Source organism: Hemitrygon akajei, chromosome 17 (genome assembly GCF_048418815.1).
Source record: "Hemitrygon akajei chromosome 17, sHemAka1.3, whole genome shotgun sequence".
Classification (NCBI taxonomy): domain Eukaryota; kingdom Metazoa; phylum Chordata; class Chondrichthyes; order Myliobatiformes; family Dasyatidae; genus Hemitrygon; species Hemitrygon akajei.
Genome location: NC_133140.1, coordinates 77,926,188 through 78,070,366, shown reverse-complemented (window position 1 = coordinate 78,070,366; position 144,179 = coordinate 77,926,188). Strand labels below are relative to the sequence as shown.

Genomic DNA, 144,179 nt, shown 5'->3' with positions numbered 1-144,179 from the left:
TGGGTCGGGAATCTCAGAATAAAAAGCAACGTGAGACTGTAACTCCAGAACAGTGACTGTTAATCTCCTCTTTCGCTGTGAAAACAGGTGATATCTCTCTGTCACTTGTTAGTGAGAGAGAGACAGAGCCTATGGCATGTCAAACTGGCAGGTAAATAATAGTTTTTGTTGATGGCAGATCCTGGTCTCTCTTTGAGTGCTTTGCTGTTGTTGGGTGGGAGGTGGGCAGTGACACTTTTTGCTGAAATGGGCAGGGGGAGGGGGAGGTTGATGCTTTGATACTTGCTGTTGCTTGCGTGGGGAGGGAGAAGAGGGGGCTTTAGAGTTCTAACGTTTTTATGGCCTCCATTTCTTTGGGGTTCTTATGCTTTTCGTGGATGTCTGCAAAGACAAGTATTTCAGGTTGAATATTGTTTACATTCTCCTATAATAAGCAGGACTATTAGAACGATTTAAGATTCATTTTCTTGCAGGCATACTCAATAAATCCATAATAGAATAACCATAACTGAATCAATGGAAGTCCACATCAAATTGGACACTAATCTAGTGTTCAAAAGACAGCAGACTGTGCAAATACAAAAATAAAGAAAGAGTAATAATAAATAAAGAAGCAATAAATGTTGAGAACATGAGATGAAGAGTCCTTGAAGATGAGTCCATAAGTTGTGGGAACATTTCAATGCTGGGGCAGGTGATGTTATCCCCTTTGGTTCAAGAGCCTGCTGCTTGAGGGGTAGTAACTGTTCCTATTTGGCCCATCTAGTCTGCCCAGCATATCTGCTTCCATGAGCAGCCCCAACACCAACATCTCTCTGTATATAAAACTTACTTTGTAAATTTCTTTAAACATCCATCCCCACTTTAAAGCTATACGCAGTAGTTTTAGTCATTTTCATTCTGTGAAAAAGACTGACTCTCTATGCCTCTCATTATTTGTCATGTCTCCACTCAACTTTTGGCACTCCAAAGAAAACAATCCAAATGTGTCCAGTCACCCCTTATGATGAATCCCCTTTAATTCAGGCAACAAGAATTTGGAGAAGAGAATTCAACTGCTTTTCGATGACATTTCTCAGTACTTCAAGCTGTTTGTAATATTTACTGCTTAGTTTTTTTATCATTGTATGTCCTCATCCCTTCCCTGTTTTCTCCAGACTATGACCATACAACACAAACATTTCCAAAAGGAATAAACCAAAATTTATCTACTTTTTTTTGATATCCAGTTTACATCTTCTGGTTTAAGATGGTACTAGTGATGCCCAGTGGTTACTCAAGAGCAGCAAAAAACAAACAAATGAAACTACTTTATACCTTATTAATAGCACGTTATTGATAGTGATCAACACTAACAACGCTGACGATGGAAAGACAAGCAAAGGGTGGTCGAGGCAAGCAGAGGCAGAAGGCACAGGCGAGGCATAGCCATGGCAAATGGATACAAGTGGTGACGGATGCATAGGGAAGGCCTGGTCATGGCAAGTGGAGTCGGAGTTAAAGAGGAGCCATGCTGTCCCAGAGAGTGAGGAAGTCCCAATGTCCAATCGATTTAAGCACTGGGCTGGAATAGAAAGTTTGGGTATGGCCTGAACCGTGGCAGTGGGATCCAGGCCCTAGAGCTGTCTGACAGCAAGGAAGTACCCAACGTTTGGACAATTTAAGCACCAGGCCAGATTGAAAACGCCAGGACTAGGGACCAGAAGAAAGTCAGGAGCTGGATCTGCTCACTGATCCACAACACTTACTCAGCTCTACACTGAAATGCTGTGATGCCTGGCTTCACGTCTTGTATAAAACTCCAGTTCTGAAGCTGTCTGCATGCTTTTATTGTTGGCATGTTTTTTTATCCCTCTCTGTCTCTGCATGTTGGATGTTTGATGGTCTATTTTAATGTGTTTTTTTGGGATTCTTTGTTTTGTGGCTGCCTGTAAGGAGACGAATCTCAATGGTGCATTATATGTGCATACTTTGATAATAAATGTAGTTTGAAATCTGATATCCAGAAGAAACTCCTCCACTCTATTTTGTGTGTTCTCTATGATTCCTTGTTCATTTAAGAGTTTTGCTCAAAACTCTTCCCACCACTGGCTATCCTTGTGCAGGTATCCCTAAAGTTTAATCTGCAGGTTGAGTCAGTGGTAAGGAAGGCAAATGTAGTGTTAGTATGCAATTTCAGAGGAGTAGAATATAAAGGCAAAGACATAATGTTGATGCTTTAGAAGGCATTAGTGAGGCCCCACTTAGAGGATTGTGAGCAGTTTTGGGCCCTTTATTTTAGAAAGGATGTGCTGACATTGGAGAGGGTTCAGAGCAGGTGATTCAGGGAATGAAAGGCTTATTGTTTGAAGGACATTTGATGACTTTGGGCCTTTACTCACTGGAATTTAGAAGAATGGGGGTATCTCTTTGAAATCCATCAGATGTTGATAAGATGGAATGGATGTTGAGAAAATGCTTCCTATGGTGGAGGAGTGTAGGACCCGAAGGCACAGCCGCAGAATAGAGGGGCATCCATTTAGAATGGAGATCAGAAGGAACTTTCCAGCCAGAAAGTGGTGAATCTGTGGAATTTGTTGCCACAGATGGCTGTGGAGGCCAGGTCACTGGGTATACTTAAGGCAGAGGTGACAGGTACTTGAGTAAACAGGGCATGAAAGGTTACAGGGAGAAAGTAAGAAAATTGGGTTCAAATGGAAATGGATCAGCCATGATGAAATGATGGAGCAGACTCAATGGGCTGAATGGCCTAATTCTGCTCCTACGTCTTATGGTCTTAATACAGCAACAATATATAAAGATTAGCTTTATTTGTCACATGTACATCGGAACATCAAAACATACACGCAATGAAATGTAGACATGAGAAAATGCTGCAGATGCTGGAAATCAAAAGAAACACAAACAAAATGCTGGAGAAACTCAGCAGGTCAGGCAACATCTATGGAAAAGAGTAAACAGTTGACTTTTCGGGCCGAGACCCTTCATCGGGACTCGTACAATGAAGTACATAGTTTTACGTCAACCACCAACACAGTCCAAGATTGTGCCGAGGGTAGCCTACGTAACATGCCCGTAACTTAGTAACCCGTATGTCTTTAAACGTGGGAGGAAGCTGAAGAACCTGAATAAAACCCACATGGTCACAGGGCAAATGTACAACTTCTTAACACTGTCCGAGGATTGTGCTGGGGTTGCCCGCAAGTGTGGCTATGCTTCTGGCGCCAACATAGCAATGGCCTCAACTTACTAACCATCACTAACCTTGCATCTTTGGAACGGCAGAGGAAACTGGAGCAGCTGGATGAAATCCGTGCAGTGATGGGGAGAACATGCGAATACTTTACTGACAGTAGTGGGAATTGAACATGGGTTACTGGCACTTTAGTCTTGGGTGTCAACAAAATAACATTGCACCAATGACCAACTAAAACACATAGCTCACAATTATTATACTGAGGTGTATAATTAAGATGCTATGAATAATGAATGTGCTAATTAGCCTTATTGTAAAGTCACAAGTCTTTTTTATGATTCTATGTCAATCTGCCTTGTGTAGAAATAGAGAGAATTCATCAAGAATGAATACACAGGTCATGTTTGGCCTGGGATCACCATAAACACTAATAATTACTATTTGCAAAGCTGTGTTATTATAGAATTTCTATATAGAATCTGTTTGAACTATTCATTGAATTAGACCGCAGTCAGTTCATTGGCACTATCAGGTAAATGCTTCAACTGAATTTACGGACACTGAGAGGACCAAAACCTTGTCCATGATCTGGAGACTTGTGTGCCTCAAGGATCCAGAGAGCTTTGTAAGGTAGAGTCAGGGCATTATGCTTTGGCCCACCCATGCCAAACAGGGCAAAGGGTAGAGGCCAGACTAAGAGTGGTCCACCAGTCCTCCCAGTTCAGGGTTCAGCTCAGGATTAACAAACCCAAGTGATAAAACAAAATTGTTATGGAAACAGCAATGAAGAATCCTTCCACATCTGAGTATGCCGGTACTCCAGAGTCTCCATCTGGGACTTTCATGACAGTAGTGAAAACAGAGAGGAAGCTACTGACATGATGAAGGAAGACCTGGACACCAAAGATGGACAACCTTCATTGCTGCCCTAAGTGCCAATGGCGTAACGGGCAGTAAGTAAGTAAGAGAAAGAAATATCCAGCTTCTTTTGAAGAAAGACTGCATTTGTTATAGAGAAATGCAAAACTGCCTAAAATCTGAACTAAAGTGAGAAAATGATTGAAAACCTAAGTAGGAATGGCAGCATTGGTAGACAGGCAACTTTCAGGGTGATCGGCTTTGGAAAAGTGAGAGAACATTTTTAATCAGAATCAGAATTAGGTGTATGATCACCGACATATATCATGAAATTTGTTGTGTTTGACACAGTGCAGTATTAAGAAAACTACTGTAAGTTACAATAAAGATATAAAACTAAGTTGTGCAAATAGAGTGTAAAATAACCAGGTAGTTCATGGGTTCATGAAGTGTTCAGAAATCAGATGGTGGGGGGAAGAAGCTGTTCCTAAAATGTTGAGTGTGGGTCTTCAGGCTGCTGTACGTCCTCCCTGATGGTAGGAATGAGAAAAGGGCATGACATGGTGATGCACCATCAATAACTCTCGGAGACGTGAGTCGAGATAGGCTTTTATTAGCTGGAAGAAAGCACCGTCAGCAGCAAGAGCCACTACACAACATCCTGGAGACTGAGGGAGGAGCAGTGCCTCCAATTGCCTTTATACCGGGGTCTGTGGGAGGAGCCACAGGAGCAGTCAGCGGGGGGGGTGCGTGTCCAGACAGGTATATGTAGTTCACCACACATGGATAGTGAGGGTCCTTTATGATGTGGGGAGAGGGGGGAGAGGTGTAGAGGACAGATGCACAGATATCATCAAGGTAGATCTCTTTACATTTGTATTTAAATCTGAATGAGTTCTTATATTGACAATCTAGTGACTCTGAATTAAATGAGTTACAACCTCATATAGAACAGAAACAGGCTATTCAGCCCATTGAATCTACTTGATCTACATTAATCCTAGTTTAAACCCCAATTTTTATTCTCCCCACATTCTCATCAGTCCCACCAGATTCTATCACTCACCAACGCAATAGGAATTAATTGCAGTTGCTAATTAACTGGAAAATTTGCAACTGTTGAAACAGAATATAGAGCGTTCATACACCCAGTGGCCATTTCATGAGCTGCACCTGTACACCTGCTCACTAATCACGGGCGGGAGCAGCGCAGAGCCAGGAGGTTACTCGCAGGCCGGCAGCACTCATTTTGAAAGGCGAGCTTGGCAGGCATTCGGTGTCATTCCAGCGGCCCCATCAGTGGCAGGAGTGGCGTAGAGAGGAATAAATAAAAGTACAGAAGGGACAAGTGGAGCCTCTATTGTTGAGAGTGGGCCAGAGGGGAAAGTGGGAGTGTCAGGATTTGGCTCAACAGAGGCTTCAGCTCAGAAGAGGCGTTGGCACTGGATAAGTCGTCCAGATAAGTTTCTGCTAAGTTTCCCTTTTTCTTTACTGTGTCAAAGGTACTTAGTGTAGTTTAAATGGCCGTTGTGTGTTCTTCGTGCTGGATTTCGGAGTCCTGCGAGACCCAGGGTAACTCCATCTGCATGAAGTGCATCCAGCTCCTAGAAGACCATGTTACAGATCTGAAACAGCAGCTGTATGACCTTTGGCTTGAATGGGAGAGTGAGGATATCAATTGATCAGAGTTACAGGGAAGTGGACACCACTAAGTTGCAGGAGGTGGCTGGCTGTGTGACTGTCAGGAGAAAGAATAGGAAGGCAAATAGGCAATTAGCACAGAGCACCCCTGTGGCCATTCCCTCAATAATAAGTATTACGTTTTGGATATTGTTATCGGGGATGACCTTCCAGGGGAATACCATGGAGACCAGGTTACTGGCACTAAACATGGGCCTGTGGTGCAGAAAGGAAAGAGGAAGAAGAGGAGAGCGGTACTGATAGGGGACTTAATTGTCAGGGGAACAGACAGAAGATACTCTGGACATGATTGGGACACCTGAATGGTATGTTGCCTCCCAGTGCCAGGGTCAGGAATGTCCTGAATTGCATCCACAACATTTTGGAGAGGGAGAGAGAGGAGCAAGATGTCTTGGTACATTCCAATGATATTGGAAGGAAAAGCAAATAGGTCCTTAAAAGAGAATTTAGAGAGCAAAGTAGAAAGCAGGACCAACTGGGTAGTAATTTCTGGATCGCTGCCTAAGCCATGTGCCAGTGATGGTAGAAACATTTGGCAGGTTAATGTGTGGCTGAGAAGCTGGTGCAGGGGGCAAGGTTCTTGGGTCATTAGGATCTCTTCTGGGGAGGTATGTCCTCCTCAAAAGTGACGGGTTACACCTGAACTCAAAGGGAACCAATATTCTCGTGGGCAGGTCTGTTAGAGCTGTTGGGGAGGGTTTAACCTGATTTGGCAGGGAGTGGGAGCAGGAGTAAAGAAACTCAGGATGGGAGAGATGGTAAAAAAGCAAAGGTAGCAGGAAGTCAGACTGTCAGGAAGGGCAGGCAGATGATAAGAGAAAAATGCAGCCAGCATGGTGAGTATCAGTGCATTAGGGATGCAGACTCAAAAAGAGTAGCAAATACAGTGCTGTAAGTGTTGTATCTTAGTGCAGGGAGTGTGAAAAACAAGGTGGATATCTTTTTGCACTTTTACAGGTTGTCGGGTATGATGTTGTGGCCATCACTGAATCGTGGCTGAAGGATGGCTGTAGATGGGAGCTGAATGTCCAAGGATAAATGTTGTATCACAGGGATAGCAAGGCAGGCAGAGGGGGTGGCGTAGCTCTGCTGATAAAGAGCGTCATCAAATCATTAGAAAGATGTGACATAGGATTGGAAGATGTTGAATCCTTGTGGGTTGAATTAAGAAACTATAAGGGTAAAAGGACCCTGATGGCAGTTATATACAGGCCTCCAAATGGTAGCTGGGATGTCAAATACTGATTACAGCAGGAAATAGAAAAGGTGGGAGGGCAATGTTGTGATAGCCATGGGAGATTTTAACATGCAGGGAGATTGGGAAAATCAGGTTTGTAAAGGATCTGAAGAGAGTAAATTTGTTGAATTCCTGTGAGATAGCTTGTTAGGGCAGTTTGTCATTGAGTCTACTGGAAGATCAGTTATACAGGATTGACAGTTATGTAATAAACCAGAGATAATTAGTGAGCTTAAGGTAAAGGGACACCTAGGAACCAATATGATTGAGTTCAACTTGAAATTTGAAGGGAGAAAGTAAAGTCTGATGCAACAGTATTTCAGTGGAGTTAAGAAAGTTACCGTGGTATGAGAGAGGAGTTAGCCAAAGTAAATTGGAAGGAGATTCTGGCAGGGATGACAGCAGAGCAGCAATGGTGTGTGTTTCTGGAAAAAATGACGAAGGTGCGGGATAGATGCATTCCAAAAACAAAGTATTTAAATGGCAAAATAGTACAACCGTGGCTGACAAAGGAAGTCAAAGCTAATGTAAAAGGAAAAGAGAGGGCACACAGTAAAGCAAAAATTAGCAGGAAGAGTGAGGATTGGGAAGCTTTTAAAAACCTACCGAGAGCAACTAGGAGGAAAAAGATGAAATATGAAAGCAAGTTAGCAAACAACATCAAGGTGGATAGAAAACACATTTCAAGTATATTAAAAAATGAAAGAGAGATGAGAGTGGATATAGGACCACTAGAAAATGAAGCTGGAGAAATAATAATGGGTGGCAAGGAAATGGCAGATGAATTAAGTGAGTATTTTGCATCCATCTTCACTGTGGAAGACACTAACAGTATGCCTGATGTTGTAGTGTGTGAAGGAAGAGAAGTGGGTGCAGTTACTGTTACAAAGGAAAAGCTGCTCAAAAAGCTGTGAGACCTTAGGGTACATGTCACCCAGGTGAACTGCACCCTAAGATTCTGAAAGAGGTAGCGTTAGAGATTGTGGTGGCATTAGCAATGATCTTGGACTGAAAAATTATGGACGTCACTCCACTCTTTAAGCAAGGAGGGAGGCAGCAGAGAGTAAGTTATAGACCAGTTAGCCTGACCTCAGTGGTTGGGAATACGTAGGAGTTCATTATTAAGGATAAGTTTATGGAGTACTTGGTGACACGGGACAAGATAGGACAAAATCACCATGGTTTCCTTGAGGGAAAATCTTGTGTAACAAACCTGCTGGGATTCTTTGAAGAGACTACAAGTAGGATAGATAAAGTGGATGGAGTGGATGTTGTATATTTGGATTTTCAGAAGACCTTTGACAAGGTACCACATATAAGGCTGCTTACCAAATTAAGAGCCGATGATATTACAGGAAAATTACTAGTATGGTTAGAGCATTAGCTGATTGGTAGGAGGCAACAAGTGGGAATAAAAGGATCCTTTTCTGGTTAGCTGCCAGTGACGAGTGGTGCTCCACAAGGGTCAATGTTGGGAATGCTTTTTTAAATGCTGTATTACAGTGATTTAGATGATGGAATAGATGGCTTTGTTGCCACATTGTGGATGAAACAAAGATTGGTGGAGGGGCAGGTAGTGTTGAGGAAACAGGAAAGCTTCAGAAGGATCTAGCCAGATTAGCAGAATGGGCAAGAGAGTGGCAAATGAAGTATAATGTTGGAAAATGCATGGTCATGCACTTCAGTAGGAGAAATAAATGTGCAAACTATTTTATAAATGAGGAGAAAATCCAAAAATATGAGATGTTAAAGGACTTAGGAGCACTTGTGCAGAGCATCTTAAAGGTTAACTTGCAGGTTGTGTTAGTGCTGAGGAAGACAAATGCAATGTTAGCATTCATTTCAAAAAGTCTAGGATATAACAGCAGAGATGTAATGCTGAGATTTTGTGAGGCACTTGTGAGGCTTCACCTTGAGTATTGTGAATAGTTTTAGGCTCCTTATCTAAGAAAAGATATATTGACATTGGAGAGGGTTCAGAGAAGGTTCAAAAGGATAATTCTGAGAGGGAAATAGAAGGATGAGGGGAATCTAATTAAAACCTTTCAAATGTTGAAAGGCCTGGACAGAGTAGATGTGGAAAGGATGTTTCCCATATTGTGGGGAGTCTAGAACAAGAAGGCACAGCCTCAGGATAGAGGGGCATCCATTTAAAACAGATGCAGAGAAATTCCTTTAACCAGAGCGTGGAGAATTTGTGGTAATTGTTACCACATGCAGATGTGGAGGTCAGGTCATTGGGTGTACTTAAGGTTCTTGATTGGCCATGACATCAAAGATTATAGGGAGAAGGCTGGGCAGTGGGGCTTTGGAGGGAAGAGAAAAGGATCAGCCATGATTGAATGGTGGAGCAGACTCAATGGGCCACACGGCCTAAATCTGCTGCTATGTCTTATCGTCTTTTTGTCTTAATGCAAATATATAATCATCCAATCATGTGGCCCCAACTCAATCCATAAAAATATGCAGACATGGTCAAGAAATTCATTTATTTTTCAGAACAAATAGTCGAATGCAGAGGAAATGAGAGCAAGCTGACTTTGACTATGGAATGATTGTTGGGCCTGGTTAGTTTGAATATCTCAGAAACTGCTGAAGTCCTGAGATTTTCACACACAACTGTCTCTAGTGGTTTCAGAGAATAAAAGACAAAAAAAAATCCAGTGAGTGGCAGTTCAGTAGGTGCAAAGACCTTGTAAATGAGAGAGTTCAGAGGAGAATGGTTCAAGCTAATAGGAAGGTGATAGCAACTCAGATAACAGTGATGTGCAGAAGAGTATCTCTGAATGCATAACAAGTCAAACCTTTAAGTGGATTAGGATACAGCAGTATGAAGCCACAAACATACACTCAGTGGCCATTTTATTAGGTAGCTAACAAAGTAGCCTCTGAGTGCAGAACACTACAGCACAGTACAAGTCGTGTAACCCATGATATTGTGCCAATTTTACCCCACTCTAAGATCAATCTAAACCTCCCCTCCTCTAAAACTATCTATTTTTCCATATGACTATCTAAGAGGTTTTTAAATGCTTATAATTTATCTGCCTCTATCAGTATCCCTGGCAGGGCACTTCACACACTCACCATTCTCTGTGACAAAAGCTTACTTCTGATATCCCCCCCTCCCCATGCCTTCCTCCAATCACCTTAAAATTATGCCCCCTTGTACTAGCCTTGTCCGCCCTGGGAAAAAATCTCTGACTATCCAGCCAACCTATGGCTCTTATCATCTTGCAAAACCTGACAAGTGGGAGGGAGCATGGAGGAAGCACACAGAAACGTGAAAACTCCACACAGAGAGTACCCGAGTACTCTGGATTAGACCGGGTTTGCTAGAGCTGCAAGATCTCTACCAGCTCTGCCACGATTTCTGTGCTGTCAACTGAATCTTGCCATAAGACACCACGTTACTAATCATTTCTTTCATTAGATAAATATCATGCAAGCCTGAGCGATGCATTAACTGTCAAGATCTTAGGAGTTTGTCACATGAATAGAAATCAGTTGCCAGGAATATAATGAAAAGTTGCAGTTCCATTGCCACCTCGCTGATTAAATTTTCAGCAAAATTATTCTAAGCTGTTTGTCTTGAGGTCTAATGTCAGTCAATTGTGCATGATTTTCATTCAGTCTCCTTTCAATGTTTTCTCCAATTTGTATTAGTACAAAACCTTTAGAGGACAGAAAGAAGAGTTTAACTGATCCCTATAAATTTCCCCATAGTGTGTAGGCAAATGACAGAATCAGGTTGGGTTTGAAGGAGTGTGAGCAGAATTTCTAACAGGGAAAATTAGTAGGGTAATGGGATTGCTCTGTGAGTCAGCACAGACTCGATGGACTGAATGATCTTCTGTGCTGCAAGGGTGGAAGGAAGGAAAGTAGTGAATCATTCTGGAGTTTTATCAAAAGCAGAAGCAATATCAGGTCAGGGAAGGGGAGATGGCTTCTATAAAGTCCTTTGGAATTTTAAAAGGAGGCCAAAACAAGAAATGGGATAAAAAGACATTGTTTTTTATTGGGGAGAGAATTAGAAGATTGTTGTAGTCCTCCAAAGTTCACAGATCAAAGTAAATTTATTATTGAAATATTTGTATGTTACCATATGCTTCGGATGGCGGGATGGAGATATGTTTCTACCAAAGGAGGTGTAAGGTACCTTCCCTCTGCTAGCCTGCAGGTCATCCCAATCAAGAATTATCAACCTCTGACTTAAATACACCAGATGGCTTCGTCTCCTCAGGCCTCTGTGACAACAAAATCCACTGACTTACTGCCATCACACTCATTCTTCTTTCCGATCACTGCATGAACTTCCCTTCTGAGCGTCTAGAATTTCAAATTATATTCACACTAATCTTCAGTCTGGGTGATGGGGTGGAGATGCATTTCTACCAAAGGAGGTGTAAGGCACTCCTTCTTCCACAAACCGACAGGTCGCCCTTGGACAAGGTGTAGTACCTGCTTAAGCCCCTGATCAGAGTCACATGAGGCCATGGGAGCAGGTGGTGGATAGTCAGTTGAGCAACTGATGCATATCACAAGTCCTGGTTATGCGACCACTAACCGCAGTCAATCTCTGAAGAGTATAGATAATGGCTGTGGTCATCTGTCTTGTAAAGACACTGCCCAGAAAAAGGCAACGGCAAATAATTTTGGTAGAAACATTTTCCAAGAACAGTCATGGTCATGGATAATACTACATGGCACACAATGATAGTGGTCTCTATATACTACCCTGAGGTTCATTCTCTTGCAGACATTTACAGGAAAAAAATATAGAAATACAGTAGATTTTTTAAAATAAAACCTATACTTAAACAACGGCTGACAAACAACCAATGTTGAAAAAAGGACAAATTGTTGAAGTCAAAAATTACTGCTGAGAACAGTGGTTGTAAAGAATGTACTGAAACAGCCTTTTATTTTATTTATAAATATATATATTAAATTAATTATTCAACATTTATTTTTCTAAATTTACAATATATTTTATAGATTATACTTAACATGCTATCTATTTATTATATACTTTATATTATATTATTTTATTAGATGTATAAAATTAATATATTACATAAATGACATATTTTATAGAACTATATAAAGTATATTAGAACATAATATTTCAACCATGAATGAAATGCACAGTGGTATGTGATCAATCGCAGTCTGACATTGGAGACTTAGGTCACTCATTCTCCATGAGTATCTATTGTTAATGGAACCTAGAACATAAAACATTACAGCATAGCACAGGCCCTTTGGCCCACAAAGTTGTACCAACCTATGAACCCACTCTAAGATCAATCTAACTATTCCCTCCTACATATCCCTGCATTTTTCTACCACCTGTGTGCCTATTTAAGATTTTTTTGAATGTCCATAATGTATCCTAAGTGCTTCTAATGTACCACCACCACCGTCAGAGCATTCTGTAAAATTATGTAAAAACTTACCTTTGACATTCCCATCGTATATTTTCTTCCAATCACCTTAAAAAGTATGCCCCCTCATTTTAGTCATTTCTGCCCAGGGGAAAAGTCCCTGGTTATTGAGGATTCAGAGTTAACCTTGGGAGAATGCATTCGATCCTACATCAGCGTATGAGGGAGTTAGCATAACACTATTACAACACCAGTGACTGGGGTTCAATTCCTGCTGCTGTCTGCGAGGAGCTTGCACATTCTCCCTCTGACCTTGGGTTTCCTCCAGACGCTCCAGTTTCCTCCCACGTTCAAAAGAAGTATGGGCCAGCATTAGCAAGTTGTGGGCATGCTATGTTGGCAGCAGAAACATGGTGACACTTGTGGGCTGCTCCTCTGACTATATTGGTTATTGACACAAACAATGCATTTCAATGTATGTTTCAATATTTCAATGCACGTGTGACAAATAAAGCTAATCTCTAATCTCTTTATGTACAATCTGTCTCTCTTGATTATAGTGTTCTTTTTCTCAAGAGAAGGCGGTAGTACCCACTGCTTTTAAACCTAAGCCAAAGTCACAGGGCTACCCAGGAGTGTCCAACAAGGAGACTGTTGCTGTAACAGAGAATCATCTTCCCACATTGCAATTGTGTATCACTCACCAACTGCTTTCATGCTTTATCATCGATTTGTTTCAGCAAATAAATGGTCACACCAGTCATTATGGAACAGAGAGACACAGCAGGATTGCAAATATATGAAGATTTAAATGAGGAATTTTGAACACAAGTGCTAATATTTCACAATTTCGCTCACAAGCAAGTGAGTACCTTCTGAGGTAATCCTTCAGTGTCTGTACACTACCATTCAGAAGGAGTCCTAGTCATAGAAAAGGACTCTTCAGCCAATCTAGTCACGGAAAACTATTATTCTGCCGAGTCCCGTTGACCAGCATCTGGAACCTGGCCCCCCCATACCCCTCCCATGCATGTACTTATCCAAGCACCTCTTAAACGTTACAGTCAAACCAGTATCTACCTCTTCCACTGGCAGCTCATTCCACAGTTGCACCCTCCTCTGAGTGATGAAGTTCCCTCCATGTTCTCCCTAAGTATTTCACCTTTTCCCCTTACCCTATCACCTCTAGTTCTAGTCTTGCCCATCCTCTGTGGGAAAAAAAAGCCTGTTTGTATTTACCCTATCCATACCCCTCATTATTTCATATACCTCTATTAAATCTCCACCCATCTTCCTACACTCCAGGGAATAAAATCCTAATCTGTTCAACCTTTCCTTATAACTCAGTTCCCCAAGTCCTGACAACATCCTTGTAAATGTGCTCTGTACTCTTTCAGTCTTGTTGATATCCTTCCTGTAGGAAGGCGATCTGAACTGCACATAATCCTTCAGCTTCAGTGTCAAGAAAGTCTTATGCATCTCCTGTACCCAATACTCTGATTTATGAAGGGCAATGTGCCAAAAGCTCTCGGTACGACCCTATCTACCTGGATCTGTATTCCCAGACATAATTCCTCATACCAGACTGAGCCGCCTCTACAGCATGAACAGTTACTCCTTAAGTATCAAGGCTGCCACAAGGCTTTGAGACTGTGGTGGAACTGACTGAGTTTAAAACCCTCAGCTGCCCCTTGCAGTCCTGTCCATCGGATCCTCCATACCAGGCAGTGATGCAACCAGTCAGAATGCTCTCCACAGTACATCTATATGTTTGATAGAGTCTTTAGTGACAACGCAGATCTCCTCAAACTCCTAATGAGGTCGAGCCACTGTTATGCCTTCTTCATGATTGCTTCAATGTGTCCTCCTCACTCAGCGTAACTGCAGACCAACAACAGAGATATAAGAGACTTACTTAAGAATGATGTAACATGGAATAAAGCAGAGGTTCCTGGCCTTTTTTACGCCATGGACCCCTACCATTAACTGAGGGGTCCATGGACTCCATGTAAGGAACATCTGGCATAAAGGGAAGGAGAGGAAGAGGGGAACCGGTGCCAAAATGTGTTAGTGATAGCATATCAGTTCTGCCTATCACTTCCTTGCTTCTGATGTCAATCCCACTCTCCTCCCTCCGCCTCTGATGTGCCTATCATGCTTCCTCACCTGGATGCATCTATCGCCCTCCAGTTCCTGTGCTACCTTTCCCCAGTACCTTTTTATACTGGCTGTCTCCCTTTTTTCTCTCCAGTTGAGATGAAAGACTTCATCCCGAAACATCAGCTGTCCATTTCCCATTATAGATGCTGCCTAACCCACTGGATTTCTCTAACACCTTTCTGTGTTGCTCTAGACCAACTTATGTGTTTGTGTCTTTACTACCTCTGAAAAGGCTTTGAAAGGCTATAACTGATGGACAATAAATGAATAAACAAAGTCAACAAAAGTTTCGTTTGCATATTTTATGCATTTGTCACTTCCTTCTTTCCTTCCTCATTCTTTTCATTCTCACTTCCCTCTTTCATTCTCTTTTTCTCTTTTTCAGCATACTATGCACAAGTTCAAGTTCAGGTTTAATTGTCATCAACTATATACAGTTAAACAAAATAGTATTCCTCCCAGGCCAAGGTGCAAAATACAGTACATAAGGCCATACACAACACACAGCACATATAGTTACAATAGCACACACAGTCATAATAAATAATATTAGCCCAAGACCCTGAGTGGCATGGACTGAAGATTGATGGGATGGGATGTTGTCCTGAAGCCACGTTTCTGCAAGAACAAGCGTACAACCTTTCCTCATCTCACATTGGGTCAGCCACAGACGAAGGCAGTTCAGCTTGTCTTCCAGGAAGCAAACATTGGGGAAAAGGACCAATGCAAGAGCCAGCCTGCTGGGGCCAGCCCTGAACCCAGCATGGATTCCAGCACACCCAACGCAACTCTGTTCTCTCCTGCACCATCTCCGCTTCCTCCTCCCCTGGGTGGCCGCAACAGGTGACACCGTGGCATAAAGGCCTGGTCCACATAACAACAAGGTCACGCAGCTGCTCCACCGTCTGCCTCTCCCTCCAATAAACTAATGAACTGTATGACCGAAGTCTAAAAGGTCTCTGCTGATCACAGGAAAAACATATAAGACAAACACTTGCACCATTTGTTGGACTCAGAAAGGCCGCTTTGACCAAGCACACTGCCATCTTACCAGAAGTGCCTTTTAAACAACAGTAGTGGTTAGTGTAATACTGTCCAGTACAGGTGACCTGGGTTCAATTCCCACCGCTGCCTGTAAGAAGTTTGTGCATTCTCCCCATGACCACGTGCATTTCCTCCAGGTGTTCTGGTTTCCTTCCACAGTCCACAGAAGTACTGGTGGTAGGTTAAATGGTCATTGTAAATTGTCTTGTGATTACGCTAGGGTTAAGTTGGAAGGTGGCTGGATAACATGTCTCGAAGACCTGGAAGGGCCTACTCCATGCTGTATCTCAAATAACTAGATAAATGAATAATCTTGACATGAAAATTAAGTGAAACAATTTGATAGAGTGCTTCATACCAGTTAACAAGAACAGTTTTAATTACTTTGTCTCTAGTAGTCTCATTGCCTTCCCTCTATTTTTTGATGATAGTCTAATGACCTTAGATTTTAGGCAACAGAAGCAGATCACATACAGTATATTATATTTGAATATCAAATCACCATCAACACAGTTGAAACTTTTAGAAAATGTAATTACAAGGCCTTTTCCCCTCAGATTTAAGTTTTTCTGCTTAATGGAACAATTATGTCTGAAACTGCTCAAGTGTGGTTGGTGTTTCAACAGTTACTTCCTGAAGCAAGTTTTATTGGTAATCGTTGTAAATTTTGAACAAAACACAACAGCGTTTTATTAAGTGCTAATCTCCTGACCATATATATTTGGTTTCTGTCACATCATGAAGGAGCTTTCATCACTGCTATCACATTGACAGCAACAGCTAAATCTTTCAGAACCTACTGGACCAGTAGATAAATTTCCCCACGGTTCAGCACCCCTTTCAATCTGATTTGTAACTTGTCCTTTTGGTGGACAGGTATGTCCAGTGTCTGAGCCAATGGTTCGAGCATTGAACATAGAACACTACAGCTCAACAGAGGTCCTTTAGCCTACAATAAGGCCTCAATAGAGTGGATGTGGAGAGGATGTTTCCTGTGGTGGAAGAATCTAGGTTCAGAGGATAGAGCCTCAGAATAGAAGGACATCCTTTAAGAATGTAGATGAGGAGGAATTTTTTCAGCCAGAAAGTGGTGAATCTGGAATTTGTTGCTACAAGCGGCTGTGGAAACCAAGTCTTTACATATATTTAAGGCAGAGATTGATTGGCCAGGGCAAGAAGGGAGAGAAGGCAGAAGATTGTGGTTGAGAAAAAAATGGATCAGCCATGATGAAAAGGTGGAACAGACCTAATCCTGCTCCTGTATCTTATAATATTCTGCTGAAGATTTAACCTACTCAAAGATAAATATAACCCTTCCCTCCTATACAGCCCTCCACTTTTCTAACACATGAGCCTATCTAAGAATTTGATAAATGCCCCTAATGTATCAGGGTCTGTCTTAAAGGTTATACTTCAATTATCATTTCTAAATCCAGATACTCAATCATTAACACAACTCTGTTGGTGGAATCAGTTTGCACTCAACCCATTGAAGTACAGGATATTAGACTCTTGAACAGACCTGAGGTATGATAATAAAAACACTGACTCTTTACTTCCCCTCATCACGACCTGTGCACTTTAATTGTCTGCCTGCACTTTACTTTCACTGAGATTGTAGCACTATATTCTGCATCTTGTTAGTTTTTTCCCTTTTGCACAGAATTGTATTCATCAACGTGGAGCAGAGAGTGAGTTTGTAAACCAGGTGGGAGCAAAGAATGTTGGGAATGGCGAGGGAGGAGCACCTTGGGAGGGTGTGTGGGACAGGTGGCAGAGGAGAAACGCCAGGGGCATGTGATGGCGCGGGTGCAGACACCCAGCCCTGAAACACCAGGCAAGGTAATTTGATTCCAAACAATTGGTTTATTGATCATCACAAAATGTCTCTCTAAAGCTTCCTGCTCCCTTTCCCTTTTGCCAACCATGATTCCCCCCTTTCCTGCTCCCTTCCTAGTCTCAGTCCACAATAGAGACCCATATACAATCCGTTTTATCATCACTCACATATCATGAAATTTGATTTTTTCTTGCGTCAGCAGTACAGTGCAATACATAAAATTGCTGCAGTGCTGTGTGTATGGAATGATATGTCTGAATAAGATACAAGCACAAGCCTTTCACTGTATCTTGATACATGTGACAAAAAAATAAGCCAATTACTGAACCAGATTGATGAAGAACACTTGCAAATTTCTACAGATGTACCTTGGAGAGCATTTTAACTGGCTGCATCACTGTCTGATTCGGGTGAGGGGGCTACTGCACAGGATATGGTTTCATGAGTTTTAAACTTACTCAGCTCCATCATGGACACCTGCCTGCATAGCTTCCAGGACATCTTCAAGGAATGATACCTCAAAAAATTGCCATCTATCTTTAAGGACCCTCATCACTCAGGTCATGCCCTGTTCTCACCGCTACCGTCAGGAAGACGTACAGGAGCATGAAGGTACACACTCAAAGATTCAGGAACAGCTTCTTCCCCTCTGCCATCTGCTTTCTGAATGAACATTGAACCAATGAACACTAGCTCAACTTTCTAATTTCTATTTTTGCTCTACTTATGTAATTTCACTATTTCATACATATATGTACTGTAATTCCCATTTGTTCTGTTAACATGTATTGCATTGTACTGCTGTCACAGAACGACAAATTCCACAACATACGGCAGTGATATTAAACATGATTCTGATTCTGATGAGTTAGGCTTTTACCATGATGCTGACCTTCTTATGCTGAACTGTATTTAAATACAAAAGGTATAATGCTGGTTAGACTGGATCATTAGTTCAGTAATGTTAACTACTACAGTACCATATCCAAGGATAATCTGTTCCTCTGAGGCATAGCCCAGAAATCAAGGGCAATAGAACATTGCTCTGCAACAAATCTTTATCACTGCAAACTTAAATATATTTAATTTGAAAACGGATATAGTACGCCTGTGTAGTTGCACATTTATATTGAAACAGCAAGCCAGTTTGGCTGCTGAATGAATCTTCAGATTATAGAAATAAAATGGATTTGTTTCTGATTTAGTTAGTGTATCTGGAACTTAAAGAAATTACTTCAACTCTCTGTGGAGCATGGGACAAAAATCTTTGAATAAACTTTCCAAGCTTTTCATGGAACCTGGAACAGTACAGCACTGGAACAGGCCCATCAACTCACAGTGTCAGTGCTGAACATGATTTCAAATTAAATTAAATTTCTTCTACCTCCTCATGATCCATATCCACACCCAATCACCTGCATATTCAAGTGCTCTTAAGTGCCTCCATTGTATCTGCTTCCACCACCACCAACCCTGGCAGCACATTCCTGGCACATATCACTCTGTTAAAAAAAACTTCTTCTGCATATATTCTTTAAACTTTCCCCTCTCAGCTTAGATATAAAAAACAGAACTTTGACCATCGGCCAATCTGGATATTGGAAGGAGGGATTTCACTTAGGTTCACCACCCGAGTAGAAAAGCCAGGAGCTGGTCACCACGGCAAAATAGAGATTTGAACAGTGACCAATCAGTACTTGGGATTGATTAGCAAGAGCAAATTAAAGGAAGGCAGGGGCAATCGCAATGGCCCTTGTCACAGCAGCCATTGTCTGAGTGTGCAGAATCAGAGTGATGATATTGACACTTAAGCTCTTCAAAGCTTCAGTCAGAGAAAGCAAAGAAAAGAAAAGCTCAACATTAAGTTTTTTTTTCCTCCCCTATTTTACATCTGATCATCTGGGACAGTGGAGATGCCAGGCAGGGTAGTGGAATGCTCCTCTTACAGGGTGCAGGAAGACAGGAAGACTTCCAGTGTCCCTGACCACTACAGCTGCAGCTTTTAACAATCTGCGTTAAGGAGTTGGAACTGGAAATGGATGAAATGGATGATCATTCGGGAGGCTGAGGGAGTGACAGATAGGACATATAGAGAGGTAACTACACCCAAGGTGCAGGACATAGGAAACCGGGTGACGGTCAGGAAGGAGGCAGTGCAGAGTACCCTTGGCCACCCCCCTCAACAAAAGGTAAATCACAGTGGTCAGGTCTCTGGCACCAAGTCTTCCTCTGTGACCCAGAAGGGAATGGGGGTGGGGGGGGGAAGAAGAGGCACGCTGTGGTGATAGGGATTTATTAGTGAGTGGAAAGGACAGGATGCTCTATGGGCAAGAACAAGATTCTAAGGTGGTATGTTGCCTCCTTGGTGCCAGAGTCAGGAATCTCATGAATTAAATCCTCTGAATCCTTAGTTTGCATGGTGAACAGCCAGAAGCCATAGTTTACCTAGGTACCAATGGCATGGGTAGGACGAGTGACGAGGTTCTGCAGAGGGAGTTCAGGGAGTTAGGTGCTAAGTTAAAGGGTGAGATCTCGTGGGTTGTGATCTGAGGATTGCTACCAGTGCCGCATGCTAGTGAGGCCAGAACTAGGAAGATTATACAGTTTAATACATGGCCAAGAGGTTTGTTCGGGAAGAAGGGCATAAGATTTTTGGATCATTGAGCTCTGTTCCAGGGAAGGTGGGACCTATACAGACGGAGCAGTTTGCACCTGAACTGGAGGGGAGCTAGTATCCTAGCAGGAAGATTGGTTAATGCTACACAATGGGGTTTAAACTAGAGTTGCAGGGGATGGGAATCAGAGTGTCACAACAGTTAGTGAAGAGTTAGTGAGGTTATGGAGGCAAATGTTGGTAAGACAAAAGGTTGAGCATGGTCTAACTAGTGTCGTGAGCTGCTTATATTTCAATGCAAGAAGTATTGTAGGAAAGGCAGATGATGGTGCTGAATTTGAGGCTTATAATCAGAGTCAATATATAGTGAGGAGGTGCTGTTGATAGGTCAAATTTGAAGTCAACAGGATGAATTGCAAAGTAAAAGGCAGACAAAATCGAAAAGGGTGAATATAGGACTGAAGGTGTTATATTTGAATATGCACAGTATATGGAATAAGGTAGATGTACTTGCAGCACAGTTGCAGATTGGCAGGTATATTGTAGGCATTGCTGAATCATGGCTGTAAGAAGATTATAGCTGGGAACTTAATATCCAAAGATAAACATTGTATCAAAAGGACAGGCAGGAAGGCAGAGGGGGCGGTGATGCTCAGTTGGTAAAAAATGAAATCAAATCTTTAAGAAAGAGGTGATTTAGGGTAGGAAGGTGTTGAATCATTGTGGATAGAGCTAAGGAAATGCCAAGGTAAAAAAAAACCTGATAAACTCTCAAAGAATGGGAAGGATATGCTCTACAAATTGAATAGAAATAGAAAATGTATGCCAAAAGGGCAATGTTATAATTAGTTATGGGAGATTTCTATATGCAGGTAGATTGGAAGTTCCAGGTGTTAGGAGGCATGAAGTGTGTGAAGTTGCCATAACTAGAGAGAAGGTTCTTGGAAAAGTGAAAGGTCTGAAGGTAGATAAGTCACCTGGACCAGAGTTCTGAAAGAGGTAGCTGAAGAGTTCATAGAGGCATCATCAACAATCTTTTAAGAATCACTAGAAGGTAAAATGGTTCCAGAAGACTGAAAATTTACAAATTTCACTCCACTTTTCAAGTAGGGAGGGAGGCAGAAGAAAGGAAACTATAGGCGAGTTTGTCTGACTTCAGTGGTGGGGACGATGTTGAAGTCAATTGTTAAGGATAACATCTCCGCCTACTTGGAGGCACATGATAAAATAGGCCATAGACAGCCTAGTTTACTCAAGAGAAATACTTGCCTGACAAATCTGTTGGAATTCTTTGAAGAATAACAGGCAGGATAGACAAAAGAGAATCACATGATGTTGTGTACTTGGATTTTCAGAAGGCCTTTGACAAAGTGCGACACATGAGGATGCTTAACAAGCTATAAGCCCTTGGCATTGCAGAAAAGATTCTAGCATGGATGAAGCTGTGACTGATTAGCAGGAGGCAAAGAGTAGGAATAACGGGAATCTTTTCTCATTCATTGCCGGTAACTAGTGGTGTTCCACAGAGGTCTGTGTTGGGACTGATTCTTTTCACATTAAATGTCAGTAAATTGAAGGATGGAAATGATGTCTTTGGTGCAAAGTTTGCAGATGATATGAGGATAGGTGGAGGGGTAGGGTAGTTTTGAAGAAGTAAAGAGGCTACAGAAGGACTTAGACAGATTCAGAAAATGGGCAAAGAAATGGCAGATGGGATACAGTTTTGGGAGATGTATTGTCATGCACTTTGGTAGAGAAATGAAAGGGTTGACTATTTCATAAATGGAGAAAAAATACAAAAAAAAAACTGAGGCGCAAAGGGACTTGGGAGGATTCCTTAAAGGTTAACTTGCAGGTTGAGTGAGACAAATGCAATATTAGCATTCATTTCAAGAGGACTGAAATATCAAAGCGAGAATATAATGTTTGGACTTTATGAAGCACTGGTGAGGCCTCACTTGCAGCATTGTGAGCAGATTTGGAGCTTTACTGTATCTTAGAAAGGATGTGCTGAAATTGGAGAGAGTTCAAAGGAGGTTCAGAAATGATTCCTGGATTGAACGGCTTATCATATGAAGTGAGTTTGATGACTCTGGGCCTGTATTCACTGGAATTCAGAAGAATGTGGAGTGACCACATTGATACCTGTAGAATGGTGAAAGGCCTGGGTAGAGTGGATGTGGAGAGGATGCTTTCTATGATGTGAGAGTCTAAGACCAGAGAATACAGCCTCAGACTAGTGGAGCATCCTTTCAGAATGGAGATGAGGAGGGATTTCTTTAGCCAGAGAGTGGGGAATCTGTGGAATTCTTTGCCACAGGCAGCTGTGGAGGCCAAGTCTTTATATATATTTAAAGCAGAGGTTGATAGATTCTTGATTGGTTAGGATATGAAGGCATATGGGGAGAAGGCAGGAGACTGCAGCTAAGAGGAAAATTGGATCAGCCATGATGAAATGGTGGAGTGGACTCGATGAGTCAAATGGCCTTATTCTGCTCCTATATCTTATGGTCTTATGTCCTCTAGCATTTGGCATTTTTACATCAGAAAAAAAAGATTCTAAATGTCTATTTATGACTTAAGGGTAAGAATCCCACAGGATAGGGTTGTTCTGCTACTGGACAGGGAGGAGCTGACTTGGGTGAGCAAGCCCCTCTGTTATTGTATTAGTGTACCCCCCAAGGGGCCACATGATTGGCAACACTGCTATTGGTTTATAAAAGTGAAATTTAATACCAAATGCATTATCTACAAATGTATGAATGAAACCCTGTTGCATGGTTTATTGTTGTAAATACTTTTTATTATGAATAGCATTTATTTTGGTTAAAAAATCTGCTCAATAATGTTTGTTGGCATACCAATTACTCTATGCCCAATGTACCACAGTGAACTTTAAGGAGATTTAATTAGGTTTGTAATCAGATGAAATAGAATGGGGAGTAATTCTTTATCCTGATGCTAGGATTCAGTTAATATCCCCTGCTTAATATAGCCTCAAAATCCAATATCAGACTCTTGTGAACATAATATGAAGTGGCATTCCGGCACAATGCGAAGGGGCTGCTCTACAGTGAAAGGTATTCTGTTTGTCCTCTGATGCCTAAAACTAACTTGTTTTTCTCTCTTTCCAACTTCTGATGAAGGAAATATTAACAATTTTTCCGAAAGTTGTCATTTTCCCAATGACTTTCACCAATTTTTACAGACACGCTATAAAAATCATCCTTAACGGGATGCATCATACTTGTAGCTTGGCATGGCAATTAGCTTGCCCAAGAGCACAAGAAATTGGAGAGAGGAATTGGACTTCCCCTCCATTGATTCGTCAATACATCCTGCTACTTCAGGAAAGCAGCCAACCTCATCAAGGAAGCCTCCCAACCCAGTAATTCTTTATACCCATCCCCTCCCTCCAATTGGGGAAAAAAATGTTTAAAAACTTGAGAACACACACAAATAGGCTCAAGGACAGATTCTAATCATTGTTATAATGTTTTTGAACAGATCTCTTGTGCAATAAAGATGATTTTGGATCCCTTAATCTCTTTGGATCTCTGGATCTCCACATAGGATATTAGTGGGCAAAATTAGAGCACATGGTATTGGGGGTAGAGTACTAACATGGTTAGAAAATTGGTTGGCAGACAGGAAACAAAGAGTAGGGATTAACAGGTCCTTTTCAGACTGGCAGGCAGTGACTAGTGGGGTACCACAAGGCTCGGTGCTGGGACTGCAGCTATTTACAATATACATTAATGATTTAGATGAAGGGGTTAAAAGTAACATTAGCAAATTTGCAGATGACACAAAGCTGGGTGGCAGTGTGAAATATGAGAAGGATGTTAGGAGAATGCAGGGTGACTTGGACAGGTTGGGTGAGTGGGCAAATGCATGGCAGATGCAGTTTAATGTGGATAACTGTGAGGTTATCCTTTTTGGTGGCAAGAACAGGAAGGCTGATTACTATCTGAATGATGTCAAGTTAGGAAAAGGGGAAGTACAACAAGATCTAGGTGTCCTTGTTCATCAGTCACTGAAAGTAAGCATGCAGGTACAGTAGGTAGTGAAGAAAGCTAATGGCATGTTGGCCTTCATAACAAGGGGAGTTGAGTATAGGAGCAAAGAGGTCCTTCTGCAATTGTACAGGGCCCTGGTGAGACCACACCTAGAGTATTCTGTTCACTTTTGGTCTCCAAATTTGAGGAAGAACATTCTTGCTATTCAGGGAGAGTAGCATAGGTTCACAAGGTTAATTCCCGGGATGGCAGGACTGTTATATGTTGAAAGATTGGGGCGACTGGGCTTATATACACCGAAATTTAAAGGATGAGAGGGGATCTGATTGAAACATATAAGATTATTAAGGGATTGGATAGGCTAGAGGCAGGAAACATGTTCCCGATGTTGGGGGAATCCAGAACCAGAGGCCACAGTTTAAGAATAAAGGGTAGGCCATTTAGAACGGAGTTGAGGAAAAATTTTTTCACCCAGAGAGTTGTGAATCTATGGAATGCTCTGCCTCAGAAGGCAGTGGAGGCCAATTCTCTGGATGCTTTCAAGAAAGAATCAGATAGAGCTCTTAAAAATAGCGGAATCAAGGGATATGGGGAGAAGGCTGGAATGGAGTACTGATTGTGGACAATAAGCTATGATCACATTGAATGGTGGTGCTGGCTCAAAGGGCCAAATGACCTACTCCTGCACCTATTGTCTATTAATCTGCCTTCATACTTGCCAATGCCCACTTTAGGCACAATATACTTTCTGGTGCTCCCATAGTGGAAAAATATATCTACCATATGCTAACATGAGAAAAATTATTCTGCTTTAATTTTTAATTTGTCTTTAAATCTAGCTTATACAGTACCTCTGCACTATACAGCAGTTTTAATATCAATGTGATCCTTGACTTGATGGTTTTTAGCAAGAGTTGAAATAACTGTTTCAATTTGTGACAGCAAAAGCCTTAAGTACCCATGTGTGACAATGTCCAAGCAGTTTCTGTTTTTTGTGAGAATATGGTTCACTGCACTGAAGCCTCTTTCAACAAAGTAGGAGGATGGAAATACAATGAAGAGCAGTTTAGCTCTTCTCCAAAGACCAGGAGATTTCATATGACAGTGTAATCACTTACCACAAAAGTGAACATTTTTTAAAAATATTTTTGCTTCTTTATCATTCTGAATTTCAATAATTTCTCCTCGCAAACTCTCTTCCTGTTCTTCCATTTCGCAAATAAATTGGTTAGTTAGCCAGTCCAGAATTTCCAGATCATTTAAATCCTTGAATTCATGCTGAAGATCTCTCTTCAGTGACTGCAGGAGTTAGCAGTACTCTTACAAATCACCATCTGTGAAAGAGAGTGCCGTACTTTTCATGCAGGGAAACTGTGAGAAAATTCTTCTCCCAATGTTTTGCTTATACTTTATATTTCCAAGTTTCCGATAAAAGTGAACACTGTACTCTTAGCCTGAAATTCTCACTCTGCAGTTTCATAATTAGAATGTTCATTTTGTCATACAGATTGACTAGGTATGCCACATCTCCATGTAAAAGCTTAATCTTGTTTCGCAAGCTCTTGTTGACTTTGAGCAAAAATTCAACCACGGTGTCAAAAGGATCAAATAAGTGTTTTAATCAGCAGCATTTTGACAGCCAATACACTTCAGTGTGAAGAAGCAAGCATTCAAATTCTTCATCACTATCTTGGCATAACTGTTGAAATATTCTGCTATTTAATGGATGAGCTTTAATTGTGTTAATAGCAGATATTACAAGAGCCATGCTTGAAGTAAGTCGCTGGCTGAGGTTTTTGGCTGTGAGATGTTGACAATGAATTACACAATTGATTGCAAACAGACTTGGAATTTCTTTTTTCATAAATGCTACTAAGCCAGCATGGTGACCTGTCATACATGGTGCTCCAGTTGTTGCACAAGAAATCATGTTCCTAATCAGAATACTTTTATCCTCAATAAACATTTTGAGCTTGTGGTAGATTGATTCTCTGTTGATACTAGTTTTTAACGTTTTACGAAAGAGAATCTATTCATAAAGTTCTCCATTTTGGATAAACCACGCATAAGCCATTAGCCATGCTTCGTTGTCTCACACAGTTGATTCATCCAGTTGTATCCCAATTTTTTTTTGTAGCTCTGTGCATAGTTGATTCTCAATGTAATCACTAATTTCATCAATACAACAAGCTACAGAGGAATTAATTTTAAAATACTGGTATCCATTTTGAGAACAGAGGTGAGCACTTCTGATACAGCAGGTATTATTAATCATAACAATTGTATGAGATTTTCCACACTTTGCGATCATTTTGAAAATGTTATAAGAAGCAATGTGACCACTATCAAGTTTTTAGCTTTTGTTGGTCAGGGTTCCTGCCTCACAAATTTCTACAGATGTACCCTAGAGTGCATTCTAACTGGTTAAATCACTATCTGGCATGCAGAGGCTACTACACTAGTTCAGAAAGAGCTGCAGAAAGTTACAAACCCATCCAGCTCCATCATGGATCCTCACCTGCCCAGAATCGAGGACATCGTTATCCTGTCGTGAAACTTGTTTCTTTGCGGCAGCAGTACAGTGCAATACATAAAATTATTACAGCACTGTGTAAGAGCCTTAGGCAACCTAGCTAAATGTATTCATCTGCCTAGGACCTTTGCACAGTACTCTACATGCTATGTGCATTAGCTGAAATCCCTCAATTTTTCTTGGATCTTCATACCATCTCTGACAGTGGAAGCACTCAGCAGATCAGGCAGCATCTGTGGGAAGAGCAAAGAGCTAACGTTTCAGATCAAAGACCCTTCCTCAGAACTGATAATCTTCCTGCGCAGCACCTTGCTCAGATTCATCAGAGTCTTGAAAAATCAGATGCAAACTACAGATGATGAAAATCTAAAATACAAAACAGAGAGTGCTGGAAATACTCAGCAGGTCAGGCAACATCTGTGAGGAGAGAAACAGAAGTAGTCATTCTGATGAAGGATCTTTGATCTGAAACATTGACTCGGTTTCTCTTCCTCAAGATCAATCCTGACCTGCTGAGTACTTACAGTACTCTCTGTTTTTATTCAATATAACCATCTTGATTTTGTACTCAGCGGTAAACAATTTGCTGGAAGAACTCAGCGGGTCAAACAAGACCTGAAATGTCAACAATTCCTTTCCCCCCAGTGATGCTATCTGACCTGCTAACATCTTCCAGCAGATTGTTTGTTACTTCAGGTTCCAGCATCTGCAACATCTTGGGTCATTTCTTGTTGATTCAAATGTGCAAGAATATAAGAAGCTGTAGTCTGTAGTGTACTCCGCCCAATACATTTTGGAAAGATCCCTTCCCACCATCATTAACATCTACTGAAGGCACTGCTCTCAAGAAGACAACATACATCATCAAAGATCCCCACCATATGGGCCATGCCATCTTCTCACAGCTACCATGAAGCAGAAGGTAGAGCCTCCAAACATATCTTTCCCTCTCCAACACCCCCTTCCACTTTCCACATGGATCACTCCCTCCATGATTCTCTTGTCTATTCTTCCCTCCCCATTAATCTCCCTCTCAGCACTTATCCCTGCAAGTGGCCAAAGTGCAACACCTGCCCCTTCACCTCCTCCCTCACCTCCATTCAGGGCCCCAAACAGTCATTCCAGGTGAGGCCACACCTCACCTTCAAATTTTCTGAGGTCTTCTATTGTGTCTCATGCTCCTGATATGGCCTACTCTACATTGATGAGACCCGTTGCAAAGTGGGAGACTGCTTCATCATGCACCTCTGCTCCATTGCTCACAAACAGAACTTCCCAGTGGTCAAACATTTTAATTCTCATTCCGACATGTCAGCTGATGGCCCCCTCTTCTGACACGATGTGGTGACCCTCAGGGTGGAGGAGTAACACCTTATATTTTGTCTGGGTAGTCTCCAACTTGACGGTATAAATATCGATTTGTCCTTCTGGTTAAAAAAAATCCCTCCTCTCACCTTTTATTCTATTCCCCACTCTGACCTCTTACCTCTTCTCACCTGAGTATTCCTTCCTCCTGGGTTCCCTCCTCCTTCCCATTCCCCTCTGGTCCACTCTCCTCTCCTATCAGGTTCCATCTTCTCCAGCCCTTGACCTTTCCCACCCACCTGTTTTCACCTATCACCTTCTAGCTAGCCTCCTTCCCTTCCCCCAACCTTTTTATTGCCTCTTTCTTTCCAGTACCGAAGAAGGGTCACAGCCCAAAACATCAACTGTGTATTCATTCCCTAGATGCTGCCTGATCTGCTGAGTTCATCCAGCATTTTGTGTGTGTTTCTGCAGAAGGTACAGAAGCCTGAAGACCCACACCACCAAGTTCATGAGTAACTACCTTCATTCAACCATTCAGTTCTTGAAACAACCAGCACAACCCTAATCACTGTCATCACTATGATGACTTTGATTACTTTGCACTAAAATTGACGTTATTTCTTTTGTTCTGATTGTGCTCTTTATTGTAAAAATTGAGTCTAATTTATGTTTTATGTTTCCTTGTGAACACTGCTTATCTGATGCTAGGTGCATGTGATGCTGCAGCAAGTATATCTTTGCACCTGTGCATATGTGTACTTGTGCAGATGACCAAACTCGAGTTTGCCTTTATCTCCCTTATTTTGTATTCTATGCCCAAATTCCACAATCCAAAGGATATTTCAACGTATGTATTTGTTATGTAACATTGACATTTATCTCTTTACAGGCAGCCACAAAACAAAGACACCCAAAAAAAACTATATATATATAAACTAATCCCAATATGCAGAGAATAAAAACCACATCATGCCCATAAAAAAGAGCCCATAAGAAAACAGAAGAATAAAATAGCTCATAAAAAGACCATCAAACACCCAATGTGCAATGAGAAAAAAAAACATCACGCAAGCAGTAACTGCAAGCAAGTCGCATTTCTGAGCTGAAGTCTGCGAAGAGAGTCTCACAGTTCAGTGCAGAGCCGAATAAATGTGGTGGAGTTTTGACCTGAACCGCCCCATACCTCACCTCGGGCCCTGACACCCTGACTTTTTCAATCTGGCCTGGCACTTAACTCTCCATCCAATCATTGGGTTCTGCCGCTTGGATACACCAGACTTCGCCACCACGATTCTGCCTGTAAATCTCCGTCCGAACATCATGTTCTGTCACGTTAATGTGCTCTAGGCCCTGGACTACACAACTTCGATTCCCTCTGTGCCCGACCTTTCACAATCCAATGTGGTTTACTAACCGTTCTCTCAACCTGCACTGCTACCTTCAAGGATTCACGCAAGTATGTACAGTCTCTCTCTTCCTGTAAACCCTTTGCAACTGTGCAACCTACCCTATATTGTCTTGCCACTAGATTCAATAGACACAATAGACAATAGACAATAAGTGCAGGAGTAGGCCATTCGGCCCTTCGAGCTAGGACCACCATTCAACGTGATCATGGCTGATCATTCATAATCAGTACCCGTTCCTGCCTTCTCCCCATATACCTTGACTCCGCTGTCTTTAAGTGCTCTATCTGACTCTTTCTTGAAAGCATCCAGAGAATTGGCCTCCACTGCCTTCTGAGACAGAGCATTCCATAGATCCACAACTCTCTGGGTGAAAAAATTTTTCCTCAGCTCCGTTCTAAATGGCCTACCCCTTATTCTTAAACTGTGGCCTCTGGTTCTGGACTCCCCCAACATCGGGAACATGTTTCCTGCCTCTAGCGTGTCCAATCCCTTAATAATCTTATATGTTTCAATCAGATCCCCTCTCATCCTTCTAAATTCTAGTGTATACACAAGCCCAGTCGCTCCAATCTTTCAACATATGACAGTCTTGCAATCCCGGGAATTAACCTCGTGAACCTACGCTGCACTCCCTGAATAGCAAGAATGTTCTTCCTCAAATTTGGAGACCAAAAGTGAACAGAATACTCTAGGTGTGGTCTCACCAGGGCCCTGTACAATTGCAGAAGGACCTCTTTGCTCCTATACTCAACTCCCCTTGTTATGAAGGCCAACATGCCATTAGCTTTCTTCACTGCCTGCTGTACCTGCATGCTTACTTTCAGTGACGGATGTACAAGAACACCTAGATCTCGTCGTACTTCACCTTTTCCTAACTTGACACCATTCAGATACTAATCTGCCCTCCTGCTTGCCACCAAAGTGGATAACTTCACATTTATCCACATTAAACTGCATCTGCCATGCATCTGCCCACTCACCCAACCTATCCAAGTCACCCTGCATTCTCCTAACATCCTTCTCATATTTCACACCACCACCCAGCTTTGTGTCATCTGCAAATTTGCTAATGTTACTTTTAATCCCTTCATCTAAATCATTAATATATATTGTAAATAGCTGTGGTCCCAGCACCGAGCTGTGGTACCCCACTAGTCACTGCCTGCCATTCTGAAAAGGACCCGTTAATCTATACTCTTTGTTTCCTGTCTGCCAACCAATTTTCTATCCATGTTAGTACCCTACCCCCAATACCATGTGTTCTAATTTTGCCCACTAATCTCCTATGTGGGACCTTATCAAAGGCTTTCAGCCTGGATGGGATCCAGCACTCTTTCACCCACAGCTCCTTTGTAATAAGACCCATTGCAAAACAGTTATGAGAGGTGGGTGGTCAGAATCTTTCTTCTCAGGGTAGAAATCACAAATACGAGACGGCACAGCTTTAAGGCAAGAAAGAATAATTTTAAAGGATAAATGCAAGAGTTTCTGCAAATGCTGGAAATCCATGCTGGAGTGATTCAGCAGTCGTGCAGCATCTATGGAGGGGTATAGAGCGTCGACACTTCGGGCTGAGACCCCACATTAATATTGGAAAGGAAGGGGGAAGAAGCCAGAGTAAAAACGGTGGGCAGAGGGGAAGGAGTAGCAAACTATAAGGTGATAGGTGAAGCCGGGTGAGGGGAAAGGTGGGTGTCTTGGGACAGGTGGATGAAGTGAGAAGCTGGGAGGTATAGGTGGAAAAGGGAAATAGTTGAAGAAGAATGTATCTGATTTTAAAGGAGTTTTGCAGAGCAAATTTTATTTTCAACACAATGTATGGTAGTTGCCTGCAACACAAGGTAGAAGCAGACGCTACAATAACCTTAAAAGGGCTTTAGATCAGCACTTGACTGTGCAGAGAAATGAAAGGATATGCATCATGTACAGGCAGAAGGGATTAGTTTAATCTGGCATTGTGTTCCACACAGACATTGTGGACTGAGATGCATGTAATGTTCTATGCTCTGTAAAATAGGTTAAAGTTCAATGGCTCTAATCCTTTGGCAGAATGCCACATAATTTCAAGTGCTTAGTATTTGAAATAACTGCGACATCATCTATTTAGAATGAAGTGGACTAACCAGGGACCTTGACTACACTGTCAGGCATCTGCATTTGTTGAGTGTGTCAGCTTTTATATCCTGGAAGGTACATGACAGCTTGCTACCTTGAAGACTGGTCCCTGGTCTCTGGTCTCTGGTCTCCTGCACTTGAAAAGCAAATCAGGAAAAAATGCTGTAGCAAACATCAAATATTAAGCAAAATGAATAACTAACTCAGAAAATGCAACTTGAAAGGAAAATTATATTTTGCTGTTGCTTCCTCTGGGTCCAATAGCTTTGTGTAAAAATAAAGTGCCTGGTTCTCAGGATCACAGTTAAAAGTTCAAAGCAATTATCAAGGCATGTACAGTATATGTTACCCTATACGACCTTGAGATACATTTTCTTGCAGTAATTTATTGGGTAAAAAAGATATCCAATAGAACTTTATGAAAATCTATACATAAAGACACAAAGACTTACCAGAATTAGGGGACATTGCTTCACAATTCAGGGAGTAGATTTAGGATGGAGATGAGCAAGAACTCCTTTTCCCAGAGAGTGGTGAATCTGTGGAATTTTCTGCCCAATGAAGCAGTGGAGGTGACCTCAGTAATATATTTAAGACAAAGTTGGATAGATTTTTGCATAGTGGGGGAATTAAGGGTTATGGGGAAAAGGCAGGTAGCTGGAGTGAGTCCATGTTCAGATCAGCTATGATCTTGTTAAATGGTGGAGCATGTTCAATGGGCCAGGTGGCCAGCTCCTGCTCCTATTTCTTATGTTCGTATGTAGCACAAAATGTTGGAGGGAATCAGCAGGTCAATGGAAGGAAATAAACAGTCAAATTTAAAGGATGACACCATGAGTTATAAGGAAAGATGGAATAAGAAAGGATGTTATTACCTAGAACATAGAAGATTGAGGGAAGATTTGATAGAGGTATACAAAATTATGAAGGATATAGATAGGGTAAATGCAAGCAGACATTTTCCATGGAGGTTGGGTGAGACTAGAACGAGAGGTTATGGGCTAAGGATAAAAGGTGAAATGTTTAAGGAAAACATAAGGGGAAACTTCTTCACTCAGAGGTGGTGAGAGAGTGGAGTGAGTAACCAGCACAAGTGGTGGATGCGATTTCAATTTCAATGTTTAAGCTTGAATAGGTACATGGATAGGAGGGGTATGGAGGGGTATGGAGGTTTCTGGTCCTGGTGCAGGTCGATGGGAGTAGGCAGTCTAAATGGGTCAACATTTACCAGAGGGCTGAAGGGCCTGTTTCTATGAGTCTATGATTGGATAGAAGGGAGAAGAAGCTAGAACAAATAGCCAATGTGCAAAACAAGGCTACCGTGCAAATACATAATAATCCTGAGAACATAAGTTATAAAGAGTCCTTGAAATTGTGTCTGTAGGTCATAGAATCAGTTTAGAGTTGAAGTGATTGAAGTTATCCACGTTGGTTCTGGAGCATGATGATTGTAGAGTGATAACTGTTCCTGATCCTGGTAGTGTGGAATCTCCTGCCTGTTGGTCGTAGCGAGTGGAGGGCATTGCCTTGCTGATTACCAGGCATCCTTAAATGAGAATAAGGAATAAGAATCATTAGACCCAGTGAACAAAGGAGAAGAATTGAAGCATTATATGCCACATTAGATCAATTAGATCAATCTGAATTTTCAAACACTGCAGAATGTGTCAGAACAAAAGGACATTGTGAGGCCCTTTGCACCCGTGAAAGCTCATTGCACTCTCCCTGCTCTTTCTCCCTACCTTTTTCTTCCCCTCTCAATTTCCTTTTTGAACGTACTGTTAAATGTGCATCTGGTGGATCTACTTCATTAGAAGTTTGAGGAGATTTAGTACGTCACCAAAGACTCTTACAAGTTTCTACATATGTATCATGGAGGGTGTTCTGACTGGATCCATCACAGCCTGGTTCAAAAGCTCCAAAGAACAGGATCGCATTAGGGTTAGGCTAAGACATTCACACAGAACTATACATCATGGAAATTAGGCCATTTTGCCCGCAGAATCTATGACAACCATCAACCAATCATTTATTCTAATCCTATACCCATTTTGTTCTTCCATATTTCATTCAGCCTGGATTCATCTACACACTAGAGGTAAACTAGAGATGCCCCATTCAACCAACCAACCAACCTGCGTGTCTTTGGGATGTGGGAGGACAGGAAGGAAACCAAGCAGTCACATGGACAACTTGCAGACACCACACAGACAGTACCGGAGGTCGGAATTCAGCCCGGGTTTCTGTATAACTTATATACCATATATCATCTATATCAATGAGCCAGTGAAGCAAGTTTGTTTTTATATTGTACCTGTACCTCACCCCGCACTGGAGCACGCGACGACAAACAGTAAATTGACGTGGAGGTATGATGTGAAAGCTCACAGCTTTCCCACTATTTCACACTAAGTTCCCTCTAACCTGCTGGAAGTTTGAGGAGATTTGGTATGTCACCAAAGACTCGTACAGATTCCTACATATGTATCATGGAGAACATCACAAAATCAGCATCCCAAAAACCGATTGGTTATTATTAAGTTGCAATTCATGGGATTGTATGAAGTAACAGGCTGGTGTATTTCCTAATTTTTGGCAGACATTCCATCTCCTTTGGAATTTATTTTCTATTTATTTTATTAATATACAGTGCCGATCAGCCCTTCCAGCCCTTTGAGCCGTGGTGCCCAGCAGTCTCCTGATTTAACTCTAGCCTAATCACAGAGCAATTTGCAATGACCAATTAACCTACCAACCAGTACTTCTTTAGACTGTGGGAGGAAACCAGGGCACCCAGAGGATACCCACTTGGTCACGGGGAGTATGGACAAACTCCTTGTAGGCAGAGATGGAAAAAATCCCGGCTTGCTGGTACTGTAATGCGCTGTGCAAGCCACTTTGCTACTGTGCTACTGCAAAGTGCTTTGGAAAGTCCTGAAAGGAAAATAAAAGAAACCAAAGCCTGTATTAGAGAGTTTGCTTTAGAAAGTTAGGAGTGCTGAGACCCAGTGCCATATGTAAGTGGCATCTAGATAGTTGGGCCTGCAGAAGAAAAGAGCCTCAGCCCGAAACATCGGCTGTTCATTTCCCTCTGTAACTGCTGCCTGACCTGCTGAGTTCCTGCGGCATGTTGTATGTGTTGCTCAATATTGCCAGCAGCTGCAGAAACTCCTATGTCAGGGGAGAATGTTGGCTGATTGTTCCTTTAGCACCACAGCACCAATAAAAGACATGGTAAAGGCTTTCTCTGGCTGCTCCAGTTTCCTTCCGCATTATAAACTCACACATGCTGTGTTTAGTGAGCTGTGGGCATGAAGTTTTGCTGCCAGAAGCACGGTGACACTTGTAGCATAACCTTGGGACTGTGTTGGTTGTTGATGTGACACATTTCACTGTATGTTCCTGCGTTCTGAATTACATGCAACAAATAAGGATAATCCTTATCTCTTATCTGAACATGCCTAAACTGATGTTTGAGTCTGGTTCTTTTCTGAGCCAAACAAATTAGAACTCATCTCTGTGTTGGTTGGCCAGGTGTTCAGATTCAACAGTTCTAACTGGTGTCGCACCCAGTGTTCGAGCTGATTTCACATTAGTTCCAAGTAGAGTGACTCAGAGAGCAATTAATTAAACTATTAGATTTGAATGAGTTAACACTACAGGTGAGGTAGCTGTTCACTTCACTAGCACATTGTTAATTTTCACTGCAGTTCTTTCCTTTACAGCTAGTTTGTTTCCAACAAGAGTTATAAATGTCATGCAGTTCTTTCAGAATGTACTTCTGTCTTATTTGTTGAAAGTGGCATCACATCTAGACAGACAGGTTGGTGAAAAAGACATTTGGAGCATTAGCCCACAGCAGAGGAAGGAAAAGTCAGGAGAACACACATGAGCTCTCATCGAGGGGTTAGTGGTGGAAAGGGTGAGCAGTTTCAATTTCCTTGGTGTCCACATCTCTGAAGATCTACCTTGGTGTCACAATGTGCACTGGCAATGTCAGAGCCCAAGTGCAGAGGAAAGACAGACTCCAATGTCGAGACAGGAACCAACTTTTATCCCATAAGAATTCCAACAGAACATGGATGGCCTAGCTGAGTGGCACTGGCAAGTGTAACTAGGACCCCATGATTGGCGCTAATCAGGTGCTTGTTTAAATAAAACCCATAACATGTAATCCCGGAGCACATGAAAATAAAGTTAACAAATTTAAAGAGAGAACACAAGGTGACCACATTACAAAGAGTGAATCATTCAAGAAAAACACAAGGAATTCTAAACAATTAACAACTATCGTTAAACAACAAATAATCAATTCAGGTATTCTAAAAAGTTTGGAACCAAGCACTCTCTGGCTCCCCACATAGGCCTAGGCCCAGAAAGCTCATAACACCTGAGCCCAACATATTAATGCAATTACAAAGAAGGCACGCCAACGGCTATATTTCATTATGAGTTTGTGGCGATGTAGTTTGTCACCAAAGACTGGGGCAAATTTCCCACAGATGCACCATGGATAGCGTTCTGATAGATTGCATCACAGCCTTGGTATGGAGCCACCGATACACAGGATCACAAAAAGCAGCAGAGGGTTGTAGTCTCAGCCAGTTCCATCATGGGCATACCCAATAAGGATGTCCTCGAGAGGCCATGGCTCAAGAAGGCAGCATTTTTCACCAAGGACCTCACCATTAGGAACATGCCTTCACTGGGGAGGAGATACAGGAAATCCATAACACTGGACTTCTGCTTTCTGAATACTTTTTGGTGCATCTTATGGATTTTGGGCAGCTGATCATGAAAATCACAATGCAGTTTCCCTATCATACACCATTTGTTTGGAACTGCCTATATTTGTAATTTCAATTTATAATTCAAGTCAATTAAAATATTGCCCTCAATGTAAGCTGAACAGTTTTGTTTCTTGTCTAGGCATGCCTGGACATGCTTTGGGTTGCCAGCATGACCCACCCAATGGCACCTGGATATTGATCCTTCAATGTTAAACCTGAAAGCTGTGCTACTACACACCAGCAATGCCAACCCTTCAATAGCAGTCAGTTATGCACTACACATGAAAGAAAACTACCGAAACTTGTAAGTCTTATTGGAACACATACAGTGTTATTGTGAAGGTGATGAACAAGGAAGGTGAAGACATTTCAAAATTTCCCAGAATAACTGATGCCAAGATTAAGAAGGGCATAGTTGTTGATCGACAAATCAAACAGGTCACCAATGACAAGCAATTCAAAGACTTCCTAGTGGGACTGGAGAAAATCACATGAAAGGTATTCAAGAATGTTGCTGAAAACTTTTCTCAGCTAACTACATGCAGCTGGTTGACAACATGCATCAAGCATACAAGAGCATGAAGTGCAACATGTCACTAATGATTCATTTACTGCATTCCCACTTAGACTTCTTCCCTGCAAATCACCAGGACATTGCGGTCATGTAAAAACAGTATCAGGGCAACTCAAATCCATCAATGCTGGCTGATTACAGTTGGACGCTTAAGCGAAAAGCCTCAGACACTGAGTAAAAATGAAAATCATCAACACAACATTGTTAGCTTAGTTGACCTATTGCAAAGCCTCAGCACCATTATGCAACTAAAAACATTATATCCAATAAAAGTTAATTTCTTGTTTCTCCAAATTCCTACGTGGTACAAGCAGTCTGAAATTATATTTATGTTCAGCTTCAAGCAGTCTAAGTAGACAAAAATTCCTGAGGAAGCAACATCCTTGGAAAAAAAAATTGTTGTCCAGTATTATCAATGTTTTGGGAACATGATCATGATTTTCCCCTCTGATCAGATTTTTGAAACAGTCTATGAACCCATGAACACTGCTTCATTATTGTAAATTTTGTACTGTTGTGTGCGTTCAACCTGGGATGGTGGTCACTCTTTAAGGGAGTTATGGAAGGACTGAGCTCCTGTGGCTGCTGTCCTCGAAAAGGTGTTTCCCACATTCTGAGATTTAGGTGATTATTGGACTGCACTTTATATTGATCTCCTTCAGTTTTTCAGTGTTTTCTTTCTTGTGGACGATTGGCGGGTGGGTGATCTGTTAATTCTTTGTGTGTAAGAGGGGTGTTGGGGGTTTGGTGCTACTGTTGCTGTTCTTTTCTGCAAGTGAGGGGTTCAGGGATTGTAATGTGTAGGAGGCTATTGATTGTTTTAGTCACTGGTTTATGCTGTGGGCGAGGTAGGGGATGCTGGGGTCTTGAGAATGGGAAGGGGTCAAAGAGTGGGGAATCATGGTTGGAATAAGGAAAAGGGAGAGAAGGGGGAGTGGGAAGAACCAGAGAGACATTCTTTAAAGATCAATGAACTAATTGTTTGGAAACAAATGACCTTGCCTGATGTCTCCAGGCTGGGTGATGCAGCACCCCTCCTTCCCCATCCCTGGCACTCCTGCTTTGCCACCTGTCCCAAACCCATCCCATGGCGCTCCACCCTTGCCACTCCTAATATCTTTTGCTCCCGCCATGTTGACAAATACAGCACAATGCAAAGGTCCTAGGCACCCCAGTTCTATATATAGAACCATAGAACCATAAAACACTACAGCACAGTACAGGCCCTTCAGCCCTCCATGTTGTGCCGACCCATATAGTCCTTAAAAAAATACTAAACCCACACTATCCCATAACCCTCCTGTCGAAAGGTCTCGGCCCGAAACGTCGACAGCACTTCTCCCTATGGATGCTGCCTGGTCTGCTGCATTCCACCAGCATTTTGTGTGTGTTGTTCCCATAACCCTCCATTTTTCTTTCATCCATGTGCCTGTCCAAGAGGCTCTTAAATACCCCTAATGTTTTAGCCTCCACCACCATCCCTGGCAAGTTATTCCAGGCACTCACAACCTCCTGTGTAAAAAACTTACCCCGATGTCTCCCCTAAACTTCCCTCCCCTAATTTTGTACATATGCCCTAAACTTCTCTCCCTTAATTTTGTACATATGTGCCTAAGATTTTAGTACAGTACTGTAAGTATCATTTAAGAAGCACTTAGACAGGTACATGGAAAGGCAGTACTTAGAGAGATATGGTCCAAACACAGGAAATGGGTGTAGCTGGTTTGGCACCATGGTTTCGATGGAGAGATTGGACCAGATAGAAGACAGAACATAGAACAGTACAGCACAGAACAGGCTCTTTGGCCCACAATGTTGTGCTGGCTTTTTAACCTACTCCAAAATTAATCACACCCTCCCTTCTACACAGCTCATAAACCTCCTTTTTTCTTTCATCCATATGCCTACCTCTTAAATGCCCCTGATGTAATTGCCTGGTTGTCCACTCTACCTATGCCCGTTATACACCCCTATTGAGTCTCTTCTCATCCTTCTTTGCTCCAGAAAGAAAAGGCCACGCACAACTTTTCCTCATAAGGCATGCTCCCTGATCGAGACAGCATCCTGGTAAGTCACCTCTGTACCTTCTCTAAAGCTTCCACATTCTTCAAATAATAATAAGGCAGCTTCTCTTCTGGTATCAGATGCCAGTGTTTGCTGTGTCTATAGCAGAATGTGTATCCACTGCCTTCAACACCGATGCCAACTAACCTGCCAAATAAAACAAGCAATGGGAGAGATAATGTTGAACAAAGTCACACTAAATTCAGAAGAGACAATTCAAATGACCTTGGCAATAAATTAATTTGACCTCTTTTTCCAATCGTGACATTGTAAATCCTCTCATTGCTGACCATTAAACAAAGGATTTTACAGCATTGAAACCTAGGGAAATAAGTACTGTACAGCCACAGCTTTGTTAACATCCTTCATGATGATAAGGACGGGGATAGAAAGCTAATGTAAAATGCTGAAATAATACAAGCTTTAGCTGTGCGCTTTTTGTTATATGGAGAGTGAACAAAAGAATAAAGGTCTCGGTATTATCAATGGATGAAAGAATTGTTTGCTCATTGACACCACATTTCGTTCAATGGAACCATTTTCTCTCAGATTCCAGGGTGAAGCTGAAAACTAAAACATTATTTTTCTAGCTCGTGCTGGGGTCCTAACCTGCAAATGATTAATTGGCCCCCAAACAATTGATATTAGAAATGTCAGGAGATGAATGCATGATAGCAAGAGGTTTCAGGAAATCACTTCCTATTTGCAAACGTGAATGAACAGCCAAGATACATTATATCTTGCAGTTTTCTCTCTCTCTCTCTCTCCACCTTCTTTCATTACAAGCAGCATTCATTGACATTTGCTTGGGCTCCTTCTCATAATGCAAGTGCCACAGGGTCTTCCAGGCAAAGTGAGGAGCAAATCTCTTGCGTCATCGCCACCCAGTGAGGTTGAAGAAGAAGCCGTTGCACTTTTCACATGCAATAATTGATTGAACTTCTTTCCTCTCGTTGCAAAACTCCAATTACAATTCTGGTTCTGGTAATAGCACAGTTTAGTGTGTATCATCTGGTTCTTAGCCATATGATGCCAACACAGCAAATGAGACCACGGTAAGTAGCAGTTAGCATGATACTATTACAGTTTGAGATGTCAGAGATCGGGATTCAAACCTAGCATCCTCTGTAAGAAAATTTGTATATTCTTTCTGTGAGTGTCTGAGTTTGCTTTGGGTGCTCTGGTTCCCACCCACAGTCCAAAGATGTATCAGTTAGCAGGTTAATTGATCATCATAAATTTCCCCGTCATTAGGCTAGAGTTAAATAGGTGGGTTACTGGGCAGCGCAGATCCGTGGGCTTTAAGGGCCTGTTCTCTGTTGTATCTCTGAATAAAGTAAATAAGTAAAAGTTCACTTATTGTCATCAGCTGCACATATCTACAACCAAATAAAATATACAGGTAATTCAAAATGCATGTGAAGAGCACAGCATAGGTAAACAGTAAACAGTACAGACAACAATAAACAGTTCGCTGACCGAGTGGCGAGGCCTCGGTGGTGGCAGGGTATTCTTTAGTCTCACAGCCTGAGGGAAGAAGCTGTTGCCCAGTGTGGCTGTCCTTGTCCTGTTGCTTCTGTACCCCCTCCCTGTCGGTAGTGAGTGGTAGGGATCTCAACTATGCTTCAGGCCCTTCGCAGAAAACTTCTTCTTCATGTGCCTTGCATGTTACACACTTGGGCGATCATGGCACTTCACACTGAATGATCACTTGCATCGTCAATGATATCTCGCACATTTAGATTTGTTCTTTCACAGTGTCCATATATTTTCTTCTTTGCCTTCCTCTTCCACGTTTCCCAGGCATTCGGCCTTGTAATGTAAGGCATTCTATTGCTCCCTTTCTGATGACATGGCCCAGGAAATTAAGTTTCCTCTCATTTAACGTTCTCATTAAAGATCTTTTTGCATGAGCACATTGGAGTACTGCCTCATTAGTTACCCTATCTCTATATGATATTTTCAGCAATCTTCTAAGAAACCACATTTCTGTTGTTTCTAAGTTTCTTTGGAGTTCTGGTGTTTTAGTCCATGTTTCGGAAGCATACAGCAAGATTGACCAGGTGTAACACTTTAGTAGCCTAAGCCTTGTTGTCATAGAAATGTGTCTGTTGGAAAAAATGGGTTCCATTTTTTGGAAGTTGGTTTAGGCAATGGCAATTCTTCTGTTTATTTCTGCTTTGCTTCTAGCACCTTGTGATATAAAGCTACCAAGGTAATTAAAGCAGGTCTTTTGTTCAATCTCTTGGTTATCGATGTACAATTGGCAGTTGGGAGTATCCTGCTGTTTTGATATTACCATACATTTGTTTTTTTTACAGTTGATGGTTAGACCAAAATCTGCACTTGTTTGTACTACTTTGTCTAGGAGGATATGTAGGTCTTCTGCAGCACTTGCTATGAGGGTGGTATCGTCTGCATATCTTATATTGTTGATGTTAACACCTCCAATTTTTATTCCATCTAGGTCATCTATTTCTCTGAGAATCATTTCACTACAGATATTAAATAATTCCAGTGAGGCAACACAGTCCAACTGCTTATATTATCATTAATTTTTACTGCCGCCATTTGATTCCAATATAAATTTTGAAGCAGTTGTTGGTCCCTTCCGTCAATGTTTAGTTTAGCGAGAATTTGAAATAATTTTTCATGTTGCACTTTGTTGAATGCTTTAGTGAAATCAATAAAACATAAAGAGACATCATTTTGATATTCAATTGCCCTTTCTGAAAGCATTCATAGTATGAAAATTGCATTCCTAGTTCCTCTATCCTCAATAAACCCATATTGCCTTTTAGAAGTTTCTGGCCTTAACTTGTTTTAATTTGACTCAGAACAACTCCCAACAAAATCTTTATTATGTGACTCATAAGACTGATTCTATAATTTTCGCAGTCAATAGTTCCAGGAATTTTTGGCAGAGTTATAAATACTGATTTCAAGAGATCGTCAGACAATACACCAGACTCATACATGCCATTAAACAGTTCAAAAAGAATATCTATGCCCGGATCTTCTAGGGCTTGTATCATTTCCACTGAAATTTCATCAGGTCCAGTGGCTTTACCATGTTTCATGCTTTTCATTGCTTTAGTTATTTCTTCTTTAGTAAAAGGTGGGCCAGAATTAGGGTGTTTAATATCTGGGGGTTCCCCTCTATTATCTTCAAAAAGCTGCTCTATATACTGAATCCCCCTCTCACATACTTTATCTGGATCTGTTAGTATGGATCCGTCTGCTGATCTTATGCATCCTGTAGAGGAGGTTTTCTTAATTCCAGTAATTTCCTTAATTTTCTTGTGCAATTCTTTGCTGTTGTTAATATGGCCTTCTACTTCATCGCATTTTTGATTAGCCATTTTTCCTTTGCGATATTGCACAATTGTCTGGTCTGTCTGTCTAGCTCCCTGTATTGCACTTCATTATTCTTCACTAACCTTCTTCGTTTCATCAGATCTAGAATTTCTTGGGTTATCCACCCCTTGTTGGTGTGCTGGATTTCTTATACTGGGATTATCTCCTTTGCTGACTGCTTACAACACTCCTGGTAAATGTCACAAATAAGGGGGGAGGGATGCCCCCTATTTGTGTCATTTAATCCTCTTGGAGGCTTTTATTATCCTCTGTAGGGTCTTGCAATCTGATGACTTCATCCCTTGATGCAAGGTTTCAACCCAAAACATCAACAATTTCTTTTTCCCCCATAGATGCTGCTCAACCTTCTGAATTGCTCCAGCAAACTGTTGCTCCAAGTTCTGCTATACTGTGTTACTCAGGCAAGGTATGGTGACGTAGCAGTTAACTCATCATAAGGCATTCTGAAATGCAGAGTTTAATTGCAGCATCCTCTGTAAGGAGTCTCTGTCTGTTCTCCTCATATAATGTGTGGGCTTTCTTCAGGTCCTCCAGTTTCCTCCCACTGTCCAAAGATGTACTGGATGGGCCCATTGGACATTGTCCTGTGATCAGGTTAGGGTTAATTGGGCGTGGCTGGGGTGGCATGACTTGAAGGACCAGAAGGGATAAATCGGTGCTGTATTCCCAAAATGAAATGAAATGAAGACCTGGTTAGACCAAATCTCTGGGCAGTACACTTTAAGTTGAGTTGGTGGTAAGGAAAGCAAATGCAATGTTAACATTTATTTCAAGCAAACTACAATGTAGGAGCAAAGATGTGGTTGGGAAGATGTTAGAGTCAGTTGTTATAGGTGAGGTGATGGAGTAGTTGGTGACACAGGACAAGATAGTACCAAGTCCGCATGGTTTCCCTCAGGGAAAATTCTGCCTGACGAACCTGTTAGAATTCTTTGAGGAGATTACAAGTAGGATAGATAAAGGGGATGCAGAGGATGTTGTATATTTGGATTTTCAGAAAGCCTTTGACAAGGTGCAACACATGAGACTGCTTACCAAGTTAAGAGCTCTTGGTATTACGGGAAAGTTACTAACATGGTTAAAGCATAGGCTGATTGGTAGGAGGCAGCAAGTGGAAATAAAAGGATCCTTTTCTTATTGGCTGCTAGTGACTAGTGGTGCTCTATAGGGGTGAGTATTGGGACCACTTCTTTTTATGCTGTATATAAATGATTTAGATGATGGAATAGATGGCTTTGTTGCTAAGTTTGCAGGTTATACAAAGATTGATGGAGGGGCAGGAAGTGTTGAGGAAACAGGTAGGATGCAGAAGGACTTAGACAGATTAGGAGAATGGGCAAGAAAGTGGCAAATGAAATATAATGATAGAAAATGCATGGTCATGCACTTTGGTAGTAGAAATAAACGTGTGGACTATTTTCTAAATCCAGGAACCTGAGACACAGAGGGACTTGGGAGTTCTTGTCCAGAACACCCTGAAAGTTAACTTGCAGATTGAGTCAGTGGTGAGGAAAGCAAATGCAGTGTTAGCATTCATTTCAAGAGGTCTAGAATACAAGAGTAAGGAGGTGATGCTGAGGCTTTATAAGGCACTGCTGAGGCCTCACCTTGAGTATTGCGAACTGTTTTGGGCCCCTCATCTTAGAAAAGATGTGCTGCCATTGGAGATGGTCCAGAGGAAGTCCACAAGGATGATTCCAGGAATGAAAGTGTTATCATACGAGGGGCATTTGATGGCTCTGGGTCGGTATTTGCTGGAATTCAGAAGGATGAGGGGGGATCTCAATGAAACCTTTTGAATGTTGAAAGGCCTAAACAGAGTAGATGTGGAAAGGATGTTTCCCATGGTGGGAGAGTCTAGGACAAGAGGGCATAGCCTCAGGATAGAGGGGCGCCCTTTCAAAACAGAGATGCGGAGAAATTTTGTTAGCCAATTGGTAGTGAATTTGTGGAATTTGTTGCCACATGCAGCTGTGGAGGCCTGGTCATTGGGTGTACTTAAGGCAGAGATTGATAGGTTCTTGTTTGGACGTGGCATCAAAGGTTAAATGGAGAAAGTCGAGAACTGGGGTTGAGGAGGAGAGAAAAAAAGGATTAGTCATGATTGAATGGCGGAGCAGACTCAATAGGCCAGATGGCCTAATTCTGCTCCTATGTCTTATGATAATGCTGAGTATTTATGAGACATTGGTCAGACCACACTTTGTGTATTGCAAATGTTCTGGGCCCCTTATCTAAGAAACCATGTACTGATGTTGGAGACATTCCGGAGGCAGTTTGTGAAAATGATCCCAGGAATGCAGGGGATAATGCATGAAAAGTGTTTAGTGGTTTTTGGCCTGTACATGCTGGGGTTTAGAAGAATCCCACTGAAACCTTTTGAAAATGGAAAGGCCTTGATAGAGTGGATGTTGAGTGGATGTTTCCTATGGTGGGGGAGTCTAGGACTGGAGAGCACAGCCTCAGAATAGAATGACATCCATTTAGAACAGAGATGAGGAATTTCCTTAGCCGGGGGTGGTGAATCTGTGGAACTCATTGTCACAGATGTCTCTGAAGGCCATGTCATTGGATATATTTAAAGCAGAGGTTGATAGCTACTTAATTAGTAAGGCTGCCTTGTGTCTTTTGGTCCTCTAGTCTTACTGCACCTAGAAGTGGTCCTAGAAGGGAAAGCAACAAAAGAATGCAGAATAAAATGTTACAGTTAGAGAAAGTTCAGCGCACGTGACAAGAAAGTGGAAAGTCATAACTATGTAGATTGTGAGGTCAAGAGTCCACCTCGCCGTATGTGGGAACTATTTAGAATTACATGGTTTAGAAGCCGCCATTGGAGTAAGATAGGTAAGTGACTGCAGTACACTTTGTAGATGGCTAGGAGGCGTACTTAGTGGAGTTAATGAATGTTTAGGATAACTGATGTGGTGCCAAACCAAACAGGCTGCCTTGCCCTGGATAGTATCAAGTTTCTTGAGTATAGTTGGAGCTGTCTTCTTCTAAAGTATGCAATTGTATTCCAGCATACTCTTGCCTTGTAGATGACAGAGTAGCAGGAGGAAGGCCATTAATCACTGTAATGCGTACTTTGGGCCTGTGAGGGGGATTAGGCTCTGACGTTTTTAGAGTGCCTGAATTGGTTAAATGTTGTTTAACGAAAGTCATAAATTATTTAGAGTTCCTTATGTTTTTCTTGTGCAACGCGCTCTTTGTAGTGTGGTTTCCTGATGCCTTCTGTTTAAGCTTGTTAAGCTTATTTTGAAAGCCTAAGGGAATCTGTGTTACCTCTATCATTTAAGTAGTTGCCCGATTAGCAATAACTGCACGGTCCTAGCTTTGAGGATAGTACTTCAATGTTCATTTTGAAATATTATGAATAAAATCTCATCGCCATCTCTACATCAGCACCTGCCTTTCCTTTGAGCTTGAGTTCCAATATTGCTAGCTCATACCATGACAATCTCCGAATAAAGGGTGTCTCTTTAAAACTGATATAAGGAGGAGTGTCTTCAGCCTGAAAAGGGTGGATCTGTGGTATTTGTTTTCACAGAGGGCTGCTGGGATTAAGGAATTCTGTGTACTTGCACCCAATGACTTGACCTCCACAGGTAGTGATCGATAGGTTACGGGGGAAGACAAGAGAATGGGCTTAAGGGGGTTTATTAACCCCCTCAACCATGGTTGAATAGCTGAGCAGAGTTGATAGGCCTCACATTGAAAATCCTTTTTTTAATTTTTAATATTTACCATTTTTCCAGGATTTGGACATCAATGGTGAAGCTGGCATGCTTTGTCCGTCCGTAAATTTCCTCAGGAAATGTCGCAGTGGACCAGCACCTTGAGCCGAGAGTTTCATTGTGCTGTCACACAAGCAGCCTGACTTGGAGGCAAGCCTGCAGGTGCCTGCTGCCTTTGTCCTTTTTGTTCTAAGAATTGGGAAGTGCTGTCAGAATATCCAACATGAGTTCATTTTGTGGATGGCACAGATTGCAATCTCAGTGTACCTGTGGTGAAGAAATATTTAGAAAGTGAACAAGGTGCCAAAGAAGCAGACTGCTCTGCCTAGGATGTGTCAAGCTTTTATGTTTCATTAGATCTGCATTCTTCCAGGTAAGTGCAGAGTTTTCCATCACACTCCATAATTATAGTGGAAAGGCTTTGGAGCATCTGAAGATTGTTATTCACTGCAGGATAACCAGTCCCTGGCAATTTTGAGTTTGAGGCCAAAAGTTCAGGGTCCTGTCATCAGCAAGTCTTCGGGCTGATCCCAAAGATTGAAGAGCCAAAGTCAGCAAGTCTTGAAGATAAGGCCCAATGGCAGAAGCCCAGGGTCTGTGAGTCTCGGAATCCATTGAGGAACTTGGAGGTCTGATGTCTGTGAGTCCACAGGAGGCTGGAGGGCAGGTGTGTGTGTGTGTGTGTGTGTGTGTGTGTGTGTGTGTGTGTGTGTGTGTGTGTGTGTGTGTGTGTGTGTGTGTGTGTGTGTGTGTGTGTGTGTGTGTGTGTGTGTGTGTGTGTGTGTGTGTGTGTGTGTGTGTGTGTGTGTAGGAGGGAGGCAAGGGCTTGTTGGTGCTGCTTCTGTTGGTCTGCTGACCATTGCGTATATACTATGTTTGCCGTATATACTATGTTTGCCGTATATACTATGTTTGCTCAAGAACGTGTGGCAACAATTGCAGGCTGCCCACAGCACATCCCTAGGTGTATTGGTTGTTAACACAATCGATGCATTTCACTGTTTAGTTTGATGTACATATGACAAATAAATGAATCTGAATCAGTGTGGCACAGTAGCGTAGCAGTTCACACATTGCTCTTTACCGCACCAGAGATCACCGATTGGAGTTTCATTCCTGCGCTGCCCGTAAGGAGTTTGTATGTTCTCCGTGTGACCACATGCATTTCCACCAGGTGTTCCGGTTTTCCCTTATATCACAAAGGATATACAGTTAATGCTAGTGAGTTGTGGGCACACTACTATGTTGATGCCAGAAACTTGGTAACACTTGTCAGTCACCCCGCACAATCCTTACTGATTTGATTTGATCCAAACAGTGTATTTCACTGTATGTTTCAATGTAGATGTGACAAATAAAGCTAAGTTTAAAAAATGATCTGAATCTGTTATTTATGGGTCTGGTCCAGATTAGCTGCTGGTCAGTGTTTACTCCAGAATGTTGATGGTGGGCGAAGTTTGATCATCTTTCTCTCTTTGCCATTCAAATGATCCTTGAAAGGTTATTGGACCAGTTGTCCGAATGTCTCCTTCCTTGATGAGGTGTCAACTGTACTGTAGTAATTCATCAAATTACTGAAGAGTTGTATGGTAGGATATGGTTTGTTAAAAATATCGTGAATTTAAAAACAGCCGGATGAAAGGAATTTTGGCCAAATGTATTTTTTTGGGTGAAGAGCGTATAGGCATGTCATGGACCAGCCTCGAATCACATGAAATAGATCACAGGTGAATCCTGAAATCCGGCATGTTGGCACCTCTGTCCATGATATACTAGCAAAAAGGGTGGGCCATTGACCTGCCTTCCATGACTTGTAATTGAATAGGTTTGTAGTTTGAAATAGAAAACTTTTATGATAAAGCTCATCAGTCATCAAAGTAAGCATAATGTTCAGGGAGTATATTATGCCATCTCCACATATATGCAAGTGCATTTGAAAACTTTAATACATACCCCTACCGATGGGCAAACTATCCACCCCACAATTTCCTTCAGCAAACTTGAGGGAAATTTGGAATAAGTCAAAAATTCCTTCACCATACACAGCCTTGTGGAGTCTAGAACAATAAATTTACTGCCTGATGCAAACATCAGGCTCACAAACACCTCATTGACTTTACCTACTGAATATTGAAAGGCCTGGATAGATTATACAAGCATAGGATGTTTTCAATAGTGGAACAGTCTAGGACCAGAGGGCACCACCTCAGAATAGAAGGACATCCCTTTAGAACAGAGATGAAGAAGAACTTATTTAGCTAGAGTGTGGAGATTCTGTGGAACTTATTGTCACAGACAGCCGTGGAGACCAAATCATTGGGTATGTTTAAGTGGAGGTGATAGGATCTTGAAGCAGACTCGATGGGCTGAATGGCCTAGTTCTGCTCTTATGGCCTAAATAAACACACAATGACTTTTATCAAGTTATTGCAATAACCTCAGTTAAATCAATGGCAACATTTAATTCCTTTGGACCTCTCCACAATTTGTTACTCTGCTGTGTTAGCTCCAAGTGAATATTTCAACACACACATCTTGTGAGTCACTGGTGGATTGGTGTTGGAGGATTAGGTGACAGTGTTGTAAGTGTGTGTGATGAACAGTTACATGGTACTTCAGAGACCATGCAAAAGATTAAAAGATAAAGATCAGTTTCATTGGTCACAGGTACATCAAAACATACACTGAAATGTATTGCTCGTGTCAATGACCAACACAGTTCAAGTACTGTGTCAGGGCAGCCCATTAGTGTCACCATGATTCCAGCACCATTGTTGTATGGTCACAACTTACTAACCAACTTTCAAACATCTTTGGAATGTGTGCGGGGAGAAGTGAGCTCAGAGGAGACCCACACGGTCATGGGGAGGACATAGGAACTCCTTACGGACAGCAGTGGGAATTGAATCCTAAGCATTAACACTGCCAAGGCATTACATAAGCTGCAACATGATTGTGCTGAATCTCATGGCTTTGACCTGATTTTCCAATAATTCCCTCTGTCTCTGTACTGCACCACAATCAACCCTTACTCCCCTATCCCCCACTTCCTTTGCAGTGTCCATCATTTTCCAGACAATTCTTAATGGCAGCTCCTTCGCTTGCATCTTCAGAAACAGTTCTATTTCTATCTTTGATATCTCTTTTTTTTCCTTTTCAAGGTTCTTTTGAAGACCCTGACCTGGAGTTACAAGCTGACTTCAATTCTTTGCAGAAATGGGACCTGCTCTCGGGCCACTTTTCAATATGCCAAGGACGTGGCTTGGACACTCGCGTGCCTTCAGGGGCTCAAAGTATGATTTCCCCAGAACTGGCTGATACATTACTTCAGTCTTCTTGGTATTGATGGTAGGTCCAAAGTTGGTACAGGCATTGGAAAACTTGTCAACAGGGTGCTGCGTATCACCTTCTGAACCAGCTCTGAGGGCACAGTCATCAGCAAAAAGGAAGTTGTTGATCATAACTTTGGTTTTTGCTTGGAGCCTCCTGAGGGGCAAGGCTCTGACTGCCTTCAGGTATGATAGCCTATTGAGATTTTGAACGTTTCAAAAGATATTTCAGAGCCAAAAAAAGGACTAATGAAAAGAAGAAAATTATTCTGAGGTCACTCTCCCAGATGACTTTCCATGGTCAGCTGTGTCCATTTCCAGTCCTGAGATAATACAGAACGTTCAACACAGATGTTTGCATTTCAGTGCTCTGAGGATAGCAGTTTGCATAATGCTGTTGCAGCATCAGTGACCTGTCTGTAAGGAGTTTGTACATTTTTCCTGAGACAGGGTGGGTTTCCTCCCACACCACATTCCAAAAGACTATGGGGCAGTAGGTTAATTGGTCGCATGGGTAAAACTGAGTGGCTTGGGCTTGTTGGACTGGAAAGCAACTGTTAGTAAACTATATCCCTCCAAAATAAAGGAAAAGGTTGTGAAAAGTGTGTTTGTTCATTGGATTCAAATACACAATAGGAAAACAGGACTGGTTCCAAAAATCATTTGCATTAACTTCCCCAGGACTGATTCTGTCTTGCAGGCTGGATGCTGTGAATGCTTAGCATTCCCAAAGAAAACAGCAAAAGTCATCTGATAATTTGATGACTCAGAATCAGAATTGGAATCAGGTTTCATATCACTGGCATACAACGTGTCATGAAATGTGTTGCAATGCAGCAGCAGTACAGAGCAGCACATAATAATAAAATCAGTAAGTTACAGTAAGAGAATTTATATATTTTAAAAAGTTAAGTTAAGTAAGTAGTGCAAAAGGGGAAAATAGTAGTGAGGTGGTGCTCTTGGGTTCAACGTCTATGCAGAAATCTGATGGCAGAGGGGAAGAACCTATTCCTGAATCATTGAGTGTGTGCCCCAAGCTAAATTCAAATTTATTGTTATCATAGACATACATACACAAGGTATTAAAGCCATAGAAATGAGTGTTTTGCAGCAACACAGAATGAACTAAGGACAAACATAAGTTAACACACAGTTATATTAACATAAATTATTCATTAGTTGACATGTGTGCAAAATAAATAAACAATACTAGTGCAAGACTCGGAGTGGAGAAATGTCTCTACCAAAGGAGGTGTTAGGTGCCCCTTCCCTCCACTAGCCTGAAAATCACCCTTGGGCGAGGTGTTGCACCTGCTTAGCCCCCTGATCAGGGTCATGTAAAGCCATAGGAGCAGGAGGTGGATGGTTATATGAGCAACTGGTGCATATCACAAGTCCTGGTTATGTGACCACTGACACCAGGCAGACTATCTCTGAAGAGTGTTGCTAATGCCTGTGGTCACCCATCTTGTAAAGACACTGCCCGGAAGAAGGCAATGGCATACCACTTCTGCAGAAAAATTTGCCAAGAACAATCATGGCCATGGAAAGTCCATGATCGGCCATGTCGTACAATATGGTACAAAATGAATGAATGTATGAGGTCAAGATTGAGGGATAGAAAACCACAGGAGGTCGTGTTAGGGATTTTACATTCAGTTCAAGAGCAGTGGTGGTGGGGATTATGCTGTTCTTGAAACTCTTCAGTCTCTTGTACCTCCTACCTGATGAAAGCATGGAGAAGAGGGCATAGACTGGATAGTGTGGTCCCTGATGATAGTAAGAACATTAGAAATAGGAGCAGAAGTAGGCTATTTGGCTCATCAAGCCTGCTCCACCATTCAATAAGATCATGGCTGATCTGGCCATGGACTCATCTCCACCTACCCGCCTTTTCCCCATAACCCTTAATTTCCCTATTATGCAAAAATCTATCCAACCTTGTCTTAAATATATTTACTGAGGTAGTCGCCACTGTTCCATTGGGCGGAAAATTCCACAGATTCACCACTCCCTGGGAAAAGCAGTTCCTCCTCATCTCTGTCCTAAATCTACTCCCCTGAATCTTGAAGCTATGTCCCCTGGTTCTAGTCTCACCTACCAATGGAAACAATTTTCCTGCCTCTATCTTATCTATACCTTTCCTAATTGTATATGTTTCTATAAGATCTCCTCTCATTCTTCTGAATTCCAGTGAGTCACACTCCCAGGTGACTCAGTCTCTCCTCATAGTCTTACCCCTCATCTCTGGAATCAACCTGGTGAACCTCCTCTGCACCACCTCCAGAACCAGTATATCCTTCGTCACATAAGGAGACCAGAACTGCCTGCACCACCAGTACCCTGTACAATTGCAGCTTAACCACCCTGCTCTTAAATTCAATCCCTCTAGCAATGAAGGCCAACATGCCATTTGCCTTCTTGATAGCCTGCTGCACCTGCAAACCAACCTATTGTGATTCATACACAAGTGCTCCCAAGACCCTCTGCACAGCAGCATACTGCAATTTTTACCATTTAAATAATATTCTGCTCTTGCATTTTAATTCCAAAGTGGATGACCTTGCATTTACCAACATTGTACTCCATCTGCCAGACCCTTGCCTATTCTCTTAACCTATTTATCTAACTCTGAAGACTCTCCATATCTTTTGTGCAATTTGCTTTTGCACTCAATTTAGTGTCATCAGAAAACTTAGATACATCACACTCAGTCTCCTCTTTTAGATCGTTCACGTATATCGTGAACAGTTGCGGGCCCCGCACCGACCCCTGTGGCACACCACTCACCACTGATTGCCAGTCAGAGTAACACCCATACATCCCCACTGTCTGCTTTCTATGAGTTAACCAATCTGCTATCCATGCTGATACATCACCCCCAACTCTATGCCTCCTTATCTTATGGATAAGTCTTTTATGTGGCAGCTTATTGAATGCCTTCTGGAAATCCCAGTGAATAACGTCCATCTGTTCCCCTCTATCCACTGCGCTTATTATATCCTCAAAGAACTCCAGTAAGTTTGTCAACCAGGACCTGGCTTTGTTGAGTCTGCCTGATCGATCCATTTCTTTCCAGATACCTTGTTATTTCTTTTTTAATGATTGTTTCAATCATTTTCCCAACTACAGATGTTAAATTAACTGGCCTATAGTTATCTGCCTTTTGCCTACATTCTTTTTTGACCATTGAATTTTCCAACTTCCAGTAATTCCCTCCCCCTCCCTTCCCCCATCCCAGTTTCACTCTGCCTCCTCCTCCAGCTGCCTATCACTTCTTTCATGATTCTGCCTTCTTCTACTACCCATAGTGCTTTCCCCTTAGATTCCTTCATCACCTTTCCTGCCTATCTCCTCCCTGCTTCCCCTCCCCCACCCCTTGATCTTTCCTCTTACTGGTTTTCCACCTGGCACCTACCAGCCTTCTCCTCCCCACCCTCCCCCTACCTTCTTCAGCCCCTGCCTCCTCCCTCTTCAGTTCTGATGAAGGGTCTCGGCCCAAAACGTTGACTGCTCATTTCCACAGATGCTGCCCGACCTGCTGAGTTCCTCCAGCGTGTTGTACGTGTTGATCTATACTGTGCTGTACCCTGCTCTATGTTCTATGTTGTATTCCAAAAGACATCTGGTTTGGTCAGTTAATTCATCACTGTAAATTGCATCTAGTGTGTGGTGGGTGGCAAAATGTGGGGCAGTTTTGGGAATGTGAGCAGAGGGCGTATTCTGGAGTTAGGGTATATATCAAATATTAATTACAACAGTGCCATTCTTTCACTGTAGCAAAGTCAAAGGGAATATGAAGTCCCATCTCATCGACTATTCATTTCCCTCCACAGATGCTGCCTGACCTGCTGAGTTCTTCCTGTGCTTTGTATGTTTAGTCATATCTCCATTGTTTCCTGACTTGTCTTCCTTCTCCAGGGAGATTAAGGAGATGCAATAACTCCCAGCCTTGCCAGCGACGCCCACATTACCTGAATAAATAATAGAAGAATTATTTTTTTACTAAATTAAAAGTCATAGCAACAGCATTGTGATCATTAATCCAGTCTTGCGTCTCGCTCATCACCTCTGTCAGTTTCTCAATGTACCTCCACGGTCCAATTAGCAAGGCATTTAAATGCAAATGAGGCGATACACTTCTGGATGTGTAGCTCGCGGAGAAAAAGAACTGCAGGATTACACCCTTCTCAGCTAAGCATAGGCACTGAAACACTGCTGAGGAACTGGTCGAGCAAATCAATGCTCCCAGCTACTAAACTAAACAAGCTTTAAATCTTCGACATAATCACAAAGCATTGCAAATGTGATCAAACTCTCAAACACAAGAGATTCTGCAGATGCTGGAAATCCAGAGCAACACACGCAAAACGCTGGAGGAACTCAGCGGGTCAGTCAGCATGTTTGGAGTTTAATAAAGAGTCGATGCAGTGGGTCGAGGTCCTTCATCAGGACTGGAGGTCAAAACTGCCCAGTGCAAAACTGACACAAGCCAACTCGCCATCAAGGACATAGAAGCAGAAAGGTGCTGGAGAGAGGCCAGTAACAGCATGAAGGATCCCACCCACCCTGCTCATGGACTGTTTGTTCCACTCCCATCAGACACTCCTGTACCTAGTGTCACTTTATGTATAGTACTGTTCAAAAGTCTTATGCACACTCACAGATATATATATATATATGTGCACAGTTGTAGTAAAAAACGTACGGTACCTGCAACAACATCAGAGGGACACAGCATCAGATAAGCAGTGTTCACCAGAAAGACATGAAATATAAAATGTAAACACAAGAGATTCTACAGAAGCTGGAAATACAGAATCACAGGTATATAATGCTGGAGGAACCCAGTAGGTCAGGCAGCATCAATGGAGAGGAATAAACAATCCTGATGAAGTGTCTTGATGGGACCTATTCTTTTTACATAGAAACATAGAAAACCTATAGCGCAATACAAGCCCTTCGGCCCACAAAGCTGTGCTGAACATGTCCTTACCTTAGAACTACCTAGGCTTATCATAGCCCTCTATTTTTCTAAGCTCCATGTATCCATCCAGGAGTCTCTTAAAAGACCCTATCGCTTCTGCCTCCACCGCCACCGCTGGCAACCCATTCCACGCACTCACTGCTCTCTGCTTAAAAAACTCTTCCCTGACATCTCCTCTGTACCTGCTTCCAAGCACCTTAAAAATATGCCCTCTCGTGCTAGCCACTTCAGCCCTGGGAAAAAGCCTCTGGGTATCCACATGATCAATGGGAGTCAATTTACGTTATACATCAATGATTTGGATGATGAAAAGGAAGGCTTTGTTGCAAATGATGGGAAGATAGGTAGAGGGCAGGTAGATTTGAGAAAGTAGAAAGGTTACAGAATGACTTAAACAGATTAGGAGAATGGGCAAAGTACTGGCAGATGGAATACAGTGTAGGAACATGTATGGTCATGCACTTTGGTAGAAGAAATAAAATGGTTGACTATTTTCTAAATGGAGACAATTACAAAAATCTGAGGCGCAAAGTGACTTGGGAGACCTAAAGATTAATGTGCAGGTTGAGTCAGTGGTGAAGAAGGTAAATGTGATGTTAGCATTCATTTCAAGAGGACTAGAATAGAAAAGCAAGGACGTAATGTTGAGGTTTTATAAAGCACTGGTGAGGCCTCTCTTTGGAGTATTGTTAGCAGTTTTGGACCCCTTATCTTAGAAAGGGTGTGCTGAAACTGGAGAGGGTTCAAAGGAGTTTCACAAAAATGATTCCAGGATTGAATGGCTTGTTAAATGAAAAGTGTTTGATAGCTCTGGGGCTGTATTCACTTGAATTCAGAAGAATGAGGGGACACCAAATTGAAACCTACCAACTGTGAAAGGCCTTAATTGAATAGATGTGGAGAGGATGTTTCCGATGTTGGGAGAGTCTAAGACCAGGGGACACAACCTCAGAATAGAGGGGCATCCTTTTAGAATGGAGATGAGGAGGAATTTCTATAGCCAGAGGGTGGTGAATCTGTGGAATTCTTTGCCATAGGCAGCTGTGGAGGCCAAGTCTTTATGTATATTCAGGGCAGAAGTTCATAGATTCTTGATTGGTCAGGGTATGAATGCATACGGGGAGAAGGCAGGAGATTGGGTCTGAGAGGAAAATTGGATCAGGTCATGATGAAATGGTGGAGCAGACTTGATGGGCCAAATGGTCTAATTCTTCTCCTATATCATATGGTCTTATGGTCTCAGCCCAAAACAGCAGTTCTTTAATCCTCTCCATAGATGCTGCCAAAGATAAAAAGACACAATTTTTACTAGAAAGAACACAATTTAAAAAAATGAAACAAAAACGATCGAGAGCTTTCTCAGTGTATCTGCCGAATACACTCTTCTTGAGCTTCCAGTCGGATACAGGTGTCAATTTTAACCAACGATTTGATGACAAATTCTGTTTGATGAAGATGGCAGAGTTTGTCATCAGAACGTCAGTTAAAATCAATACCTGTACCCGGCTGTAAGCCCGAGTAGAGCTTAAAGCAAAACAATGTCCTGTTTCATGCCAGCTGTGCAAGGTGGCCATACTGTAGCTAAACAGAGTTAGTAATTATAGTTGTGCCGGTTGGTTCAAGAAGCAAATGCTTGGAGGGAAGTGTCTTTTCTTGAACCAATGAGCACTACCTCACTATTCCTCTTTCATGTTTTTTATTTATTTATGTATGTATGTATGTATGTATGTAAGTAATTATTCTTGCGATTTGTTATGCCTGCTCTATATTGCAGCCACAAAACAACAAACAACAACAGCATTATGAAGGACCCCATGCACCCCTCATACAATCTCTTCTCCCTCCTGCCGTCTGGGAAAAGGCTCCGAAGCATTTGGGCTCTCACAACCAGACTATGTAACAGTTTCCTCCCCTAAGCTATCAGACTCCTCAATCCCCGAAGCCTGGACTGACACCTTGCCCTACTGTCCTGTTTATTATTTATTGTAATACCTGCACTGTTTTTACGCAGTCCTGTGTAGGTCTGTAGTCTAGTGTAGCTTTCTGTGTTGTTTTACGTAATTCAGTCTAGTTTTTGTACTGTGTCATGTAACACCATGGTCCTGAAAAATGTTGTCTCATTTTTACTGTGTACTGTACCAGCAGTTATGGTCGAAATGACAATAAAAGTGATTTGACTTGACTTGACTTGAAATTTCATGACCTATGTCAGTGATAAAAAACCTGATTATGATTCTGACTCAGAAATCTGTTACTGTGGGTGGCCTTTTCCCAGAGCTGAAATGGCTAACATGAAGAGACATAGTTTTAAGGTGCTTGGAAGTAGGTACAAGGGAGATGTCAGAGGTAAATTTTTCACACAGAGAGTGGTGGGTGCATGGAATGCACTGCCAGCAAAGATGATTGAGGCGGATACAATAGAGTCTTTTAAGAGACTCTTAGATGGAACATGGAGCTTAGAAAAATAGAGAGCTATGCAGTAGGGAAATTCTAGGCAGTTTCTAGAGTAGGCTACATGGTCGGCACAGCATTGTGGGCTGAAGGGCCTGTAATGTGCTGTAGAGTTCTATGTTTCTATGCTCTGTACAGCATTCTCCAGCCCAGGACAGCAACATAAAGGACAGAAACTCCTGCATGAAGAAGCATTCACTGGGGCACACTCCTGTCAGAGTGATTCCTGTCCATTCAAACCACTCTGGTCTGTCAAAGTGATGTCTGAGCTTCATAACCTCTCTTGCATATTTGAGCGACCCCTGTCCATTCCGTGGTGTGCATCTACACTTTTTAAAAATAAAAGCAAAGTTCGTTTTATTTCTCACATGTATATCAAAACATGCAATGAAATGTGTCATTTGCATCAACCCAAATCAGCACAGATTGTGGTGGGCAGCCCACAACTCACTAGCAGTAACCATAAGTCATAGGAAAGTGGTTAGAAACTGGAGCAGCAGGAGGAAACACATGCAGTCACCGGAAAAACGTACAAACCCCTTACAGACAGTAGCGGGAATCAAACCACAATCTTACAACTAGCACTGTAAAGTGCTGCATTAACCATAAATGTTGATTTAAGAATTGATATTCAAAGAATCCTTCTTTCCATGTGAATATGAAGGATTCATATATTGGTGAAATGGCTCCTTACTGCCCCCAGCTGGCGATTTTATCCAGTGACAAGCTGGAGGAACAGACAGACAGACAGACTTTATTGATCCCGAGGGAAATTGGGTTTCGTTAACTTAAGAGGGTTGAGCAGCATCTGTGGATGGAAAAGAATTGGCAATGTTTAGGTTGAAACCCTGCATCAAGATTTTATCCAGTAAATAGTTAATAACAGATGACCCCTGTCCTGTCCAGCCAGCCCTGGTTGGTTGGGGTTTTGTTTTAATGAACTCTCTTTAACCGGGGTGATGGAAAAGAGGGAGGCCAGAAGGCAGTGTATGGTGATTATTCCACTTTTCACTGTCTGTTCAGTGTGCTGGTCTCTGGTGCTGGGTGAAGAATTGTTCAGGTCCACCTGAAAATCACTTTGTACTCAAACTGTTTTTCACCAAGCACTCAAAAGTCAAAATTGAGATTATTTTAGTCAGATTGGCTTTCAGCTGATATTTGCCAAAGGCTGGTGAATGGGGCTGAAGTAAAGACTGTTCACAATTTAATTGAGTGCAAGGGTTGGAAAAACTTCTCCAGCGACTATAATCAACGCTAGATAAAATAAAAACATTATTATCAATTTGGAAGAAGAATACTACACCTGAAACTTTAACTTTTGTTCTCGCCACAGATGATTCCCTGCTCCATGGAGTATTTCCAACATTTTCTGTTTCAATTAGTCAGCATGGTTTTGGGCATGGTAGGTCAAGTCCAACAAATCTTATAGAGTTTTCAAGAAAGTTACTTGGAAGGCTGAGGAAGGAAAATCAGCGGTTGTTGTCTACATGGACTCATGCAAGAACTTTTACAAGCTCCCACATGGAAGGTTCAATCACTTGGAATTAGGGATCAGATGGTAAATTAGATTAGACATTGGTTTCACAGGAGAAGCCAGAGAGAATTAGTAGATAGTTGCCCCTCTGACTGAGGCCTGTGTCTAGACGGATGCTACAGGGATCAGTATTGGGTCCATTGTTGTTTGTTGTCTATGTCAATGATCTGGATGATAAGGTGGACAAATGGATCAGCAAATTTGAGAATGACACCAGTAATGAGGTGTACTGGAAAGCTATCAAAGCTTTCAGCTGGAAAAATGGGCAGAAAAATGGGAGATGGAACTTAATGCAGACAAATGTAAGGTGTTGCAATTTAGGAGGACAAACTAGGGTAGGATTTACACAGTGGATAGTAGGGAATTGAGTTGTAGGGCATAGGGGGATCTGCGAATACACATCCATAATTCCTTGAGAGTGGATAATTCCTACAAGGAATAAAACATTGTCATCAAAGATTTTGGAAATGGGATATATTGAATAGTTAGAGAAGACTTTTGGAACCATTTTAACATGTGATTACTGGTCAATGAGCCAATATATATTATTCCTCTGACCTATGAAAAATCCATGAGAATTCTTGTAAAGAGTTCTAGCAAAACGGTTCTTTGAAGCATCAGATATCTGGCATAAAGTTGGTTTACTTATAACTTTTGGAGGCACAGCATGGTAACAGGCCTTCCAGCCCATCAAGCCCATGCTGCCCAATTACACCATGTGACAAATCTACTAAAACTATAAGACCATAAAATATAGGAGCAAAATTAGGCCATTTGGCCCATCGACTCTGCTCTGCCATTTCATCATGGCTGATCCATTTTCCATCGCAGCCCCAATCTCCTGCCTTCTCCCTGTATCCCTTCATGCCCTGACTAATTAAGACTCTATCAACCTCTGCCTTAAATACACCCAATGACTTGGCCTCCACAGCCACTTGTGGTAATGAATTCCACAAATTCACTACTCTCTGGCTAAAGAAATTCCTCCTCATCTTTATTCTAAAAGTACATCCCTCAATTCTGAGGCTGTGTTCTCTGGTCTCAGACACTCCCAACCTAGGAAACATCCTCTCCACATCCATTCTATCGGGGCCTTTCAGGAAAGTAACCACAGCGGGAGGGGTGCTTGATATGTTGACTGCTTTCCTGAGAGAGCAGGAGGCGGAGTCAATAGAGAGAAGGTTAGTTTGCGTGATGGACTTGGCTATGTTCACGACTTTCTGTGGTTTCCAATAGATTGGAGATCTGGCACAGTAACAAGCTCTTCTGCCCCAGTGAGCCTGCACTGCCCAGTTACAACCACGTGAACAATAAATGATTAAAGATAGTGGTCAAAATGAGCCATGGTCAGTGGTGCTGTCATAGCATTAGGCTAACCGTCATGCTACTGTGGATTTTTTGTAGATTTAGATAGTGTAGCTGAAACTACTCTGGACTGACCTTTGGTTCTTCAACACTTCCCTCACTCACTCAAACCATCATTAGTTTAGTTTATTGATTTCTCTTGCATTTACGCTACCACAGCGCTTTCTCCACCCCCCTCTCCCGTTCCCTGCATCTTATATTCTGTTTGATCTTAAACACGAGAGCTGGATTTCCAAGGTAGCACACACAACACGCTGGAGGAACTCAGCAGGTCAGGCAGCATCTATGGAAATGAATAAGCAGTTGACGTTTTGGGCTGAGAAACTTCTTCAGGACAGAAGAAAGGGGGAAGAGGCCAGAATATAAAGGTGGGGGGACGAGATGGAGGCAAGCTAAAAGATGAACCTAGGTGAGTGGGAAAAGTCAAGGGCTGGAGAAGAAGGAATCCGATAGGAGAGGAGAGTGGACCACAGGAGAAAGGGGAGGAGGAGGGGACCCAGGGGAAAGTAATAGGCAGGTGAGAAGAAGCGAAAGGTCAGAGTGGATAATAGAGGAAGGGGGAGAAATTGTTCACCAGGACTGTTTTTTTTAAATGATGATCCGAATTGCTTTCTCCCTCAACATGATGCCTAATGAGCTTTTCCAACACTTTCATTTCTGTTTCGGAGAAACTGGAAGATGTGGAGATTTGGGACAAATCTTGAGAATGGTTTAAAAGAAGTCCAAAGGGTAATGAGTAGTGGCTTTGTTTTCAAATTCAGCATCCACTGCCATTGTGGAATAAAGTCAGATTTATTCTGCTTGTCCGAAAACTACATATACCACACTGTTACACTCACAGCTGATGTACATCTGAGGGTGTGATGTCGTGATATCGTGATCCTCTTCTGCGGCATACTCACTAAACCAAAAAGAAAAGGTTAGGGCTGGTGAATTCTGGCAGAAGCAAAATTATATGGTGCAGTGAGTCTTAATTACTGTCAAAAAATCTCTGGCTTGAAATAAGTAATATTCAGGAGATGGAGCCACACTTCAGAGCTGAATTATTGTTAGAATTTTAAAAATATTGAACAGTTTTATTTTCTCACCCTTCTTTGAAAAGAATAGGCTTTTCAGCTCACCATGTTGTGCTGAACTACACTATAGCAGATAAACGTCTAACTAAACTAATCCCTTCTGCCTTCACAATATCTATATCCCTCCATTCTTTGCACGTTCTCTGGATCTGAGAGCCTCTTATTTGCCTCCACTGCCACCCAGGCCAGCGCATTTCCTGCACACAAACTTTCTGTAAAAGCGTTTGTCCTACACGCCTCTTTTGAATGTATGACCTCTCAGCTTAAATGCATGCTCTGTCGCATTAGACACTTCAACTCCGGAAAAACGATTCTGTCTACTCTATGCGTCTCATAACCTTATATGTTTCTATCATGCCTTTCCTCAGGCTCTGTTGCTCCAGATAAAGCACCAATTTGTCCAACTCCTTATAGCTCAGGCCCCCTAAACCAGGCAGCAGAAACTCTTCGACACTCTCTCCAAGATCCTCCACACCTTGTGGTGACCAGAATTAAATGTAATATTCAAGATGTGATTCAACTGAACTTTTCTCTTTTAAATACCGTCAGGTCGGTGATCTTACCTTCATCATCCAAGGATCCCAGAGATGTACAACTCATGGTAAAAGGAAGATCCTAGATGCCTCATTCTTAAATGATTACACTGTGGCGACCCACTTCCTAGCGCACTCGAACCGACTCACAAATAGCCAGCGCGCCGGCACAAAGGCCAGTCCCAAAAGGGCGCCAGGTCTGCTTCACCAACAAAGGGAAAAGCCTGCGGGGGATTGTGAGTACGTGCCCCCGACAGCATCCGCGCCCAGGGAGGGTGGGATCAGGGAGGCTTTAAAGCAAGGCTGTGAAGTTTGAATAAAATCTTCTTTAACTGCAGTTTACCGACTCCGTGTTGTTATTTTAGCGCTGCGTGTAGCACACCGCTACAATTGGTGACCCCGACGGTCCAAACGATTTTTGGACCGGAGATGACCGACGCCGCATCTGTTCATGCGGTTTCGTTGGAACTGCCAAGCTTCTGGACGCTGCGACCTCACCTATGGTTCCAGCAAGCAGAAGCCCAATTCCACGTTCGGCAGATAACCTCAGAGAACGCACGTTACTACTACGTGGTGAGCTCCCTCGACCAGGACACAGCGGCCCAGGTTGAGGAGTTCGTACAGTCTCCCCCAGCGGACGACAAGTACACGGAATTCAAAGCCCTGCTCATAAGGACTTTCGGACTCTCATGGCGCGAGCGGGCTGCCCGTTTACTGCACCTGGATGGCTTGGGAGACAGACCTCCATCGGCTTTAATGAATGAGATGTTGTCTCTGGCTGGCGGACACCAACCCTGCCTCATGTTTGAGCAGGCATTCCTGGAGCAGCTGCCCGAGGACATACGCCTGCTGCTGTCCAACGCGGATTTCAGCGACCCCCGGAAGGTGGCAGCCCGGGCGGACTTGCTGTGGAACGCCAAGAAGGTGAGTGGGGCGTCCATTGCACAGATCACCAGGCCATGCTCCCAGCAGCAAACCAGACCAGGCCCGGCCACAGAGCCCGCTAACCCCAGAGGCAGGGGTGAGGAGCCCAACGAACAATGGTGTTTCTACCACCAGCGGTGGGGCGCAGAAGCCCGCCGCTGTAGCCCGCCCTGCAAGTTCCTGGGAAACGCCAGGGCCAGCCATCACTGATGGCTACGGCGGCTGGCCATCAGTATAGCCTCCTGTATGTCTGGGACAAGAGGTCGGGACGCCATTTTTTGGTCGACACCGGTGCGGAGATCAGCGTCTTACCTCCGACGAGTTACGACACCCGCAACAGGGCACCGGGTCCCCCCCAAGGGCCGTGAACGGCAGCACAGTAAGGACCTATGGCACCCGTACGGTGCAGCTACAGTTCGGCTCCAGCCGGTTCACGTGGGACTTCACACTGGCCGCCGTAGCCCAACCGCTTCTGGGTGCGGATTTTTTGCGGGCTCACAGCCTGCTGGTCGACCTGCCGAGGCAGAGACTGGTCCATGTCGAGACCTTTCAGACGTTCAAGGATCTTCTCCAAGGTAGACCTCGTCCGGGGATACCATCAAATCCCGATGCATCCGGACGACATCCCCAAAACGGCTCTCATCACCCCTTCGGCCTTTTCGAGTTCCTCCGCATGCCATTCGGCCTGAAGAATGCCGCACAGACGTTCCAGCGGTTAATGGACACGGTGGGACGCGACCTGGACGTCGCATTCATCTATTTGGATGACATCCTCATAGCCAGCAGCAGTCGTCAGGAGCATCCGTCCCACCTCCATCAACTCTACGCCCAACTGAGTGAGTACAGTCTAACAATCAACCCGGCCAAATGCCAGTCCGGGCTCGACACCATCGACTTCCTGGGCCACAGGATTACTAGAGATGGGGCGACCCCTCTGCCCGCTAAGGTAGACGCGGTCCGCCATTTCCCCCGACCAACCACAATCAAAGGCCTTCAGGAATTCATAGGTATGGTCAATTTCTACCACCGCTTCCTCCCTTCAGCTGCCCGAATCATGCACCCCCTGTTCGCCCTGATGTCAGGTCCGGGTAAGGACATTACCTGGGACGAGGAGTCCGCCGCTGCTTTCATTCAAACGAAGGAAGCCTTGGCGAATGCCGCAATGCTAGTGCACCCCAGAATGGACGTCCCTACCGCCCTCACAGTGGACGCATCTAACACGGCAGTCGGTGGGGTACTGGAGCAACTCATCACGGGTCGCTGACAACCCCTGGCGTTTTTCAGCAAACACCTGCGACCGCCCGAGCTCAGATACAGTGCTTTCGACCGGGAACTGTTGACGCTATACCTGGCAATCCGGCATTTCAGGTACTTCTTAGAAGGTAGGCCCTTCACCGCGTTCACGGACCACAAGCTGCTTACCTTTGCGTTCATGAAGGTGTCCGATCCCTGGTTGTCCCACCAGCAGCGTCATCTGTCCTACCTCTCTGAATACACAATGGACGTCCGGCAAGTCTCGGGTAAGGACAATGTCGTGGCGGACGCCCTCTCTTGCCCTAACATTCACGCCCTTTCCCAAGAGGTAGACTTTGAGGCGCTGGCAGAGGCGCAGCAGGCAGACGAGGAGATCCCGAGTTACAGAACCGCAGTCTCCGGTTTGCAGCTCCAGGACCTCCGCGTAGGCCCAGGTGAGAGGACCCTTCTCTGTGACGTCACCACCGGCCTACCCCGTCCCGTCATCCTGGCAGCCTGGCGGCGGCGCATTTTCAACTCCATTCATAACTTAGCGCACCCCTCCATCAGGACAACCGTCCGGATGGTCTCCAGCAGGTTCGTTTGGCACGGACTCCGCAAGCAGGTCAGTGAATGGGCCAGAACGTGCATGCACTGCCAAACAGCCAAGGTGCAGCGGCACACCAAAGCTCTGCTGCAGCAGTTCCACCCCACCCACCGGTGTTTTGACCACATTCATGTGGATATCGTGGGCCCCCTGCCAGTCTCACGAGGAGCGCGGCACCTCCTCACTATCGTGGACCGTTCACCGACACCACCTCTGAATCTTGCGCCCGGGCACTGATCGCCACCTGGGTATCTCGCTTTGGTGTACCGGCCCACATTACCCCCAACAGAGGCACCCAGTTCACCTCCAGCCTGTGGTCAGCGATGGCCAGCCTGTTGGGGACTCAGCTGCACCACACCACTGCCTACCACCCACAGTCGAACAGACTGGTGGAGCGTTTCCACCGTCACCTGAAGTCGGCTCTCATGGCCCGCCTGCGAGGAGCCAACTGGGCGGACGAGCTTCCCTGGGTCCTACTCGGCATCCGCATGGCGCCCAAAGACGATCTGCACACCTCATCGGCCGAGTTGGTGTACGGCGCACCCCTGGTCGTCCCCAGGGAGTTCATACCAGCCCCAAGGGGGCAAGAGGAAGAACCTGCAATGGTCCTGAGCAGACTACGCAAGAGGCTCGGTGCCCTGGCCCCCATACCCACCTCGCAGCATGGGCAGAACCCGACCTGCATACCCCAAGACCTGCAGAACTGTAAGTTTGTGTTTGTACGAAGGGGCAGGCATCGGCCACCACTGCAACAGCCCTACGAGGGGCCGTTTACGGTGCTCAGGAACAACGGGTCCACGTTCATGCTGGACGTTGGGGGGAGAGAGGAGGTTTTCACGGTGGACCGACTCAAACCGGTCCATGTGGACTTGGCGCAACCGGTCGAGTTTCCGGCACCGCGGCGCAGAGGCCGACCTCCCAAACAGGGTCCGGCCCAGACCGTGGACATTGGGGAGTGTATCGCCAGTTCTGGGGGGGCAGGGTTATGTGGCAACCCACTTCCTAGCGCACTCGAACCGGCTCACAAATAGCCAGCGCGCCGGCACAAAGGCCAGTCCCAAAAGGGTGCCAGGTCTGCTTCACCAACAAAGGGAAAAGCCTGCGCGGGATTGTGAGTATGTGCCCCCTACAGCATCCGCGCCCAGGGAGGGCGGGATCAGGGAGGCTTTAAAGCAAGGCTGTGAAGTTCGAATAAAATCTTCTTTAACTGCAGTTTACCGACTCCGTGTCGTTATTTTAGCACTGCGTGTAGCACACCGCTACAACACCATCTTATCTTGGAACCATGTCTCTTCATTTCAAATTCTCCCACTGGTGGAAATATCTCAACATCTACACTTAAATTTTATTTTATTATGAGGATATAACATCTATTTAAGCAGGAAAATTACAATCACAATTGAGATGGAAAACCATTGTTAAAAAAATATGCATGAAAAAGGGGTGCCACAGTAGCGCAGTGGTTAGTGTGACGCTATTACAGCTCAGCATGTCAGAGTTCAATACCAGTATCCTCTGTACATCCTCCCCATGGAATGCATGGGTTTTCTCCAGGTGCTCGGATTTCCTCCCACAGTTCTAAGACGTAATGGTTAATAGGTTAATTGGCCATTGTAAGTTGGCCTGTGACTGAGTTAGGGTTAAATCGGGAGGGGCTGGGCAGCGCAGCTCGAAGTGCTAAAAGAGCCTATTCAATTCTGTATGTCAAAAATAAAGTCAAATAAAAATAATGAGACTGGATAGGCTGAATGCAATGGGGATGGTTCTTTTGCACCCCAGTCATGTATTGGTCAACATGGATTGCAGGGAAAGTTTGTAAATCTGGTAGAAACAAACTTTGGGAATTGTGAGGATGGAGTGCCACTGGAAGTGTGGGGTACAGGTGCCAGAGAAGGAGTGTAAGGGGTCGGGCGGCTGGTGACGTAGGTGCAGAAACACCCAGACATGAGACACCAGGCAAGGTCATTTGATTCCAAACAATTGGTTTATTGATCATTATAGAATGTCTCTCTGGTGCTTCCCTCTCCCTTTCCCTTTTCTCAACCCCTCTCCCTGCCTCCATCCCACTCTCAGTCCACAATAGAGACCCATACCAAAATCAGATTTATTGTCACTCACATGTGTCAAGAAAGTTGTTTTCTTTATGGCTTCAGTACAGTGCAATACATCAGATTACTAGAGTACTTTACAAAGGTCTTATGCACCCTAGCTATATACATGTGCCTGAGACTTTTACACAGTAATATAAATGTTATTGAACCAACCTGCAACCTACCCCTGTGCAGCAAGGCATTGATCATCTTTCACTAAAATGGACCGCTTTTTATTTAAGTAGTGTTGTTTCTTGGAAAACGCATGCATTATTTATGTTTAATGCATAAAGACAGGAGATTCTGCAGTTGGCAGAAGTGAGTACAGAGCATGACCTAGGTAGCAGGGATCTTTGATGATGCATGCTGCTTATCTATCACAGTGTTTCATGTAGATATGCTCAATGGTTGGAAGGCTTTACCCGCGATGTACTGGGCTGAATCCACTAGCTTTCGTAGGAATTTCTGTTCGAGGACATTGGTGTTTCTATACCAGGCATGAAGCAGTCAGTCAGTACACTCTCCACTGCACATCTGTAGAAGTTTGTTGAAGTTTTAAATGTCATGCACAATACAGCATGAAAATTGACCTTTCTGGCCTTACAAGCCCACCAAATTACAGCCAGGAGACTAACCACTACATCTTTGGAATCTGGAAGGAAACCAAATCACCTGGTTTCCTGTCAATATGACAATGAACCCAACTTTGACTTTGATTTTGACTTTGAAGAGTAGATAGCATGACTGTAAAGAGGAAAAAGATTCATGGAAATGAGACATCATATAACTATAATTATAAAGAAAGAACGACAGCACCTCGCAAGCCTGTGGAGGTATGTCATGTCATCAAAAACTCTGGCAAACTTCTATCGATGTGTGGTGCAAAGTGTGCTGACAGGTTGCATTGTGGCCTGGTCTGGGAACAACAAAGCATTTGAGTGGAAAATCCAACAAAAGGTAGTGGATTCAGCCCAGTACATCACAGGTAAAGTCTTCCCACCCATCAAGCACATCTTCATGAAACGTTGCCTTAGAGAAGCATCATCCATCATCAAAGATCCTCACCACCCAGGCCATGCTCTTTTCTCGCTGCTGTCATCAGGTAGAAAGTACAAGAGCTTCAGGACTCATACCACCAGGTTCAAGAACAGTTACAACCCCTCAACCATCAGGCTTGTGAACAAAAGGGGATAGATGTTGTCTCTGTACAACTACATATCAATTACCGTAAATAAAAGCACACATGTGGAGATGGCTTTACTGGTGTACTCACATTGTAGCTAGAGGGAGAGAGAGATCAATATGCATGAGTAGACAACAGATCAATGCGCATAGGTAAGTTATCAGTCGATATGTAGTATTAAGGGGAGTCAATGCTCTAAAAGAAATTGATCCATACATTACACTTCTTCCCCCTTTAGATTAATGTAACATAAAACTGTGCATGTAACAAAACATCCAATTTCCCTTTAACAGACCAAGTTCAAATAAATATGCTTTCACAATACAGTCCATAACTTTCTTCACTATACTGAAGATTCAGTCTATGTGTGTTACTCTGGGGTTTTTTTTCAGGATAGTGCCTTTGGACCCGTGGAGTGGTATCAGGTTTGGCAGGTGTCTTGTCAAAGACAACTTTCTCAGTTGCAGGTGTAACATTGCTGTTAGTGACATGGTCAACACTGAGAGATAAGTCTGGTGACTGTAATGTGTCCATTTTGTTGGATGCAGTCAACTCAGGTATGTTTTTTGGCTGAAATCCAGTATCTGGTCCACATGATGCCTCCATGCTGGATTTCCAACATCTACTGTATACATCACTGATCCAGTTCTTGTAGCTATCCTCACGGGTGTCCACTTACCTTCTCAGTAATCAGGTGCTAGGATTTCCATTCTATTTCTGATGTTCCCATAACCAATGGTTTCACTTTAAGGACTCCTTATCTTGTTACTTCATGCTCTCATTATTTATTGCTATTTATTTATAATTGCATTTGCACAGCTTGCTGTAGATTGATCCTGTTAACAGTTACTGTTCTATAGATTTACCTACAGGAAAGACAATCCCAGGGTTGTATGTGGTGACATGCATGAACTCTGATAGTAAATTTTACTTTGAACTTTGAAATGACCTTTCCTCAGGAATAATTCCTGTAGTTCATGTTTTAATTTTAAAATTCCAGTGATAACAGATATTTTATCTGGGAAGAAATGGGTTCTGGTTGAAAAAGGAAATGAGGATGGAATGACTTCCTCATTGAACCATCAACCATTACAAAAGGTGAAAGGGAAAACTAGTCATGGAGTAAAGTAGATGGGACAAGGTTAGGAACAGAGACAAATGGAAGGAATGAAATAAAGACACTTTCAACAACCAAATTGTTGAGTGTTGTAGCATTGAAGATTCTGGCCTGTTGCCTAAACTGGTATTTAAATTATTGATAAACACAAGATATTCTACTGATGCTGGAAATCCAGAATGACACCTACTAGATGCTGGAGGAACTCAGGAGAGGAATAAAGAGAGGACATTTTGGACAGAGACTTTTCATCAGGTCCTATCCATCAATGCTGCCTGACCTGCTGAGTTCCTCCAGCATTTTAAGTGTGTTGTTTAAATAATTGACTACTTCTTATGTAACAATAAACTGCAAGGTCTCAAGTTTAAATGTATTTATTTGGCTGTATCAATCATTTAAAGCTCCAATGAAGTTCATTTTATTGCTGAAATGAAAATTAAATTAGTGCTGAGTTGGGAGAATGAGGAATAGTTTCCTCCAACTCACATTATCTGACTAATCAATTTTGAAAAAAAAACAAGACATTTCTTTGCAAACAGTCTGTTATTCATAACCCCTAACTGCACTGGAAAACTGCACTTATGGCTGTACAACAATGAATAATTTATGACTTTTTGTGCATTTTTTTGAAAATACTAAATGCTGACAATTTGACCTATTCTCATTCTGAACAAATTACTCATGAGTGTGAATTGTGTGTTGGCTGGTGAAGTACAATTGCTAGATTACAAACAGTCAAGTCTATATCTCCTTAAACCATCTGATTGCTGATAAACCACCAAATACAACAAAATACCTCCAAGTTGGTTCGTAAATCAAAGTCACACGTTGAGAAATAAATATGATGCATTTAAAGCATTAAAGCTCCTTAAATCAAGTTCTATCAGTCATCATCTAACAATGCATATTTCATTGACTGTAGTCTGTGATCAAACTTACACTCTGTGCCCACTTTATTAGTTACCCCTGTACTTAATAAAGTGGTCACTGAGTATATGCTTGTGGTCTTCTGCTACAGCAGCCCATCCACTTCATTGGCCGATGTGCTGTGTGTACAGAGATGCTCTTCTGCACACCACTTTCGTAACATGTCGATACTTGAGTTACTATCGCCATCTTGTCAGCTTGAACCAGGCTATTCTCCTCTGACCTCCCTCATTAACAAGGTGCTTTAGCCCCCAGAATTGCCACTCACTGGATGGTTTATTGTTTATCACATCGTTCTCTGTAAACTCTGGAGACTGCTGTGTGTGAAAATCCCAGGAGATCAGCAGTTTCTGAGATACTCAAACCATCCTGTCAGGCACCAACAATCATTCCAGGTCAAAGTAATTTAGATCATATTTCTTCCCCATTCTGATGTTTGGTCTGAACAACTGAACCTCCTGATCATGTCTGCATACTTTTATGCATTGAGTTTCTGCCACATGATTGGCTAACTACTTAGCCATTGTATTAACAAGCAGGTCTAGAGGTGTATCCAATAAAGTGGCTATTGAGTGCATAATTCCATGAAAAAGATTGTGAAATTATAGGTAAAGTGGGGAAGACATCAGGCAGATAGTCAATCTTATTTAGGATTTTCTTATCTTTGAAAACTTTTTGCAAATCCGATACACTACTACGGGTTGAATACCCCTTTTTAGAAATTCCAAAATCCAAAAACCTCCAAAATCTGTATTTTTTTAAGCACTGCCATAACGTCACAAAATGGAAAATTCAACAAAGTACTTGGAAGGTTCCCAGGTGATAAGGCAGGTGTCTGCACTTCAGACAGTTCTAAGAAGTAACTTCCCATATGTAATAAACAGAAATTAACGATAAATAGAAAAACACCGCATTAAGTGAAAAATGAAGATCTCAATTGTGTAATGAAAGAGTGGATTGATTAGTGTCAGACAGAACATATGTCATTTAATGATAATGTGATCATGAAACAAGCAAAGATATATCACGATTAACTGAAAATTGAAGGTAATTGTAAATATTCAGAAGGCTGACTGCAGAAATCTCAGAAAAGGCAGAACATTAAATTTTTAAAGATTTGTGGTGATAAAGCATCTGCAGATCATGAAGCAGCAGAGAAATACATTGATGAGTTTGCCAAGATCGTCACAAATGAAAATCCAACACACTAAATGGCTGCATCAGTGCATATGTGTGATAAACAAGTGTAAGACAAAGACTGCTTATATACATTTGGAGTTGGAAATAATGGTGATCCCAAGCTATCTCATTATATATTCCAAATTCTAAAAATGGTCTGAAATCTGAAGCACTTCCAGCCCCAAGCATTTTGGATAATTGGTACTCAACCTGTGGTATGAATATTTTAAGAAGACTGCCGAAAAAGATAGTTTAAAAAAACAATACAGCACAGGTACAGGCCCTTCATCCCACAATATCCGTACTTAAAATGACACTGATTTAATCTGCACCTGGGACTATATCCATCAATTGCCTGCTAATTTATGTGCCTGCCTAGATGTTGCCATGGTATCGGCTTCCATCACTTTGATTGGCAGTGCATTCCAGCCACCAATCTCTGTGAATAAAAAACTTGCCATATAAATCTTCTTTAAGCTTTTTTCCTCGCACTTGAAAGCTAAGAACTCTACTCTTCATTATTTCCATCTAGGAAAAGGATTCTCTCTATCAGATCTGAGAATTAGAGAGGACTATGCTCTGTCCACAACAAACATCTCCCGGTGCATAGTTATTTTAATTCTAATCCTCATTCCCATTCCAATATGTCAGTCCATACCATGATGAAGCCATTCTCAGGTTGGAGCAACCACGTCATATTCCATTTGGGTAGCCTCCAACCTGATGGGATGAAAATTGATTTCCCTAACTTCTGGTAATTTTTACCTCTTCCCTTTTCTCTTTCTTCCATTCTCTCACTTTGACTCCTCTCATACCTCTTCTCTTCTCCTCACCTGTCTATCACTTCCCTCTGGTGCCCCTCATCATTCCCTTTCTCCCATGGTCCAGTCTACTTTCCAAGCAGTTTCATTATCTTTGGCCATTTACCTTTTCCACCTATTGCCTCACAGTTTCTCACTTCATCCGCCTTCCTTCCCCTTCATTTGGCTTCATCTATCACCTTCATAGCTTGTACTCCTTCCCAATCCCAACCATCATATACTGGCTTTTTCCTCCTTCCTTTCAAATCCGGATGACTGTTTATTCCTGTCATACATGCTGGCTGACCTGATGAGATCCTCCAGCATTTTCTGTGTGTTGCACAGGAGGTCAACTGCCCATTTCAGTACATTGGCCTTTCCGAACTGCAATCCCCCACAGTCCCACAGACCCGCTTCAGTTCCACACTTCTTTAAATTCTTCATTCTCAATACAGGTTTCAATTATTTTTAAAATCACTGTACATTTTGAGGTTGGGAGTTCAGAAACTTGAAATGATCTGTAAATAAATCATTCTTACCTTCTTTTGGCCCACTTGCTCACAATCTTCTTGATAGCATGAGCAGCACCCTTATTTTCAATTGAGCATCAGCCCAGGTATACTGTACATCCCATGCAGGGGGATTGGAATTTCAAAAATGGGATAAATGTACGATTTGGGTAAATACGTCGATGCAGAGTCAGAGGACCATACTGTAGAAGAAAGAATAGTGAGGTTAATATCTAGTAAGTAAGGACGTGAACTGTGCTAATGCGGTGACAGGGAACTGCAGACAAACCCTAGAAACAGAGGTGCAAAATGCAGCAGCGATGACATCCAAGTTTGAGGAATTTCACTAATTATGCTGTAGCACTCACTCATTGTTGTAATAGAAAATTGGATTTGCTGTTAGATTGTACATAATCATTTTATTCTGTAATCAAGACCTAATTCCTTACCAAAAGATCATAAGATATAAGAGCAGAATTAGGCTATTCAACCTCTCGAGTCTTCTCCACCATTGATTTCTTTTCCCTCTTAACCCCATTCCCCTTAACCTTTGACACCATAACTAACTAAGAACCTATCAACCCCCATTTTAAACATACCCAGTGACTTGGCCTCCACAGCCATCCGTGGCAATGAATTCCAGGTCCACTACCCTCTTGCTAAATAAATCCCTCTATCATCTCTGTTCTAAAGAGACATTCCTCTATTCTGAGGTTGTGCCCACTCTTCTAGACTCCCCCACTATAGGAAATATCCTTTCAACATCCACTCTACCTAGGCCTTTCAATATTTGATAGGTTTCAATGAGATCTTCCCTCATTCTTCTAAACTCCAGCGAGTACAGGCCCAGAGCCATCAAATGCTTCTCATACGTTAACCCTTTCATTCCCAGAATCATTCTCTGGACCCTCTTCAATGTCAGCAAATCTTTTCTTAGATAAGGGGCCAAAAACTACTCACAATACTCACAAGTGAGGCCTCACCAATGTTTTATAAAGTCTTAGCATTACATCCTTGCTTTTATATTTTAGTCCTCTCAAAATGAATGCAAACATTGCATTTGCCTTCCTTACCACCAACTCAATCTTCAAGTTATCTTTAGGGAATCCTTCACGTGGACTCCCAAGTCCTGTTGCATCTCTGATTTCTGAATTTTCTTTCCATTTAGAAAATGGATTTTATCTTTATTCCTTCTACCAAAGTGCATGATCATACACTTTCCTACGCTATATCCCATCTGCAACATTTTTTTCCATTCTCTTAATATGTCTAGGTCCTTCTGCAGATCATAAGATTTAGGAACAGAAGTAGGCTATTTGGCCCATCGAGTCTGCTCTGCCATTTAATCATGGTCTGATCCAATTCTTCCAGTCATCCCCACTCCCCTGCTTTCTCCCCATACCCTTTGATGCTCTGGCTAATCAAGAACCTGTTTATCTCTGCCTTAAATACACCCAATCACTTGGCCTCCACAGCTTCTTGTGGCAACAAATTCAACAAATTTACCACCCACTGACTAAAGTAATTTCTTCACATCTCAGTTTTAAATGGACGTCCTTCAATCCTGAAATTGTGCCCTCTTGTCCTAGATTCCCCTACCAAGGGAAATAACTTTGCCATATCTAATCTGTTCAGACCTTTAAGCATTCAGAATGTTTCTATGAGATCCGCCCTCATTCTCCTGAACTCCAGGGAATACAGCCCAAGAGCTGCCAGATGTTCCTCATACGGTAACCCTTTCATTCCTGGAGACTTCCTGCTTCCTCAATGCTACATGCCGCTGCATCTATCTTTGTATTGTTCATAAAGTTGACCTCAAAGCCATCAATTCTGTCATCCAAATCATTGTCATATACCATGAAAAGAAACAGCCCCAACACTGACCCATGTGAAACTCTGCTAGTCACCGGCAGCCAACCATAAAAAGCTCCCTTTATTCCAACTCTTTGCCTCCTGCAGTCAACCATTCTTCTATTCATGCTAGTATATTTCCTTAATATCATGGGCTCCATCTGGTCCAGGTAATTTGTACACCTTCAATTCTTTCACCTTCTCAAGCACCTTCTCCTTAGTAATAGCAACTACAGTCACTTCTGCCCCGACACTCTTGAGTTTCTGACATACTGCTGGTATCTTCCACAGTGATGACTGATGAAAAATGCTTATTAAGTTCATCTGCTGTTTCATTTACCCCATTATTATCTCTCCAGAGGCATTTTCCAATGGTCCAATATCACCTCTCAGCTCACATTTATTCTTTATATATCTGAATTATTTTGTGTCCACTTTAATATTATTGGCTAGCTTATATTTATATTTCATTTTTTCTCTCCTTATGGCTTTTTGAGTTGCCTTCTGTTGGTTTTTAAAAGCTTCCCAATCCCCTAACTTCCCATTAATATTTGCACTGTTATATGCCCTGTTTTTGGCTTTGATATTGGCTTTGACTTCTCTTATCAGCCACGGTTTCATTATCCTCCCTTCAGAATATACCATCATCTTTTGGATGTGTCTTTCCCGTGTCTTCCAAATTCCTCTCAGAAACACCAGCCACTGCTGTTTTGCTGTCATCCCTGCTAGTGACCCTTTCCAATCAAATTTGGATAGCTCCTCTCATGTCTCCAATGTAATACTGATACATCTGACTCTAGCTTCTGTTTCTCAAACTGCAGGCTGAAGCCTATCATATTATGATTACAGCCTCCTAAGGGTTCCTTTACTGTAAGTTCCTTAATCAAATCTGGTCCATTACACAACACCCAATCCAGAACTGCCTTTTTCCCTTGTGGGCTCCACCACGAGCTGCTCCAAAAAGCCATCTTGTAGGCATTCTACAAATTCCCTTTCTTGGGATCCAGCACCAACCGGATTTTCCCAATCTACCTGAATATACCTTGACTATAACATTGCACTTCTTACATGCTGTTTTTATCTCCCTTTGTGATTTATACCCTGTATCCTGAATATAATTCCCACTAAGGACTTTTTACCCTTGCAATTTCTTAACTCTACCCACAAGGATTCTGCATTATCTTATTCTATGTCACCGCTCTTAAGGGTTTATTTTTTTTCCAACAGAACCAGCACACCCTCTCTGCCTACCCACCTGTCCTTTCAATATAATGTGTATCCTTGGATGTTAAGCTCCCAGCTTTGATATTCTTTCAGCCATGACTCAGTGATAACCTCAATGTCATACTTGCCGATCTCTACCTGTGTGGCAAGATCATCGACATTATGCTGTAAACAGCATGCATTCAAATATAACACCTTCAGTCCTGTATTCCACCCTTTTTGATTTTGCCCCCCACATTACACATCAACTCATCCCACTGACTGCAATTTTGCTTTATCATTTTCCTGTCCTTCCTCACGGTCTCACTACCCACTGCATCTACTTGCATACTTGCCCCATTCTCAGCCCTATCACTCTGGTTCCCATCCCCTTGCCAAATTAGTGAAACCTTCCCAACAGCTCTCGCTGGTTCATGTGTAACCCATGCGTTTGGTATGGGTCATAATTTCCGCAGAAGAGATCCCAGTAATACAGAAATCTGAAACCCTGCCCTCTGCACCAATTCTTCAGCCATGTATTCATCTGCCAAATCATCCTATTCTTACCCTCAATGGTACATGACACAGACAGCTAACCAAAGATCAAGGTTATTGTCATCTGACCTATGTACATACAATCAAATGAAACAATGTTCCTTCTGGAGCACAGTAGATCTGCACAACATTTACCACACACAGCATATAAACCAAAAATATGCTATAAATAAGTTAATAAAATATAATTCAAAATGCAGGTAGTAAAGTGCAGCTCAGGGAAACAGTAAAGAGTATAGTAGACAGTTTTGCTGTCCTAGTGACGAGACCTCGGTGGTTGAAGGGTATTTGTTAGTCTCACATCCTGAGGGAAATGCTGTTACACAGTCTGGCAATCCTAGTCCTACTGCTCCTGTACCTCCTTCCTGATGGTAGTGGGTCAAAGAGATTCTGGGATGGGTGGCAGAACAGGACTTTGTGATATGGTGCAACTCAAACTACCTGCGTCTCAATATCACCAAGACCAAGGAGATGGTGGTGGACTTTAGGAGATCTAGGCCTCATATGGAGCCAGTGATCATTAATGGAGAATGTGTGGAGCAGGTTAAGACCTACAAGTATCTGGGAGTACAGTTAGACGAGAAGCTAGACTGGACTGCCAACACAGATGCCTTGTGCAGGAAGGCACAGAGTCGACTGTACTTCCTTAGAAGGTTGGCGTCATTCAATGTCTGTAGTGAGATGCTGAAGATGTTCTATAGGTCAGTTGTGGAGAGCGCCCTCTTCTTTGTAGTGGCGTCTTGGGGAGGAAGCATTAAGAAGAGGGACGCCTCACGTCTTAATAAGCTGGTAAGGAAGGCGGGCTCTGTCGTGGGCAAAGTACTGGAGAGTTTAACGTCGGTAGCTGAGCGAAGGGCGCTGAGTAGGCTACGGTCAATTATGGAAAACTCTGAACATCCTCTACATAGCACCATCCAGAGACAGAGAAGCAGTTTCAGCGACAGGTTACTATCGATGCAATGCTCCTCAGACAGGATGAAGAGGTCAATACTCCCCAATGCCATTAGGCTTTACAATTCAACCGCCAGGACTTAAGAACTTTTTAAAAGCTATTATTAATGCTTTTTGAGATAGTGATTTAGATGCATATCATATTTTTTACTGAGTTAAGTATTGTATGTAATTAGTTTTGCTACAACAAGTGTATGGGACATTGGAAAAAAGTTGAATTTCCCCATGGGGATGAATAAAGTATCTATCTATCTATCTATCTATCTATCTATCTAATGCTTTGGTCCCTTCCTCTGCAACACTCCCAATAAATATCAGAAATAGACTCCAGTGATCCTCTGGGCAGGTTTTACTGCCCTCTGTAGAGTCTTGTAGTCTGAAGATTACTACCTTTGAGATCCTGCTTTTCAGCTTTCCACCTAACTCCCGATATTCTCTCTTCAGGACCCATCTCTTTCCTAACCACGTTGTAGGCAGCAATACATACCATGACTTCTGGCTGTTCATCCTCCCCTTTAGGATGCTATGGACATGATCCGAGACATCCCTGAACCTGACATCTGGGAGGTAACGTACTCTCCGGTTGTTACATTCACATCCATAGAATCTCCTCTTTAACTATGGAATCCCATATCCCTACTGCTCTCCTCTTTTCTCTCCTGTGACAGAGCCAGACTCAGTGCCAGAGACCTGGTCTCTCTGGCTTTCCCCTGATAGGTCCTCGCCCCCCCCCCCCCCCCACTTATATCCAAAGGAATATAATTATTGAGGAGAAGCGCCACAGGGGAACGCTGCACTGGCTCCCTATTCACTTTCCCTCTCCTGACAGTCACCCATCTACTTGTCTCCTGCAACTTAGCTCCAATCTATCACCTTCTCTTTCTCCCGTGTGAGTTGAAGATCATTGATCTTCAGTTCCATTTCCTTAACATGGTCTCTAAGGAGTTGCAGCTCAGTGCACCTTGTGCAAATAACTAGATGTCTCCCAGAGTGCCCACATCTCACATGAAGAACATAGCACTAACTCTGGACCTATTCTTTCCATGCTAACTATATACTAATAGACAAAGAAAGAAAACAACAGCTTGCTAGAAACTTACTTCGAGCCTTCACCCCCTTCTCACCTAAGCCCCTTGAGCCAACATGTGACCCCTCTAATACTATCCACTCTCACAATGGCCGCTCCCACAATTAAGTCATCCTGTTGCCACCATCCTGCTATCAAAATGCAGGTTTACTGCTAATCTTGTGAACTGAGAATGTACAAGTTGTAACCAAATTCATGGTCAGGTAGATCAGCTTTGACTGGACTTCTGGTGTGCACCAGTTCGTTAATAGATTGCCCGTTATGTTGAACACCAGCTCCGTGTGATCTTTCACCTTGTTCCTACAACTGCAAGGCCTGATTCCCTGCTGGCCCTCTCTATGACTCTATGAGGAAATGTTGAGTAACTCCAATGGATTTCACTGGCACTGGTATCATAGATTATAGACATAAATGATAGAATATAGGACATAGATGATGAACCTAGAACATAAATCATAGTACTGTGCAGTGTGGCATAATGCTGATCCTTTGGCCCACAATGTTGTGCTGTTCATTTAACCTACTCCAATGTCAATCTACTCATAGCGCTCCCTTCTTTATATTCTCTTAAATGTCCTCATTGTATCAGCCTCAACCACCACCCCAGCAGAGCATTCCTGTGCGTTACTAGAGTGAGGGTAGGATTGCTCAGGGATAAAAGTGGAAGCATGTGACTGGAGGTAAGGGAGGTTCTTAATGTTCAATGTTCACCAGGGAGAGGGACTTTGAGGAATGTGAGGTCAGTTTATAACACATGTCTGTTGAACAAGTAAATATTAAAATAGTGTTACGCAATAATTCACATCCTCTGGAGAGGGCAGACGTAGCCTTGGGTTCATGTCACATCTGAAAGATACTTCAGCTGTTCAAGGTGTGGAGAGTCTGCCTGTGAGATCTGAACGCAAAAACAAGCATCAGGGATGTCTAAAGATCTTTGAAATTCTTTATTTGTCACATACATTGAAACGTACAGTAAAATTCATTGTTTGCTTCAGCGACCAAAACAGTCCAAAATGTGCTTTGGACAGCCTGTAAGAGTCGCCACACTTCCAGCACCAATATAGCAAGTTCACAACTTCCTCACTCTAACCCATACATCTTTGCAATGTGGGAGAAAACCAGAGCATCTGGACAAATCCTACAGTTACAAGGAAAATATACAAAGTCCTTACAGACACAGTGGAATTGAACCCTAATCACTGGCACTGTAAACTGTTAAGCAAACTGCTTCACTACTATGCCACCCCCTATGTAATTGATATGAGTGTATAACTTTTTAGAAGCATAGATCTCAATTGACTGCAACACTTTCTTTCAGAAACAGGGGGTCACGGTAGTGTAACGGTCAGCACAATGCTATTACAGCCTGTAGCTTAAGAGTTCAGAGTTCAATTCAAACATCCTTTACAAGAAAGCTTTTGTGTTCTTCCCATGTGTGCATATGGTTCCTCTGGATTCTCCAGTTTTCTCCCACAATCCAAAGATGTGCTGGTTTAATTTTGATTCCTATTTTCCCATTCTGACGTGTTGGTCCATAGTCTCCTCTTGTGCCAAGATAAGGCATCCCTCATGTTGGGGGAGTAACATATCCCATCCAGTACCTTCCACCCTGATGGCATGAATATCAATTTCTCCTTCTGGTAAAAATACTTTAGCCCTTCCCTCCCCTCTTCATCTATTCCCCACTCTGACCGTTTACTTCTTCTCACCTGCCTATTACTTCCCTCTGGATCCCTCCTCCTTCCCTTTCTTCTACGGTCCACTCTTCTTTCCTATCAGGTTTTTTCCTCTTCAGCCCTTGACCGTTCCGACTCACTTGGTTTTACCTATTACCTTCCAGCTAGCCCCTTTTCCCTCTCCCCACCTTTTTATTCTGGAGGCTTCCCCTTTCCTCTCAGTCCTGAAGAAAGGTCTTGGCCCAAAACGTTGACTGTTTATTCATTTCCATTGATGCTGCCTGACCTGCTGAGTTCTTCCAGCATTTTGTGTGTGTGTTGCTACTGGTTAGTAGGTTAATTGGTCATTATAAACTGTCCTATGATCAGGCAAGGCTTAAGTAGGTGGGTTACCAGGCCAGAGGGGCCTGTTTTGTATCTCTAAATCAAATAAAATAAAAATATAAAATAATCTTCATCCTTAATTGAATATTGATGTGTTTATTTTTTTCCTTCCCTCACAGCAGTCAATCTCCCGCGGAGCTTCACATTGAGCCCAGGCTGAATACATTTTTCTTGTGAAGCAAGGTTAGCAACAGGACATAATTGGAGAAGAAGGTGCAGCCATAATTCAGTCTCCATTTTAATCATCAGTGTCCTGTCTGGATTTTGATATGTTCATTATAAGCGATTACATGTGCCCGGTGTTTTTCCCACTGTCCATAAAGTAAATAGGAAGCAATTGGTTGACTCCAGATTTCACACGGGGAGTGCATTCAGTGAAAATTGATGATCTCACTAGAGTTTAGAAGAATAATTCTCATTGAACCTATTGAATATTCAAAGGCCTAGTAGAGTGAATGTGGAGAAGGTATTTCCAATAGTGGGGAAGTCTCGGAGCACAGGGCACAGCCTCAGAACTTAAGGACGCTCAAGTTAAGAAAGAGGTAATAGCAAGTGTCTTTGGAGTAAAAAGATGTGACGTTCCACTGGGAAAACCACTCCACTTAACCAAACACACTTGTTAGCAATTCTTGGTTCAAGGTTTGCAGCACAGACTATAGTTTTATCAGGGAGGCAAAGGCAGGTCTTCTGTTAATAGACACAACTGAATATAAAAAATTCAAATAAAATGCAATTGTAGGTGCATTATCAAGATGCAAATCCAAGCGTTGGGAGTGAAAGCATGAATTTTATTTTAAAAGTAGTAAAAGATAATGCTCCAGTTACAAAACTGGAAGTAGCTGAGAAAGATAAGAATATTGTCTTAAATTGAATATGCAAAAAGGCTGGACTGAGAGAACAAGTGTTCAGATGCAGACAAAAGAACAGCCTGTAACTGATGATTGACAACATGAATTGTCAATGGAACAATGCTGTATAAATGGGATATAGTGTTGCCATGCCCTGTGTATCAGGATAAGCTTTAGAGCATCTTAGCATTTGCAGTTCTGGTAGTCGAAGCATAAAGGTGATTGTCACAAATTGTGTTCATTGGCTTGGATTGGACAAAGATTTTGGAGACCTTATGGATAAGTGGATCACCTGTTACAATTCCAGAGGCAAGCCCGTGATTCACCTTTATGGACTTTGGTACTGACTGAAGACCGAAGAAAGGTGTCACAATATGTGTTTGGAATGTTGGAACCCAAGTGCAGAGGAAAGACAAACCTCAACATAGGGAGGGAAACCAGACAATTCGAACAGAACTTCAGTGACTTGGCTGAGTGACACAATGAAATGTAATATTTTCAAAACTAGGACTCCACAACTAGCACTAATTGGGCACCCGCTGAAGTAACACAAGTAACACAGAATCCCCAAGCTTATCAAAATAAACTGAACAAGTTTATACAGAAAGCACCATAAGACTGCATTACAAAGAGCAAGTCACTCGAGAAAAAGAGGTGGCAGAGAAGGAGTGCCAGGGCTGGGTGCAGTGTGGATACAGACATACCCAGCCCTGAGGCACCAGGCAAGGCCATTTGATTCCAAGCAAATGATTTATTGATCATTACAGATGTCTCCCTGGTGCTTCCCACTTCCTCCCCTCTCCCTTCCCTTTTTTCCAACCATGATTCCCCTCTCCCTGCCCCACTTCCCACTCTCAAGTCCACAAAAGAGACCCATAACAAAACGGCCAGCACAAAATACTGGAGGAACTCAGCAGGCCGAGCAGCGGCAATGGAAAAAAGTACAGTCGACATTTTGAGCCAAAACCCATATCAAAATCAGGTTTATCATCACTCACATATGTCATGAAATTTGGTTATTTTGTGACAGCAGTACAGTGCAATAGATAAAATTACTACAGTACTGTGCAAAAGTCTTAGGCACCCCAGCCTTTTGCACAGTAGTGTGTAACTAAATGAATGATATCATAGAAACAGGCCATTAGGCCCAACTGATTCTTGCTTGCCTCGATGCCTCATCCAATTTGTCCTATTTTCCCGGTGTTTGGTCCCATAACCTTTTAAACCTTCCCATCCATGTATCCCATCCAACTGCCTTTTAAACGCTACTCTCTTTTCGACAGCTCTTTCCACCTATGTGTTACTCTGTGTAAAATAGGTTGGGTTCTCTGTTACAAAAAGAAATGCCATCCTATCAAAAAATAGAGGTCTACTTTTCCATGTAATGGCTTACCAAAGAACTAGTCTCATTTAATGGTTGTCAGCTTTGTTCATTTTTATTTGAACACTCATGAAACAAAATGGTATATGGTGCAAAAAGCACACATTTCATATCATCCAGCATCAAAAGATGCTGCTGAGAGATCAGTGTGGATTATCAAAGGAACAAGTATTACAAGGGTGCTCGAGTTTAATATTGAGACATTGATTAGCATTCTGCTTTGCTAAACCTTGGAAAGAGATTATATTCCTTGGTAGGTGATTCTCCTGCTGAGTTAACAGTGCATAGAAGACTTAGAATATGATTGCGAGCTCAGCTGAATCGTGTGGGGAGTTGGAAGTGAAGCAATCAGGTCACTGAATTCATAAGGTAACACCGATCAGATTAAACATTCGGAAATTCTATGTTAGAGTGATGGTTGAAGTACGAGGTACAGATATAGAAAGTGAACATCACAGCACAGTACAGGCCCTTCAGCCCACAATGTTGTGCTAATCTTTTAATCTACTCTATGATCAATCTAACCCTTCCCTCTGACATAACCCTCCATTTTTCTTTCATCCATGTGCAGATAGACAAATAAACTCCAAAGTCCATGATGAGATAGGCTGATAGGTTGAAAGATCAAGAGTTTATCTTTAACATGTGGGGGATCAATTCAAAAGAGTGATAAGTAAGATGGAAGAGAGAGGGGAGATGGAGGGAAGAGGGGAGAGAGAGCGCATTAGTAAGAAAGAGAGAAAGGGGAGGGAGAGATAGAGAAGGGAAGATAGAGATAGTGAGAAAGAGAGGGAAAAGAAAGAGAGAATGAGTGAGAGAAAGAATGAAAAATGAGAAAAAGGAAGAGAACAGAAAGAGGGAATGTGTGAGAGGAAGAGAAAGAGAGAGATACCGGGCAAGAGAGATGATATCACCTCACTCTTCTGTAATGCCATCTGTATAGACCCAGTTGGACCAAAATGCTCCTTTATTCTTCTATCTGTTTAACTTGATGTAGCTTTCCTTTCCTTGAGTCCTTGCTGCACGTGTTGCTGCTTGTGTTGTTCAGCTGAACATGGTGGGTGTGCTGTGTTGCTGCCGGAATGTGTGAGAACACTTGTGGGCTGCCTCCAGAACATCCCACCATTGTGTTGGTTGTTAATGCAAACAATGTATTTCATCATAGCTTCCTTCGATGTACATGTGATGAATTAATCTGAATTCATTCCCTTATCAGTTCTTTTTAAGTATTTTTCAATGTGGAACTTATTAGAAGCTTCAGATGCACCTTTCTTGATCTCTCAGGGTAGCCCTTACAGCACATGTCTAGAGGAGGTTGCAGAAGGGAAGGAGAGGGTCTGTGGAGGTATGGAGATTAGAGATTAGCTTTATTTGTCATATTTACTTCAAAACATCCAACACAGAGAGAAATGGGCCATGTTGTGTCAAATACCAACATACTCAAGTGCTGTGGGCAGTGCACCTGGCGCCAACATAGCATGCACACAACTTACTAACCCTAGTCCACATGTACCCATACGTGGATGAAAACAGGAGCATTCAGAGTAAATCCAGATGGTCATGGGTACAACGTACAAGCTCCTTACAGTCAGCAGCAGGAATTGAACCACATGTTATAAAACAATACGTTGACTGCTATGCTACCATACTGCCCCATGTAAACAAGTTAAACAAGGGTAGTCATTCTAAACCTGAGCTATTACCAAAGCAACACACACACAGGGGGAAATTATAGGTTGGTGAGAAGAAGAAAAGATCAGAGTGGAGAAATAAAGGAAGGGAGGGCAGGATATTTGTTTACTGGAGGGAGAAATCAACATTCATGCCATCAGGTTGGAGGCTACCCGGGTGGAATATAAGGTGTTGCTGACCTGAGTGTCGCTTCATTTTAGCACAAGAGGAGGCCACGGACCAGCACATCGGAATGGGAATAGGAATGAGAATTAATTACTTCACCCTGGGCCCCCTCCTCCTTCTCTTTCTCCTATGGTTCACTGTCCGCTCCTCTCATTTTCCTTCTTCTCTGGCTCCTGACCTTTCCCAACCACCTGGCTTCACCAATCACCTTCCAGCTATCCTCCTTCCCCTCCTCCCACCTTTTTATTCTGGCATCTTCCCCAATCCTGAAAAAGGGTCTCGGCCCAAAACGTCAACTACCTATTCTTTTTCTGCTGAGTTCCTCCATCATTTTCTGTGTGTGTTGCTCTGCATTTCCGGCAATCTCTCATGTTTCTGATGAGCCATTACCGGCCCATGTCAGCACAGATTAGTGGGGACCAAAGCAAACGGTGATATGGATCAGATGTGATTTTTGGAATGTTGTAGCAGCAGATTTTTTTTGTCATGCTTGGGTTGATAGAAGGTCCAGGGTGGTGGGAATGTTGGAATTGTGGATCAGAGGAGTAGAATATGCAAGGATAAGCATTTCAGCAGAAGCTGAGCCGGAACAGGAACAGACTCAGCAAAAGTTTCCAAGATTGAGTGTGGCGATGTTGGTGACAGAGAGGATAAGCAGCAGTTCCCCGAGGGAAATGAAGTTCATTCCTTACAATGCTGTTTCTGTTTCTCTATCTCCCATTCGGATTAGGCAGAACAATGAGTTTCATATCTCAAAGGACTAAATTACTTTTGATGATGTACTGAGGTTCCACCAGGCATTAGCCACAGTGAATAAGTAATCATCAGTATTGTGCAAATATTAATCTTCTATAGAAGCAAACTTTTGTCCTCTAAGGGATAAAATATCATGATTAAGAAGCCTGGACAGATGACCTGAAGAATTTAACTTATATCTCACCATCGTTGTCATTTAAGTTAATTTGGAATTAATTAAATGTGGGTCTACAATGGTAACCTGAAGGACCTCAACTATCAGGGATGGAGTACAGAGCCTGAAGATCCACACTCATGTCTTGGGAACAGCTTCTTCCCCTCTGTCATCAGATTTATGAATGGTCCATGAACACTACCTTGCTATCCACTTTTGCACTATTTATATACCTATTTATTTATTTAGTTTGTTTGTTTAATTAACTTATGGTATATTTTTTATGTTTTGCACTGAACTGCTGCCAGAAAACAACAAATTTCACAGCCTGATTCTGATTCTAATTCTGATCTTCCATCAGCCTGATTGTCACATATATAATCCAGGGCTGAAACTGTGATTTTCTTCCACCCCTGTACCCCTGAAACCTTGGAACATCGTGGGAAATTTGATCGTAGAAAAACAAGCTGACAAAATTGAAGCCATTTTTTTCCAATCCTTTGAACAAAGGGTTTTGAATATTCTCCAACCTGATGGCATGAAAATCAGTTTCTTCTTTCGGTAAAAAGAAATTCTGTCTCCCTCCTCTCTTCTGCTATTCCTGACTCTGGCCTCTTACCTCTTCTCACCTGCCTATTGCCACCCTGAGGTGTCCATCCTCTTTCAGTTAATCCTATGGTCCACTCTCTACTCCTATTAAATTCCTTCCTCTCCATCCCTTTTCCTTTCCTACCCACCAGGCGTCACCTATCACCTGCTGGCTCTCGTCCTTCTCCTCCCCCCACCTTTTTATTCTGGCGTCATCCCCCATTTCCTGTTGTAAAGAAGGATATCGGCCTGAAACGTCGATCGTTTATTCATCTCCATAGATGCTGCCTGACCTCCAGCATTTTATGTGTGATGCTTTTGAACATCCATGTAGGAATTTAAATTTGCCTATTTTTGGAACAGATTTCCAAATCTGACTTTAACCCTGGTAAAGATTAGACAAGTTCAGGTTGTTAAAGAGACAGGCCATCAAAATATGAGTGCATGTCATTAATGTTAAGGAGATAGAGTATACATGCATCTGTGACCCTATATTTCATGTATATTTTATGCACACAAAATGCTGGAGGAGCTCAGCAAGTCAGGCAGCATGTACAGAGCGTTTAAACAGTCCAATTTTCAGGTTGAGACCCTTCATTGTTACTGGAAAGGAATGGGTCAGATGAAAGGTCTCGGCCTGACACGTCAACTGTTTATTCCTCTCCATAGTTGCTGCCTGACTTGCAGATTCACTTCAGCATTGTGTGTGTGTTTTTCAAGATTTCAAGCACTTCCAGATCCTCCCAGTTCCCTCCCACATTCTGAACACATATGGTTGGGTTTTGTGGGCCGTGGGCATGCTATGTTGGTGCCAGAAGAGCGGTGACACTTGCGGGCTGCCGCTAGCACGTTTGATTTGAAGCAAACGACGCATCTCACTGTATGTTTCAATGTACATGTGACGAAGAAAGTTAATTATTTTTATTTTAAAAACAGATTAGTGAACCGAGAGATGGGATGCAAATGCATGTGCAGGACACGTGTTGCTATAATTGTGGATGGAAATTGATTCTCTTTAACATAGAGCACTGCAGAGTACAACACAGGAACAGGCCCTTTGGAATTGAAGGTATTGTGTTCAGTTCTGGTTGCCTCATTATAGGAAGAATGTAAATGTTTTACAGAGAGTGCAGAGGATATCAGAATCGGAAACAGTCATCTCTGGCAGGGTTTGCAGGCTATTACTTCCTACAAGGTGAAACCTAACATCAGGACAGGCTGTGATGCTTCACTCCCAGATGAACTCAACGCCTTTTATGCATGCTTTGCTGGGAATGTCTAATACTAGAGGACATAACCTCAGAAAAGAGGGGCGTCCTTTAAGAATGGAGAAGAGAAGGAATTTCTTTAGCCAGAGAGCGGTGAATCTGCAGAATTTGTTGCCACAGGTGATTGCAGAGGCCAAGTATTCTTGTATATTTAAGGTAGAGTTTGATAGATTTCTGATTGGTCAGGGCATGAAGGAATATGGGGAGAAGACAGGAGATTGGGGCTGAGAGGAAAATTGGATCAGCCATGATGAAATGGCGGAGCAGACTCAATGGGCCAAAATGGCCTAATTCTGTTCCTATGTCTTATGGAGAATAAAACTACACTAGTATGAATCCGTGCAGCACCTGGAGACCCCGTAATCTCCGTCTCGGAGGGCAATGTCAAAATATCTTCCACGAGGGTGAACCCTCGCAAGGTGTCAGATGCTGATGGTGTAACTGATGGGGCACTAAAAAAGTGTGCCATCCAATTGGCAGGAGTGTTCAACGACATCTTCAATCTTTCACTGCTGCAGTTGAAGGGTCCCACCAGCTTCAAAAGTACAACAATCATATCAGTACCTAAGAAGAGCAGTGTGAGTTGCCTCAACAAATATCACCCAGTTGCATTCATGTTTACTGTTAAGAAGTGCTTTGAGAGGACGGTCATGGCCAGAATCAACTCCTATCTAAGCAAGGACTTGGACCAGCTGCAACTTGCCTATTGCCACAATAAGTCGACATTGGCTTATTGTGGTAATCTCATTGGCTCTCTACTCAGCCTTGGATCAGCGGGACAACAGCAATGCCTGCATCAGACTGCTATTTATTGACTTCAGCTCAGTGTTTAAGACGATTACATCCCAAGTACCAATCAACATGCTCCAAAACTTTGGCCTCTGTACTTCCCTCTGCAATTGGATTCTTGACTTCCTCATTGGAAGACCAGTCGACGCAGATGAGAAATAATATCTCCTCCTTGCTGACAATCAACACTGGCACACCTCCAGGATGTGTGCTTAGACCTCAACACCTATGACTGTGTGGCTAGGCAGAGCTCAAACACCATCTATAAATTTGCAGACAGCACAACCATTGTTGGTAGAATTTAAAATGGTGATGAGGAGGTGTGTTGGAGGGAGATAGATCTACAGGTTGAATGGTGTCACAACGACAACCTTGCACTCAGTGTCAGTAAGACCAAGGAATTGACTGTGGACTTCAGGAAGGGGAAGTCAAGGGAACGCACACCAGTTTTCATTGAGGGATCAGCAGTGGGAAGGGTGAGTAATTTCAAGTTCCTTGGTATGAACACATCTGAGGATCAATCCTAGAACCAAAATATTGATGCAATTACAACAATGGCATGACAGTAATTATATATCATGAGGAGATGGAGGAGAATTGGTAAGTCTCCAAATACCCTCGTAAATTTCTACAGATGTACCATGGAGAGCATTCTAATTGATTGCACCACCACCTGGTATGGGTGGGCTAATGTACAGGGCCTGAAAATGCTGAAGAATATTGCAAAGTCACCCAGCATCGAGGACATCTTCAAAAGGCAATACCTCAAAAAAAAAATGGCATCCATTATTAAGGACCCTCATCACCCAGAACATGCCATCTTCTCATTGTTAACATCAAGAAGGAGGCACAGTTGAAGACACAACCTCAACGTTTTAAGAATAGTTTCTTCCCCACTGCTGATAGATTACTGAATAGACAATGAACCCATGTACATCACCTCACTATCTTTCCTTTTCATTCTTTTCTTGTACTTCTTATTTAATTTTATTTATATAGATATAGATATAGATATATTACTAATTGTAGTTTATAGTTTTTTATTATATATTGTAATGTACTGTGACCACAGATGAATGTAATTCACAACGGAAGGCACGCACTCAACGATTCAGGAACAGCTTCTTCCCCTCTGCCATATATTTTTTGAATGGACATTGAACTCAAGAACACTACCTCACTACTTTTTTATTTTTTTATTTTTACACTACTTATTTTATTTAATTATTTTGAATATAATTCACAGTCTTTTTTCTTTATTATTATGTATTGTACTGTACTGCTGCCGCAAAGACAGCAACTTTCATGACACATGCCAGTGATATTAAACCTGACTCTGATATTCTGATTCTTTTCTCTTTGGAGCAGAGGATGAGAGGTGACTTGAGAGAAGTGTATAGGATAAGAGGCTTGGATAGAGTGGACAACTAGTGCCTTTTTCCCAGGGTGGCCATGATAAACATGAGAGGAGATGAGAAAAAGGAAAAGAGTAAAGACAGGGGTAGTTTATTTTTAACACAGTTTTAAGTGCATGGAATGCAAAACCAGGGGTGTTGATGGAGACAGATACGTTAGGGACATTTATTGCATCCTTTAGATAGGCACAGAGATGAGAGAAAAATGGAAGGTTCTTTGGGAGGGGAGAGTTAGTATGACCTGGGAGTTGTTTAAATGTTTGGCACAACATCATGGCCCCAAGTGCCTGCATTATGCTGTCCTGTCCTATGTTCTGTCTCTAGAAACACCAGAAAAAGTTTGGCGGATCCTTCGCTACCCCACTAGATATGTGTGACACTGCAGATATACTCTTTCAAATAAATCATTAAAACACAGTTCCATTTGTACTTTAAGGTGTGCTGCCTTGAAGAAGAGCAGGGTAATTACTTGGGCACTCCTTCTACTACATACTCTTTAATTAATGACAGAAGAACAATCTGGTTATTGTAACACTATTGCTTTTGCTCGCTTCCTACATCACACGACATTTTAATGAATTTTCAATAGCTGGAGGCTATCAAAGAATGTCTTCGGGTTGAGTATAATTCTGCGTGCACTCTGCGTGAACTACACTCTATGTCAATGTTTTTCTTCTACTTTATGCATGGTGTACGGTTCGAACAGTTGGAAGGAACTGATAAATCTGGGTGTAGATTTTCCAAACACTGCCAATGCTCGAAATCATTCATTACAGAAAAGATGTTAGCATGGATAAAGCAGTGCTTGATTGGCAGGAGGTAAAGAGTGGGAATAAAGGGATCCTTTTCTGGTTGGCTGCCGGTGACTAGTGCCTTTCCACTGGATTCTGTGTTGGGACCGATTGTTTTTACATTATATGTCAACAATCTGGATGATGGAATTGATGGCTTTGTTGCAAAGTTTGGAGATGATACCAAGATACATAGGTGAAGGAGTCAAGCGTTTTGAGGAAGCAGAGAAACTTCAGAAGGACTTAGACAGATTAGGAGAATGGGCAAAGAAATGGCAGATGGAGTACAGTATTGGGAAATGTATGGTCATGCACTTTGGTAGAAGAAATGAAAGGGTTGACTATTTTCTAAATGGAGACAAAATACAAAAACTGAAGCTCAAAGGGACTTGGGAGTTTGTGTGTAGGATTCCCCAAAGGTTAATTTGCAGGTTGAGTCTGTGGTGAGGAAGGCAAATGCAATGTTAACATTCATTTCAAGAGGACTAGAATATAAAAGCCCAAGGATGTAATGTTGAAACTTTATAAAGCACTGGTGAGGCCTCACTTGGAGTATTGTGAGCATTTGTCCCTTATCTTAGGAAGAATATGTTGAAACTGGAGAGGGCGCCAAGAAGATTCTTGAAAGTGATTCCAGGTTTGAATGGCTTGACATATGGCATTTGATGGCTCTGGGCCTATATTCACTAGAATTCAGAAGAATGAGGGGCGACCTTATTGAAGCCTATCAATTGGTGAAAGGCCTTGATAGAGTGGATGTAGAGTGGATGTGAAGAGGATGCTTCCTATGGAGGGAGAGATTAAGAACAGAGGACACAGTCATATTTTAGAACAGAGATGAGGAGGAATTTCTTTAGCCATGGGTGGTAAATCTGTGGAATTCTTAGCCACAGACAGCTGTGGAGACCTAGTCTTTATGTATATTCAAGGCAGAGGCTGATAGATTCTTGACTGGCCAGGCCATCAAGGGATACAGGGTGAAGGCAGGAGATTGAGGCTGAGAGGTAAAATGGATCAGTCATGATGAAATGGTGAAGCAGACTTGATGGGCCACATAGTCCAATTCTGCTCCCATATCTTGATGTCTTAATCTACTATTTAAATATTGTTATATCTTCTATACCAATATAGGGGCTGGTATGACACAATAGCAGTTAGCACACACTCACTTTACTGTGCCTTTGATCACCGATCGGGGTTCATTATCTATTTATTTAGAGATACAGCCAGGACAGGCCCTTCCAGCCTTTTGAGACATGCTGCCCAGCAACCCATTGATATAACCCAAGCTTAATCACAGGACAATTTACAATGACCAATTAACTTACCAATCAGTATGTCTTTGGACTGTGGGAGGAAACCTGAGCATCCAGAAGAAACCCACATGGTCACGGGGAGAGCTTACAAGCTTGCTTACAGACGACATCAGTATTGAACTCTGAACTGCGACACCCTGAGCTACAATAGCTTCGACCTAGCCACTACGCTACCTTGGCACCCCACATACTACCCTGAAGTTCATTTTCTTGCAGGCATTCACAGTAGAATAAAGAAATTCAACAGAGTCAGTGAAAAACTACACACAAACGAGATCGACAATCAACGTGCAGAAGAGGACAAACTCTGCAAGTACAAAAAAAACAAATAATAATCCAGAATAGCTTCCTCTGCATCCTCATTTGTATCTTCTCTCTCTGTTCGACAATCTGTTGTAGAAATCTAGGCAGATCTGTTGACTTGTAAAAAATGTTGTTTCCCATCAAGATGAGGGATATGATTTATAGCCTTCCTTCATATCTATTAGTATAAATATTGATCTGTCTCAGCACAGATGTATGGTTATTTAACAAGCAGGATTTGGCAGTGCCCTCATTACTCAGCGTCTTTTGAACTTGAGTCTGAAAGAACTGATGAAGTCGTAAACAAGGAACCACTGAACAGTATTTTCACTAACATGGCTCAATCTCTCTCTCTCTTTCTCTCTCATTTGCTTTCTTAAAGTAGCAGAAAGTAAAACAGTAGAGCACAAAAACAGGCCCTTCAGCCCCACAACATCTGCACTAAACATGAGTCCAAACTAACCTAAATCTCTTCTGCCTGAACATGGAGGGTGAGAGCCGATGGGTCCATCGAGACGGGAGGCCTGGAGAGGTGATTGTAACATCAGAACAGCAAATTGCAGGTCTCCACTCTCGTTGTTGCAGGAGTGACCATGCTCTCCCTCAATGGTAAGAATTTCAGGTTGTATTCTGTACACATTCTTTGATACTAAAGTGAGCCTTTGAACTTTTGAACATGACTGATATCCTCTCATTCCTTGTGTATCCCTGTGCCTATCTATCACTCTCTTAAATGCCACTATAATATCTGCTTTACCACTCCCCCATCCTGCACACACCCCCAACAGTCTGTTCTTTTCCAGGATAAAAGACTCAGAGAGTCATGGAGTAATAAATACAGCTTAAATTCAGTCCCTTTAGCCCAACCAGTCCATGCTGACCTTGTTGCCCACCCATTAGTCCCAATATCCTGCTTTCGATTCATATCTCTCTAAGTCCCAACCCTCCAGGCACCTATCCAAATGCATCTTAAATGATACTATTTTACCTGCCTCAACTATTTCCTCTGGCAGTCGATTCCATTTACTCACACCCTCTGTGTGAAACTGTTGCCTCTCACAATCATTTTAAATCTTTTCCCCTCTTATCCTAAATCTATGCCTCCTAGTTTTAGACTCTTCTATCCTGAGGAAAAAACTGTTACCTTCCACATATCTATGCCTCTTATAACTTTAAACCTTTCTTTAAGATTGTCCCCTCATTCTTCTACATTGCAAGGAGTAAAGATCTAGCCCAGTCAACTTTCTATAAATTGTTTCTGCACTCTTCTCAGTTTAACAACTTTGCTTCAACAGGGTGACCAAAACAGTGCACAGTACTCTAAGTGTGGCATCACTAATGATACGTACAATGCAACGTAATCTTTCAGCTCCAATACTCAAGTCTTCTCAATGCCTTTTTCTCCACCCAGTCTAGCTGTGACACTGCTTTCAACAAAGTATGCACTTATACTCCTAGTTCCTTCTGTTTAACCTCCCTGCATCTGTGAGGCTGAGTCGGGCGGCGCCGTGGAAGTCCATAGTGGGGTATTCCTTTCTGCCGTCTGCGTGGGATGACGAGTCTCTCGGGACCCTGAGGACTTGTGGAAACTGTGTGGTGGTTTCTTTTGAACTTATAGTCTTTTTTTATCTTTGGACTATTTTTACTGTGCCCATGGTCTGTTTTTTTTTATCAATCATGCTATTGTTTGACCGGTTGTAACTATATGTTGTAACTATGTGGTTTTGTGTGGGTCTTGTAGCTTTGGTTTTTGGTCTTGTTTTGTCTGGTGGGATTGGAGCTCCTTTCTGGGGAACACGCTGAGGCACCATCAATAACTCTTGGAGACTGGAAGTGAACGATAGGCTTTTATTAACAGCAAGAGGGAGCACGACATCTCGAAGACTGAGGGAGGAGCAATGCCTCAATTGCCTTTATACAGGGGTCTGTGGGAGGAGCCACAGGAGCAGTCAGCAGAGGGGCTTGTCCAGACTGGTATACATAGTTTACCACACACGCTAAGATGGTAGCACGATATTAATACGAAGCAGCCTCTCCGGACTCTGGATTGGGGATTGCCAAACATTATGTGGATTTTCTGGCGTAGTCTGTTTTGTCATGTGCTTTTGTGATATCATTCTGGAGGAACATTGTCTCATTTTTTAACTGCATTGCATTTGTGGTTTCTAAATGACAATAAACTGAATCTGAATCTGAAGTGTCTGACAATTCCCAAGTTCAATGCTGATATGACTTTCCAAAGTGCATGAGCTCACATCTTGGCCCACATACTTAACTGGTCAAGTTCCCCTTTGAATCTATGATAACCCTCCTCACTATCAATGATTTCTTCTCACTTGGAAACTTGCTGATCAACCCTTGTGAGCCTTTGGGAAGTTCACTAGTGGCTAACAATGAAGCAAGTATCTCTGAAAGGGCCTCTGCAATTTCCCTCTAGCCTCCCACAAAGTTCAAAGATGCAGTCAGTTAGACCTTGAGGGTTTATTAACCTTAATGTACTGTAAGACTGCAGATACATACCTCCTCCCTGGTAAAACAAATGTCCTCAAAAAAAAAATCACCACTTATTTCCTTTACCTCTTGAGCAACTATGATTTTCTCCATTGTAAACCGTGAGTTCACTAAAAATCCCACCTGTCTCCTGCAGCTTGAGACATAGGCGGCCCTTCAAGTCTCTTAGGGGACGTGCTCTCTACAAAATCACCTGTTTACTCTTTATATAGGCGATAGAACTTCTTGGGATTTTCCTTAACTTTATCTGCCAAATCCATTTCATACTGCTGTAACATTAACAAGGTCACTGGAGAGGCACTGAATCTAGTGGTTACAGAAATGTTTTATTCAACAAAAAGATACACACTTGGAGGAAGAGACCTCCCGACCCAATATTATGTGACATTTTATATGCTAACTATCAAAGGTATAAAAAAAAAACATTTTGGACATATTTCACAAATTCCACCTGTCCAAGTCCTTAAAACTCCCACTAATTCACCACACCTGTTATTCTTACAACTATGAGGAATTTCTCTGCTGGGCTGCTCCTCAAGTTCCCACTCACTTCTGCGGAGTTTATAATTGCCCACCACAGTGACCTCCCCTTCTTGTTTCTAAGTTCTACCTACACTCACTGGCCACTTTATTAGGTACACCTCTACACCAGCTCATTTATGCAAATATCAAATCAGTTAATCACATGGCTGAAACTCAATCCATTGAAGTATGGAGGCCTGGTCAAGATGTTCGGCTACTGTTCAAGCCAAATATCAGAATGAGGAAGAAGTGTGATCTAAGCGACTTTGACCGTGGAATGATTGTTGGTGCTAGACGAGACTGATTATGTTAGAAAGTGCTGATATCTTGGGGTTTTCACACACAATAGTCTCCGGAGTTTACAGAGAATGGTGTGAAAGTCAAAAAAAAACATCCAGTGAGTTGCAGTTCTGTGGGTGGTCAGAGAGAATGACCAGACTAGTTCAAGCTGACAGAAAGGCGACAGTAACTCAAATAACCACACACTATAACAATGTTGTGCTGAAGAGCATCTCCAAAAGCAAACCATGTTGGACCTTGACGTGAATGGAATACAGAAGCAGTAGACCATGAACAAACTCTCAGTGGTCACTTTATTAGGTACAGGAAGTCCTGAAAGTAACCACCGAGTGTACATGGCCTCATTGGACAATCACCCATGAATGTCATCTCTGAGCACTGTTTTTGTTTTCCTTCATTTAGAAGGCAATGCCCATCCCAGCCAACAAGTGCCTCTGCCATGCCTGTAGAATCTGCATCCTGGAACAGTGAGCTGCCAGCCCTGGCTTTCTCTCAGCCATATTCTGCTCTCCTCAACAGGGTTTTCATCTTTCCTGTCTTTCAGTACATTATTGCTGGATCTGTCACATGCAATTGAAACCGGCCTTCAGTAAGTGCAGTCAAAGTGATAATTAACTCTGCAAGTGTGGCTGGCAGGGGGCAGATAATCATGCATGATGTGTCTAAATATATTCTACCTGTGCTGTCTCAGATCTGTGCCTTTATCCAAGGTATTAAGCAGAGTATTGTGATATTTCTTTTGACAGTTCCATAGACAGTAATACAGCCCAATTCATCACAGGCAAAGCCCACCCACCCTACAAGGAGTGCTGCCACAAGAAAGCTGCATCCATTATCAAACACCCCCACCATCCAGGCCATGCTCTCTTCTTATGACTGGCATCGGGAAGGATGTACAGGAACCATAGGTCCTGCACCACCAGGTTCAGGAACAGTTTACCACCCTACAACTATCAGGCTCCTGAACCGGCACAGATAGTTTTCTAATGCTTCACAGAGAATTATTATAGAAAAGTTGGTGCCATGCAACTTTGGGAGAAGTTAGGTGAGATGATTGTTGGATCCTGGTGCTTTGGTTATCTAGAGGTTCTTCAGAAGCTAAGAATGAGGCAAAAAATTTGTTTCTTAGAGCCATTTTATTAAGTATTACAAGAACAAAAGAAGGAAAGCAAAGAACAAAAAAATTGTGATTGTCTTCTATAAGAAATTAGCTATGACCCAAAAATAACATCATTCCAGTGAAAAGAATTAATTAATAAGATAGCCAGAGTGAAGTGGTGTGACACATCAAGACAAGGTAAAAGTACAAACCAATTTGCAAACAAAGACAAATTTTTGTCTGCAGGGTTGTTTGGGTCGCCAATGTTTCATCACCTACAAACAAGCAGCCAATCTGAGCTATCAATTTTCTCTTTCATTTCAGAAACAAAATTGTGTAAATAAATAAATAGATATATAGGTAGACAGAGAGACCAACAAACAGGTATCATACTGAGAACATGAGTTGTGGAATCCTTGAAAGTGAATCTGAAGGATGTGTAATTAGTTAATTATTGAGTTGAGTGATGTGATCTACACAGGTTCAAGAGCCTGATGCGGAAATAGAAATTTTAAACTAAGACAGAAAATGCTGGAAATATTCAGCAAGTCAGTCAGCCTCTGCTGAGAAAGAAACTGAATTCATGTTGCATTATATTGCCCAGAAATCTTAATTCTATTTCTTTCTCCACTGATATCTTGAGCATCCCCAGCACCTTCAGTTCTAATTTCAAGTTTCCTGCAGTATTTTGTTTGTGTATCACTGTAGTAATCCCTCTTGCGAATGAAGAGCAAAGATTAAGAACTGCTGATAAAACACCAGAAGTACACGGCATCTGTGGCATGAGCTTTTTGTAAACTGTGTGTAATTAGATTTCACACGTGTCCAACCAGTGTACAGCCACTGCCACTGAATGTGTTCTGATGGTTCAGACAAATAAATGAGTAATGGAAGTGTGGGTCAAGCAAACACAATACCACAGGGGTTGTCAAAGCAACCTGCTGCAAAGTTTATCTAACAGTATTGAATTCTGTTCTTGTTAAAGACAAAATAAGACCATAAGACAAGGGAGCAGAATTAAGCAATTCAGCCCATCAGGTATGCTCTGCCATTTCATCATGACCGATCCATTTTCCTCTCAAATACATTCTCCTGCATTCACCCCATAATCTTTCATGTCCTGACTTACCAAGAATCTATCAACCTCCACCTTGAATATACCCAATGACCGCCATGGCCTCCACAGCCACCTGTGGCAACGAATTCCACAAATTCACCACCTCTGGCTAAATAAATTCAGATTCAGATTCAGATTCAGTTTATTGTCATTTAGAAACCACAAATGCAATGCAGTTAAAAAATGAGACAACGTTCCCCCAGAATGATATCACAAAAGCATATGACAGAACAGACTACACCAGAAAATCCACGTAACGTTTGGCAATCCCCAATCCAGAGTCCGGAGAGGCTGCTCTTATTAATATCGTGCTACCGTCTTAGCGCGTTCCCCGGAAAGGAGCTCCAAATCCACCAGACAAAACAAGACCAAAAACTAAAGCTACAAGACCTGCACAAAACCACATAGTTACAACATATAGTTACAACAGTGCAAACAATAGCATAATTGATAAAAAAAACAGACCATAGGCACAGTAAAAATAGTCCAAAGATGTTAAAAGACTATAAGTTCAAAAGAAATCACCACAGTTTCCACAAGTCCCCAGAGTCCCGACAGACTCGCCATCCCACGCCGGCGACAGAAGGGAATACCTCCGCTATGGACTTCCAAGGCGCCACCCGACTCAGCCTCGCAGACGCAGCACACAGTGGAAGCTCCGTCGAAACCAGCCTCACAGACGCTGCGCACACCGAAAGCGACCTGAGTCCGTCGAACCTCCGAGCCGATGACCATCCCCTCCGGCACAGCTTCTCCGAGCACCATCCTCTGCCGAGCGTATTAAGACGGCCCCGCCAACGGCCATCAGCAACGCGATCCCGAGGACTGGGGGCCTGTTCTTCCCAGTAGAGTCCCAGACCTCACAGCAGCAGCAGCAATGAAGACGGTCTTCCTGGAGATTTCCTGATGTTTCTCCGTGCTTCCACGTCCGTTTTCAATCGATTATGATTGTGCACGGCACCCCACTTCACAAATAACAGATAATCAGTTCCAGAGTGGCCGCTGCAAGCTGCGTCGCACCGCCATCTTGGATGAACTTGGATGAAATTCCTCCTAATCCTAGTTCTAAATGGATGTCCCTCTATTCTGAGGTTGTGACCTCTGGTTCTAGCCTCCTCCACTATACGAAATATCCTCTCCACATCCATTCTATCTATGCCTTTCAACATTTGATAGGCTTCAATGAGATCCCCCTTCATTCTTCTAAACACCACCAAGTACAGGCCCTGACCATCAAATAATCCTTATATGATAAGCCTTTTCCTTTGAACGCTCTCCAATGTCAGCACTTCCGTTCTTAGATAAGGGGCCCAAAACTGCTCCAAATACGCCAAGTGAGGCCTCACCAATGCTTTATAAAGCCTCAGCGTTACATCGACCCACACAAAGTGCAGGAACAACGCAGCAGGCCAGGCAGCATCTGTGGAAAAGAGTAAACAGTCAACATTTCAGACTGAGACCCTTCACCAGAGGGTTTTGGCCCTAAACGTCAACAGTTTATTCATTTCCATTGATGCTGCCTGGCCTGCTGAGCTCCTCCATCATGTTGATTTCCAGCATCTGCAAATTTTTTCTTGTTTGTGATCAACATTACATCCCTGTTTTTATATTCTGGCCCTAAAGAAATGTATGATAACATTGCATTTGCCTTCCTCACCACTGACTCAACCTACAAGTTCAACATTGAGGGATCCTCCAAGTCACTTTGCTCCTCAGATATGGTAATTTTCTTCTCATTTGCTGCACAAATCACTCTCTCACCTAGATGGGGTCAGTTGTGCTGTGAGGATTACATTCCTTGACTTCTCTAGTGCCTTTAACACCATCCAGCCCAAGATCTTAAGCCACAAACTAACGGAGATGGGAGTAGACTCTCACATGGTGGATTGGATAGTGGACTACTTGACAGATAGACCTCAGTATGTGCGGTTGGGAGACTGTAGGTCTGACACGGTGGTCAGCAGCACAGGAGCGCCGCAGGGAACCGTACTCTCTCCGGTCCTGTTCACCCTGTACACATCAGACTTCCAATATAACTCGGAGTCCTGCCATGTGCAGAAGTTTGCTGATGACACGGCCATAGTGGGGTGTGTCAGGAATGGACAGGAGGAGGAGTATAGGAAACTGATACAGGACTTTGTGATATGGTGCAACTCAAACTACCTGCGTCTCAATATCACCAAGACCAAGGAGATGGTGGTGGACTTTAGGAGATCTAGGCCTCATTTGGAGCCAGTGATCATTAATGGAGAATGTGTGGAGCAGGTTAAGACCTACAAGTATCTGGGAGTACAGTTAGACAAGAAGCTAGACTGGACTGCCAACACAGATGCCTTGTGCAGGAAGGCACAGAGTCGACTGTACTTCCTTAGAAGGTTGGCGTCATTCAATGTCTGTAGTGAGATGCTGAAGATGTTCTATAGGTCAGTTGTGGAGAGCGCCCTCTTCTTTGTGGTGGCGTGTTGGGGAGGAAGCATTAAGAAGAGGGATGCCTCACGTCTTAATAAGCTGGTAAGGAAGGCGGGCTCTGTCGTGGGCAAAGTACTGGAGAGTTTAACATCGGTAGCTGAGTGAAGGGCGCTGAGTAGGCTACGGTCAATTATGGATAACTCTGAACATCCTCTACATAGCACCATCCAGAGACAGAGAAGCAGTTTCAGTGACAGGTTACTATCGATGCAATGCTCCTCAGACAGGATGAAGAGGTCAATACTCCCCAATGCCATTAGGCTTTACAATTCAACCGCCAGGACTTTTTAAAAGCTATTATTAATGCTTTTTGAGATAGTGATTTAGATGCATATCATATTTTTTTACTGAGTTAAGTATTGTATGTAATTAGTTTTGCTACAACAAGTGTATGGGACATTGGAAAAAAAGTTGAATTTCCCCATGGGGATGAATAAAGTATCTATCTATCTATCTATCATTTAGAAAATAGTCTTTGCTTTCATTGCTTCTAAGAAAGTGCATGACTATACATTTCCTGAGACTGTATTCCATCTGCCACTTCTTTGCCCATTCTCCTAATCTGTCTGAGTCCCTTTTTTGCCTCCCTACTTCATAAATAAATAAATCAATCATGTTAAATAACAAAAAGATTTATACTACCTTCAGGAACTCAGCATGTCAGGCAGCATCTATGGAAAGGAGTAAAGAGGCGATATTTCAGCAGTTCTTAAGCTTTGTCCTGATGGAGTCCCAATGCAAAATGTCGACTCTTTATTCCTTTTCATGGATGCTACTTGAAGAGTCATGTCCTGATGAAGACTCTTTATTCTGTAAGCTCTCGGGAGTGGTCTCAGCCCGAAACGTCGACTGTTTACTCTTTTCCATAGATACTGCTTGGCCTGCTGAGTTCCTCCAGCAGTTTGTGTCTGTTGCTTTGTATTTCCTGCAACTACGGACTTTGTCGTGTTTGCTCTTTATTCCTTTCCATTGATGCTGCCTGACCAGCTGAGTCCCTGCAGAATTTTATGTTTGTTCCTCTGGATTTCCAGCATCTGCAGAATCCCTTATGTTTTCAGAATGCTATCCACCTCAGTCTACCTTGGTCAAGTAGTATTCAAGTCATGGACTGACACATCAATCTCAAGATATTTTCAAAGGGAAAGTAACTCCGACTGATAGACAGGGTTAAATTAGGAATAAATAAAATAAATCAGTTAAACAAAGGAAAATGAAGAATGTAAAAGACAACAAGACAGAAACCAAGGTAAGCATTAATGCGGACAATTGACAGTGGTTTTAACTGTATTAAGTGATTAATACAAATTACAGAGTCTTCAGGTCAAATGTCAAACAGTACAGCTTTTTCATGAGGCTTGGATGTCTTAGAGTCATAGTGTAACACAGCAGCCAACCTTCACAACTCTAATTACTCCCTCAGTACAGCAATACTATAACCACTTTGATTATCTTACACCACATTATACTTTTGTGTTGTTCTGTGTTCATTCTTGTGAAGTTATTATAATTTGTGTGCACTTGTGCATGTGATAATTAACAACTTTGACTAATCTGGGATAAAACACACCTTTTGAGCTGTGAATAGTTCTGGGCACTGCATACAAGGGGAAACATATCTTGGGCTTGGAGAGAGAGTGGTACAAATTTATCAAACTGATTTCTCTACTTGAAGGGTTAACTCACAGGAAATAACTATCCAAACTGGAGCTGTCTTCCTTGGAATTAATAAGGAAGCTGGAGCTTGATTCGAAGTTCCAAGCCCTTAAGAGGACACATGGTAAGAGCAAAGGAAGTATTTGTGCTCTTTTGGGAGTCTCAGGTAAATTCTAAATTAACAGTGACTGCACCATTAAGATTTCCTGATCCAACACTGAGGTAGTAAACCCTTTTGGTGATGATGGGCTTCCTTGAAGTCATTTGCAAGCTAGGCCTCAAGTTAAAAGAAGTAAGGTGATTGCTGTTTGTAAGGAAGTCATGACTTAAAAAGCTCAAAGTTCAAGTTCAAAGTACATTTATTATCAAACTACATATATTGTAGGTCACTGTATACTAACTTGAGTTTCACTTTCTTGTGGACATCTTTCTTCTTTTCTTGAGAGAAAGGATTAAAATTATTACTGCCTCCAGGCACTGCTAAACTCTCTTCCAAATATATCAATTCATGCTAAATCAATTATTACTATTGATCCTTAAATTTATAGGATTTTGTTAACTAAAGGCAATGTTACATGTGGACATAGGTCACAGGTCAGTGAATGTCAGAACAGCTTTCAATAGCTGAAAAGGTATCCGTTCTCCTCTAATACCAACCCATCCAAACCATCACAACAGGCTAACTATTGTATTGGCTGGGCTGATTGATGTCTGGTGAATTTCTGTAGATTAGTCCACATAATTTTGCACCTCCAAACAACTACAGCCTGATCAAGCACTTTTTTTCCCTCTTCACCTCCAATACATTAAAAAGTAATGAATGGAAGTATTTAAAAAGAGAATTTCAAATTCCTAATGATTTTTGACTTGGATATGCTCAAGAACATATGCATGTGATTAACCAATTCCTGGAGATTACAGAGATTCCCACACAATTGGTGACTATACAGTATAGGGTGCATGCAGCAACATTCAGTGTAGTAGCAATACCCCAATTGCTGTAAACTTATAATCCAACACAACCACATGAAACTTACAGCAATTATATGCCTTCTGTTAGCTCATATTTCCATGAGCTTGAACTCAGTAACAGATATGGCTGCTGTACTGGAGGAAAACTTTGAAGTCACAATGCAGTTAAGTTTTAAAAGAGCAAGATACTTCTCAAGATTGCCACCTAGTGCAAAGAAAGGATTCAGAAATGCACTAACAAAATCTCTTTCTCTCTCTCTCCCTCCCTCTCCCTCCCCTCTCTCTCTCTCTCTCATTCTCTCTCCCCACTACAATCACTGTTGTCTAATTCTTCCACATTTAAACATGATATCACATTCTCCTCTGTGTTGATGCCTCAGCTCACTGAGATGACATGATGCTCAAAAGCTTCCTACCCAAACTCAGCCCATGTGGTGATGGTTTACTGGGCCAATTGGCTTCACATGTGAACTCGCCAATCAATCACCCACGCTGGGTAAAGACAGTCGATTCCTGCTTCCAGTACCTGCAGTAACCCAGCAGCATCCTGATTACCATCATTGACATCTGCATTTCAATTTAGAGTCAAATTAAGAGTAAATATATCATCACAGTAAGTATCCTGTTATTCACCATACACCTCCTTGAGAAACGTTTTCTTGCAGGCATTCACAGGAAAATAAAGAAATACGATAGAATTGATGAAAAACTAAACAGAAACAGCCAACGTGCAAAAGAAGTTAAATTGTGTGATAATTAAAAAATAGGTAAAAAGATAAATAAATAGCCATAATAAAATACAATGGAGCAGCACAGTAGCATTGTGATTAGCACAATGCTTTGCAGTGCCAGTCACCCAGGTTCAGTTCCCACTGCTGCCTATAATGAGTTGGTACGTTATTCCTGTGACTGTGTAGGTTTCCTCCAGGTGCTCCAGTTTCCTCCTACAGTCCAAAGACGTACTGGTTGGTGCGTTCATTCATCATTGTAAATTGGCCCGAGATTGGGCTAGGACTAAAATTGGGCGATTGCAGGGCAGTGCGTCTTAAAGGAGTGGAAGGGCCAACTCCGTGCTGTATCTCAATTTAAAAAAATAACTGAAATCAAAATAAATTAACAAATGAATAGATAAGAGAGGTAGCTAGAGAGACAGGTAGAGAGATGAGTCGATAGGTAAATTATGCTGGGAGCATGATTTGTTGAAAGTGAGTCTGGAGGTTGTGGGATCAGTTCGGAGTTATAGTGAGCGAAGTTTTTTATTTAAAATATTGTATTTCCATTCCTCCATCAGGATCCTTCCAAATCATCGCTCTGAATCTTTAGGATGCTACCTTGCTGCTTTGATAACTATGCAACTGTTGTGATATTTTATTGGATTTGCATGCTGCACAAATGTATTTCCATCCTAGCCTGCAGCAAGCATGCAGTGCTTTTTTGTCACACAATATTCTCAATATTGCTTCCAGCTGGAGGTGTTACATGAGTGTTTTTAAAGCAGAATGGAACAGAAAACAGAACAGGCAGCAGAACAGTGCAGTTTGTAGTGCCACTGCCTCACAACGCCAGCAAACTGGGCTCAACCCCGAACTCGAACACTCTGCGAGTCACCAAGTGGCTTTCCCTTACAGGCTCCAATATATCCAAAATGATGGAATGGCAGAGCAGACTCAGGAACCAGGTTTATTATCACCGGCTCGTGACATGAAATTTGTTAACTTAGCAGCAGCAGTTCAATGCAATATATAATCTAGCAGAGGGAGTGAAAAAATAATAATTATTATTATTATTATTAAAATTTAATAATAAATAAACAAGTAAATCAATTACATATATTGAATAGAATTTTAAAAATGTGCAAAAACAGAAATACTGTATGTTAAAAAAAGTGAGGTAGAGTCCAAAGCTTCAATGTCCATATAGGAATTGAATGGCAGAGGGGAAAAAGCTGTTCCTGAATCACTGAGTGTGTGCCTTCAGGTTTCAGTACCTCCTACCTGATGGTAGCAGTGAGAAAAGAGCATGCCCTGGGTGCTGGAGGTCCTCAATAATGGACGCTGCCTTTCTGAGACACCGCTCCCTAAAGATGTCCTGGGTACTTTGTAGGCTAGTACTCAAGATGGAGCTGACTAGATTTACAACATTCTGCAGCTTCTTTCGGTCCTGTGCAGTAGCCGCTCCATACCAGACGGTGATGCAGCCTGTCAGAATGCTCTCTACGGTACCACTGTAGAAGATTTTGAGTGTATTTGTTGACATGAGCTGAATGGCCTAATCTGCTCCTATACCTTATGGTCTTATAGCTAGGACGCCTTAGATATTTGCACACTATTATAGTAATTGTATGTAATGCACTCCACTACTGCCGCAAAAAAAAATTCATGACATCTGTGAGTGATAAACTTGATACTGATACGGGTCTCTATTGTGGACTGAGAGTAGGAAGATTGCAGGGAGAGAAGAATCATGGCTGGGAAAAGGGGAAGGGCAAAGAGAGGGAGCAGTAAGCACCAGAAAGACATTCTGTAATGATCAATAAGCAGTTGTTTGGAATCAAATGACCTTGCCTGGTGTCTCAGGGCTGGGTGTGTCTGCACCTGTGCCAGCTCCAACCCCAGCCCTCATTCTCTGTCATCTGTCCCACACCCCACCCATGGCGCTCCATCCTCGTCTTTCCTAACATCCATTGTTCGGGGCAGAAGGGCAAGCAGATGGTAGGACAACATTGCAGCCAGCAGGATGAATGTTAGTGCATTTGGCTTGCAGAATCAAAAAGGGTAGCAAATACAATACTCAAAGTGTGACATCTCAATGCATGGAGCATAAGAAATAAGGTGGATGATCTTGTTGCACTTTTACAGATTGTCGGGTATGATATTGTGGTCATCACTGAATTGTGGCTGAAGGATGGTTGTAGTTAGGAGTTGAATGTCCAAGGTTACACATTGTATTAGAGGGATAGGAAGGTAGGCAGAGGAGGTGGCATGGCTCAGCTGGTAAAGAATGGCATCAAATCATTAGAAAGGTGTGACATAGGATTGGAAGATGTTGAATCCTTGTGAGTTGAGTTAAGAAATAGCAAGGATAAAAATACCCCTGATCACATTTATATACAGGTCTCCAAATAGTAGCTGGAATATGGACTATAGATTACAAATGGAAATAGAAAAACAGTGTCAAAAGGGCAATATTATGATAGTCGTGAGAGATATTAATATGCAGGTAGATAGAGTAAATCAGGTAGGGAATGGATCCCAAGAGAGTGAATTTGTTGAATGCCTATGAGATGGCTTGTCATTGAACCTACTATGGATCAGCTATACTGGACTGGGTATTATGTAATAAACCAAAGGCAATTAGGGAGCTTAAGGTACAGGATTATTTAGGAGGCAGTAATCACAATGTGATTGAATTCAACTTGAAATTTGAAAGGGAGAAACCAAAGTCTGATGTAGCAGTGGAGTAAAGGAAATTACAGTGGCATGAGAAAGGAGTTGGCCAAAGTAAATTGGAAGGAGATGCTGGCAGGGTTGACAGCAGAGCAGCAATGGCGTGAGTTTCTGGGGAAAATGAGGAAGGTGCAGAATAGAATTATTCCAAAAACAAAGAAATACTCAAACAGCAAAATTAATCAACCGTGGCTGAGAAGGGAAGTCAAAACTAATGTAAAAGCAAAAGAGAGGGCATACAACAAAGCAAAAACTAGTAGGAATACAGAGGATTGGGAAATTTTTAGAAACCTACAGAAAGCAACTAAAAGAATCATTAGGAGGTAAAAGATTAAATATGAAAGCAAGCTAACAAACAATATCAAGGTGGATAGAAAAAGCTTTTTTCAAGTGTATAAAAAATAAAAGCGAGATGAGAGTGGATATAGGTCTGCTAGAAAATGAATCCAGAGAAATAATAACAGGAAACCAAGAGATGGCAGATGAACTAAGTATGTATTTTGCATCTGTATTCACTTTGGAAGACATTAGCAGTGTGGTAGCTATTCAAGGGTATGAGGGAAGAGAAGTGAGTGCAGTTACTATTACAAGAGAGAAGGTGCTCAAAAAACTGAAAAACCTAAGGGTACATAAGTCACCTGGATCAGATGAACGGCACCCTAGGATTCTGAAGAATGTAGCAGTTGAGATTGTGGAGGCATTAGTATTGAAATTTCAAGAATCATTGGCCTCTGTCATGCTTCCGAAGGACTGGAAAATTGCAAATGTCACTCCACTCTTTAAGAAAGGAGGGAGGCAACAGAAAGAAATTAAAGACCAGTTATCCTGACCTCAGTGGTTGGGAAGATGTGAGAATCAATTATTAAGGATAAGATTATGGAGTACTTGGTGATGCAGGACAAGGCCAACATGGTTTCCTTAAGGGAAACTCTTGCCTGATGAACCTGTTGGAATTCGTTAAGGAGATTGCAAGCGGGATAGATAAAGGAGACGTAGTGGATGTTGTATACTTGGAATTTTCAGAAGGCCCTTGACAAGGAACCACACATCAGGCTGTTTACCAAATGAAGAGCCCTTGATTTTAGGGGAAAGTTACTAGCATGGTTAGAGCATTGGTTGATTGATAGGAGGCAGTGAGAGGGAATAAAATGATCCTTTTCTGGATGGCTGCCAGTGTCTAGTGGTGTTCTGCAGTGGTTGGTGTTGGGACTACTTCTTCTTATGCTGTATATCAATGATTTAGATGATGGAATAGATGGCTTTATTGCCAAGTTTGCAGATGATAACAAGATTGGAGAAGGAGCATGTAGTGTTGAGGAAACAGGTAGGCTGCAGAAGGACTTGGACAGATTTGGAGAATGAGCAAGAAAGTGGCAAATGAAATACAATGTTGGAAAATACGTGGTCATGCACTTTAATAGAAGAAATAAATGTGCAGACTATTTTCTAGATGGAGAGAAAATCCAAAAATCTGAGATGCCAAGAGACATGGGAATCCTTGTGCAGAACAACCTAAATGTTAACTTGTAGGTTGAGTTGGTGGTGAGGAAGACAAATGCAATGTTAGCATTCATTTCAAGAGGTCTAGGATACAAGAGCAGGGATGTGATGCTGAGGCTTTATAAGGCCCTGGTGAGGCCTCCCCTTGAGTATTGTGAACAGTTTAGGGCTTCTTATCTAAAAAAAGATATGCTGGTATTGGAGAAAGTTCAGAGGAAGCTCACAAGGATGATTCCAGGACTGAAAGGGTTATCATATGAGGAACGTCTAATAACTCTGGATTGTACTCACTGAAATTTAGAAGGATAAGGGGGATCTCACTGAAATCTTTTGAATGTTGAAAGGCCTATACAGAGTAGGTGTGGATAAGATGTTTCCCATGATGGGGTAAATCTAGGACAACAGGGAAAAAGGGGGCATCCATTTAAAACAGAGATGTGGAGAAATTTCTTTAGCAGGAGGGTAGTAAATTTGTAGAATTTATTACCACAGGCAGCTGTGGAGGCCAGCTTGTTGGGTGTATTTAAGGCAGAGATTGATAGGTTCTTGATTGGCCATGGCATCAAAGATTATGGGGAGAAGGCCGGGGAGTGAGGCTGGGGAGGGGAATAAAAAGGATCAGCCATGACTGATTGGTGGAGCAGACTCCATGGGTCAAATAGCCTAATTCTGTTCCTATGTCTTATGGTTTACGGTCTATTTACAAACCTGCTCTCCACTCCACATTGACAAATACAGTACTGTGCAAAAGTCATCAGCCACCCTAGCTGTTTATATGTGCCTAAAACTTTTGCACAGTACTGTAAATGGCACTGGATTAGATTGTTTAATTGCCATCTACTTTGCGGATTAATAATTAATTATTTGTTTGTATATTTTAGATTTTAACAAGGGACCCAATGCTTATCTCGGTAGTACACCACTGTCTACCTTTCCAAACTGAAAACTATCCTTCAACTAGTTCCTCTGCCTCCTATCACCAAGCCTCATTATTCCTTTATTACACATTGTTTTTGTAATTTATAGATCTGTTTATACATTTGCACTGTACTGTTGCCACAATGCAAGAAACTTCATTTCTTGAGTCAATAATAATGAATCTGACTCTGTTCTTGATTCCGATTTTAAATCTAATTGGCCAACTCAACTTGGCCTCAATACCCGTCTACCATTTGGAACCTTGACAAGTCCTGTTACCAGATTGGTTCTATGATGCAAGCCAGATTCTCTAACTCCTGTAAGTTAAAGTAGCACCAAGTTGAGTACAGAGTCATGCAGAATAGAAACAGTCCAGTCAGCCCCAATGGCTTTATGCTGACCAAGATGTCCCATCCTAGCTCATCCATTTGCCCATGTTTGTTATCCTGCACAACTGACTTCTTAATATTGTAATTGTGTGTACCTGTTTCTACCACTGTGTCCATCGGCTCCTTCCATATACTAACCACTCTATGGTGGAAAAACTTGCCTTGAGGTCCCCTTTACATCCTTCCCCTGTCACATTAAACCTATCTCCTCTTGTTTTAAATTCTCCTACCTTGGGAAAGAGACTATTATTTTGCAACCTCCTGTTCTCCCCTCATTATATTTATATATCTCTACTGATGTCACACCTGGGGCTCCATCACTCCAGGGAAAACAGTTTCAAGCTATCCAGTCTCTCCTTGGAACTCAAGTCTTGTAACTCAGCAGCATCCTTATGAAACTTTTCAGCATTCTCTCCAGCTTAATCACATCCTCCCTACAGCCAGCAAACCAGAACTGCACACAACATTCCAGGTACGGTCTCACCGATGTCCATAATAATCAGAACAAAGTGGACAAGATTAACAAACCCTCATTTGATTCACTCGTGTTGATTTTGTGTTTTTTTGTTAACAAACCCTTTATTTGTCTGGCATAAACCAGGATCACATTAACACTGATCCAAGGTCCACCTGATCACAAAGGGTGAACAAGGCTGGGCAGAATGCTGTTGTCTCATTTCTCTCCATCTACGTGAATGGAGCATCCCAACACTGATATATCTGGGAATTCTGGTAGGTGAGGATTTATCAGATCACTGCTCATTGATTTGTGTGACTCCACCTCTCTGCAGCATATGAGGATCAGAAACAGATACATTGAAATTCAGAAAATAGAGGAAGAGTGGGCATTTGGCCCTTGTCTTCTCCATCATTTAGTGCCACCATTGCTGATGTGCTACCTCAAGATCAAGTTCCTGTTCATCCCTGCAAACATAGCCCAGTCTAACATGAAAACCAGGCCATGCTGTCCATCAGGCAGGAAGCCCCACACCACCAGGTTCAGAAACAGTTATTACCCTGCTCCTGAAGCAGCATGGATAGCTTTACTCATCTCATCTCTGATTTGGTCCCTCAATCTACAGACTCATATTCAAGGACTCAGCCTTGTCTTGTCTTGTCCATACTGCACCAACCGCTGCCACTGGACTATAAATGTGCAAGAGCAGTGTGTGGTTAAGTGCCTTGCTCAAGGACACACTCACTGCCTCGGCTGAGGCTCAAACTAATGACCTTCAGATCGCCAACCCAAAGCCTTAACCACTTGGCCACACACCAACACAGTATAATTTTTTTAGTATTATTTCTCAGTATTATTTATTTAGTATTATCATTAGTTGCCGTGTCGTATGACATAGGTGATCATGGTCTTTCCAGGACTATGATTGTTCTTGGCAAATTTTCCTGCAGAAGTGGTTTGCCATTGCCTTCTCCTGGGCAGTGTCTTCACAAGACAGGTGACCCCAGCCATTATCAATACTCCTCAGAGATTGTCTGCCTGGCGTCAGTGGTCAGATAACCAGGACTTGGGATTTGAACCAGCTATCCTCCACCTGTGCCCATGACTTCATGTGACCCTGATCGGGGGCTATGCAAGTGCTACACCTTGCCTGAGAGTGACGTCCAGGCTAGTGGAGGGAAGAAACACCTTACACCTCCTCTGGTAGAGTCATATCCTCACCCCTCCACTCCACCACACCTTTTAGTATTTTCTTGTAATTCCTCAATACTGTACTTAGGTAAGGAATGGTATGTCTGACTGGTGAGCAAACAAAAATGTTTCACTGCATCTTAGTGCATGGCAATAGTAAACTAATTATCAATTACTCCTGAAAGTTGTCAGGTGGAATCTCACTCCCACCGTCTCAGGTTACAAACTGCAAAACAGAGTTATTGACAAAAGGCAAGAGCATTTACAACAGATTTCATTAAGTTATTGCAATTAACACAATATTTCCCCAGCAATTCCAAAAAATTATTACGTGTCTCAAAACATCTTGTGCTTTGGAAGAGGAGCTCAGTCACGGACGCTCAGCCGGTTCTAATCATTTAACAGGGAATTTGATCAGGGAGTCTTACAACTACGTTGCGTCACTTATGCCATTTCCTTCCCTTGAAGAAATTCAGAAAGATGTTCAGAAAGGCGTCTTTCATGATCAAATTCCAATTCTCAATCGATTTTAACATTCAAAGCCATCAGCTTGGAGGGGCCTCTGATCATGATCTCTTTCAGAATTCAATAAAGTTAGAAAATTCCACAGCCGCCTTCAATGGCATAATCTATAATGCTTAATGACTCCAGATCCCTCTCACAGCAACCAATCTCACATAAATACTTGGACAAGTGACCTCACTCCACTGAGTAATCATGGCTGGCCCAGCCCTATTAGCAGGTAATAACGATGCCTTTTGAAGGACTCAGATGAGTTACATATAATGTAATGCAAATAACTCATAATCTATTCACCCAGCATGAGCTGAATTTACACTTTGTAGCATTGGCATGGTTGCCGAGTGCTGGGTTAAAATTAAATCTCTTGCAGTTTTAAAACCTACCCTGCTAATGGAGAAAATCTGCAGATGCTTGGAGTCCGAGTAAGATGCACAAAATGCTGGAGGAACTCAGCAGGCCAGGTAGCGCCTATGGAAAAGAGTACAGTTGATGTTTTGGGCCGAAACCTTTCAGCAGGACTGTTTATTTATATATTTATATACAGTGCACCCCATGCTGGGTTGTGCGTTGAGCTAGCAACTCACCCTCATAAAAACCAACAAATGCTATACAAGCGACAAGGACATACCAGGAGGCACAGAGAGGAACGACAAACAACAATCATATGATAATCTATAATGACCAATTAACCTACCGACCGGTACGACTTTGGACTGTGGAAGGAAACCAACGTGGTCACGGGGAGAAGGTATAAACTCCTGCCAGGCAGCACCAGGAATTGAACGCAGGTAGCTGGTACAGTAAAGCATTGTTCTGACCACTGTGCTACTGTGCTACCTGCTCCCAGATGGGAGTTTGTCCCACTCCCATCGGGGAGGAGGCTGCAAAGAATCCATGCCTGGAGCACCATTCTCAAAGCAGTTACTTTCCCAAGCAGTAAGGCTGATCAACACCTCCACCCACTAACCGCCCCTCCACCTCCAACCACCACTACTTTATCATTTCCTGTTAGTCACATTATGTACAGACACTCCTGTGCCTAGCAACAGATTATGGGCTCGCAATCAATCTATTTATATAAACTATCCTACTGTATGTATTTATACTTATTGTGTTATTATTATTATTATAGTGTTCTTTATTTGTGGTTTTTTTTGTGTTGTATTGGATCTGAAGTAAAAATTATTTTGTTCTCTTTTACACTTGAGCACAGGAAATGACATTAAACAATATTGAAGTCCCCGTGAGGTCCTTTGCTTTTAAATTAGTCCTAAAACTTACAGATGATGCTTGACCTACCACATTCATCCAGCAGTTTGTCGTCCGCTGCAGATTCCAGCATCTCTTGTATCTCAATTTTATTACTCCACTGCTAAGCCTCTTCAAGCAGGCTGACTTTGAGCAAGTTTACCTCCACCCTAGTGCAGAGCTTTGACCTGAAATACTAATGATTCCTCTCGGAGCACCCGCCCCCCCCCCCCCCCACCCCACAACAGGTGTTCTCAAGCGCTGCACTTCCTCTGCAGCTTTTACACTTTATTTTGCATTTTCGTGTTTTTCCTTGTTCTACCTCAATGCAGTGTGTAATGATTTTATCTGTATAAACAACATGCAGGACAAACTTCTCACTGTATCTTGATACATGTGACAATAATAAACCGATACCAACACCAGTACCTACAACTATTCAGTTCCTGAAACAACCGACGAAACCCTTCTACGCTCTCTGGCGCATCAGCCAGCAACCTTGCCGTTCCTTTAGCGTTTGTCTGTTTTACGAGGCCGGGTTGCTAGCTCATCACCCAGCCCAGCATGGATGGAAGACGTGCTAGGAGCCAGTCAGATTCAAACCTGGGACGTCTCGACCTGAAGTCCGGTGCGGATAGCATTACGTCGCTGGCCGGCCTACTTGCACCAAAATAGACAGCTTTTTGTTTTAATTGCGTTTTCAAGTGAACATCGGGTATAATTTATGTTTTTCTTGTTAGTGTCGTGTCTCCGATGCTCCATATACCTGTGATGCTGCTGCAAGTAAGTTTTTCCTTGCACCTGTGCATGCATGTAATTTTGCACTGCTTAATAATAAAGTTCAAAGTTAATTGATTAACAAAGTATGTATTTCATACACAACCTTGAGATTCATTTTCTTGCAAGCACTCACAGAAAAGTAAAGAAACGCAATAGAATCCTTGCATAACAAAGGCAGAAAGTGAATCTATTGGCTGTGGAGACAGTTCAACACTGAGCCAAGTGAGGCCATCCATTCCAGTCCAGGAGCCGGGTTGTCGTAGGGAAACATTGTTTAGAAACCCGATGACGTGGGACCCAACTTTGACTTTGACCCAGAGTTCTTCCAGCAGTTTTTGTTTTGCTCCAGATCTCAGCATCTGCAGTTTCTTGTGCCTCTTTCACTTTGAGTCATGGTTTCCAGACCCACAACGGAGATGCAGTGGTGACGGAACGCCAGGAACAGTCACAGTCATGGAAAGACTGTGATCACCCCTGTTGTACGATGCAGCAGGTAATGAATGAACAAACACGCTGTGCAGTGGGGACGGAATGCTATGCTGTTGACGGCTCCAGTTTACAAGCTGAGATCACAAAAACCTACTCACGTGCAGGTAGTGAAATAGACTCATCATTCCTGAACACTGAATAGGATGACTCTGTTTAGGTGAAACGTCAGAGGCTTTATAGATCAAATTCAACTCTATTGTCATTCAACAGTATACAGCTAAACAAAACAACATTCCTCTGGGACCAAGGTGCAAAACACAGCACATATATCAGAGCACATGAAATAATATTAACAGCTAATAAACAATTCTGTAGATGTACAAGTTGACATGAAGTGCATATATGACACAGTTAAATATACAACAGTATAATGTTACTGGTGCTGTCATAAATAATGTGTGGTGGTGGCTCATTCGTCCGTTCGTTACGTGCCATATTGTTATGACGTTAGAGATCGTGGTCTTTCCATGGTCACGATTGCTCTTGGCAATGTTTCTACCATTTCCATCTTCTGGACTGTGTCTTTAAGAAGGGAGACCCCAGCCATTATCAATACTCTTCAGAGATTGTCCGCCTGACGTCAGTGGTCGCATAACCAGGACTTGTGATATGCACCAGCTGCTCATATGACCACCCTGGTGGCAAGTCTCGTAGCCTGGAGGAAGAAGCTACTGCCCAGCCTCGCAGACATTGTTCTTATACTGTGGTACCGTCTGCATGAGAGTAGGAGGTCACGCAGATTGTGGGATGAATGGGAGGGGTCTTTGACAATACTGAGGGCTCTGCCAACATAGCACTTCTGGGATGTTTATGAAATCTCGAGGGGCAGTCATAATGTGAATGGTCACAGTGTTCTGCCCAGGATTGATTAAATTGTAAGTTGGTTTATTATTGTCACATGATCCGAGGTACAGTGGAAAATGTTGTTTAGCTTGCCATCCAGGTATTTCGTCATCAGGGATCGGCGGACTCTTCGATTATGTGGGCTGCTTCACTGGAGACAGCTGCAATTGTGGAGGTGAATCCTCAGAGGTGAGGCTGATCCTGTAATGCACTGAGCCGTGTTCACAACCCTCTCCATCTTCTTGGGGTCACCTGCAGAGCAGCTGCCACACCAAGAAGTTCCCCATATACGTTACTCTTCTCAGCCTGCTGGCGACAAATTCCGTACCGGACAGGTACATGGACAAGAGAGGTTTAGAGGTTAACTGGCTAAACAGAGGAAAATGGACCTAGCTTAGATAGGGTCTCCAGGTAGACATTGACCATTTGGGCTGAAGGGCCTGTTTCTGTGCTATATGAATCAGAATCAGGTTTACTATCGCTGGCATATGTTGGGAAATCTGTTTTGCAGCAGCAGTACATTGCAATAGATAAAAACTCTAAATTACGCTCTGAGGGCATGGTCGACAACCCACTCCAGCATTCCTAGAGGCCAACGCTATTTATTGGTCTTGTTTTAAAAAATACTCATGGGATTATAGTGGGATGTTTAAGTTCATTTCTTGTTACATTTTTGCTCAGGTTTTACAGTTATTTGCTTGAGTGTTTGTGGGTCACCCTGACTGTAACCAGGGTGTGTAATAATCTGTATGTGACTGAGTCTCCCCAGATCTTAGCGGTCTGTATCTGTGCTTGTCATAATAAAAATGGCTGTTGAGTCAAACGAGCTTTTCTCATCTGTCTGTCATCATGGAGCGAATGCTCGCCACATTGGTGTCAGAAGTGGGATTAAAAATTGGCGATGAGTTTAAAGAGCTGTGACGTCAGATGGAGCACCTTAGGACCGGGGGAATAAGTCGAGGGACTGAGCAGTATTCCTCCCCCGCACCCAGACCAGGCTCCCAAAGCCGGAAGGCTGACCCAGAGTTAGAACCTGGGAGTGGCGCACCGTGCCTTCCCAGGAGACCCCAACGGGGTGAGTGTACCCAGGCTGCCCAACCCGGGGGCATGGCGGAGCACATCACCACCCTCCTTGTGGCCCACACCAGGGAACCCAGCCACGGGAGGACAGGCCACACGGCACGCACCACTGATGCAAGAGGAAGACCAATGGGCCTCAGCAATTCATGCTACATTGTCTACCCTGAAGTTTCCCAGATATAATGGTACCAGCCGCCTGGAGCCTTACCTGGCACAAATCAAACTTGCTGCATGGCGCAACAGGAGGAGCCACACCGAGACGGCGTAGCACCCTGCCCTGGTGCTGGATGGAGTTGCCCTGCGAGCCCTCCTTGACCTAATTCCAGCTGAGCAGCGTGATTACAGGGCCCTTGTAACAGTGTTGGAGTGGGGTTTTCGACAGAGGCCACTGGAGGAAGCAATGAGGGAAGAACTGGACAGCAGACAGTGCCATGTCGGAGAAAACCTGGGGGCATTAGCAGCAGATCTCCGCCACTGTGCTCGGCATGGCTGCCCCCCGTTCCCTCCCATGGCCCAGGAAGAGCTTGCCCTCCACGCCTTCGTAAATGCACTGATGCTGGAGCGCCTTCGCCTGACATCACCGTCATTGCTGGCCAAGGCGGAGAATGCAGAACAATTTTCTGCATTCCTCAGCAGTCCAGCTGGCTACCTGCAACGAGAGGGAAGAGGCGGCTGTGCATCGCAGTACAGAAAAACACAGTGGAGCACAAGGTGTAGCTCGGCAAAATCTGAGATCCTGCATCATTGGCCTGGACATGCTGTCCTGCTGGGGTCTCGTGTGGATGTGCTGGGGGCAACACCGTACATCAGTGCTGAAGCCGTAGCTCTCCAGCAGGACCAGACAGGCACAAGGCAACTACCACCGGACTCACAACAGCCGGCACAGTGCAGCCTCGCAGAACCAAGGGCCAGCAGTGCTGGCGGCACTTCACACAAAGCTGGCGGTGAGCTAGACTTCACACCATTGACCAGCAGCAGCTCAGCGAGCAGATGAGTGATCCCATGCTGGCCTGGGTGAGGAGATGTCTGAGCGTCAGACGGCAGCCGGAGTGGGTTGAGTTCTCCGCCCTGGATCCAGAGACCAAAGCCCTTTACTTTCAGTGGGGAACGCTGGAGGTCTGACTGTAACCGGGATGTGTAATAATCACCTACTATCTGTATGTGACTGAGTAGAGTCTCTCCCTGGGTCATAGTGCCCGCTCTGTTTTTCTGTGCTTCTTGCAATAAAAATGGCTGTTGAGTTAAACAAGCTTTTTTCATCTGTCATCACACTCGCCACAATATTTTAGAAGTTAAATTAAGTAGTGCAAAAAGAGAGAAAAAAAAGTAGAGAGGTAGTGTTCAGGGATTCAATGTCAATTGAGAAATCTGATCAAGGAAGGGAAGAAGCTGTTCCTGAGTCATTCAGGCTTCTGTACCTTCTCCCTAATGGAAGAAATGAGGTGGTCCTTGGAGATGGGGGTCCTTAATGATAGATGCCACCATTTTGAGGCATTAATAAATGAACAGATAAAGAGACAGGTGGAGAGATGGATCGATAGGTCATTAGATAGATAAATTACACTGGGAGCATGAATTGTAGAAAGTGAGTCCGGAGGTTGTGGAATCAGTTCAGAGTTATGGTGAGTGAAGTTTCAGTTGCTATTTATTTCAAAATATTGTATTTCCATTCCTCCATCAGCATCCTTCCAAGTCATCGCTCCAAATCTTTAGGATGCCACCCTGCTGCTTTGACAACTATGCAACTGCCGTTGCGACATTTTATTGGATTTGCATGCTGCGCAAATGTGTTTCCATCCTAGCCTGCAGCAAACATGCAGCGCTTTTTTGTCACACAGTATCTTCAATAGTGCTTCCAGCTGGAGGCGAAACGTGAGTGCTTTAAAGCAGATTGGAACAGAAAACAGAGCAGGCAGTGGCCCAACGCAATACAGCAGAAAAGGGCAAGTGGCAGTGGCAGCGTTTCAGGAGGCAGCTGGCAGCGAGGTAGACCTCCCCAACGTTGGCCAACAGCTACTCAGCGAGCAGATGAGTGATCCTGTGCTGGCCTGGGTGGAGGAGATGGCTGAGAATGGGACAGCGGCCGGAGTGGGCAGAGGTCTCTGCTCTGGGCCCAGAGACCAAAGCTCTGTTCTCTCAGTGGGGAATGAAGGCGATGCATGGCGGGTTGCTGTTCCGGCGGTGGCAGTTTTTTCTGACAGTGACAGACACCTCCTGCAGCTGCTGGTGTCCTGGTTGCTCCAGGCCATGGTGCTGTGGTCAGGGACGGCCATTTTGGGGTCTCAAAGACGTTGAGCAGGCTGCGTGAATACTCCTACTGGCCTGGGTACAGGCAGGACGTGGAGCCGTTCGTGCACTGCTGTGACATTTGCCAGCCAGGAGACAGGCTGCCAGTCTAGGGTGTCAATGCAGCAGCACATAGTGGGGGCTCCAGGATGGGTCTACTGCCCCACCTGGAAGAAAGGACTAACCCGCAAACTTGGAAGCTGCTGGAAGGGGCCGGGAGAGGTGTTCGACTGCACCTCCGATAACGTGTACCTGGTGCAGTTGCCTAAGCGGTGGAAGACAATCGTGCTGCACCGGGACCGGCTGGCACCGTATCAGCCCTTGGCCACCCCCCCTCCACAGTGAGAGTGAGGGAAGGAAGTGACTCACCGGGTGTCCTGCCTCTTGCCTCACCAGATAGTGCCTCCCACGCGGGGTAGTACAGACACCCTCAGCATCCCAGGAGGCAGCATTGACCATCACTGGGATTCCTGGACTTTGTTCTGAACTCTGGGGTTGCCAGGAACAGCTGACCCCTCAAGTGTGGGCAGTGTGGCCCATCGGGGTGGGGGGGGGGGGCGCTCCAACATTCCTAGTGCCCAGCGCTATTTATTGTTCTTGTTTTAAATTGCATTTGTGGGCATCTAGAGGGATGTTCTGGTTCATTTATTGTTACATTTTAGCTTGGTTTATACAGTCATTCCCATTTGTGTTTGTGGGTCTCCCTGACAGTAACCAGGGTGTGTAATAATCACCTCCTCCATCTGTATGTGACTGAGTGGATTCTCTCCACAGGTCAAAACGTCCAGCCTGTTTTCGTGTTTGTCGCAATAAAAACTGCTGCGGAGTCAAACAAGCTTTCCTTGTCTGTCAGCATGCTCACCACAATATTTTAAAAGTTAAATTAGCTAAGTTCAAGAAGAGGTAAAACAATAGTAGTCAGATAGTGTTCAGGGTTTCAATGTCTGTTCGGAAATCTGCTGGAAGAGAGGAAGAATCTGTTCCTGAATTGGTGAGTGTGTGCCTTCAGGCATCTGCACCTCCTTCTGATGGTAGCAATGAGAAGAGGGCATTTCCTGGGTGGTGGGGGCCCTTAATGATGGATGCTGCCACTTTGAGGCATTGCTCCTTGAAGATATCCTGAATGCTAGGGAGGCTGGTGCCCATGATGGAGATAGACTGTTTATAACCTTCTGACTTTCTGAAGCTTATTTCGATCCTGTGCAGTGGCTCCTCCATAGCAGGTGGGGATACACCCATGATGATTGTAAGACCAATGTCAATGCTCTCTTTGTAAGAATGTTTTCCAAAAATGTTTCCTATTGTGTGAGTAGTGACAATCTTATACTTATATCTGCTAGCCTTAAACTCTCTCCAAGGCAGTAGTACTTTCTTTACATGTGCCTGCAGATGAAAGTCTATGCCCACAGCTCGGAAAGCCCGAAGGTAGAAAGCCCAAAAGGTTGAAGACCGAAGTCAGCAAATCGCAGGCAAAGGTCCAAACATCAAGCTGTGAGTCTGGGCCAGAACTAGAGGTTGGAGGCACAATGTGTGAATGTCTGGAAGTCCAGAGCCAAGGACTGAAGGCCTGGAGGTGGCCTGTCCTGAGAGAGTGATGCACCATCAATAACTCTCTCTGAGACATGAAGGCAAGATATCGGCTTTTATTGACTGGAAGAAAGAACAAGCAGTATAATTGACCACCATACTACACCCTGGAGACTGAGGGCCGGGCTCAGGCCTCAATTGCCTTTATACCGGGGTCTGTGGGAGGAGCCACGGTCAGTGGGAGGGGCCACAGGAGCAGTCAGCAGGGGGCGTGTCCAGACAGGTATATGTAGTTCACCACAGAGAGTATGCTTGTGTGCATGTGTGTTTGCGAGCATCAGAAAGGGGCTTGCTTTGCTCTTGTTGTTGTTATTTGTGCTGCTGCCGTTCAGTGGTGTTTTGTGTTGTGCTGTTAGGTAGAACATTGTGGGCAGGGTGTGTTGGCACCAGAACATATGGCAGCACATCTTTAGGCGTGTTGGTTGTTAACGCAAGGCATTCACTTCACTGTATATTTTTCATGGTACATATGTTAAGTAAATCTGAACCTGAGTGTGCATCTTTGAAGATTTTCATAATGTTCCAAGATCGAACCAGGAAGAGATATTATCTTGGAGACTCCTGATTTGCACATTTTGGCTTTTGTTTCTCTTATAGCTAGGAGGGCATTGTTGTTTAGGTGGAAGGATGTTGCTCTGCCTACTCATGCTCAATGGCTAAGCGATGTTATGTCATGCTTAAATTTAGAGAAGATTCATTGTTCAATTTCTGAATCAAGACTTTTTAACATTGTGGAGACCTTTTCTGAATTACTTTCAAAATCTTTGATTTGTTATCAAGTACAGATGTTGGTTAATATTACGTTTTACTATATGATAAGGATTTTATTTTCCTTTTTCTTTCTTTACCAAACAGCTTTTCTCAGTAGTGGGTTTAGATTTTTTTTGCACAATGATAAAATTATTACTTTTCAATATTACGATTTAATTTAATTTACATGAAATGAAACTATAAGTGTGATTCACATATATTGTAATTCATATATGATATACATCCTCCTGTACTCTGTATTCTTTTTTGTAAGAAATCAATAAAAATATTGAAAAACAAAGACTTCTGCCAGCCAATTTTTTAGATACTTCCAGCAGAGAAGGGGTTAACAGTACAGCAAACTGTTAACAGCCATTAAAGAGCTCAGCAGTATTGAAAGAAACACCTCAACCACAATTTTGAAGTTTAATCTATCACCTTTACAAGACAACACTATCTTGTCCTTGTCAATCAGTAAAACTAACACAGTTTTAACCCCCTGCTGTAGTGAATGTTGACTGCTGTTTTCCAGCCACCGCTTTTGTGAGTCAGCCAAGGACAGATCATGTCTCAACTGTCTTCTAGGCATGGGCTTGCATGGGATTTGCCCGGCATCAGGCTGTTCAGCCCATCTGGCTTCTGTGCTCCACATGAGCTCCCCCAGTCTCCTCCAATTCACCTCATCTCAGATTCATACCTTTCTAATCTTTTCTCCCTCTTTTGCTTGGATTTTGTTTCATCATATCTGTGGCGTTCTCCATGAGATAGCGAACTGCAAATTCACTGACAGCATTTAATTAATTAGAGTGACTCTCTGTAGGAAGCTAAATCAATCACGCTTCCTAAATAAAGAGAGACATACCAAAGCCAGCTGAACAAAACACCAACACAAATTCTGCTACACTTTTTTTCTGTAACATCATCTGTTTTTTATTCATATCCAACCTTCCTTTCATAAAGAAAAATCGCCGATCCTTTAGTTCTGATTGTTGTCATATCCAGCCAGTTAGCTGCATGGTTAAACATCTGTCTTCCTTTTTTCTTTGGCTAGATAACTAAAGAGATATACACTCAGAGGCCACTTTATTAGATAAACCTGTACACCCGCTCATTAATGCAAGTATGTAATCAGCCAATCATGTAGTAGCAATTCAATGTTTAAAAGCATACAGATATCATCAAGAGGTTCAGCTGTGGTTGAGACCAAACGTCAGAATGGGGAAGAAATGTGATCTAAGTGACTTTGACTGTGGAATGATTCTTGGTGCCAGACGGGGTGGTTTGTGTATCTCAGAAGCTGTTGATCTCCTGGGATTTTCACACACAGCAGTCTCGAGACTGTTTACAGAGAATGGTGTGAAAACCAAAAAAAAAAAAATCCAATGGGTGGCAGTTCTGTAGGTAAAAGTGCCCTGTTAATGGCAGAGATCAGAGGAGAATGGGCAGACTGGTTAAAGCTGGCAGGAAGGTGACAGTAACTGAAATAATCATGTGTTACAACGGTGGTGTGCAGAATGCATTACACGTCAAACCTTGAAACAGATGGGGCTGCAGCAGCAGAAACCTACGAGCTTACACTCAGTGGCCACTTTATTAGGTACAGGAGGCCGCAGAGTTGAAATTTTGTTTGCACGGTATCCCACGCTTTTTCAGTTATCATTCACTCAGGCTTCATTCGTGTGTTTCACGCAGCACGAAACCCAGTTGACTGTCATTAAAAGGGTGGACAAAAAATGATGCCTCAGTGAGATCAGTTACCTGAAATGAAGAGGTTAAATGGAGAAATTTCTTTAACCAGAGGATGGTGAATCTGTGGAACTCAACACCATAGATGGCTGTGGAGGCTGAATCATTTGGGTATATTTAAAGCGGAGGTTGATTAATTCTTGATTAGTCAGGGTATCAAAGGTCATGGGGAGATTGCAGGAGAATGGGGTTGAGAGGGATAATAAATCAGTCATGATGGAATGGCGTGAGCTCGATGGGCTGAATGGCCTAATTCTGCTCCAATGTCTTAATGATATGGTCAAGGTGGGCCACTATTTACCTGCATTCATTGCAAAGCCCCTTCTGGAGTAACAAACACAAAATTCTGGAGGAACTCGGCATGTAAGGAAACTAATCCACAGTCAGGCTGCGACCCTTCTCTCTAAGCAGCACCTTGTTTGATAACAACTCGATTTATCTCTAACGACTATCACCTGCAAACGCGGAACAAATATTTTCCCTGATAACTTACACAAAATGCTGTAGGAACTCAGGAAGTCAGGCTGCATCTATGGAAAGGAATAAACAGTTGGTGTTTCGTGCCATCAGGACTGGTGAAGGGTCTCGGCCCAAAGCATCAATTACTCACCACTCATGCTGCCTGCATTATATCATTTATTTATTTGGTGATATAACGTGGAATAAGCACTTCCAGACCAACGAACCGCACCACTCGGCAACTCACCTACTTAACTCCAGCGTAATTTCAGGACAATTTGCAATAACCTATTAGGCTACTAACCAGCATGTCTTTGGCATGTGGGAGGAAACCAGAGCACCCAGAGGAAACACATGTGGTCATGGGGTGGAAGTAAAATCTCCTTACAGACAGCGACTGGAATTGAACTCCAAACTCCGACATCCCAAGTTGTAATAGTGCCTCTCTAACTGCTGTGCTACTTTGGTGCCCATGTGTGCGTTTCTCCAGATTTCCAGCATCTGCAGAATCTCTTGTGTTTTGCTCTGATGTTGTTTGAGATCATTCTCTGTACGTGAATAGTGCTGGGCATTGAAAATGGTTCCCGGAGGTTCAGAACAAGGGGAAAATCACCTTTGGAGAGCCATTGCACTAGCAGTCTTCTGTAGAACAACTACTATATAAACCTAGGACACAAGAGACAGCAGATGTGAAATCTGGCGATGAAACAAACTGCGGAAGTGATCAGAATCAGGTTCATGATCACCATATGAAGGCTCTGGGCCCAAAGCATCCACAGTTTACTCTTTTCCATTGATGCTGCCTGGCCGGCTGAGATCCTCCTGCATTTAATGTGTGTTGCTTTGGATTTCCAGCATCTGTAGATTTTCCTGTGTTTGTTATTGTCACTGACATCTGTTGTGAATTTTTTTGTTTTGCCCCAGTAGTACAGTGCAACACACAGAAAATGACAATATTTTACAACAGAAATATAAAAAATATGCAGTGTTAAAAGAGAGCAAAGTAGAGAGGTCATGTTCATGGGTTCATGTACCGTTCAGAAATCTGATGGCAAGGGGGAAGAAGCTGTTTCTAAAACGTTGGTTGTGTGTATCTTCAAGCTCCTGTACCTTCTCCCTGATGGTAGTAGTGATAGTAATGGGCCTTGTCAACAATCTGAGGATCCAACAATATACAACATCTAAAAAGAACATGCTGCTCGATCAGAGTGATCACACTAGCACTAATGAGAAGAGGGCATGTCCCGGAGTAGTGAACTCAGCAGGTTGAGCAGCATCAGTGGGAGGAAAGAAATTGCTTGAAACTCTGCATTAGGAGAGTGTAAATCTTCCCTGAACTGTTGGATCCAATCATAGCTAACCCCAACCCCAACCCTAACCCTAACATTGAGTTACACTGTGGTCACAATGGCATTGTAACTGAACTGCTAGTGAAAAGTTCTGCAACTTCAGTTCAGAGATATAAACTGTAAACTTAGCAATGCCAGCTGCACAATTTAATTCAAGTAATTAAATATAGAATGAAAGAGAAAGTTATTCTCAGCATCAGACTCCATGGATATTTTAGGTTCCTAGATATGGTTCGGGAGACAGAGAGGAGAGTTATAGGTCAGGTTGGTGTCTAAGGCTCCATGTTTGAAGGCCAGTGATGTGAATGTGGTGGGATGTCAGCCTAGCAGACCAGCAAGCATGAGGGGAAGGGGGGCTCCTCGATATGTGAGTCGGTGAGACCAGAGTTTGAGGCCCAGTGTTCAGGGTTCCATCATTAGCCAGTGCGGAGCTCGAGGTCTGGAGTACGGGTCCACATTTGTCATCAGTGGTGAGTCCTGGATTGATGCCAAAGGTTGTAGCCTCAGGGTCATTCAGAAGTCCAGAGGTTGAGAGCCAATGGCAGAGCCCCGTGTCCGTGAATCACTGTGAGTCTGCCGGAGAAGTCTAAGGTCCAATGTTTGCGAATCCATGAGGCCACTGGAAGCTGAAGTTTGAAAACAGCCTCTGCTGGTGTTAAAGGACTGTGTATGTTTGTGTGTGGGTGGGAAGGACGAATGGGGCCTAGTTTGCTGTTGTTGATTTGTCACTTGTTGTGTTCTGTGTTGTTCTGCTGAGCATTGTGGGTGTGCCAGGTTGGCAATGGAATAAGTGGCAACACTTGCAGGCTACCCGCAGGATGTGTTGGTTGTTAATGCTGTATGTTGTATGGTACGTGTGATAAATAAATTTGAAATCTGAAACTGCTAGCTTGCCCCAAAAAAAACTTTCAGGGCAGGGAAGACATCTTGAATTAATTTGCCTTATATGTGAAGTCCAGACACACCGTGTAATTGACTCTCAATGGCATTGTTAGTTCAGGGGTGATCATGGCAGAACAATAAACTACAACATTCGCATGAGGTGATTTAAAACCAAAGGTGAATTCCATGTGCCTCATGTCTTTGCAACCAGGAGGGGAAGGTTCCTGCTCTGAACTCTTGCCTGAGAAAGATAGATAAGATGCTGATATACAACATGCAGAGGGTTCTTCATCAATCCTAGATAGATGCTAGCTGACTTCCCTAATTTGAAAGAAGATTGTCCAATTACATTGGCATACATTCTGCAGATGATCTGTCAGTGCAAGTAGGTTCAGGGTTTCTTGCAATTCAATCATCTTGTCTTCCACAGTAATTAATTTCACGGGATTGGTGATGCTTTAAAGCTGGAAAAAACATGGCCTCCTCTACTGCCACAATGAAGCTACTTTCAGGTTGGAGGAGCAACACCTCATATTCTATTCTCGTAGCCTCCAACCTAACAGCATGAATATCAATTTCTTGAACTTCCAGCAATTTCTCCCCCATCCCTCTTTTCTCTTTTCCATTCTGGCTCCCCTCTTACCCTTTCCCTTCCCCTCACCTACCTATCACCGTCCTCAGGTGCCCCTCCTCCTTCCCGTTCTCCCATGGTCAACTATCCTCTCCTATCAGATCTCTCCTTCCTCAACCCATTACCTTCTTCCACCCATCACCTCCCAGTTTCTCACTTCATCCACCCCAAACCCACCCTCCATCCCCTTCACCTAGCAACACCCATCACCTTCCAGCTTGTACTACTTCCATGCCCACCCCGCACCTTCTTATTCTGGTTCCGTCCCCTTCCATTCCCATCCAAGAAGAAATAAAGATAAAGGTCAACTTTGTTTGTCACAAGCACATCCAAGCATTGAAACATAAGGTGAAATGGGTCATTTTTTTAAAGGTTCAAAGGTCGAATTTAATCTCAGAGAAATGTAAACGATATATATGCTGAAATGCTTCTTCTTTGCAAACATCCACAAAAACAGAGAAGTGCCCACAAGAATGAATGACAGTTAAACATGAGAACCCCGAAGTCCCCCCCAAGTTTCCCCCTCCCGCGCATAAGTGGCAGCAAGCAACGATCCCCCCCCCCCCCACCCCACCAGCAAAAAAAGCGCATCGGTACCGTCACTAAACCCAAATGTGCGCTAAGCAATAGCAAAGAGACAGGCCAAAGTTACCCCAAAAGCTTCGCATTTCATCTGGAATTCAACAACCCACAGGTTCTCTCTCTCTCCCTGGCAAGGGAGAGGGAGTTGTCCCCCATCTTCACAGCGAGCGGGAGACATAACAACAACCCACCGGTTTACGATGTTAAAAGTCCGTTTTGTCGCTTTTTTGGAGCTCTGTGTCCGAAGATCACAAAGACCTCGGGTCTTCGGGCCCACAGCAAAAGATTTTCCGGCCTCCCCGATGACATACGAGCCTCCTGCCGTGACACCGACCCTCGATCCGCCCGTCTCCAGAGCCCCGAGATCTTAGGCTTCCAAACACGAGCGAGATTCTCAGGCCGAACCTTTGACATGTCGAATAACGGCCAGTCGTGGAACCCCGGAGAACAGGTGCCACTCCCACAAAGAACCGAAGCCTGCGTGTAACTCCAGGTCAGGGTCTTCAAAGAACCCCAAACGGGAAAAATAAAGATAATAAACATAGAAATAGAGCTGTTTCTGAAGATGTAAGCGAAGGAGTTAGGCGCCATTATCCTTCCTGAGTTCAAATTGCTCCATTTGCTTCCAATCAGATCAGCAAGGATTATGCCAATATGCTTCCGGTGCCATACGACTTTGGAATGTGGGAGGAAACTGGAGCACCTCGTGGTCACAAGGAAAATGTACAAACTCCTTACAGACAGCAACAGGAAATGTACCTCAATCACTAAAAACTGGCACTGTAAGTTGATGCGTTAATCACTATGTGTAAGATATGTACTTATCCAAATGTCTTTTAAATGCTGTCACCGTATCTCCCTCAACTGTTTCTCTAGCAGCGTGTTCCATTGATATGTCATCCACTGTGTGAGGAAGTTGCACATTGATCCCTTAAAAATCCTTCCCCAATCACTTAAAACCTATGCCATTGAGTGTTTGGTTCCATTACATTGAGGGAAAGAACTGTATGTGTTCAAACTACCTGTTTCCCTTCTGATTTTAAACATATATGATTTTTTTTACTGTGCTGGACTTGAAGCTTAATTGTTATTACAGGAACGTATAATCTTCTCCTTGAATGTTTTGGGAGGTTATGATATGGGTTTCAAATTGGCAATCAGTCAGTGAATTCAGCTGGTTAATGAAACTTGCAGGATATCGGCTGTGAGCTGCTTTGGGAATCGGTAAAGTGATGCTGTTATTTGCCTTTTTAGTCAGTTGCTCTGAGTCATAGATGACTTAGGGGGTGGTGTGATAATGTTAATGTGCAGTATCTCCAAATTAAAAAGAAATAATAAATATGATTTGTTTCTCCTCTGATTTTGAAGATTCTGAGGTGACTGATGACTTCTGGGCAGATGGGACTCATCAACTGTGGTTGAATGTGCTATTTTGTTTGATATTAATCAGCCATAATCGAATGGCAAAGCTGACTTGAAGGGCTGAATAGACTAATTCTGCTCCTATATCTTATGTATGAGTGTCCTCCAACTACATCGTCAGGATTAAAGCAACTATTTTTAAGCTATGCATATTATGAGATCCTTATTATATTGCAAGTGGACATGAATAAATTTCAAATCCTTTATGACATTTTAAGTTTGGCATTTTTAAAATCTTCAAAATTTAATACCTGACAGAGTTCATTTTCAATGCCAGAGAGATTGATTGGCAGTAATTAACAGTCATCACAGTGTTGAAAGGATATTTGCACTTGAAAAGACAGGATGTAAGTATCTGTGAGAAAGTCCGTTCCTATCATCAAAGCAGCAGCTTCACAGCATTCAGCGTTACTTAATAACGGACCAGAGTGTGTGAGGAGACACTCTTGTTCTCCTTTCAGCAGGCAGACACAACCTGAACATTGGCTTTTGGATGTCTTTGTTTAACTGCACACCTGTTCCTTGCCAGGTGTTGCTGCACCAGTTACACTGAGCACATCAGCCCCACCATTATTAAAGTTCAGAAGTTTAAAGTAAATTTATTATCAAAGTACATATACGGCACCATATACAGACCCGAGATTCATTTACTCAGTAAATCCATAATAGAATAATAAGTATAATAGAATCAATGAAAGACCACACCAACTTGGGTGTTTAACCAGTGTGCAAAAGGCAACAAATTGTGCAAATACAAAAAGAAAGAAATAATAATAAATAAATGATCAATAAATATCAAGAATGTGAGATGAAGAGTCCTTAAAATTGAGTCCATAGGTCGCGGGAACACTTCAGTGATGGGGCAATTAAAATTGAATGAACCTTTGTTTCAAGAGCCTGATGGTTGAGGGGTAATAACTGTTCCTGAACCTGGTGGCGTGAGTCCTGAGGCTCCTGTAAGTCTTTCCTGATTGCAGCAGTGAGAAGAGAGCAGTGCTGGGTGGGTGATGGGGGTCGCTGTGGTGAATGCTGCTTCCCTGCAAAGTGCTTCGTGAACATGTGCTAAGTGGAGGGAGGGCTTTACCCACGATGGTCTGAGTTACATCCACTGTTATATGTTATACCACATATAGCCTATTTCAGCCATAAAGCCAAAGTTCTTACTTTTCTCAATATTTAGTTCAGCACCTAAAATCCGACATAACAAAGTGGCAAGGACTTGGGAATTCATGATATCCTAATCGACATTCCTACCCCGTCAAAAACCATCTGAAACACAACCAATATGCACAACTTTGCTCTGGACACATTGCTCTTGTTCTAACATGAACTAAATCTTACTCAGCTGCCTCTTTGTGACATTCACTGAAACCTGGGTGATTTAAAAACTTGCCATGGTTATTGTCTTCTTCCAGTCCTTATCTCTTTAACCTTGTACAGCCACATACACATTCCAGATCTGAGTTCCTCTAATTCTTGCCTCTCATCACTCCACTATCAGGCAACCAAGAAACTATCCTGTGAACTTCTTTCTCTCCCTAAACCACTTTATCTCCCTCTCTCCTGTTATCATTGAATTCCCCTTTAAATTCTATCTCTTCAATCAACATGCGGTAGTGCAGCAGTTAGTACATTGCTTTAGTCAAGTCAAGTCACTTTATTGTCATTTTGACCATAACTGTTGGTACAGTGCATAGTAAAAATGAGACAATGTTTTTCAGGACCATGGTTTACATGACACTGTACAAAAAACTAGACTGAACTACGTAATAAAAAAAAACATAGAGAAAGCTACACTAGACTACAGACCTACACTGGACAGCATAAAGTGCACAAAAATAGTGCAGGCATTACAATAAATAATAAACAGGACAATAGGGCAAGGTGTCAGTCCAGGCTTCGGGTATTGAGGAGTCTGATAGCTTGGGGGAAGAAACTGTTACATAGTCTGTTCGTGAGAGCCCGAATGCTTCAGAGCCTTTTCCCAGATGGCAGAAGAGAGAAGAGATTGTATGAGGGGTGCATTGGGTCCTTCATAATGCTGTTTCCTTTGTTTACAGCTTCAGCTATAAGATTGGGGTTCAACTTCTGCAACCGCCTGTAAGGAATTTGTACGTTCTGCCCGTAATTGTGTGAATTTCCTTTGGGTGCTCTGGTCTCATTCCAAAGATGTATGAGTTGTGGGCTGACACTGAAAACACAGACATTCACAGAATGTCTCCAGTGCCTCCTTGGTGCAAACAATGTACTTAACAAGATGTTTCGATGTTTCAATTATTGTCAATGTCATACAACATGGCACATAATTATTATGACTATATACTCCTCCACCACTTGCTCTGGCAGCTGGTACCATATACCCACCTCCCTCTGTGTGAAAAAGTTGTTCCAGAAAGCCATGTCCTCTAGTTTCAGACTCTACTACCCTGTGAAAAAGACTGTGACCATCCACTTTTTCTGTACCTCTTGTGATATTACAGTACAATGCAGTACAAAAGCCTTAGGCACATACAGTGCCTATAAAAAGTATTCACCCCTCACTCCCCTTTGGAATTTTTTATGTTTTATTGTTTTACAACATTGAATCACAGTGGATTTAATGTGGCTTTTTTGATACTGATCAACAAAACAAAGACTCTTTTGTGTCAAAGTGAAAACAGATCTCTACAAAGTGATCTACATTAATTACAAACATAAAACACAAAATAATTGATTGCACAAGTATTCACATTCCTTTAATATGACACACCAAATCATCACTGGTACAGCCAATAGGATTTAGAAATCATATAATTAGTTAAATGGAAATCTGTTTTTGGAGACCTGTGTGCAGTCAAGGTGTTTCAATTGACTGTAATGAAAATATCGCAAGTCCAACTATTGGTGAGTCAGTATCCCAGCAAAAACTGCATCACAAAAACAAAAGAACACTCAAAGGAACTCCGGGAGAAGTTTATTGAAAAGCATGTGTCTGGAGATAGATACAAGAAAATTTCCAAGTCACTAAATATCCCTTGGAGAACAGTTAAGTCAATCATCAAAAAATGAAAAGAATATTGCACAGCTGTAAGTCTGCATAGAGCAGGCCATCCTCAAAATCTGAGTGACCATCCAAGAAGGGGACTAGTGAGGGAGGCTACCAAGAGCCCCATGACAACTCTGGAGGAGTTACAAGCTTCAGTGGTTGAGATGGGAGAGACTGTGCATACAGCAACTGTTGACCCGGTGCTCCAACACTCGCAGATTTATGGGAGAATGGCAAAGAGAAAGTCGCTGTTGAAAACGCTCAGATGCGAAATCTCGGCTAGAGTTTGACAGAAGGCATGTGGGAGACTCTGAAGTCAGCTGGAAAAAGGTTCTATGGTCTGATGAAACCAAAATTGAGCTTTTTGGCATAAGCCAAACTGCACATCATACTGCAATTTGAGAGGGAAAAGCAGAAGTCACATGTATCTGTGTCGCAATGGAATAAAAGGAATTGCAGAGGCATAAGAGAGGGGCTTGCCCAGGTGGTTTGGATGGTGGGGATGACGACAGAGCAGACATGGCTGAAGTTTCTAGGAATCGTTCACGAAGTGCAGGATAGAAAGTTCCCACAGAGGAAGAAGTTCTCAAGTGGCAAGGGTAGGCAACCATGGCTGACAAAGGAACTTAATGACTGCATAAAAGCCAAGGAAAGGATACATAAGACAGCAAAGTGAGTGGGAAGTTGGATGATTGGGAAGCCTTTAAAATCCAGCAAAAAAGCAAGTAAGAAAGCTAAAAGAGGGGAGAAGATGAAATATGAGGGCAAACTAGCCAATAATATTAAGCAGGATACCAAAGGTTTTTCAGTTATATAAAGAGTAAAAGGGAGGTGCAAGTTGATAATAGACCACTGGAAACTGATGATGGTGAGGTAGTAATGGGGACAAAGTAATGGCATATGAACTTAATGGGTACTTTGCATCTGTCTTCACTGTGGAAGACACTAGCAGTGTGCCAAAGGTCCGTAAGTCTCAGGGAGCAGGAGTGAGTGCCATTGCTATTACAAAGGAAAAATTGCTCTGCAAACTCAAAGTTCTTAAGGTGGATAAGTCATCTGGGCCAGATCGACCACATCCAAGAATCCTGAAATAGGTTGCTGAAGTGATAATGGATACATTGGTCATGATCTTTCAAGAATCACCTGAATCTGCAATGTCACTCCACTCTTTAAGAAGGGAGGAAGGCAAGAGAAAGGAAATTACAGGCCAGTTAGCCTAATCTCATGGTTGGGAAAGTGTTGGAGTCCATTATTAAGGATGAAGTTTTGAGGTGCTTGGAGACTAATAATTAAGTATGTCAAAGTCAGGATGGTTTCTGTAAAGAGAAATCTTGCCTGCCAAATCTGTTGGAATTCTAAGAAGTAACAAGCAGGGTGGACAAAAGAGAGCAGTGGATGTCATTTACTTGGTTTTTCAGATGGCATTTGATAAGGTGCCACACATGAGGCTGCTTAACAAGATAAAATACTATGGTGCTGCAGGAAAGGTACTGGCATTGACAGAGGAATGGCTGACAGGCAGGTGGCATTGGGTGCGGAAAAAGGGGCCTTTTCCGGTTGGCTGCCAGTGACTAGTGGTATTCCTCAGGGGTCAGGTTTTGGACTGCTGCTTTTCATATTGTTTGCCAATGACTTAGAGAGTGGAATTGATGGATTTGGGGCATCGTTTGCGGATAATACAAAGATAGAAGGAGGGGTAGGCTGTGCTGAGAAAGCAATGTGATTGCAGCAGAATTTCAACCATTTGGAAGAGGCATGATAATGTATTTTGTTTATGGAACAATAGTGCAGAATATTATCTAAATGGAGAAAAGGTTCAAACATCAGAGGTGCAAAAAGACCGAGGAGTCCTCATGCAAGACTCCCAGAAGGTTAATTTACTGGTTGAGTCCGTGGTAAAGAAGGCTAATGCAATTGTAACGTTCTCGCTCGGGTGTGACGGAACTCGAGTTAAACGTTAAGTTAAACCGGAGTCAATGAAAACAAGGTCACAGTAAGATTAACCATTTACTGTTCACTCTTCACATTAACGTATGGTGAAAACTGTTGATAAAACAATACAAGATTGGTACAATATTTGTTTCCTTCTAGATATCACATTTACATCGTGAATACTTGCAAAGGTAAAACTACAATAACTACATTACATTAAAGTGCAGCATACAGTCAGAATCTACCTACTCCATTGACTGCTTTAAATACACTTCAACACAAACTATCCCGACTCTTTAACTAACGAAAACATAAACCTTATCGACTGTCGTTACTTTTCACAGAATCAGCGTTAACATTTTAATTCAACTTATCGATTATCTCATGACTTACAGCATTGCTTTCACTGTGTTTCTGGTGCGTAGAAGGAAAACTCTGCTTGCGCTGAACTGGCACATGTCTGGCCCCCACCCTTGCGTTTATCCCAAACTGGTATTTTCCCACAAGACGCGGCGAAACCGGATGTGACGTCATCGTATGCCGCGATATATTACAGACAAATGAATTTACTTAAACAATCCTAACTTTAACTAAAAAATGCTAACAAATGAATTACTAAGCGAAAATATTATAAACTAAATAACTGCCATAAAGGCAGCACACTCCCCGCTTGACCTTCGTAAGGTCACAATGAACATAATACAAAACTTCAGTCTCTAAATCAGTCATTAGGTAGAAGTAGAATGACTTCTGTAACTGGCCTTTGGTAAATTTTCACATCACCTTGGTCGGTAGTTTTCAACTCGACTTTCCTGACATGTCCATCCCGACTAGGGAATGTGGCAGTGATTCTGGCCATTGGCCAGCAGTTGCGGGCGATTTGCTTGTCCCTGAGCAGGACTAAATCTCCAACTTGAAGATTCCTGCGGGGTTCTGTCCACTTTTGTCTGTGTTGCAACAAAGGTAGATACTTTTGTCTCCAACGAGACCAGAATCGATTTGCCAGGGCCTGGACCTATCTCCATTGCTTTGTGTACAAATCCTTATCAGAGAAGTCCCCTGGTGGAGGGGCATCTCCTGCCTTCTGTGTAAGGAGCATTGATGGCGAGAGTATGAAGAGGTTTTCCGGGTCAAAAGACGCTGGTAGGAGTGGTCGTGCATTTATAATGGTTGTGACCTCTGCCATTAGTGTGCGCGGTACCTCGTGGGTCGATCGGGTGCATTGCTGCATCTCAGGTTTCCTTTTCAGGGTTTTTTGCAAGGACATGAACTGCTTGATTGCCTGCTCTTTGTTGTTTGGCAAGCACTGGCGTGGTTCTCTGAAAGGTAGTGGGGCGACCCCACTATTTGCTTTGTCTCTGAAGATCTTGGTGTCCTCTGTTTTTAAGATGGCGTCCTGAGCCGATGGAGCAAGTTTATTATCATGCTCCGTTTGAGCGAAGACTGACTGACCCAGCGTCTCGTCAGTTACTTTGCGCTTGTTAAAGCCTCGTTGTGCTTCCTGGACACATATGGAACTTGTGCGGGGTTGAAGAATCGAATGGCGGCTACTCTCTAGCACATTGGTCTTGAGTGTGTCAATCGTCAATTTGTGTATGTTGCCAGGGCACACCTCTCCTATCACCACCCAGCCCAGATCCAGGCGTTGCGCAAAGGGGGCGTCGTGTGGTCCATTGACCTGCTGCCTAACCTTGTGCACCAGGAGAACATCTCTTCCTAATAGCAGGAGTATTTCTGCTTTTGGATCCAGCTCTGGGATGTGTTTGGCGATGTGGTGGAGATGTGGCTGGTGTAGCACCGCACTTGGCGTCGGGATCTCAGTGCGGTTATTCAAGATTTCGTTGCACCCTAAGAGTGGAGGGAGACAGATGATGACTTTACCATCCAGGGACTCGATCTGGAAGCCTACAGCCTTCCTTCCGTAAGTTTCCATGTTGCCTGAGCAAGTTCTAAGGTAGTATGGGAACTGCTCACTCTCAATGTTGAACAAGTTAAAGAACTCTGGACTGACTAGCGAGCGATTGCTCTGATCATCCAGAATTACATAGGCTTTGATGGCCTTGTCTTTGGCTCCCTTAGGGTACACCTTAGTGAGACAGATCTTTGAACAAGAACGGCTTGACTGAGCTTGACCGCAAACTTCTGTAAAGCTCGAGCTGACAACAGTTGTCCTGGCGTGAGCTTCTCCCTCCCCGCCGTCCTATTGTGGGGGTGAAAGAGCGTTGTCGGTTCGCGGTAACAGGCCGGGATGCATGGCCCCATCGTGATTAGTGCTATTACATTCCGGGCACTTCACAGCGATAGTACACTCTCTAGCAAAGTGAGAGGTTGAGGAACAGCATTTAAAACATATTCTTTTCTCCTTGAGAAGGGCCATCCTCTCTTCAAGGGGTTTTTCCCTAAACGTTCTGCATCTTTTGAGGGGGTGGGGTTTGTTATGCAATGGACAATTCTTGCTAGGGTCGTTGTTAGTTGTAAAGACTTCAGTCTTAAGCACTGAGACTGGTTTAATAATGTTGAAATTATTCGGAGAGGATTTATCTGGCTTGGTGTAAATTGTACTGCTTCCTGGACCTATGAGGCTAGGATCATTTCGCTTCTTCGCCTCCTTGCACACAAACCTAGTGAAATACTCAAAGGGAGGAAATCGACCTCTGCAATCTTCCTTGTACTCTGAGGCAACGGACAACCACCTGTCCTGCAGCCCAAATGGAAGTTTGTCCACGATTTGTCTAATCCTGGTTGGAGTGTCTAGGTATACTAGACCAGCTGAGTAGCCATCTTCTTTGGCACCTTGAATCTCCATGAGTAAATCTCCGAGTTCTCTTAGCTTAGTGTGGTCCTTGGCTGACACCTCAGGAAAATTTCCCAAACGTTGGCATAGCGCCGCTTCAATAATTTCGGGGCCCCTATAGCCCTCCTGAAGTCTCTCCCATGCTTTCTTCAATGCTAGCTCGGGTTTGTTGATGTACACTGAACGTATGCATCTCACCTGTTCACATGATTCTTTTCCCAGCCATTTCGCCATAAGATCCAACTCCTGGGTTGCTCTGAGCTGGACTCCGTCGATAGCATTGGTGAATGTGGAGTGCCATGCGCGATAATTTTCAGGTTTATCGTCGAACTGGTATAGTCCTGAAGTGACGAGATCCCGTTGTGCTAAATACCGTGCTACGGGTTCGACTGCAAGTGGCATGCAGGCTGAGGGAACATGTATGCGGGTATACGACTGACGGCGTACATCTGTTATGGAATTTGCTGTTCTGGACTCGGTCTTTGCCTCTCTTCTCCCCAAATCTGGTAAGTTTGGTGTCGAGAAGTACTTGTCATGAGCCCTTTCGCTCTTGGGTTCGTCGTGGAGTTGCACGCGTAAATTGATTTCCTCGAATGGATGTGATGCGGTCGGGCCTCTCTGAGACTCCTTGTGAAGTGGGACATTATCAAATGAGTGTGGAGCGAAAGAACGAGTCTTCCAGTTTATTTGAGATTGGACATAGTCGCTTGTGCGTTCCAACCTGATCTTTTCTGAAGTAGATTTTCCATCAACCGGATCATGCATTTCTTCAGCATCTTCTATTAACTCTGCTTCCACCCTGGCAGCCTCTTCTTCTCGTTCTAGCTTCAGCACTTCTAACTCTGCCGCTATCCTTGCCCTTTTCCTTCTGGTTTTCGGCTTCTCTGGCAGCCTCTTCCTTCTGGTTTTCGGCTTCTCTGGCAGCCTTTTCCTTCTGGTTTTCGGCTTCTCTGGCAGCCTTTTTCCTCTGGTTTTCGGCTTTTCTGGCAGTCTTTTTCCTCTGGTTTTCGGCTTCTCTGGCAGCCTTTTCCTTCTGGTTTTCGGCTTCTCTGGCAGCCTTTTCCTTCTGGTTTTCGGCTTCTCTGGCAGCTTCTTCCTTCTGGTTTTCGGCTTCTCTGGCAGCCGCTTCCATTTTTATTTCTACTTCTTGTTTGGCATAGCGCGCTCGCACATTGGCGGCTTCTGCTTTAGCTCTTGCTTGGGTGGCCTTACTTGATGCCCTACTGCCCCTGTCGCAGGATGGCAACGACTTGATGCTGGACCGAGTTGTCATTGCTGCACTTGAAACACCTGATAATGCCGTTTTTTCACTGTAACGTTCTCGCTCGGGTGTGACGGAACTCGAGTTAAACGTTGAGGTAAACCGTAGTCAATGAAAACAAGGTCGCAGTAAGATTAACCATTTACTGTTCACTCTTCACATTAACGTATGGTGAAAGCTGTTGATAAAACAATACAAGATTGGTGCAATATTTGTTTCCTTCTAGATATCACATTTACATCGTGAATACTTGCAAAGGTAAAACTACAATAACTACATTACATTAAAGTGCAGCATACAGTCAGAATCTACCTACTCCATTGACTGCTTTAAATACACTTCAACACAAACTATCCCAACTCTTTAACTAACGAAAACATAAACCTTATCGACCGTCGTTACTTTTAACAGAATCAGCGTTAACATTTTAATTCAACATATCGATTATCTCATGACTTACAGCACTGCTTTCACTGTGTTTCTGGTGCGTAGAAGGAAAACTCTGCTTGCGCTGAACTGGCACATGTCAGGCCCCCACCCTTGCGTTTATCCCAAACTGGTATTTTCCCACAAGACGCGGCGAAACCGGATGTGACGTCATCGTATGCTGCGATATATTACAGACAAATGAATTTACTTAAACAATCCTAACTTTAACTAAAAAATGTTAACAAACGAATTACTAAGCGAAAATATTATAAACTAAATAACTGCCATAAAGGCAGCACAGCAATATTGGCAGTTATTTCAAGGGAAATAGAATATAAAAGCAAGGAGATAATGCTGAGTCTTTATAAGACACTAGTCAGGCTGCACTTAGAGTAACGTCAACATTTTCGAGCTCCATATCTCAGAAAGGATGTGTTGTCATTGGAGAGAGTCCAGAGGAAGTTCGTGCAGATGACTCTGGGAGTGAAGGGGTTAACATATAAGGGGCTCTAAGTAAATTCATTATCAAAGTACCTACCGTGTATGTTGCTAGATACTACCTGGACATCCTTTCCTTGCAGGCATCTACAGGGAAAAGACACTATATAGAAGCAGACAATGACAACCAATGAACAGAAGAAGACAAACTGCAAATGAAAGTAATACTGAGAACGGATGTTGTAAACAGTCCTTGAAATTGAGTCTGTAGGTCATAGAACGTCATGAGCATGAAGACAGTTCAACATCTTTTTAAGGGAAAGCCAGTACATTCTGACCTTGTTAATGATAGCCATCTTCCCAGAAAACAACATTTATAAAACTTTAAAAATTACAATATTGTCACTCCTCTTCATTGTTAAAAGTTCTGCCAAGAATCTGGAAGGCAATTTTTCCATTTTTTTTAGTGCATGCCAATGAACACTGGCCTTGCTGTGCGGACTAACTTCTCAAAGAACAACATTCGTAAATTAGAAAGTTGTTATTCCACCTCAAAGTGACTCATCATGGGATAAGTTTGGAGCTTCTGGAATGACTAGAGAGGAGGACTGGAGAGTGTTGTCTCGTGTGTTAATATCCCTTGCTTAATGAAACATAAGATTCACGGACAAAAGAACAATAATTTGCATTCTGACAGCATTTCACTCTTCACTGCATTAAGATTATGGCCTCACTGACAAATCTCCCCTCATCTCTAACTGTGATATCAGAACAATTCAAGTCCATTCTATTTTTAAGCTTCTAAATACATTACACAGCAAGAAAGAACTGTCACGGACATGACAGAAGAGAAAACAATTTCCACTCTGCTTTAAAAAAGACTGTTCAATGCTTTTTTTTTTATTTTCCTTACATCTATTAGAATGGGCCTTGCATTATTTCCATAATTGCCAGGGCTGACATGCTGCTGAGAATGAAGGTGAAGACATTACTAGAGATGACAATCAATGTCGGTAAGTGATCACCTTGGTACCAGAACAGAGTGATGATAACTGGGGGGGTGGGGGGAGGATAGCAGAGGCCACTTTGTCCCTCAGGTCTGTTGCTCTTTTCAGTCAGATCATAGCCAATCTGCAACTCCACTTGCTATGGTAACTGCTCTGCCCAAGACCACAAGAACCTAAAGAAACTGTAGAAACTTGTAGATACAGGTCATTCCATCATAAAAACTAGCCACTCTTCCATGTACACCTTCTACTGCCTCAGTAAAGCAGCCAACATAATCAAAGATCAAATGTTCTCCCTTCTCTCGCCCCTTTATATCATGCACATGATACAGTCGCTTGAAAGAGCGCACAGCCAGGCTCAAGGATAACATCTGTCCTGATTGCTTAGACTCTTGAATAGTTCTCTTGACATGGAGTCATTGATTCATAAAAAAGTACAGTGCATGAAAAAGCCCTTCAGCCCCATCTAGTCCATGCCGAACCATTTAAACTGCCTACTCCCATCGACCTGCACCGGGACCATATCCCACCTTACCCCTACCATCCGTGTACCTATTCAAACATCTCTTAAATGTTGAAATAAAGCTCGCATGCACCGCGTGCACTGGCAACTTATTCCACACTCTCACAACCCTCTGACTGAAGAAATTTCTCCTCGTGTTCCCCTTAAATGTTTCTCCTTTCACCCTTAACCCATGATCTCTGGTTGCAGTCCCACCCAACCTCAGTGGAAAAGGCCTGCTTGCATTTAACCTATCTTTACCCCCAATAATTTTGAATACCTCAATCATTAATAGCTGGCCAGTGGTGAAATGGCAACAGCATCGGATTTCAAGATGGCTGGTTGCAGATTCGAATCCTGCCAGCTCTTTGCACGCTTTCCATCCATGCTGGGTTTGCTGCCAATGATTAGTGGTTTTCCTCAGGGGTCAGTATTGAGACAGCTAGTTTTCACATTGTTTGTCAATGATTTCGATAATGGAATTGATGGCTTTGTGGCACAGTTTGCAAATGATACAAAGATAGGTGGAGGAGTTGGTAGTGCTGACAAAGCAATGCGATTGTAACAGGACTTAGACAAATTTGAAGAATGGGCAAAAAAGTTGCAGATAGAATACAGTGTTGGGAAATGTATGATAATGCATTTTGGTAAAAGGAACAATAGTGCAGACTATTATCGAAATGGGGAAAAGGTTCAAACATCAGAAGTGCGGAGAGTCTTAGGAGACCTCATGCAAGACTCCCAGAAGGTTAATTTACAGGTTGAGTCTGGGATAAAGAAGGCAAGTAGGCATTTATTTCAAGGGGAATAGAATATTAAAGTAAGGAGATAATGCTGAGCCTTTATAAGACACTAATCAGGCTGCACTCGGAGTATTGTCAATAGTTTTGGGCCCTCAGAAGGGATCGGAGAGAGTCCAGAGGAGGTTCATGAGGATGATTCCGGGAACGAAGGGGTTAACATATGAGGAGCTTTGCGCCTGTACTCACTGGAATTTAGAAGAAAGTGAGAGGATCTTATTGAAATTACCGAATGTTGAAAGGACTGGATAGGGTGGATGTGGAGAGGATATTTCCTACAGTGAGGGCGTCCAGAACTAGAGGCCACAGCCTCAAAATTGAGGGGCAACTCTTTAGAACAGAGATAAGAAGGATTTTTTTTTATCCAGAGAGTAGTAAATCTGTGGAATGTGCTGCACAGGCTGCAGTGAAAGTCAAGTCCGTGGGTATATTTAAGGCAGAAATTGATAGTTTCCTGATCAGTCAGGTCATCAAAGGATATGGCAAGAAGGTAGGTGTGTGGGGTTAAGTGAGATCTGGGATCAGCCATGATGGAACACCAGAGCAGACTCAATGGGCTGAATGGTCTCATTCTGCTCCTATGTCTCATGGTCTTATTACTACTTTTATTATTTTGGCACAACGTTGTGTGCCAAAGGGCATGTTCCTGTGCTGTACTGTTCTTATGTTCTGTGTTAAAAAGGTCAGTTATTTAAATCCCAGATTAACAAGTGAAATTGATTGAAAACTCATTCTTACCATAGCAACTTAGATGAGTGTGGGATTCAACAATTTCCTTCCCTGGCTTAAACTGCTCTATGGATTTATATTAATTTGGATTTTAAACGATAGCCTGAATATTTTTTTCTTTGCAATTCTCATTGAGATTTGATGTAGCTGTTTAGCCCATGGCTTGCATACTGGGTTTGAGAAAACTAACTCCTGTGATGCTGCCAGGTTGGTATCTCCAGGAAGGTACAATTAATTTATGTAACAGCCATTTGAGTGTTTTCTCTCTCTCTACTTATAAAAATTACCTCATACAGCACCCTTTAAAGTGCTAAAGTGCTCAGTTTATTGGACTTCAAGTTAAATTTTCTGAAGATGAGAAAAATAGAAGAAAATGTAGCTAGTCGATTTTTTTCTCTCTGTGCATTACCAAATGAAAATTAGGAGGTGCAATTTCAAAGAGCTACAGAAACAGATCCACAAATTTACATGCACAGACCTTTGGCAGGAGACATTGATATGTTAAGATTTCTACATCTTTTTGAAGTTTATAAAATCATGACAAGCACAGATAAAGTGATAGTTTTTTTTTGATTTTTCTAAGACCATAAGACCGTGAAATATATGAGCAGAATTATGCCTTTTGGCCCATCCCATCGTCTGCTCCACCATTTCATTATGGCTGATCCATTTTTCCTTTGAGCCCCCATCTCCTGCCTCCTCCCCATATCCCTTCTTGCCCTGACCAATCAAGAATCTATCAACATCTGACTTAAGTATACCTAAAGACTTGGCCTCCACAGCTGCCTGTGGCAAGGAATTCTTCAAGTACACCACTCTCTGGTGAAACAAATGCCTTCCCATCTCCATTCTAAAAGGACACCCCTCTATTCTGAGGCTGTGTCCTCAAAATAGTTCGTTATCAACAAGTGGCTACTTTATCCATGGTGACATTGAGTTTCCTGAGAGACAGAGAGACAGTGATGATGCATTCAGTCAGGCAAATGGGGAGTATTTCATTGCATTCTTCACTTGTGTTTTGTGAGTGACTGAAAGCACTTCATGTTGAAGAGAGAGTCAGGCTTCACAGGATGGTGAAGCTGCAATTCTCCACCAGAGAAGGTAGTAAAGGGAAATGGCCACAGTAATTCAATGTCCTCCCTGTCCATGTTGTCTTGCATTTTACAATAAATGGAGACAGAAGAAACAGCAGATTCTGAAAACTGGAGCAGCACACAAAATGCTGGAGACACTCAGCAGGAGAGATAGCATCAAATTCCACTTTCTGGAATTGATAACAAACTCTCCAACTTTTGGGAACACAGTCATCCTTTCTACCTGTATCAGAATTGGCCTATTCTGCCTATCACCATTTTGGCGCAGTTCTTCTTATTCTCTGCGTATAGTCTTGCCTGATGAACATGGCTCATGGTTCTGCATTAAAAACATAGAACACAAACAAAGAAGCTCAGCGTTCTTCGTACAGAAGTGTAACGAAGCTTCTTCAAAGAATGAGGTTTCCTTTCCTCCACCATTGGTGCTGCCCTCACTGGTATCTCCTCCATCCACACTTATCCATCTTCCCGCTACTTTAACAGTGAAAGAGTTCCTCTTGTCTTCACCTAACGCCCCATGAGCCTCAGCATCCAATTTCTCATTCTTCGCAACTTCCAGCATCTCCAAGAGGATCCTACCACCAAACATCTTTTACCTCCACCCCTCCACCTCCACTTTCTACACAGATCTGTGACTCCCTTGTCCATTCGTCCCTCCCCACTATTCTCCCTACCAGCATTTATCCTTGCAGGGAGCCAAAGTGCTACACTTACCCATCCATCTCCTCTCTCACCTCCGTTTAGGACCCCAAACAATCCTTCCAGGTGAGGTAACTTTTCACCTATGAAACTGGTGGAATTGTCTGTTGAGTCTGGTGCTCCCAATATGGCCTCCTCTACATTGGTGAGATCCATCTTAAATTGGGGGGTACACACACAGACAAAATGTTGGAGGAATTCAGCAGATCAGGCACCATCTGTGGAAAAGAGTACAGTTGACGTTTCGGGCCGAAACCCTTCAGCAGGACTGGAGAAAGAGTGCTGAGATGTAGATTTAAAAGGTGCGGGGGGGGGGAGGGAAGAGAGAAACACAAGGTGATAGGTGAAACCTGAAGGGGGAGGGATGAAGCAAAGAGCTGGGAAGTTGATTGGTGAAAGAGACAGAAGGCCATGGAAGAAAGAAAAGAGGGAGGAGCACCAGAGGGAGGCAATAGGCATGCAAGGAGATAAAGTGAGAGAGGGAAAAGGGGATGGGAAATGGTGAAGGAGAGAGGGGTGGGGAACATTACCGGAAGTTTGAGAGATCAATGTTCATGCCATCAGGTTGGAGGCTACCCAAATGGAATATAAGGTGTTGTTCCTCCAACCTGAGTGTGGCCTCATCACCACAGTGGAGGAGGCCATTGATGGACATATTGGAATGGGAATGGGAAGTGGAATTAAAATTGACCACTGGGAGATCCCACTTTTACTGGCATACGGAACATAGGTGCTCGGAGAAGCAGTCTCCCAATCTTTATCGGGTCTCACTGATATACAGGAGGCCGCACCAGCAGCACCGGACTCAGTATATGACCCCAACAGACTCACAGGTGAAATGTCACCTCACCTGGAGGGACTGTTTGGGGCCCTGGATGATAGTGAGGGAGGTGGTGTAGGGGCAGGTGTAACACTTGCTCCGCTTGCAAGGATAATTGCAAAGAGGGAGATCAGTGAGGAGGGACGACTGGACAAGAGAGTCATGTAGGGAGTGATCCCTGTGGAAAGCAGAAAGTGGTGGGGAGGGAAAGATGTGCTTGGTGGTGGGATCCTGTTGAAGGTGGCAGAAGTTATGTACCGGACATGGAGGCTGATGGAGTGGTAGGTGAGGACAAGAGGAACCCTATCCATGGAAGGGTGGCAAGAAGATGGGGTAACAGCAGGCATATGTGAAGTGAAAGAGATTGTCCCCCATTACTACCTATCAAGTATTGCTTTCCAGGAGTCCGATATCCACTCTCGCCTGTCTTTTACATGTTATGTATCTGAAGAAACTTTTGGTATCCTCTCTAATATTATTGGTTACTTTACTTTTGTTTGCTATCTTTACACTCTTAATTTTTTTTTAGTTGGTTTTCAAATTCTTCCCAACTCACTCACTTTGCACTAATTTTTGTCCTTTTGTTTTTATGTCGGCTTTGACTTCTCGTGTTAACCATGGTTGTGTCAACTTTCCTTCAGAATACTTCTTCCTCTTTGGGATGTATATATCCTGTGTCTTCTGAATTGCTTCCAGAAATTCCAGCCATTGCTGCTTGCCTTCACCCCTGCCAATTCTGGCCAACTCCTCTCTCTTGCCTCTGTATTTCCCTTTACTCCAGTTTAATGCTGATATATTGACTTCAGCTTCTCTTTCTCAGATTTCAGGATGAATTTGATCATATTATGATCACTTTCCCTTTTGGGTTCTTTTACCTGAAGCTCTCTAATCAATTTTGGTTCGTTGACAATACCCAATCCAGAACAGCTGATTCCCTGGTGGGTCCACCATGAGCAGCTCCCTCTCTTGGAATCCAGCATCAACCTGATTTTCCCAATCTATTCGAAGTCCCCCATGACTATTGTAACACTGCTGTTTTTTGCCGGCATTTTCTATCTCCTATTGTTATTTGTAGGCCACATCCTTACTACTGTTTGGGGTTTTGTATACATCTTCCGTCAGGGTCTTCTTATCCTTGCAGTTCCTTAGCTCGATCCATAATGATTCAACACCTTCCAACCCTATGTCATCTCTTTCCAATGATTTGATTTCACTTTTTATCAACAGAGCAATTCCATCCCTCTGCTTTCCTGCCCGTCCATTCGATACAATGTGTATCCTTGGACTTTAAGCTCCCAGCTATAAATCTTCTTTCAGCCTTGATCCAGTGATGCCTACAACATCATACCTGCCAATCTGCAATGGTGCTGCAAGTTCATCTACCTTACTCCATATACTGCGCGTGTTCAAATATAACACCTTCAGTCCTGTATTCACCCTTTTGATCCAACTTTTATGTTGCAACTCATGCTGTTGACTACATCTTTACCCTATCAACAGCCCCTCCTCACTACACATTGCCTCTGTTTGTAAACCAGTTACCTCATCCTCAGCACTATCATCTGCCTTTCCTACGATACCTCTTGCATTGAAATATATGCAGCTCAGGAGGACACTAGTTGCACCATACTCAACCTTTTGATTCTTAACTTAATCTGAGGTCTTACTAATATCGGTCGCCACAACCTCTTCTACCACAGAACCTCCTGTCCGTTCCCCTAACTAACGAATTCCCTATCACCATAATGTGCTTTTTCTCCACCCTTCCCTTCTGAGGCACAGAGGCCAGCTCAGTGCCAGAGACCCAGCCACTGTGATTTTCCGGTGTTAGGTCATCCCCTCCCACCCCCGACAGTATCCAAAGCGATTTACCTGTTGTCAAGGGGGATGGCCACAGGGGTACTCTGCACTAGCTCCTTAAACCCTTTCCCATTCCTGGCACTCACTCTGCCTCCAGAGTCCTACAACTTTGGTGAAACTTCCTCTTTCTATACATCCTATGTATCACCCCTTCAGCATCCGGAGTTCACCCAGTTCCAGCTCCAACTCCCTAACACGGATTGTTGGAAGCTGTAGCTGGATGCACTTCTCGCAGTTGTAGTGGTCAGGGACACTGGAGAATACCCTGCCTTCCCACATCCCACAAGTGAATCATTCTACTGTCCTGGCTGGCATCTCTACTATCCCAGCTAACCAGATCTAAAGTAGGAAAGATAAAAAACTTAACCTAGAGCAACTCTTTTCTTTGGTTTCTCTGACTGAAGCCTCTCTTTGCTGAAGTCTCGAAGCACTAAAGCCTCGAGATCACCACTCTGACTCTCTCCACTCCAATGATGACTATTGTGATGCTGGCCACTGCGTTTGACACTGCCTTCCTTTAATTTACTCTTGTTAATCAATCATAAATTCTGAACGGTCACCGGTCAAAGCTCTTTTTCGCTATAGTGACCTGCTGCAGGCTTTTCTACTTG

At 42.8% G+C, this 144,179-nt stretch overlaps 1 protein-coding gene across 6 annotated transcripts; it reads right to left on the bottom strand.

Moving 5' to 3' along the window:
- Positions 1-31,018: 31,018 nt before the first annotated feature.
- On the bottom strand, positions 31,019-135,738 carry LOC140740853 (uncharacterized). Of its 6 annotated transcripts, XM_073070412.1 has the most exons (6): positions 135,651-135,738; positions 131,529-135,368; positions 71,836-72,008; positions 60,467-60,528; positions 53,139-53,264; positions 31,019-32,967 (listed from the first exon to the last, which is right to left on the bottom strand). In XM_073070412.1, the coding sequence occupies exon 2, from the start codon at positions 134,692-134,694 to the stop codon at positions 133,336-133,338; it is 1,359 nt and encodes a 452-aa protein (XP_072926513.1). In that variant the 5' UTR covers positions 134,695-135,368; positions 135,651-135,738; the 3' UTR covers positions 31,019-32,967; positions 53,139-53,264; positions 60,467-60,528; positions 71,836-72,008; positions 131,529-133,335. The 6 variants fall into 5 exon arrangements, 4 of the variants coding, with proteins under 4 accessions (XP_072926513.1, XP_072926512.1, XP_072926516.1 ...); XM_073070411.1 differs by lacking the exon at positions 60,467-60,528; XR_012101949.1 differs by lacking the exons at positions 60,467-60,528; positions 131,529-135,368.
- Between the last annotated feature and the right edge of the window lie 8,441 nt (positions 135,739-144,179).

Excerpts from the sequence above, each read along its gene's own strand:
- LOC140740853 (XM_073070412.1), bottom strand. The coding sequence starts at position 134,694 with ATGCATGATCCGGTTGATGGAAAATCTACTTCAGAAAAGATCAGGTTG.